Consider the following 144,179-nt stretch of genomic DNA (forward strand, 5'->3'; position numbering starts at 1 on the left):
TAACTTATCTTTAGGGAAATAATCTCCATTGAGTAATAATTCCAGCACAAAACGTTTGAAATTAGTACTACCAATATTCACCAAGATATGAAACGCAGCGTTTTGTGACTTACACCCCTTTTCACTCGCAGTCAATAACACTTTTTGGGGGAAAATATAGCGGTTAACAAGTGTTTAAATTAAATGTGTGCATAGACTGTGGTTTTTGAAAATTTTCGAGGTTTTGCTGTGTGTTTCTGTGTATCACGGCATAGCATTTGCATTTATTTTTGAATAGCAGTGAAAAATATAAGATAACTTATTTTTTTACTTCGGCGATCTTATTCTTCTGAGAGGGCGATAAGTTCCAATCTCATCTTCTGTATGGTCCCTAAAAACTTTGAACTGGAATATCTCCTTGAGTTTTGGTCGCACAAATGTCAAGTGTTTTGTGTCAGTAATAGTTTTCAATGGAGATTATTTCTCTAAATATTAGTTTGGGGACCTAGGGCCTGTATAAAAAGTTAAATTTTGTATTTTTTGACTCATTTTTACTTTTGCTTCAAACTTTCAATATCCTAACTCTGCATCTCATTTTGATCATTTTTGCAATTGGAAGTATACATCTAGGACTAATGGTTGCGAAAGTAAAGGTCTTGCAGGTTAAAACGGAACATCTTGTATAAAAGCTGCGAACATTTGAATAAAGAAAACGAAATAGTTTTTGCCCAGGATCCTTCAAAATGTTTTTGGTTTGGACGCTGGAAAAAAATAGTTTCGTTTTTGAAATTTCAAACACAAGAGGAGAATATTTTCTCTGTGGAATCGATTTATCTTATACATAAAATCAGTACAATGGGTTTTAAAATTCTCATTTTATTCAGGAAGTTTTTTAATTAAAAATCTTCATCCAACGCACTTCCTGACCAAATTATATCTCATTTAGTTTCCGAAAAAAGCGTTTCCGATTGATGTCGTCATGATAGCTTAAGCGAAGGACAAACGCGTCTCAAGACGGCTTCTATGACATCAGTACGTATTTCTATCTGTTTGGGGTGGGTTATGATAGGTCAGAACCGGAAAAATTGCCTTTCTTCCGGTAACTCTGACGGATCACATAATGGGCCGAAATCACACGTTCATATCATCTTTGAAATGTCCAGAAATGCTTCTGGCGTATAATAACCTAAAGATTTGAAACTGGTTCCAATTAGAATTGGTGTAATGTTAAATCACTCGGGCGATAGCTGCTTGGAATTTTTAAGTACAATTCACTACGCAAAAGACTTATTTTGAGTAATACGTGCAAAGATGTTTTGCAAATAGCAAATTTACCTAATAAGAGTTTTAGTTTTCTCGGATTACGTGCTGAAGTTAAACTTCATTGAAAAGTCGTCTCAACTAACTTCCGGATTGCACTTCTGTATTATTATTATTGTTGTTATTATTATTTTGTGCACTATTTATTAATTACATAGGTACACATTTCACTGCTTCCAGTTTAAATTATTATAAATACTACCTGCTTTTTTTTATAATAATGGATTCAAATAATAGCGGCGGGAGGAGGAAAGGGAGGCGGATTCCGTTAAAATTAAAGCTCGCTATTAGGGATGCGCTGATAAGCAAATGGGCCGATTACCGATTAATCGGCAGAGCCGATCAATAATGATAATAATTATTTTTAATATTACCAATTTCTTCAAAACATTTTTTTCTTTTTAGAATCTTGAATTTCGAGATGGTAAATAGTTAATTTCTGAGGGAAAATTTATTTCTTAACTTTCCTAGTTTTTCTCATTTCTTTTCCTAGTTAAAAATAAATTTTAATATTTCATCCAATTTCTTTAAACCAATTTTCATATTATTGTTAGTAAAATATTATTATGTTAACTAAATATGGAAACTTAAAAAATATTAAGGATAGCAAGGACAGCTTGTTTCAGCAGGTTAATTTAAGATCACTTTTCATTTAAATTTGTTTTTTAATTATTAGTAGCGATTTAATCCAAGACTTTTGTTCTTTATGAAAATTATAGGGTTATCTACCCTAAAACATTATGCTAAAGGAGAAAAGTGTCAACACATGAAAAATGTAGCAACATTGTGTACATGTGTATCTTTATTCAAAATAGAAAAAAAAAGGAAAAAACATTACTTTAACCATCAGTCTGTAAAATAATAATACTAATAACGTATGCATATATTGTTTTTTAAAAATTAAATGAAATTTAATAATAATTAATTATTTGTTGAATCAAAAGCTAATAATTTGAAGAGTAAGGTTGAAAATGTATGATGTAATCATATGTATAGTACAAGGAACAAAATAATTGAAAACCAAAAAGAAAAAAAAAGTTGTGTCGTTAAAAGCAGGGGTGAGGGTTATCATAACATAAACTTCGTTGGAGAAAGCTAAGGGGAGGTTGCCGTGTGATCATTACATACATTTGTTTGTTTTTGTTGCATTTGTTTCCTTCAACTGATAAATAAAAATCATATGAATAACATAAAAACACTAAAGTAGCTACGAGGCAGGTAATATGAAAAGGGAGGGGAATGGGTTTTTTGGATTTGAAAAATATTGATTTGACACGGATATGGATTGAAAGTTCTTTCCATTTATAGAAAACACGTGGTTGGAGGAGAAAGGGGCGGGGAGGGGGGTTCTTATGTTTTTCACATTGCAATTTAAAAGTCCTGGAATTTAGTAATTCATAACAGGGTTAACATGAACATCAACTTATTCTTTAATATTTCATTCAGTTTTACGCACTTTGAATTTTTTGTTTATTTTTTACTCTCTACACTTTCATTCTACAGGCTGTAGTAGTAATGTTTGAGCAAAATTAAATTTATTTGTTGGTTATAAATGTATTTATTATAGTTTCTTGTTGAAGGTTTACTTTCAAAACATGTTTTGTAAAATATTTTTTCAGCCGACTAATCAGCAAAGTTTGGCCGATTATGAACAATTAGCAAAATGGCCGATTAATTGGCGCAACCCTACTCGCTATTATGATGTTTGAATTTCAAGTTTGTTATTAAAATTGATAAATTCTTCGCGACCTCTTTTCTGCAGCAAAAAAATTCCAATCATGGCTCTTTCTAAAACAGGAAAAGAAAAAAAGAGACATATTTCGCCTCTAACGGATACGCAAGAACTATGATCGCGAAAACAGACCCATCACGAAAATAGCGATCTTGAAAATGGTTTGATTTGATTCTAATCTTTTATATCTGCTGGAAAGGCTTAAAACAATTTTTTACATTTTATTCGCCATATAAATGCAGCCGTCCCATTCCTTCCGCCATCCCACTCTACCCGACTCTTACCTGTATATTGTTATCGATAAAAAGATTAATGATCAGTCATCGTTTTTGTTTCTACTCCTTCGCTTTTTGATTACAGTGAAACCTGTGTAAGTTGACCACTTGCGGTGCACTACTTTAGTGGTCAACTTAAACTGGTGATCAACTTACAGAGGTTGATTTATATGATAAGGGCTAATTCCGTGCCTGAAAAAAGCGGTCAACTTAGACAGGTGGTCAACTTACAAGGGTAGTCAACTTCACAGGTTTCACTGTACAGTGAAACCTGTGTAAGTTAACAACTTGCGGTGCACTACTTTAGTGGTCAACTTACAAAGGTTGATTTATCTGATAAGGGCTGATTCCGTGCCTGAAAAAAGCGGACAACTTAGACAGGTGGTCACTTTACAAATGTGGTCAACTTCACAGGTTTTATTGTATTTCAGCTTATTTCATTGTTTCAAAGAGAATATGCTCCTCCATACGGTTTTAAAAAGAAAAACTAAGAAAACAATATTTCAAGTAATCACGGACAAGGAAATAAAGACTGTTAACTTGATTGTTTACATCCGGGGGCTTCAAAGAAATCGACAGGAAGCCGTGTTTTACTCTCCGCCATGCTAATTGTTATTCACCTGTGCAAATCCACGATTTGTTAACTATCCACAATAGTTAAGATGTAAAAGAGGAGAAAAAAAAAAAAAAAAAACTACGTAATAAATGAGAAGAAAAAATTCTCCAAGTTGAGCTCTCTGCTGCATCCTCAACCCTATTTTGCTGTTTCTAACCTTTACTCCGAGGTAAATCACACATTCGTTCCGGTCTGTCTATTTGTAGGATGCTGGAGGATTGCTTGAACGAAAAACTTGGCCAGCTCAGGATGAAGTGCCTATATTTTTCTTGTTGAGCAAGTGTGCAATGTATAATCATCATGTTAAATGCTTTTTACGTGACCTTTGCTCTTCATCATCCTTCCCATAGTTTTGATGTTATCTGATTTCCAAAGCGTCAGTGTGACGAAAAGAATTCATTCATAATCATCAAGGTGTTGTTTCGTGCTGAAACAAAGACTGCGGAGAAAACAATTTATTATGTTGTGTTGGGAAGGACGGAAACACACACATCTTGCGAACGATTTTCTGTCATCTGTTTGGTTCAGTCTTTTCCTCTTCCAGCTGTATCTCGAATACATCAGATGATGAAAAACTGAGATACGTATTTATATCAAAGAGAGTCTATTTATATTTCGCGCATTGAGTCTATTTATATTTCTCGATAGATACTCTCAGATAACGACGCACTATTCAACACCAATGCATTATGACACTTATAAAAAATGTGTTTCTTCCATTCCACTTCCTTGGAATTCATGAATTTCTGCTTTTAATTAGATAAAATAAAGTTTTTCAGTTATAAAAAAAAGACTTTTAATTACATATTTATGTAAAATATAAAATGGTATTCTGCGCCAACAAAAAAAGAGAAAAACAGCATTCACATTCCATCAAAACATTAAACTATTCTAATTTCTTTTATTGTTGCCATTACAAAAAAAAATAAGTAGCGCAAACGATACTTAGATAAAAACAACGCAGACAGTAACGATAAATTTACAAATGAATTGTTAAGAATACATTTTTATGAATAAGTATGAAGATCAAATAGATAAGTATTTTTGTAAGCTTCGAAATAAATTGAGTAAGTAATTACCAGACAAAACTATTACGCTCACATAAAGAGACATTCTTTGCGAAGGAAAGATTAGAATCGTATGCAGTAGAGTTCTGAAAACAAACTAACCAAAAAAATTGAAATTGTCTAAAACCCCTATTGCGTTGATATGTCTTTTAGCTGAATGTGTAGAATTTTTACTGAAGCAGCAAACTTTTTTCCAAGACTTCTGAAAGTCGAATGAATAAAGATATTTGGCTAGAATTAGGTTGAAATAGGGAGCAATAGATCATGGAATTTTGTAAAACGCTCGAATATATTTATCATGGATGTTTGCTCATGATGACCTAAATTATAAGCAAAAAATTACGAACAATTTCATTATATAGAAAAAAATATGGAACAACTTAAAAGCTAATCAGCTTTTTTTAAAAAAACTTTGACCATTAAATGAAAAAAAAAAGAAAAAAAAATTTTAATTTTGACATCTTGAATTCAAATTATGTTTTTCGCAATCACGTGTGCGTGTGTATGTAGGCGTGTGTGTCTGTGTCTGTGCAGGCATGTATGTGTGTTTATGTGTATGTGTGTAGGTGTGTTTAGGTATGTAGGATATGGACGTAACCTGGAGACGGTTTTCGCTAGAGGCGCAGCATCGTTGAGGCCAGTCGATGGTGGTGCTGCAAAGGGAGGCGGGGGGAAAATAAAATCAAATTACGTCAAAACAGTCAAATGAGAACAATAAGCAATGTGATTGCTCAAAAAAAAAAAAAAAAAAACACATGCACACACACACACATGCGAAAACTCTTATTTGAAAAAAATAAAGGAAAAAGAAAAACAACTTTTTAGGAGTCACCTTGCAGGGGCTTCCTGTATCGCTTAATGCAAGTTTGCAGACATGGATTTTTTTTTTTTTTGCTGTAATTGATTTATTTTTGCATATTACGTCACGTGTGTATGATATGTATCTCAAATGCATTAAGATATGCATTAATATTTCTTTGAGAAATGTAATTATTTTTCATAACTTTTTACTTATAATTTTAAAAGTTTTCAGTAAAAATGCACGAAACTTTTGTAAGTCACTCTTGTATATAATTGAAACATTATGCCGAAATTTGAATAGAAAATATTCAATACAGCACAAGATATGGGTTATTAAAGAAGACAAGTTTTCAAGTTTTCCATGCGCTTGCGTAAAAGAGATTTAAAAAAACACTCTGAGACTAAACTGGCAATCACATTTTTGTAAAAAAATGTAGTTCAACATCATGGAAACTTGTAAAGAAAGACCGCTTAAATTATGCTGCATTTTCAATATTCTCTGAAGATCGTCAAAGGATGAGGGGTTGTCTCAATATTACAATTTCAAAAATGAAGGTTTTTGATTAATATCTTTTAACCTAAAAATGAACAATAACGATAAAAACATTAATTTTTATATGTATTTGTATGTATAGATTTAGCAACAGTGTCTCTACAGTTTGGTTTTTAAAATGTCGTCGTATTTATTTGCATACTGTAGAAAGGTTTGAGAACAACTCTGAAGGAAATGCATGAGGCATTTAGCATCAAAACCAGATCAATCCTTGAAATTTCAAAAATTTAATTTTTTTTCCTAATTTTATACTTTTTTGTCTATACTATCACGTGACGAAGCAATTTGGAGAGATTCCCTTTCAATTAGGTCGAAAACAGCTGCCGAAAACCAGCTAAATCCATTCCTTCACCGTGTCACCATTGTAAAAACGAACGGGTAATTTCAAAAACATTAGTATAATAAGTAACTCAATCAACTCATTTTCTTATTGTACAGAATGGTACATAGAAGTGAGAAACCACATGAATTTAATTACAATTTGAATGGAAAATTTAAAAAATAGAAATAAAATAGACCTCTTTTATTCAAAACCAGCTCAACCCAGATTATTTTTATCTGTTAATAATGAGACAATAATGTTTATTAAGAAAACTAGAACGAAAACAAAGATGACGTCGTGTATCTAATGCTTTTCTAACGACAATCTGTTTGAAAATGCAAGTGAGCAAAGTCTGAAATGTTTTTTCTCTCCTGTAACATTAAAAACGAGCTGATGTGTGGATCACATGACTTCCTTTTACACCAAGTTAATGTTATTTCCCCATTATTGCAATTTTAATGAGATTCAATAGTTAACTCTCATCACCAACAATGGCCAAATTGGAACCAAATTTAAAAAAAAATCGCCAAATTTGTCACCAAGTTGGCGACAAAACTTGACGACCAAAAGACTGGCGATATATCGCCAAGTGTCCGCCAAATTATAACACCACTTGAGTTTACATCGAAATTAACAATGATTTTACCCCAAAAAGGTGTAAAAGACCCCTTTGAAACATCCGAATGCAAACAAAACGAGCTGATGTGTGCATCACATGACTTCCTTTTACTCCAATTTTAATGTCATTTTCCCATTATTGGCAATTTTAATGTCATTCAATAGTTTACTCTCAAAGTATCACCACCGGTGGCCAAATTGAAACCAGATTTTAAAAAAAAAATCGCCAAATTTGTCGCCAAGTTGACGACAAAACTTCTCGACAAAAACTGGCGATATATCGCTAAGTGTCCGCCAAATTATAACACCACTTGAGTATACATCGAAATTAACAATGACTTCCCCCCAAAAAGGGGCAAAAACCCTTTTAGAAACACCCGAATGGAACCAAAAGGGAAGGTGAACAACTAGATCCTTCTAGGAGTCTACGTACCAAATTTCAACTTTCTGGGACATACCGTTCTTAAGTTATGCGACATACATACGCACATACATACGTACAAACGGACGTCACGAGAAAAGTCATTGTATTTAACTCGGGGAATATCAAAATGGATATTTCGGGTGTTTATACGTTCCTAGGCACTTATCTGCGTGTGGTCGGGTTGAAAAAAAAACTCAACATTCATTCGGGGGTGAGCAAAATGGAAATTAAGGCCGAATTTTGAGTGAAAATTTTTTCGCGTATACAATACTTCCTTTTTTGTAAAAGGAAGTAAAAAAGTGAATAGAGCTGGTTTTGATACTGAACGCTTCATATGCAACATGTCGTTTGGAAATGTCTCTTTCGATATCGTTTGTCCTCCCTCCACCCAACGCTTACTATAAGAACTTATTTCATAGTCAGGAAAATCTCCTTTATCAATCTCACTACGAGCTGTCGATTTCCACAATTTGCTGTGAAATCGCATAATCACGAGCTTGTTTAATTTCGCTCGCTAAAATGAAACGCACTTTTCATAGAAAAGAAATCAGGAAGCACCCCCCGTATAAAAAATATAAAACTAAATATTTGACGTCAAGGGTTTTTCTTTGTAGATTGCCGCCTAGTAGTTCTGATGCTAGTCTGGGAAGTAGAAAGAAAAAGAATCACTGCGAAAGTAGATATTATGCTGTTATTTTTTCTTTACAGCCTTGACGTGTAGAAAATTTAGAGATTTAAATGGGGGAAAGTAAAGAAAGCAATCCTTGGAAGGTATTACATACCTTTTCCTCACTCGAAACTGGGGTATCATAACAGTTTTCAGTTTATCGAACTCTTCAGAAGGTCTGAGTAGTCGCTTTTGAAATCGGGGACTATTTATTGAGAGAGCAGTGTCATTTTTGGTTTGTCAAAATTTCACAATCGCAATGTTGTCACGGCCTTGTACTTACAGAAACTGACGGAACTGACAAGGAAGAGCAAAAAACTTACATTTCACTCGGATTAAATTCTTTTTCTTTTTTGTCCTTCATCTTTCAGATAAAGTAAACGTGAAGTCAGCTAGCAAACAGCTAACGAAAAACATTTCATCTTGGAGTGAGAAATATTCGTTCGCAACCGCAAAGTACGAATATTAAGCACTGTTCACCTGATATATCTTGAAAGCAACAATGAAATGGCCAAAAAAATGTATCTTCCTATTACAAATCTGTAATTGCTTTTTTTCTTTTCTTTTTTTTTTCTTTTTAAATCGAAAACACAAAAATACATAGTAAAATTTTGAAAAATGCATTGAAAACAGCAGAAAAAGGTACTTTAAAAAGGATTGTGCATAGTTTTTTTTTTTAGTTTAACTTAGTTGCGAAAAAAAAGTCAAAAACGAATAAATACATAAATAAATTGCAAATGACCAATTTTTTTTTTTTTTTTTTTTTTTGAGCAATCACGATTGCTAATTGTTTTTATTTGACCGTCCTTGATGTTTGGTTTCTTTTTCCACCCCCACCATCCTCTGCAGCCGCGGTTCCCCGGTCCTGAGCAATCCGTTTTTCCTGTTCGGTGGCGTTCATGTCTTACACACACGCACGCTCATACACACACACCACTTTACACACATACAATACGCAGACGCCAACGTACATACAAACAGGTCTACGCACACTAACAAGCCTATACATACACAACTGTACACACGTAACCGCCCAATAGGAGGGGCAGGCTTGAAGGGACAAGAGCTGTTTCTAGAAACAAGTGAGTAGGATAGTAACCAATGAGTAGGGTCCTGTCGCAACTCGGGATTGCGTAAAACATAATTTGAATTCAGAATTTGAGAATCCAAATTAATTTTCTTCTTTTTTTTGATAAATATATTATAAAAACAGTTGTGCATTTTCTATCCAGTTCTATACTGAGATAATCTTAATTCCATTTTTTTAACTCTCTAATTTCATTTTCTTCGGCACGAAATCTTATTACTACAGCGCCCTATACTACGGTACAGTACGAAAAAAAGTGTTTAAATGCTTTTTTCCCCCCCCAAAACAGTAGTTATCATCCTGTTGCAGGCAGCGGTTTAGGGAGCGTAGGGCAGCGATTTAGACTCGGAGCTACCGATTCACACCCTGAAAAATAGGAGCGTCTACACTCGAATGGAAGCTAGACCAAATGCGCATCTAGAGTTCACATGAATCACATTCATATGTGAAATCCTAAAACAGCTTCGCACCCTGAAACGTAAATGATCCTAATAATAGTTCGAAAGTGGATTAGGGTTTCCAATCCCGCAATCCCTATCCCGAATCCCGTGGGATACCGCATGATATTTAGCGGGATTGAGAGCAAAATCCCGCAGGATTTTCGATCCCCCAAAGATTTTGCATGCAAACGTTTCACTTTTTTGTCGCCTATAAAGCGAATATTTTTACAAATACCATCTGAAGTTTCAATCATCTTCCTGTCTATTTACAAGAAGAGCGAGAAAAACTTCGTCTCATAGGATGAACGGTAGATTTACCATTCAGGAAAAAAAAAGAGAGTATATTTTACTAAGCATGAATTGATATTCACATTCGAGGTTCCAGTGTTCATACGTTCAGCAATTACGAAAATGCGTAAAAATACCTACACTAAGTATTAAAACCCAGATATTGAGAAAGTGGATTTACAGAGGGCAAAATCCGCTGCAGAAGTCTGAAAGCAATGAAAACCTGACATTTTTAATTTATGCTCTCTAACCTGTACGAAGAGCCTGTCGATGCCTTTGTCACTGTGAAGTTAATAATATAAATGTAAGTAAAACCCTCAAAATTATGTTGAATGAATTAGCTGACTAATCTTTAATATTCGGTACGACGACTCGAAAAGATGTGAGAGAAACTTGTATGAATCACTAGATGACTCAAAGGACAGTGCAGTACATTTTGCTGCTCAAGTTTTTGATTGTCTTTTTAGAGTAAGAGGTAAAATGAGCGAAATTTTTCAAAAACTGAGACTACGACCCAGTCAGCGTTCACCCCTACTGTTACGAATCAAATGCACTGATGTAATAACCAACGTTAATGAAGTAACAAGGCAAGGTAAATTGAATCGAGTAATTAATACACAAATCAAACAGACATCGTTTTTGTTCAAAATTTGAAGTTCATGAGCAAAAACAATAAACATAACTCCTGTAAGAAAAGAAAAATATATTTTAGTAGAAGGGGTGGTGAAGTTTATAGAGATATTTTGCTAAATGTCTACAGTTATTTAATCTCGGTAAAACCAGCTGCAGTGGAGCCACATCATGTGTTTTCATCAAGCCCATTATTTTTTGCACAAAAATCTTATCCCATCCCATACGAGCAATGCTTTGCTTTTTGCTAAGACGCATTGGACTTTTTTAAAGTACACTTTTGTGTTCCAAATGACAGTCGCTAATTTAGATGTGACTTTGTAGTACTCTACAATTGGTGTAAGGAATTCGTGATAATTCATGTAACAAAATCAGTCCATCTTAAAAAGCACACTTTTTCCTTGTTACCATAAAAAATAAACTTTTTGAAGAATTTAGTCAATCCCGCGGGATCTCGGGATCCCGCGGGATTGGCCTCTTTCAATCCCGAAATTCCGCGTGACTGAGATTGGCGCGGGATTGGAAACACTTAAGTGGATGTTCGTGGTTCGATCTTCGAAGTTTAATTACGCTTACAAGTTCAAGACTGGTCTTAATTTCTCACAGTAAAAGAAGAACTCTCCAGTCTTCCAACTTAATCTTCGTATTTGAGTTGCCTTAGTTTCGTGTTTTATATAAAAATGCCCAGAAAATTAAAACAAGTTCATGAGCTGAGCTATCGTGAGTTGCCATGTAAATTAATCTCAAGTTCCAGTATATATAACTCACGAATGTAGTAAATGAGTACAATCAATACCTTTACCCCCCGGCTCCGAAGTTTATTATCTAATCATACCAAGACCATTCCATTCATTAAAATTTTCAATTCGCTAAGGTAATAAAGTAAATTTTGGTTTTTATGAAATAACAAACGTGTGTAATTTGTTAAGAAAACAATTTTGTTCATCGCTTTCATAAGTTATTATTTTAAATAAAATATATGAACTGTCACGTGCGGGACAAAAAAAAAAAATGGCTTTTTTGTGGAATGCCCCGCCAGTACATCCGAATAAAGTCATCATATGAGGGTATACATACAATTCATTACATTCTCATCGATACCGATCACTGACTCATTTGTGATTGTAACCAGTAGATCTGAATGAATTCTCAAAATGAGAGAATAAGTATAATTCATTTAATTCTCAGTATTTTCCGTTCTGAGAAGTATTTGATTCCAGCAGTTGCGGATAAAATCACCGATATAGTGATTGAATACGATTGATTTCATTCTCAGCTTTACCGTTCTGGTAGCAAAAGCTAATGCATGATGGAAAAGACAGCTCGACTACCTTGAATAAGTTCAAGGTAGCCGGGTCATTCCCTCCTCTATTGTCCGAGTCCAGCCGAAGTGCATAATTGCCGCATATTGCTCGATTTGTTCCCTTTACCAGATATGGAAATGGGTAGGATTTTTATGTCCTCGTCTGTGCAGCTCGGAAGTACGTGAAATTCATTAGGTTTTCTGACTCACTGGCGAGCTTTTGTCCAGCCTCCCCACGTGCGATTTGCATCTCCCCTCCATCATTACCCCGCTGCAGTAGAATGCATCATTGGGCTTCTGCTCTTATCCGTGTTTCCATCTCTTTGAGCCATGCGGGGCCGAATGGTCACGTCCCTTTGTTTGAATCCGTTCATAGTAATGGGATACTCCCGCGGGACTCATTTGCGACAAGCTAAAAATAAAATCAACTCCTCCAACTCGCTGCTGCCTAATTTACATCTACTATCGCGTTCTGGACGAAACCTAGCATCTTGATTCCTTTCGATTTTTTTTTATTATCGCGTTCCTGAACAATAACATTTTTTTTTTATTCACGCGCACTTTTTCGGTTGTGGTAAGAGGGCTATCTTCTTTTTTTTCGTTATTGCTTTGATTCAACATTTTTTTTTTCACACCCACCGCTTGGTTCTGGATAATCATATTTAGGACAAACCAAAGAGTAAATGAACAGTTTGTCATTTGTTTTAAGATATAAGGTTTCGACGACCACAAAATATGTGTGTCGGCTGGTTATGGGCGTTTATTGACTGAGTTGGTGTACTTTTGTTCATTTAAACATCCCGAAATCCTGAAACATGATCATAAAAGTTTTGTCCGTTGCTTGATAATAGTTGAATCTATCAGTGGAAATGCTTTTAATGTCATGTATAAATTTAATTGAAATTGATTTTGGGTTGATTCGCGTTTTAGACGAACCACTCATTTTTTTTACCTTGTTCAGCAAGTTGCATATGCTTGCCTATAAAAAAGAACTGATTCGGGAGTCCAACAAGTGGAGAGAGGGGAATTAACCCTTAGTTGTAAACCATATTACTAATTGTAGTAGGCAGAGGCGCCTCGAACTCAAGTTTTTAGGAGATCGGAAATTCTCTGCCGAATTTAGCTCCGAAATTTTGCAGAGTGGAACCCAAATGTCGCCGAACGATGATAATTTGCCGAATCGTCAGACAAAATTTGACGAATCAGGAAAATTTTTGGAAGGTCATGGTGACCTCCCATGACCTCCCGTCGGGGTACCCATGGTAGTACGGTAGTATATACACATGTAAGAACTATTAGGAACCAACCCCGTAGGAGAAATTCTGGTTGTGGAAGCGACTCTAATTATTTTTTAAAATTCATAATAATTGTGCAAAGAGCAAGAATTGTACATTACTTCTTTCTTCTTAGCGCCCTCTTTTTTTTCACATTAGCATCTTCAAAAAAAAAAAAAAGAAAGAAAAAAGAAAAAGAAAAAACAAGGCGTGAAAAAACTTTTTGTATATAGTGCCGTGTGCAGGTAAAGGGCAGTAACTGCAAATTTTTCATTTTTCATTTTTTTTTTTTGCATTTTTGTCATCTATTGTACGCTAGTTTTATTGTACAAGCTCACTCATTTGGTTTCCGCGAAAAAAAAGGCACAAAAAAGGCGTCTAATTTCGATATTTTTCTACTATTAGTATGTAGTTCAAAATGCGTTTCTTGAAATATCTCGAAAACTCATTTCTATAGATACTGCCGTTTACCTGCACTCGGCAGTAAAGATTTTTATTTGTGAAGGTATATTACAGAAAAACGTGCTAACTTTTGATCACTGAAGGATTTTAAATCGGAGATTTTGCAGTTCCAGGAGAAGGTGTCGGTTACTTTCCCTCAGAGTCAACAGCTGTGCCAGGGATGCGAAGTCGGAATCGGACTGATTTTGGGGTAAAGCAGTCGGAGTCGGAGGTTTCAAAATTAATTGTTACTGGCATCCATGTTGCCAGTAACTATTACCGTAAAAATCAAATGTTACTGTAAAATTTTACGGTTTCCTCGGTAGGCCACAGCAACCAGTTGGCGCTGGGATCGCTTATTTCTCCGGTTTAAATTACCGTAAAAATCAGCGATGCGTTAGCGATGCAATTTTACAGTAACAATTACCAGAAAATCTTCCTGAATTTTTAACAGTGTAATGAGTTAAGTTTCTGAAAACGTACAAAAGCTAAGCTCAACGCTGTGCGGAGGATAAAAGGAATTCAAAATGATTCCGGGGAAGTAAAAGAAATATTGTTTGGATGCGAGAAGCATAAATCTGGTAATAGTCACTATAAAAAACAAGGATTGAACAGTGTTCTCGCAATTTTAATTCTTTCCTTCGGACACTTTGTTTCAAGGAAAGAATTATTTTCCATTCAACTCTTCTTCATCACTCGATCTCAACGAAGTTATTAATCACGCAGTCCGGTCATCTTTTCTTATCATTGAATCACGCTTAGCGTAAACTTGTAAAGAAATTTCAATTCTCAGCTTTCTTGAACTCTTCGCTTTTAAATGACCAAAGCAACTAGGTCAGTGGGACGCATGAATTGGTTACCTTTTAAAGGTAACTAACTGGCATGGAGTTACAATCACATGCGAGAGTCAACAAAGTTCGATATCAAGAGCTAATTGTTACAGAGGTCGATTACGTTCATGCCTTGAAAAAGTCTTCAGCAGGTATAAGAGAGTTATTTTAAAAAGGGAATGTAAGGATAAGGACCTTTCGTTTATAACAAATGTTTATCGCTTTTTATTGTGCATTTTTGGTAATCTTAAGGTGATTTAAAGCCAATAGTTCCTCAATATGGATGTATCGGGTTTTTCCTTTTTCACTTAAAAAAAAAGAAGGTAAATCTTTGCTTAACTTTGCTATTTATCACTCTGCAAGCATCTTATATTGCATATAGTAGCATATTTGGTATTTATCACAATGAATTCGCTGTACAGCCAAGTTTTAGCTTTTGACTCTTATGTACCATGTACCGAATACTAGATTTTAGCGAACTGCTGAAAATAAAATTGTGCTAAGTGTTCGCTTTTATTGGCTAGACTACCTTACTTACTTTTTTTTGCTGTTTTCAGTAAGACAGTCGTTTTCATATGAATACAAAAAACTTTGCAGTTTCTTCTACAATATAACTTGCAACTTTGATTTCCAAACTTTGCAGCATGGCTTCTAGGGGAGTTGTGAAGTCTTCACCGGGGCTCCGCGAAATTTTCCAATAACTTTACAAATTAGAGCCATGAAAATGATGAAAGTTTTGCTTATTTTTCGGTACCCCCTGCAGTATATATATATATATATATATATATATATATATATATATATATATATATATATATATATATATATATATATATATATATATATGCACAATTCTTTTTTATTTTGTCTGTAAGATAAAATAGTCATATATTTATTTAGATCGGGTGCCGTGGAAAAACCTTACTTCCAAAAAGACGTTTGAGTCAAAAAAGTTTTGCAACCACTGACTTTGATAAATCGTTAATTTTACCAATCAGAGTTATCTTCTTTTTTTTTTTTTGATTCATTGCTTTGGTTTCTTATCTTCCAAAATACACGATATAATTAGCGGCTACTATTTTACCGTATTACCCCGCATAATCCGGCATGCCGCAAAATTTTCAATAACACTCGCCTGGTCCTCTCCGGCATGCCCGAAAAATCAAGGTTCGGAAAAACAACTAATACTATAAAAATATATGTTCAGCTTAAAAATGAATAAAAGTTCAGTACACCTGTAAAAATATTTATTAACAATATCATTTGTAATTTAAACAAGAAAAATATTGTTTAATGACAAATAATTTTATAAAAATTAAATTAAAACTAAGTAAGCAAACATTTAAGCTGTAAGTTTACCGCCCTTAAACCAGTGCTAAAGAATTTACTATAGCTATTCAATAAATAAACATCAAAATTACCTCTGTAAAAGGAACCTAAAATAATGTTTTTAAAAAATTTATGAACAAATCGCAGTAACGATGATTGCTTCTGAATTAATTACTTAATTGGCATATAATTAAATCCATTAATATTAACCTACCATAAATAACAAACACATATTACATGCAATACTTTTTTTTTTTAAAAAAAAGAAAGTTACTTTCGGGATTTATTTATTTTTTTCTTTACAGTGGTTTGCTTTCTGATTGGAACTGAATGGGGAAATTTACTTTTGCTTTGTTGCAAAAAAAACCTCGAATTACCGGCATGCCTGAAAAATCGAATTTTCCGGCATAATGCGGGGTAGTACGGTAAGTGTGCTGGATAAATGCTAGTTTATGCTTCAATTTTAAAACTAGGAAAAAAGAAAAAAACATAGCGTGGAAATCTGAACACTGAATTTCGTTTAAAAAGTTCGAAAGAAATTAAAAGACGGGAATAATCATTGGTAGAAAACAGAACATCTTACACATAGAGCCTCTGGCCGTTGTCGTTTTCCATGCTTTTTTTTTTTTTTTAAATAACTCTAATAAAATTTTGTAGGGAACCGTTCAGGGGTTTCTTCTAATGCGAAATCGAGCTTTGTTTGCCATTCAAGTAATGATGCTCTGATGTCTAGCACTTTCAGAAAATTTGTGCATCAAATTATTTATATGATGGCAGTGTTATAAGTGGAGCTATGAGTCATTTTTAACTAGAGTTTTCAAAACAATAAGTAAAGATAATTGAGAGGTTAACTTAGTGAAAAGAAGTAATTGCATGAAATCAGCTTCATTTTTTATGCCCAAGGACTGCGTCACTCTGTGCTTAGCGAGAAAATGATGACGAATGCTGAAAATGATCTGTTATTTTCCTTTAATGCACAAAGTTCAATTTTTGTAATAATCAAAAATTGGAAGTCCACCGAAACTGTTTTCAGATATCTGACATTTATATAAAATATATAAATAGAAGTTTATTTGTGTGTGTGTGGTGTATTTTCCTTATACAAATCCAGTTTCCGAAAGATTTCTGCCAAATTTGGCACAGAAATCCTTCAATGCTCAGGAATTATCATAGGGATTTTTTTGAACTCCTATGGGGGGAAGGGGGACAAAATATCTCACGGGGACGGTGGGGGATTCTTATGCAAATCCACATTTTACGTCGGATTTTGACAAACGTGACCGGAAAATCTTTTGGCAATCAGAAATTTACATAGGAGTTTTTTCATTCCAATGATGGCAGGGGGCAAGCCCCCCTTTATAAGGGATTTTTGCCAGATAATCCATTAAACGGATTGTTTACACCCATTAATAACAATGACTGAATTTTTAGAATTAAAAAAAAAGGAAATCCAAATAGGTCTAAATTTGAATTTTTAGTCATGAAATTGCTTTTTTCTACTCGTTGAAGGGAAATTTTTACACGTTTTTAAATCTTTAATTTAAACCTTCTTGCTAAAGATACGTCATTTGACACAACTTTAATTTTTGAGGAAGACCAAGTGACGCCGGGCAATACAGCTAGTTTATTTAAAAATTCAGGTAGAATATTGAGGAAATAAAGTAAAAATATATACGTGTATAAATTTGTGTAAGCATTTGTAATTGAAGGAAAAATTATTTAACAAGTGAATGAAATATCGTCTCTAATTTAAGTTTGTGTTAAGTAAACACTCGGTTTAAAATTAATTTTTACGCATGCTTCCTTGTGGAAGTTGTAGTGGTCATTCAATTGTGTGTGTCTATTTTAATTTTTTTAATCATTGTGTGTATACGTGTGCAACTTCTTTTTCCAAAATTCATTTCTAATTACGGTTCCTTATTGCTTTTCTTTCGAAATTCAACATAGCAACTTAAAATTCAACATTTCAAGCTGAAACAAAGGAAACACAACCCATCATTGCTACTAAAAATTCATCGAATATTGAATTTGATTGCAACGTTGAACCAATTCATCAATGACTGCTAGAGAAAATTATTTCAAAGCAACACTCGACGATGATGGATGAGACAACCTGTAACAATTTGTTAATTGCTTCATATTTATTTATCAGAATTAATTCAAGTTAAACCGTGAATTTTTTGCTTACATATTTCAGCTTTAATGGATTATCTTACCATACGAAGGTTCAAAGCATTGTTGCTAATAATTGTCTTATGATGAATTGATTATTTTTTCGTTCTTTGAATTTATTGAAGACAGTGACGACTGCGTACTTGGTCATTACGTGTTATTGCAGTGACTGAAAAACAATGAGAGTGCAGGGCACGTACGAATTGAAGAGCTCTAAACGCAAGCTATCATTAACATACTTTTTTGTATATCGCTCGTCGAGAAATAATTCTAAAATAATTACCGGACGGGAAGTAAAGGGAATGAATTAAGTGAACTGTTTAAGCAGAGATATTATCTTCGAAAATCGTGGAAAATATTTTCAAATAGCCGCTGTATTCGAGCAATTAAATGCCTACGCGTCTGAGACACTAACAATAAGCCTACACTTTTGGATATCAGTATTATGAGTAGAAGCAAAGTTTAATAATTAATTTTTGTAAATAGATACTGATAACGGTCTATTGTCGTCGTTTTTACTTCCTTTTGCAAAAAAGGAAGTATTGTATTCGTGAAAAAAATTTCACTCAAAAATCGGCCTTAATTTCTATTTTGCTCACCCCCGAATGAATGTTGTTTTTTTTTTTCGACTCGACCACACGTGGATAGAAGCCTAGGAGCGGACAGACACCCGATATATCCATTTTGACGATCCCCGAGTTAATTACAACGAGTTTTCTCGTGACGTCTGTGTGTATGTATCTCGTATAACTCAAAAACGGTATGTCCTAGAAAGTTTAAATTTGGTACGTGGCCTCCTAGTGGGGTCTAGTTGTGCACCTTCCCTTTTGGTTGTATTCGGATGTTCCTAAGGGGGTCTTTTGCCTCTTTTTGGGTGGAAATCATTGTTAATTTCGATGTAAACTCATGTGGTGTTATAATTTGGCAGATACTTGGCGATATATCGATATTCTTTCGGTCGCTAAGTTTTGTCGCCAACTTGGCGACAAATTTGGCGACTTTTTTTTAAAAATCTGGTTTCGTTTCGGCCATTGTTGATGACATTTAGAGAGTAAACTATTGAATGACATTAAAATTGCCAATAAAGGGAAAATGACCTTAAATTGGAGTAAAAGGAAGTCGTGTGATGCACACATCAGCTTGCTTATTAATGTTATCTTGCATTTGTGTCGAGGTTCGGTTTCTGATCTTTGCGTATAATTACTTTTCGTAAAACCCAATTTGACATAAACTAGTGACAAGTTTAGAGCTAAAACCAACCTAATCCATTTAAAAAAAAAAAAAAAACTGAACAGACAAAAACATTTGACGCTGTACACACCTCATTTTTCCATAAGATTTTTTTTTCCAAAACCAATCGGTGTACAGCTTCACAGTACTGTTTTGATTCTTATCTTATCAAAAGAAAAAAAATCATGTGTATAACATAAGCTAAAACATGTAGGTAGCGCCAACATCGAAAATAATAATTGGCATGTATGAAAAAAGAAACTCCCAGGAGCACCACATCCACAAAGGAGATTTTGAGGGTCGACCTACGAAATTTTAATTAAACACATATTCCTTATCCTAATATGAGAGTTATCTACATAAAAATGCCTGTTTTGACTAACCACGCTTGTGTATGTGTGTTGGTTTTAACTTTGACGCTTCAAAATACTTTTTCGTCAAATGACATAATACAGGTCAACAAACCAGCGACTAGTTGAGATTTTTTACGCAACGGGTTATCTTGATGTTTAACGACCCATTCATGATACTGGAAATAAGATTGGGAAAATGATAAAGTTCAAAAAGTATATTCCAAGTACTCAAATGTACAATCAAATAATTATTTTATGGAATAAAGTATTGCACGAATGAGAATTTTATAATACGTCGCCACGTGAAGTTCACATTAAACAATTAAGGGAAGTCAAAAGCAAATAAAGCATTAAAATGTCGAAATTTCTCTAGAAAATGAAGATTTCTTATGTTTTAAAAATAAAAGACCGACATTTAGATGCAGAAATGCAAGTTCATTGCCAGGTTATAAGAAGTACTTTAATCAATTCATAAAATGTTTTATTTCAGAAAAATATTTCGCTTGCATGACTCATGAACACGTTTTAGGGAAATTATCTTCTCCCGAAGGGGGTCTTGCTGCTTTTGGGGGGATTTGTTTTAAGGTTTCTTGCTTTTCTTTTGAAGGGGGGGGGCTCTCAATTTAGGAGAGTATTCGGTAGCATTTGAGGCTCTTGAGATGAGCAGGCACCCCTGCATATGCCATATCGCTTTTTCTTCAAACTTTTAGACTGAATGCAAAGTGATTTTGTTCTAAGCAGTCACTCGACGCAGCAATCACTATTACGACTCTTGCACTAAAAAACCAAATCAAAACGGTCGACCGATCAAAAGGCAAAGTTAACAATGCTTATGCTTTAACCAAGGAGTGACCATTTATTTTGTGTCTCAAAACGGGAGTTTTAACGATTTAATACAACTGCATGTGCATTAAAAGAAAGAAGTTATTTTTTAGTCCATTGTTTGCTTATTACAGAAATGAGCATTTGAAACACATAAATTGCTGTGGTATTATGTTATTTAATTTAATGGAAAAACTTGCTTCGGTGGTGATTTTAAATGACAAGGAAATACTTGGTAGATTTTCATGCCATTTTGTTCCTAAACAATATTCCTTTAAAAATTACAATTTGCCTAGCCCGCCAGTTATTCATAAACGAAAATACCTTATCGGTGCACAAGGGCCGAGCGAAGAAAAAAAAAAGTTGGGGAAAGAGAAAGAGAAAAAACATCAAAGCGCCCTGAATTGATATGCCAAGTTTTAATTCAATGAACATACGGCTAAAAAATATCATATACACGCAAATATTTATGCACGCACACGCGAGCATTAGTTACATCATGCCTGTTAAAAATTTAGCACAGGCTATTCGTGCATTAAGACTCAAATAACATATAATGTTCAACATAATCTGTCAATTATTTTCGCATGTGTATCATTAGCAAAGCTTGCAGTGTGAAGGTTAAAACCATTTAGATAGTAGAGTTAACGTTTCTCAGAACGAGCGAATATCCTTTTTATAAAAACTCTTGGGCGTCATTAGATTTAATCGAGCAAAAACATCCGCATTATGAGGAATCAGATTCAACGATGAAGCAAATATAATCTAGCGTAGCATGCCGATTCAAAATTTTTCAAGTCTCTGTCCACACTGTTAAAAATTCAGGAAACTTCTATGGTAAATATTACTGTAAAATGGAGTATTTACAGTACAGAAAAAAGTTACAGTAAATTGCACCGAAAAAAAAAAAAAGAATGCAGCTCCAATTGATACACCACGTGAATTAGAATGCGAAGCAGATAGCATTGTATTTCCTCTATTTTGGTGTGTTCTAACTCGTATGGTAGGCAGCAAAGCAGTCTACTAATCCGAGGGTCTCGAGATCGAAACTGCTACTCGCAAATTGCGTTTTTTAACTCTTGTTTATTCTGCTGTAAAATTTTACAGTAAAATAGGATTTTACGGTAAAAGTTAATTGCAACATGGATGCCAGTAACTTTTACTGTAAAATTTCAGGATTTTTTTTAAACAGTGCATCAGCTCTTAACCCTTTTTGCCCATCCAATTTTCATGCGACGAATGAAACAATTTTGTAAATGAATGGGGAAAAAATGTGCTTGAAGGAAAAAAAAAACACCATAAATGTCTTCCGCAATACCGTTTTATTTATTTATGACCGTAAGAAAAGTCAAAAGTCCTGAGCACTTTGCATCCAAAAGTGAACCGGCATGCATTCTCAGGATGCAATTTAGATCCCTTTTTACTTAAAGAGAACCTCTTACGTCATTCGAGGAGAAGGAATTCTCTTACTTTTTTCAGAAACAGGTAGTAGAGGAATGTGGGGGTATAGTGAAATAGTTAAGATAAATTTCATCGTTTTTTAAAATTAAAAAGAAAATTAGTTGAATGTTACAGGACATAGATAGAACATAGCAATGGAAATTGGAAGACAACTTTTACTGAAAGGTTGTTTTCAATTTTTGGCAGTAAGTATGTACCTTTAAATAAAAGCGGAAAAATTTCCCTTTTTTCCCATACTATGGGGCAGAGTGATAATTAAAATGCATATTAAACGAAATATTTTATATTTTTCTATTAAAAATATTTTCTTTGGAAAAAGAAAAATTTAAAAAAAAGAAAGCAGTGAATAAACGACTGAATGAATTAATAAATGAAATAATTAAAAAATAAATGATTCAATGAATGATTGAATAAATGGATGAATCAATTAAAAAATAATGATTGAATAAATAAATATTGGAGAATAACTCCATTAGAAAACAACTAAGTGAGTATTGAAGAATTAGTCCATAAATGAATAAATTAATGAATACGAAAAATAATAAAAATGAAGTAAGGCGAACGTACTTCAAAACCGCCTCAAACTATTTTTATTTGTTAATAATGTGACAATGCTGCTAATTTAGAAAATGAAGTCGTTCACCGAATATTATTCCAAAAAAAAAACAAAAAAAAAAAAAACTATTATTTGAAACAACTTAGTGGACAGACCGTGAAATGTATGTTGTCTCTCCTGTTAAACTTTAAGGGTTTTGATACTTAACTCTTAAAATAGAAAATCCTGATGAACTTTCGCAAATTCGTAAAATAAAAGTCCTATCGTGTATGTATTTAAAATGAAGCGAGTAAATACTTTTGAAAAAGCATAGAAAAATATCCCATATTAGTAAAAGAATATTTTATACATGCATGGTAATTTTATCTCGCCTACAATATTTGTCGTATTGCCTCCACACACTCAATCGCTACGATTACAATGAAGATTAGGTTAAAAAAAATTAAAAACAGGTTTTGCAATGAATATTTATCAAAACGCAGGAGAGAATAAAGGAAAAAAAATCAATAAAAGCAAAGAGAAAATCTGTATCATCTACTCTCCTCGAGATAAAAGAAGAACACTGGTTAGTTCTCTGTTGAGTCAAATACGCACTGAACCTTTTAACAGCACGCGCCGGATACATCCGCAAAAAGTTGCCAATGTTGGCGACTTATCGCGCGCACTTAAAACAGAAAACTCGTGAAGAGTGGGAGGCTGTTGCGTTTCATGCCGGAATGTGAAAAACGTGCAACACCGAATCCTCGAAATTATTTTTACGTTACTCATTTAAGCAAACTGATTGTTTTAAGTGTTGACTTGCAGGGAATCTTTCTCATTCAAAGCAAGCAGTTTCAGCGGCTATTTTTCGGCATGGGAATTGTATCGAGTGTAGAATTGATATTTTCCCATAAAATATCAAACGGAATGTTAAATTGAAACATGAAATTTATTTGTTGGAAAATTTAACACGTAAATAAATAAAATAAGTGGAACTTTTATTTTATTTTCAAATTTTAAACACGAATCTGCCATTTGAAGCGATTAGAATTTTTACAGAAAAGACGCTCTGCCCACTTAATTTTACCAAAAGATTTTTTTCCCCTTTGAATAACATTTGGTGTACGATTCTTAATGATTTGTAATTTTTTTTTTTTTTTTTTGAAGTCAGTTTTTTACTTCAATCATGTTTAAGCATAAAACTTATTTTAATAATTATTTGGTGTGCGACAAGAGTCTTAATTTGATCACTGCATCAAAATAAAATAACTTATTTCGTGAGCACATTCTTCAGGCATCGTTTATCTTTTTCCATTTACTTGTCTGAATCCACGAACCTTTATGAGAAAAAAAGAGTATGAAATGACTTGAAATGCAGCATTTATTTTGAAAATGTTTTTTTTTTTTTTTGGTATTACAGTGGAGCTTCGATTATCCGGAACTTTTATAACCAAAACTCCGCTTAACCGAAGTTGAATTTCTGGAATTCCGTTTTTTAGTGAGTAAACATTAAAATTAGAAAATTTTCAAATGTTAAAGTGTTGCTGTATTAAGTAATTAATGCTTCATTACGTTTTCACGTTTAAAATTAAAAAAGAAAATGAAGTTAACTGCATTATATTGATAACGTAATATAACGATTGAAGTTTATATTTCATTATATCTTAGTAAATGTTCATCCCATGCTTGTATGATATTAATTGGACAAATTTAATGTTCGTACTCATAGTAATATAATTTAATGATACACATTTATAGTTATTTATAAATATGTCCGTGCTTAAATACAGAGTAACAACTTGAACAGCAGATTTAAGTATCCCTTTTTTACCTGGAAATTCCGAAGGCAGTTCGGTCCCGGTCAAGGTTCTATTGTATTTCATTAACAAAGAAACATTAATATAATTATAAAACGAATATGATCCAATTTAAGTCATAACTTCAATTAAAGATATTCGGCTCACTTCAAGCGAAAACCAACTTTGCTAATAGCAAAAGAATTATGTCGAAAACCAATGACTCAACCTCAAGTTGTGAAACAACAGTTTAATTAAAAATACTATATCAAAGGAGTAGATAAAATCGATGTAAACGTGCTAGATATCAGATAACATCCCTCTGTCCACATTATTAAATAAAAGTTAATCGCGTTGATAACGACATGAGCGTGAAAATACAATTTACAGGATTTAATTAATTACCTACTTGGCGGATCATTTTTCACCCGTTTGCATCCAAAACTCTGAATGTCACGCCCCATCTCATTGCGCATCGCATTTTTTCTTTCTTACAGAAAAAAAAAAATCTTTAACCTTTACCATAGGTTGCTTGAAGAGATATTTTAGACAGTAATGATCATTTGATATTTCGGATCGATAAAGGAGCATTATAATTACATACTTTTCCCGGGTATCAATGATGATTGAATTTTGTTCAAAAGTATTTAATATAATACATGATATACACCGCCAGCTCAGTCAATTCCAGCCGAGGACTGCAGTTTCGTGCTTATTAGCACTCATCAGCCCGGCATAGGAGTGACTGAGCTGGAGGTGGAAACCTCTTAAGAAAGCCAAGAGTGCCAAACAAACTGGTAACTAATACAGAATTAGCACTGACCAGACGAGTGACCGAAGCAACGGTTCAAACTGCAGTCCTCGGCTGGAATTCTCTGAGCTGGCGGTGTATATCATGTATTTCTGCCTTAGCCCTGGCTATAGGGCGGTAACTTACTGAATATTTAATGTAATAATTGTAAATTCTCAATTAATCTTTTGTTCACCGTATGTAAAAGAAAGCCTTAAGTAATTAATCATAATGTATTTAATAACGTACCTATACTCTTCAGAACAAAGTTAATGTTTCAGCAAAAAATAAGTTAAACCTACCAAAATGTAGCTGTAACCCTCTTATTGGGGATAAGTTTCACTAATGCAATAACGCTTTTTGGCCATTTGTGAAAACGTACCACCAGCTACGTGGTTACAGCTTAATGTTGCTAGTTTTGACAAATTTCTTGGTGAAACGTAGAACTGTAGTTTTAACTGTGTAGTCTTTGAGGTTCCCTTGTTCATATGATAAATATTTTGCTCAATCCATCTACATTAATGAGACATTTTTACGGATACATCTGTACATTATTTTTGGAATTTTAAACCCAGGCTCTTAATGATGACGTATTCAAATATAAGGGACCAACATGTGTCATAATAAAAACTTTCAAAAACATTTTCTTGTGTTTAAAAAATAATGCTTTGTACTTGTTGAGGGCATGACCGTATGGTCATAACGCAACACGATGTGTACTGTCTTATGTACATTACTAACAAAGCAAATAATAAAAATAAAAAGTTAACTAAAGCAGAATAATTATGAGTTTTAGACCTTTTGTTCTTTCTATTCCTTCCTTGACTGCTATACTCTGATCTTGCATGCATTTAGCCTTCTCATTTGCATAGTATTTGATTTACCCTGTATAAGTTAAACATACTGAATAAAATAAGGAAAATAATCGCAAATATGACGCTTTAATTTTAATAAATAATATTTGCATTCCTCTTTATATAGTAGTCTTACTAGAGAAGTTTATGACGTGTAGATTTGTTTCAACGCAGCGATATTTTATATAAAACATTTCCCATCGATGTACCTAATTGTGGTTTGAAATTGTGGCATTGAAATGACGAACATCTATGAAATTGCAGCAGATTCAATGAAATTGAATGCAAGAAGGATGACCACTTAGATTGAACTAATAATGACTGAACTTTAAAAGATTTTTGAAGTCCTTCCCAATTAGGTTTAATGCGCACTATTTTGTGTGAAAAAATGTCCACACGACGGAACAAGGCTTGAATGCACCTGTTTCAACATCAGAAACAAGCCTTTCATCAAGGCAAATAATGACACAAATACAGATGAATTAAACAAAAATTCGAGAGAGAAAGAGCGAACCAATTTTATTTTTAGCGGATCCACGGTGAAGCAGCTATTTAATCCAGCACGTGCAATTTCTATATTGTATATATATATATATATATATATATATATATATATATATATATATATATATATATATATATATATATATATATATATATATTGTCATTGTTACCTTCCAAAAAATTCCTTATTAGGTAACTTTTGTGTGATGATTCGGCAAAAATATCATCATTCGTAGAAATTTGAGTTCCATTCGGCAAAATTATGATCATTCGGTGAAATTTGAATTTTTATCCGGCAAAGTTATCATCATTCTGAAAAACTTGGAGTTCTATTCGGCATATTGAGAATTTCCGCCCTCCCGAAAAAATAATTTTCGAATATAATATAGAACTGTTACGTGCAGGACAAATTATCTTATTTTACTTAGAATGGCTCACTATTTATGTTTTCCTAAATGTAACTATAAAAACCACTGAGTAGGAAAGAAAAGTATATATTTTGCAAAAATTAATTCGGCGGATATTTTGCTGGCATTGATAAATCTGAAATGGATGTGCAAAAGTGTGTACTGCTCATGACGACATTCATTAAAAAAAATAGCAATTTGAAAAAAAAAGGATTAAAAATTTTTTTTTACTGAGCAAATCACAAAAGTCAAATTATTTACTAGGTCGGCGAAAATGTAACTTTTAACCCTAAATATATTATATATGAAAAAAGTATAAGATAGGATTTATTCTAATTTTCCCCACCTGTGACGCGGGAATCGCCCTACGGGATCGTCTTGACCCAGTCTGTCAACCTGTACTAAAAAACTATGCATTGAAGAATAAAGTTTGGTTAAATCAATTTTATCTCTCTCTCTCTCTCTCTCTCTCTCTCTCTGTTCCTTTTTTTTCTCTAATATTCGAAGGTTTTCGTACAGTTTAATTTGATATATTGAGTTCAAAAGAAGTCACAACAATTAGATTTCCGTTCCGTATCAATATTTTATTAGTGTGCTGTCATTTGCACTGTAGATGTTCAAAACATTCAATTTTCAACCGAGCTTCATTTCTTTTCATTTCGCTGCATTTTCGATAAAACTCATGTTATCGCCCATGCTTGGGACATTTTTACTGTCGACATGTAGACTGACTGGCAAATTTTAAAACACTAGTGCCCTACATAAGGTTCGCGGGCCTATTGAAAATGCTGACCCGGTTCGTTGGGATGGTCAAGCTCCAGATTGAAAAATCCTCACTCTGAGATCTTCCAAAACTGCCCTAAAAACTCCAGCATCAACGAATCGCCTGTTAATCAAATAACTTTTCCTCTGCTGAAGTTATATTTATTTATTACTCCTCTATTTATTTCCTTCTCTTTTGATTTATTTAATATAGTACATTCGATTTCTTACAAAAATGGAGCTAAACATTCAGAAACTGGTCTCTGAAACACAGATACAAATTTTGTATTAATGAATGAAATATCTATTAATGATAACAACATTTTTTTTTTCCATGTTTACCCATATTGCCTAGAAAATTTTCAACTTTTCATGCTTTCTGAATAGAGAAGTTTTTGAATTTTCAATTTTATTTTTATATGATAGAGTAACGTGTATGAACATCATAGGTGAAAAATTTTTTGCGATACGATAAGTAGTTTTTTAAAATTAATTTTTAAAGTTCAAGCGGCTGTGACGTCAAATGGCACAGGAAGTGACGTCATGCGCTCTTCGCCGCGGGAGAAGCCGAAGGACGTGCAGTTGGCTTCGAAGACGAAACGTAAGGCTTATCTCCTCGCGTTTCTGGAACATTAAACCTCTCATCCTCTCGGAAATACTCGAATACCATCATTGATGTTACTTGAGGAAGATTATTAGATTGTGCTTTAACGAATCCGCCCTCCATAGTGCGTTCAAAAGGATTATTGAATTTCTAAAAAATAAAAATATCAGCGTGCTCAAAATGTCCGTAGCGAAAACAAGGGATCTTCGGCGGAAGGCTGCCCATTAGTGCCCTGTGACGTAAGCTCGTGACGTTTCAGAAGAGCGCACTTTTGCGCGTGGAATTTTAAAAATCAATCACGGTGTTTTAAAATTCGGCGATGGTGAATTTTTTAGTTTTGAGGGTCAACTAGCAATATCCAATAGTCAAAATATGAACATTTAATAGGTTACAACTTCCCTATTGAAAGTGCGGCCCGTGGGTAAAAAAAATGCTTTTGGCACCCGTGTTTTGGTGCATGAGATGAACTCATTTCTAAAGGGAAAAAAAAAAGAAAATGTATGACCAATTAGCGAATTTTTGTTCAAGGGATATGACCTATCCATCTTTTAATAAGACCGGTCCTCTAGATTAGTCAACATGATTCCGTTGCTAACTCCCGCTCTCGTTTTCAAGTCGAAGAAAATGCGCGCGTCAACCATATGTTTGGAACAGCTGTTTAACTCATCACAGATGCAACATTCTCAAATGACGATCGACTCTCGATAACGGAACCAGCTTTACCTTATTACACCAAACAAGCGGTGAGTGCGTAACTTAGATAAGCGACAAGATTTTTCAACGAGTAGTGGGTTTAAATTTCCGTTCGCTTTTGGGCGGGGAGTTTTCGATCGGGAAAAAATACAGAAAAACGTCGTTTTTTCTTCTTTTGAGGACAACGAAGTATAACTGAAAACGACGTACAATCGAAACATTATTAAATAACTTTTATTTTTAATGAAGTTTATGAAAATATGAGTTTTAAGGTTTCAATAAAGTTTTTTTTTTGTAATTAATAAAAATTATTCTGTAATAGTTTAACAGTGCAACCATTACTTGAATGTTTGAGTTAAACATACAAAATACCTTGCACATCTCTAGTATTTTTTTAATCATATCCAGGGCTCGTTTAAGGCCCTGGGGGGTGGGCCTAGGGGACTAGAGGGGGTGGGCCTTTTCGGGTGACCCTAGTCCGAGCACTTTTTCAGGGGCCCCTGTCGTCAAACTTCTCAATTTTAGCCATTGGCAAAAACAATATGAGCCATTTGGGGGCCCCTAAACCATGGCCTAGTTGGTCTATTCAATAATCAGGTCCTGATTAGCACGATATAACGAGGGGTACCGCGTGAACAGATGAAAAATAAATTCTAGTTGAATAAAAATGAAGATAAAATCTGTTGATCAGGAACCTCCTTATTTGGCATCTTTAAGATTTTCATAAACTCAAAATATTTTCCATCATCTGCCAACGTCTGCTAAAATCGCGACACTTCATTTATGAATGACGTACGATCGAGGCGCGTTTGTTTTTATGTCCAGATGAGAAGCCACTCCGCGCTTTTGGCGAGCCTCTTGGCGCGGAATCCAACTCATCTGGATGAATCCCTCCGAGCCGCATTCAACCATTCAACAATTCGTGCTCCGGTCGCATCACTGAGACGGGATTTTGGAGCCGGAGTATTCGTGCCGTGTTAGGAGAAGTCTGCGCGATTGACATACGTCGTGTTATTTGGAGGGATTAATTTGGACTACGTTTCATACATCAGGTTTGAATTTAATTGAATTTTTAAATAAAATGCCCTTTTTATATTAATAATGTGCCGTAAAATGTATTTACATGCGATCGCACTTTTACATCGAGACTTGAATAACATATCATGAGCGAATGCAATTTTTCACTTATATTGACACTAACCCATGTACTAAATGACAAAAAAAATGCACTAAATTGTTGACAGGTTATATTTTAAAAAGCCTCGACTACCATAACACTTGTAAATCAACCTACCGGTATTTTCTAAAATGCAAATTTAAAGTATATTGTGTGTGTATTTTGAAACTTGAAAATCAATATTTGGTAGTTTGTTCTCAGACCAATTTAAAAAAATCGTGTTATTCTTATGATTTTTATTTATTATTAGTTAAAATTATTATTTTCGATTTTGTTTTGAGAAGCTTAGAAAATATTCAGCTTTAAGTTGCAACATATACCAAGTTCTTAAAACAATTCTATATATTTAATGATATCAAATGCATATATAACTACGCTCAATATTTACTTCCAAAATAGTTATTTCTAGATTACTTTAATTTGTAACTATCGCATCGTAACCGTCTAAATTCTGCATTGATAAAAGCATTTTACTAAAACGATTTAAAAATAAAATGTAGTTTTATGCATAGTAATCACAAGAGTTTTTTTTTTTTTTTTTTCAAAAAAATTATTACTCATTCCGAAAAGTAATCACGTACGTTTTCGGTAGTTAATTACGCTATATACTTCCAAACATGAGGCAAACTCATAGAATTTAAATGTTTGATAAGATTTGACGTAAAGTATAACACAGCATTGATATTATACATCTCTAAAAGCAATTAATTATGTGAGGTGGGGATAAAACAGATTTTATGTCATGTAAGAAAGACGTATTAGTCAGCGTACATTGAATATGGACTGTTGTCATCAGTTTCAGATGAATCGTATATTCAAATAAGTTTTGTAGTCATTAGGACCTTATTTAAAGATCCATGTAATAGTAAAAATATTTGTTCAGAAAAATGAACATTCGTCATGGATTAGAGCAATATCATAGTACACATTTTTTAAACAACAATTGGCAAAATGCAGTGCTAATCCTCTTTTAACGGTGATAATGGAGATATATCTACTTCAAATCAGAAATAATTTAAGGAGATATCTTCATACTTAAATATAACTTGAAAAACATCATCGATTATTCGAAACTAATTTTAAGAATATGATGGATGTCTTCTAGGAGCATTGGTGACTTCCGAAGGCTCAGAATGTGTTTTGAATTTCCAAGTTCCTTCTTCGCGCGTCGTGTTTGTAAATAGAAATGTGTTCCCCTTTCTGTGCGGTGGAGCGATTCGCTGCTTGAAAAATAATCAGTGTTTATTTTGGTTCAACCTTAAATCGTAGATGAACGTGTTTTTAAGTTAGGCATCGCCGTTAATGATGTACGGTGTCATAACTGTTCGAACGATATTTCTTTATTGTTTAAGGGTTTACAGTACCTCAAAAATGATGAAACGACCAAAAAAAAATTTTTTTATTGCTTATTTCTAAACAAAAAACTATTCTGAACACAGGGGAAAAGTTTAAATGCTTTAGTTCAAATATTTAAAAAGTTATGAGTGGTTTTAGGCCATGCTCCCTATGTGTTCTTATGTAAAAGAAAAACTTCAAATTGCTTTTTCTCGATGATGTTTTTTTTGTGTTTCCATGTCATGAGAATCCCTAAGGATTTTTTTCTATTAAAGATACAGCTTTAAAGTAATACTTTTTGCAATTGGAATAACATATTTGACAAAACTGTGTATTAGATAAGCATTTTATAAATGACTCTAATGTTTAGAGCATGTTTAACCTTTAAAAACCAAATTTTTATTAAAAAAAAACTTTGATTTTTTACATAATTAATCACAGAACATTTTCGAATGAACTCATAAGCAAATGAATGCACAGATTTTCAGAGATGATTATAGTGATCGTTTTGCAAAAAACGTTTTTTAAATTAGTGCAAAAATAAAAACGCCTTAGGGATTTTAAAAAGTTGAATTTTTCCTCAATTTTTTGAATTTTCAAAAAAAGTAGGCAATATTTTTAAATTTTGAAAATAAATGATTAATTACGAAATAAGTATGCATGTTATGGTTTCAAAGAAATATAAAATTTATATAAATTAAAAGAAATTGCTTGAAAGGTACTGTGAACCCTTAAATAAATCGTTTTACGGGTCGTTTTCGTTGCTTGCAGTTAGGTTGGTTATTGTAAAAGAAGGTTTCTTTCAAAGTTTTTTTCTCAAACTAATAAATTTTAACAAATTTTTGTTTTCAATCATTGATGTCATTACAATCGCTATATGAATAGCCGTTAGCCATTTAGAGGGAAAGTTTTCAATCCCGGATCGGTAAAAATAAATTGGTTTTGCAGCAAAATATCTGGAGACGGCATTTTGGATGTCAGGCGTAGTTTCAAGTTTTTGCCGCTTTTTTGTTAACATTCGCAAGAATACAATATCCCAACTCAGCATGCTTTATTCCGGTTGCTATGCGCCAAAAAATTCGAAATTAAAATGCTCTCCAGAATTCCACTCCAGAAATGTTTTTCCGAAACAAATTTATTTTTCATCAAGCCAGGATGGAAAATTTTTACAGTAAATGACAAAAGTTTCTTGCTAACGAATGTAATTGATTGAAAATAAAATTCGTTTGTAAAAAAAAAAAAAAAAAAAAAAACATATTATTTCTTAAAAAAATTTTGTTCTGCCTTTGAATCACAGATAATTGTAGTTTGTATTTTGAAGCAATGTAATTTAAATTTAAATTGCGTTTTGTAACATTTCGGCAGCTTTATATGTTATTTGTTTATATTTTTCACTTCCTAATCGTACATTTTTGAGATTTTAAAATATTGTTGTTTTAAATGCGGATTACTTCAAGCCTTGTTTTTGAAGATTATTTAGAATTTTCATTCATTTATTAATGTTTATTTCTTTTCTCTTCGTTCTTACTTTGTGATTGGCTTTTTTTTCTAATAAAGTGTTCTGCTTTGTTGCACAATGTTCAAAACGGTTTTTTAAACCCATTTGTTTTATTCGAAAAAGTGGAAAATTCCCACTACTTCAAACTCACGGATTGAAACAGCGTGAGATTTGTTGAAAAAATATTTTTGCACTGAAACCTGAAATTTCAATGAATTTCCTTTATTCAATGATAATTCTCAAGGACTAACGAGTTTAACTACAAAATGAGCGTAAGATTTGAATATAACGCTTACACATAGCGATTTGTATGTGTTACCGAGAAAAATCTTACGTCACCTGAATTTTTCCTCGGGTGTCGCACATTATATTTTAATTGCGTTACTTTTATGACGTGCTTTAGAATTAGAGTGGAAGAAGTCATTCTAAAATAGTTTTGAGTCATTGAAGGACTTGAAAAACATTAGGCAGTAGTTTTGGTTAGTGGACGGTTTTTCGCACCATTGTTACACTTAGAAAGGAACTAAAGAGCAACTCAAACCCACGCTTAACTCAATTCGAAATTTTTTTGATTAATACTACTGTCATTCTGAACCCGTCCATACAATAATCACGTTCTTCAAAAGAATCTGTCAATAAACCTGATATTTTGATATTGTTTTACTACTGACAATTCCATTAAGATCAATTGTTTTAAACCGGATTAATACTAATGTACAAGGTCCGACAAACTCAGGACGCCAGGTCACCCGGGCGACTAAAAATGTTAAGGCGACTAATTATTTTAGAACCGGGGAAAAATATTTAATTTCTGAAAAATAGTTTATCTAGAACCTAAAAATGTTTTCTGGCTCAGAAATTCTACATTTTTATTGGACTGCTTATGTAATACTTTTGCATAGTATTAAAGAAAAGAACATACTTGGTTCCCAAAGGTCTTCCGAAAGCATTGTCACACCCCTTTTATTTACATCCCCCACAAGAGAGATCTCCTTCCAAAAATAAAAAACTCAAAAACCACTAAAGCAACAAAGTTTTTCTTTGGCTGTAGGGGGAGGGAGGGATCTTCCCTACAGCTGACTTTAAAAAACTGGACAGTAAACTTTTAACGTTGTTTTGATATACGATCTTCTCTGAAAAAGCAACATTTTAATTTTTATGAAATAATAACACGAGAAAAATGTCAAACGCACACCTATAAAGTTAATTATTTTTTCTTTAAACACGTGAATCGGTAATCGATCCATTTTATAATTCTTCAGTCGATCGTTAGTTTAGAACTTAACGAGCTGATGCGTGCATCACATGACTTCCTTTTACTCCAATTTAATGTCATTTCCCCATTATTGGCAATTTTAATGTGATTCAATTGTTTTTACTCTCTAAATATCACCAACAATGGCCAAATTTAAACCAAATTATAAAAAAAATCGCCAAGTTGGCAGCAAAACTTGGCGACCAAAAGACTGGCGATAGATTGCCAGTGTCCGACAAATTATAACACCACTTGAGTTTACATCGAAATGAACAATGATTTCCCCCCAAAAAGGGGCAAAAGATCCCCTTAAGAACATCCGAAGGCAACCAAATGGGAAGGTGCACAACTAGACCCCACTAGGAGTCTACGTACCAAATTTCAACTTTCTAGGACGTACTGTTTTTGAGTTATGCGAGATACATACACACATACGCACATACATACGTACGTCACGAGAAAATTCGTTGTAATTAACTCGGGGGTCGTAAAAATGAATGTTTTGGGCGTCTGTACATTCCTAGGCATATCCACGTGTGGTCGGGTCGAAAAAAAAACATTCATTCGGGATCGAGAAAAATGAAAATTAAAACCGATTTTTGAGTGAAATTTTTTTCGCGAATACAATACTTCCTCTTTTGTAAAAGGAAGTAAAAAAGTGAGGGGCGAAGCCCCTTTTTTTTATGTAAGTGTGGGGAAGATGCCCCCTTGTCCCCCGTACGAGTCGCACATGAATGGCGCCGTGACCTTGTTAAAGAGTTAAGAAGCACGTATCGAACATTGAATAACTTGACTCGGGCACTGACTGGCTGTGTAAATGCAAATGAACGGATCTCGTCTCATTATGCACACCATGGTATCCTCAGCTGTGGCATGTCCACCGAAAGTGGTTGATCAGAGGTCAAAGATTTAAATAAAAGGAAGAATGCCACAGAGCTCTTTATGTCTTGTCTATAGAACTTACGTTTTCATTTTAAGTTTCCATCACTAAATATATTTCATTTTTTGGAAGTAGTAAATTTCAAAAAATATCTCGTTTTCTTTCGCAACGAGCCCTACAGGTTTATTTTTAATGTGCTAAAAGAGCTTCATCATTCTTTTGAGTCTAAAGCTCAAACCACTCATTCACCTAAGCGGTTAGATGCTATCGGCTGGTTTGAAACTGAGTTGTGTGTTAGTGGCTCTTTTTTAATGAAAACGTTTTCCTCTATTGCATATGTACAACTTCTGAGTAGTCTCACTAATTTCAGACATATCTAGAGCAGGCTATCCATGGTGCAGGGTACTTTTGCTCTCATTTGGGGTAAATTCAGCTTCAAGAACTTCATTTCTTGCATTTTGTTTAATGAAGTTATTGCGCTTGATTTCGCTTTGTTTTTAAATTTCTTTTTGAGGCAGTGAGCAGTAAAAGTATCTAAATGGACGTTCTAAAGCTTTGAATAAAACGCGTTTAAAGTTCGAATAATAAGTATGCCTTCATTGAATTTTTTTCTGAATCGTTATGTTAAGCAGCAGCTACAATGAATACTAGTACTCTCTCTCTCTCTCTTGTCCCAAAACGGAGGATAAGTTCTCCTACCATTTGTATACTTTAAATTTTTAATTTTGGCTTTCATTTTGGCCGAGTTTTTAATTTTATCACTTGGCTTCTAACTGCCTCATTTTCCCCTTACAAGGCATTTAAAAAGTCTGAGCAGGTATAATATTTTGAGGATAATACAAAACACGTAACAATAAAGTTAGAAATAAAAATATGAGTATCTGAAAAGCACGTATAAAGTAAAATATTTTCTCCACACATAATATACTGTAGCTCCCGACTACTTAGTTCATACAAATACATCGTTTGCTTCAGCTCAATTTGAACTTGTCACATTTTCCTAGTGTAACGCGTGAAGGAATTCAATTCTTTTAAAGCACTCTACTTACAAATCAATGAAAGCAAGGAAAAACTGATAAGATCGGAGATGATCCAGTCGTAAAAATGACGCGTTGAACTCAGCATTACAAAACTGCTAACTAAATCTCAAATGTTAATCTTTACTTTTTCGCCTTGACGATAGCGATCTACGTTTTGGTGAAACATCTATCATAGTACTTCCGCTTAATAGAGAGTAAAGTGCATTTACCTGGCGCTGAATGACATTGTTTAATGAGTCATTAATGCGGTTTTTCAACATTTCAACGATTTTTTTTCGGGCATGTTTATTGGAACCTAATTTTCGTTTTATCACCCGCAATAGAAAAGTGCGTTTCTAATACTACTTTACTTCCGCGAAAGATTACTTCGCGCTCCTGCTCCTGAAGAATTCTTCACAGTTGGTGTTTTATTCCTATTTCTGGTTTTTTTGTATTATTAAATTATTTGTCAGTTGCCATAGCGCACTTTCATAGTGATATCATTTAAAACTATACACGTTTTATGTCTTTCTTTGGGTCATTCCAAGGTCATTGGACTTGATACTGTATGTTTTGCTTTTAATAGTTTTTCTCATACAAAAGAGGAACCTTAAGTTTTAGAGATTTTCTTTTTACTTTCTCTGGCAGTTATAGATAATCTCGATCTGACTGACTCGATTCACCATCTCTTCTTCTCGGCCTTTTAGCAGAAAAATACTTGTTTTTATCTTATAATTTAACGTGGCAGAAAATACTATTTGCTATGTCCAACTAGAATTTTGAATTCGAATAAGTTTTACATTCAGTAAAAACTCAACATCATCATCATCCCAACGTGATCCTCCCCCCACCCGCCTCTTAGCTGAAAATCAGTTAATCCTATTAAATGTTATGTTTGAACCCCTAGGACGATTGAGACATTTTACGCCGCTCTACGATCACGAGTTAACAAAATTTTAGTAATAAAATCGTGTTTCTCACTTTACTAATAGGAGAGGAAAAAAAAAAGAATATTCGCAACGTCTATCACTTTTATTGCGTGTCTCTCTAAAATATTAATTTTGAAAGGTGAAGCTCTCCAATGACGGCACTTTTGCCAGAATGTATTTTTTTTTAAACTTCTGCAAGCACTTTTGATCTTTTAGATATGCATAAATGACAGATAAAAAACTAGGTAAATGATTTGCATCCTCATAAATATTTCACGCGATATCGCGAATTTGGCGTTCATCCAAGTAATGGTGCTACTGAGAATATTTCTTCATTCCTAAAATGTGAGTCATTCCTCTTTAACTCTACTAAAAGATAGCATATGAAGAGAGAAAACCAACTTTACAATTTTTAATATATATATATATATATATATATATATATATATATATATATATGTATGTATGTATGTATGTATGTATGTATGTATGTATGTATGTATGTATGTATGTATGTATGTATGTATGTATGTATGTATGTATGTATGTATATATATATATATATATATATATATATATATATATATATATATATATATATATATATATATATATATATATATATATATGTATGTATATATATATATGTGTATATATATATAAAGAAATGGAGGATTTAATTACTAAAATTCAAAATTTTCACCATAAAGGTTTTTTCATCAAGTTTTTTGAAGAGATATCATCAAATAGTTTGGATGAGCAATCAGAAAAAGGCTTGTATATTTTACATTACTAGAAACAAGGGGGGGGGGGAATTACAATATTGGTGAGTATAAAAGACTGAAATTGTAAACCAATGATATAAAAGGTGTAGTGGAACTTTGGCATGGCTTTTGTTTGACATTATTACACAGCATAGCAACCATGAAATGCTTATTATTTTTTTGTATGCATAGGAAATAGGCATTTGGGCTATGTTTCTACCTTAACTAACCCAATTTCATGTTGATGTCAAATACTGTAATAGAAAATTGGGAATATATTTTTACTCTAATTTTTCACAATGAAGGTAATTTTAATCGCTGGTAGCAACCTCTAAATTTTGTTCGAATTCTCTGAAACTTTTAAGTGGGTGTTTTTTCATCAAAAGGAAGTAATTAAAGGGGTGCCCCATAAGAAATTCCAAAATTTTTCAAAAAGTGCATTATAAGACGCACCCTAATGTATATATATATATATGTATATATATGTATATATATATATGTATATATATATATGTATATATATATGTATATATATATATATATATATATATGTATATAGATATATGTATATATATATATATATGTATATATATATATATGTATATATATATATATATGTATATATATATGTATATATATATATATATATGTATATATATATGTATATATATATATATATATATATATATATATATGTATATATATATGTATATATATATATATGTATATATATATATATATGTATATATATATATATATGTATATATATATATATATATATATGTATATATATATAATGTATAAAATCACTTTCTTAGCCAGCACCCTGTCAGTTTTCAACTTCCCTGCTACCATATTTCACGAATCAAATATTGGAAATACGGCTGGAAAATTTATTCAGACGCATATTCAAGCTTGTGTTACAAATAAAAAGCGTTTTTTCATTCATATAAGCATTTCACAATGCTAATCAAACAATTCAGAATGAAACAATTCGGTCCATTGTCAACAGTCATGGAGACTGGTTAAAGTAGTTGGTGTAGCAGTTAGATGAAACAGGTTTATAGATTTCGTAAATATTAAATGGTTGAATTATTTTGAACTTGAGTGGATATTTTCTTTTCCTAAAAACATATTTTGCAAAAAATGTGTTAAGACTAAAATGAAACAAACGTAACCCAATATTTAGAATTTTCCTTTTCAATAGCACTTTATGCAGTAGATGAGTCACGGGAAATAAAATAGTTTTAAATGAGCATGCGTAAACGTTTGCTAAAATAGCGTCGCAAACGAGAATGTGACAAGAGAAATCATAGCGGAAAATATACCGCTAGTTTCAAATCAAAAGTTCATAAGCATTCATTAACATCACTTAAAGAAACACAATGCAAAATGTTAAAGCAGACGTAAACAACAAAAAACGTGACTATAATTTTCGGTGACCACAACAAAGATTGAACCTCATTCGTGACGCGCCTGCAACATGAGACGGGCATCCATGCGTGGGTTAATCTCTCGGATTATTATGTGAGTGTAAATAAAACGCTTGTTAAAATAAGAGTAAAAGAATAACTAGTTTAACTCAAAATATCCCTTTATATGTCTAATAACGGGCTTAGTGGAAGTGCTCAGTAAGCCTTGACCAATGTATGTGGCAAAGAAGGAAAAATCTGGCTTCTCGCCCAACACGTTGTTATGCGTGTACTTATGATTTTTCAAGACTTTGATTATGTAGTGTTACGGATTGGAATTGCGAGGCAGGATTACTGCTATAGGATCCTTCTTCATCCTTTTCTTGAATCTAACAAGTAGTGTGGATATATAGCCGAATTTTGTATGTCTGTCTCTCATTTAGCTCACTTGTTTTTTTTGTTTTTTTTTCTTACTCATTACAGGCGATTGATTGACCTTCAATTGTTATTCAATCACTCGTTGAGCAATATTTATAAAGAATTTCATTGTGTGTATTTCTGTATATGTATGCTTTTTATCCCCTAGTCTGAGCGGATATCACGATTTTTTAAGTAGTTTTCTAGACACCTTTTTACTAACAAATAGGCGTCGCAAACACATTTCAATATCTAACTACATAAATCAAGATTTGAATTTTGACAGAGAACGGATTTAAAAACAGGTGGTAGTGGACCTTAAATACTCACTGATTAAGTTAGTCACAGATTGAATTTAAACGAGCTAATGTGCGCATCACATGACTTCCTTTTACACCAACTTAATGTTGTTTCCCCATTATAAGCAAATTTTAATGTGATTCAATAGTTTACTCTCTAAATATCACCAACAGTAGTAAATCGAAACCAGATTTAAAAATAAATAAATAATTTAAAAAAATCGCTAAATTTGTCGCCAAGTTGGCGACGAAACTTGGCAACCAAAAAGCTGGCGATATATCGCCAAGTGTCCGCCAAATTATAACCCCACTTGAGTTTGCATCGAAATTACCCCCTTTGGAAACACCCGATTGCAATCAAAAGGGGAGGTGCACAACTAGACCCCGCTGGGAGTCTACGCACCAAATTTCAACTTTCTAGGACATACCGTTCTTGAGTTATGCGACATACATCCACACATATGCACATACGCACATACATACGTACATCATGAGAAAATTCGTTGTAATTAACTCGGGGATTATCAAAATGGATATTTCGGGGGTCTATACGTTCTTAGGCACTTATCCACGTGTGGTCGGGTTGAAAAAAAAAAAAAAAACAACATTCATTCAGTGGTGAGCAAAATGGAAATTAAGGCCGATTTTTGAGTGAATTTTTTTTTTTCGCGACTACAATACTTCCTTTTTTGTAAAAGGGAGTAAAAAAGAATGTCCATATTGTTTTGTGGATTTTTCATATATGTGTGGTCTCACAGGCTTTGCGGTCCTAAAATAAAGAGTAAAAAACTGATTTAATAACCTTGACAGCTGGGTGCAGCACTTTCCCTTTTATTTTCTGTTTTCTGCTGTTGTTTTTTTAATTTTTAATATTCAAAAATACTCAAATTAAAAATTTGAAGTGCCGCAAATATAACCGAGATCTTAAACTCATTTCTAACCTAAATTCATTTTATTTGAAACATAAGAACTGCAAACAACTCATTCACACATAGCTTAGAAAAACTTTTTAAAAACTCTCAGAGGATGTTATTTTGTAGATAAAACTGGATTAAATATTCTTTCAAATGCGTACGCACTCCAGAAGCGTTCCGTTGTATACCCGTGTTCTTCCATTTTATCTCCGTACTTTCTCTTTTTTTTTTTTCTCCCATCCAGATGAAAATAAAAATTTCGCGACCTTCGATATGCCATGCTTTTTGTATCGATTCACCTGTTACACAATCGTTTTCGCTATCCTATTTCATGATTTTCGCTTTCGACGTCGTTTGCATATTATTGCGTTTAAATGTTGTCACCTTTATATTTCCTTGATTTTCTAACGAACTATGCAACATTTTTGACTGTCTTAAATGGAGTTAGCATCTTTAATGGTTGTCTATTTGATATATTCCCAAACATAGAATGTTTTAACGACGATTTATGCTGAATTTTTTTAATCATATATAGAGACAAATGTAAGGAATGGGTTTATTTTTCAAACTTGAATATTTTTTTACAAAAGGCCTAATTGCAAACAAACGCTTTCAATGACTACGTCACAATATTTATTTTAATTAAACTATTTTTTTTTTTTTTTTTTTTTTTGTTCTCAAAACATTCAAACATTTAGTATAAATTTTGTGTTGCGTTAAGTACATTTTTTGTGTGTGTGTGTTGTATTTGCGCATTTTTCAAAATATCCATTACAATGTTCGTTAAGCTTGAGTACGCATTTTAAGTATATTCAAAGTGTGAAATTCAACCACAGTATATTTAAGCAAAGGAACCTTTCACATTATTTTCTTGCGTTGTTAGCTTGGAAACTGCCGCTTTCCTTTCCTTTGCTCCTCTTTTCGTCCACACATTTGACATTTTCATAATTAAAAATCCTATTTGGATGCTTACAAAACTACAGACTTTACTGTAAGCAAATATATAAGCTGTTTATTCTATTCAATAGACACTAAACATATAAAATATTATATTTGTCGCATTTTATATTAAATAGAAAGACATTCTTACAATTATCTTTAACTCTCTCTTTTTTTTTTCACAAAGCTTTGTTTTTTAGATAAATATTAACTTCACCTGCAAAATATAATGTAAGGAAAATGTGATAAAAATGAAGTCATTTCATCACATTTCCCAAGCACGGTAACTTATCTAAATATGTTTGTCTAATGGAACGATCTGTTCAGTGTAATAAATGACGCAACAGTCAGTTGCCAAAGCAGGCTGTTTTATGTCTCGAACTTATCAATTTGAACTTGATTTCGTCCGAAATCCTTCTAAGTCTATAATCACCATCGGGCCTTCTTTTCGATGATGAAAGGCACTTCCTTATAGTAGGGACAGTTCCACTCTAAGATTTCCTTGAAGGTATTTGGGCGGGCGTGAGGAGCTATGTCTCGAAGCACGCCCGACAGACCTGCTCGAAATTCAATATCAGCCAAAATCTAGATGTGGCATTGGATTCAAAATCATTCCTCCTTCTTATTAATTAGTATCTATCCATCTTAGGAGATGGGAAAATAATTAAAGTTGGCTCCCATCATGTTCTGCCTCGAAATCCTTTGAGCAAGGGCGGAGTCCTTGATAAGGAGGAGGCTGTTATCAATTGTTGCAGGTAGGTAAAGTGGACGTTACGGCAAATCTGATGGGATGTCTGACAAATGTAGGTATGCAAAACATTTTTTTTTTCGTTTCTTGAGTCGAAGATGCCTTACATTAAGTATCTAAGGTAAGTAATCGTGACTGAGTAATGGATCAAATGGTGGTCATTTATTGTTGGAGTTGTCTCTTATTATAGTTGTTAGTTTTGAAATGAAAGTCATTGTGATTTTATCATAAATATGTGTCAAAATGTATCCATGGCAGCTTGAATATCCCAGAAGGATTATTTACGATTGGTATTAAACGGAATTGTTTGTTAATGATTCTCTACGAGTACAATAAGCACTGCTTTGTACGAAAAAAGCTTGTCTTTAATTTTTTAATTGCTCATGTAACTGTTAAGCATTTAATTTTCTTAAAATGTTTGATTTAAGAAATGCCTACACTGTTAAAAATTCAGGAAGATTTTCTGGTAATTGTTACTGTAAAATTGCATCGCCGACGCATCGCTGATTTTTACGGTAATTTATACCGGAGAAATAAGCGATCCCAGCGCCAACTGGTTGCTGTGGCCTACCGAGGAAACCGTAAAATTTTACAGTAACATTTGATTTTTACGGTAATAGTTACTGGCAACATGGATGCCAGTAACAATTACCGTAAATTTTCCGAAAAATTTTTAACAGTGTAAACATACAGTGGAGACGAAAAACTATTTACATTTGGTTGGCAAATAAAAACATTACATGCAAACTTCTTGTCATGATATTACTTGGCATGCTCTCTAGTGATTTGGCCGAGCACTGAATATTCGGACAGAATGTAGCTGAATATTCGGTATTTGCATTCCAAAAACAAAAGGCTGCATCACTGTTGATTCTATGCGTCTTGTTCCCTTGTATGTTGTAATGAAATGTCATGCGATATTGTTTGTCCAGAAAACATTACTCTCTTCAAAGCCATAGAAGAAGATTTTGACAGAAAGTAAAATCAGCTATCATTAAAAAAAAATGTATGAATACATGTATGATCAAATGATGTTGTTTGAATAAAAACCACTTAATTTATTTTTAAATACTTTGCTGTTTACACAAAAAAAAAAAAAAAAAAAGCTGTTCCCACTTATTTTTTTCAAAGGAATACTCTTTTGAATAACCTTTGGTGCTTGACTTCATATTTTCTTTCTAAAATAAGCAATATTGTCTAATTTAGGTACAGGTAAAAATATTTGGATTGAGCTAGTTTTGAAATAAATGTCTTTTTTTTTGTTAATTTTCCTTTCTAATTCTTATTAAACGCACGTGATATCTGAATTTAATGCCACGTATTTTCCTGTAAAACCTAAAACACATCTTATTATAATGTTATTGAATCCGTGCGTTTTTATAGTGGCCGTTCAGTAAAAGTTTGGATTGAGTTAATTTTTAAATAAATTATGTTCTGACTGCGGTTTTCAATCTCATTTAGAGAGATTCACTCCAAATAGCTTTGTAGCGTGATTTTATTGGTTGAAAAGTATCAAATTATGAAAGTAAAAATAAAAAAAACTTTCAAAAATTCAATGATTTGAGCTGGTTTACATATTAAATGCTTCAACAAAAGAAAAAAAAAGAGAGATTTTTTTTTTCATGGCGAACACACTTAATTGAGTCTTAGTTTTAGCCCAAATTTAAAACTCAAGTAAAATTTCTGACAAATATCTGTTATATTAAAGTTATGTGTGTCATTGAACAATTTTGACCTTGAAAACAAAAAACTACCATTAGTGGTCATTAGTGTCTGAAAACGGACATTATTATAATGCACCGCAGAAACTATGTTGACAAATGGTGTATTCGTATATGTTCCAGGCATTAATTTTATCTTTGCTTTGTGTAATTAATTAGCAGCTATCAAGAGTTACATCAATTACATATGTCGCGAGATTTTTTCCCTCCGTCTTTGAGACGAGTGACAATTTCTAAAAAGAAATATATCTACCATTGGTGCAGCACAATCATTTATCAAACGAATGCCGTGTTTTCAAAAGAAAAAATAAAAATAACCTTGCATATTCATAAGTATGCCGATGTCCGCTTATTTGTAAGCAATTAATAGTTCATTTATATCTCTGAAAAAAAAAAAAAAAAAAAAAAAACCTGTGCTTTTTGCTTCGCTTCTCTAATTTATTCAAATGAATTATTTATTACATTTTTGTTTGCAAATACGTGTTATGAGATATTTGCGCTTATTAAACGGAATTTCTACGATCCGTTTCGTTCATTTTTAACTATTTGCTATTTCACGTAAACATGACTTCAAACTAAATAAGTGTAGAGCATATTGAAAATCATGCACTAGAGCAGGAAACGGACTAATTTTGGGGAAAAAAAGTCGGAGGCTTTACAATTCCAGGAGTCGGAATGGAAGCTGGCAATTTTCTCACCAAGTCTGTAGCTCTGCCACATAGTCGGAGACGGAGTAGTTGAGGAAGAGTTGGACTGATTTTCGGGTAAAGAAATCGAGAGTCTTTTACCCCGTAATCTTTCCGAAGTTTTTATACTTCAGTAGTCAGTTTTGGGGCCCGTCATTGGTGAAAACTATTCATACGCGAAAATATTCTATGCATTCTGCATATCTAATCGGAACAGAATGTCAATTTAAACTAACAGGGATTTCAAAAAATCAGTAATTCAACGTTATAAAGCACAAAAATTGCAAAATATTGCAGACACGTGTTTCGGTGTTACAAGGAACACCTTTTTCAATGCTAAGAAGTGTGAGCTTCTGGATGAAAAGTCATCCGAGAAAAGCAACACGGTGGAACAGGAGATAGTATAAATATCAAAAAATAGAAATTAAACAAAACAAAAAAGATAAAATGACACCTGGAGGCAAAATTTATTATATAATTCCATCAGGAAAAAAACCGTTAAGTAATAAATTTTCCAAGAAAACCCATAAACAATGCAAAAAGTCCAGCTCACACTTCTTTGCATTGAAAAAGGTGTTCCTTGTAACACCGAAACACGTATCTGCAATATTTTGCAATTTTTGTGCTTTATAACGTTGGATTACTGATTTTTTGAATTTTCAGCACAAAGGTATTTATTCATTATTCATTAACAGGGATTTGTTACTTGAGGTAGAAAAAATGCGGGTTCAAAGACTTCTTCAACGTAAAATAGATGACTTCTTCAACTTAAAATAATCGATTTTTTTACATCGTAATACATTTTCTGATATCGGCTGTGTGGTAAGACGTTGGCCTTCTACGCCGTGGTCCCGGGTTCTGACCTGCAGTGACCAGTCGGTGGACTGTCGAGATGCAGAAATTCGTCATCACCCATGTCGCATAATTATGTAGCATGTAAAAGATCCCTTGGTTTTTCGTTAGGCTCTTAACGCCCTCGGTAAAATTAAATCCCTTGTGCAGTTTTGCCTCAGAAGAAAATTGTCCACAGATACGGGCACTTGGACGTCGAAATTATCTGTGCTATTAACATCCGCGCCTTAATGGTGGTACTTGAAAGTCTGGAAGATAAATAGGGGGGCGGGGTCGCACTAGGCCAGCAAAAGGCTAAACGTCTTACTCAGCCCGCCATTAGAAAGAAAAAAAATATATTTGATGATTTTTTTATGCACATATTTATTTATTTCTTTTGTTTTAATCGTTGAAAAGTAAATTGTATATGAAAGGTACGAAACAAATAGTAACTTTGAAGAAAATTTCTTCTCTTTTTTTTTAACTAAGGTATCTCTAACTAAAAGCGCAAACTTAAATTTACAATTTAAAGGAAATTATAAACCCATTAAAACCCTTTTTCACAATTTCAACACTCATTTTCCTAAATAATGTTTTCCTATTTCTTAGTTAACAAAGAAAATCTTAACCATATTTTAATTTAAGTAAGTTTTCTGGTTGCATGGGATACTAATTGATGTTTTTTCCCATTGAAAATAAAATATATTAAATAATTTTAATTGTGCCTTCAAATTGTAAAAGCTAATTGAATATGTCCTCGTTTTCGAACCCGAAAGAGAGAAATTATATTGACAATACATAAAAAACGCGTTTTAGTACAATGAAAGAGAATTGATACCTAGGTCGGGAACGGGAGTCGAACCCACCACCTCAAAAGCACCATCTGGATCACCGAGGCTACTCAGCCAACGAGGTCTCAAGAACAAGATTTAGTAGGTGTTGTGACGCTCTGTATATCCTACTACTAGTTGGCCAGAGTATGTCCCTACATCAAGCCGTTGCCAGAGTTTACTTTTTGCCATTGTTCAGCTTAATGCAGAAGACACGTACAAGTCCTCTCAGAAGGCATATGTGCCTTGAGTGTGACTTTATTGACCTACCTGACCTTTGTTTCAATCAATAACATGGAGTCAAATAAGAGTGCATTTAAAAGAAAAAAAATAAAGTAAAGAACAGAAAAACCTGTGAGAAAATATCTGCTGGTATGGTTCTAAAATTTAAAATCTATCATTAGCGTGAGTGAATGAAATTTAAAGTTCAAACTGCGCGCATTGATTTTGTTCGTTAAGTTGCATTTAGGTAAAGGATGACAGAGATTTTTTGTTAAACACATGCCCTGTGTAAGCAATGTAAATGATACGGTTTTGATGACACGAAATGTTAATAAACCTCAAAACATGGCACTAAAAAGTTTTCAAATTTTTTAGCATATCTAAATCTATCAATTATTGATGCTGATCTTTAATTATAGGTGGCTAAATCGTGGAGGCTTGTAACAGCTCTTGATGCACTTTCACAGCGAATGCAATGATAGCCATTGTTCAGGAGAGTAACATGATAATCACTTATCATCATCAGATGAGATAAATACAACCTTTACCTAAGATGTTTCTGATGAAATTTTAAGCTAGGTTGATTATTTGCAACGGGTTGGTATCCTTTCACTGATGAAGAAAAAGCCATTCATTTAAGGACTAAGTAGTTGAAATTCGACCACATAATCGCAACCCAAATGCGGTTATAAATCAGTAGGATCTAAAAGATTGCCTCGAGTTATTCTTTTCAGTGATATAATCGGCTCCAGTTCATTTGCTATGATTTTAAGTCGTAATGGACTATTTATCTGGATATCTGCGTCTTAGACTGACGTCTTAGTTCTCATGTGCCCGAGTATGTTTTCGTTTGAAAATGCTTTCGTCATCATTTAACATTTTCTAATTAAATACACGTTACAAAATACGGTTTATAAAGTACAAAGCAAAAAAAAAGTTATTTGTGTACAAAATGTTGCCTAAAATATACAGTTATTTCCAAAAGTTAAGAGTGTGAAGGAAAATACTAATCTTTAAAAGTGAAAAATTTTCCGGCACCTTTGGGATGGCGGTTGGGACTAGGATTGCTCTGGTTTGTTGTAAAAATAATTAAGACATTCGTTGTCCTCGCTCGTTGCGTGATAATTGTTGTTATTTCATACTCATATATACATATATATACATATACACACATACAATACATAAAACAAATAAAAGTAGCAAAGAGATTTAAAAAAAACACACACACACAACTCAAAAATACGCAAAGCAGCAATTACAAAAGTCAAGTATAATTATTGTAAGTAACAAAATTTGAAGAAAAAAAATATTTAAAAAAAAGGGGGGGAGGAATTTACATTAAAAAAATTAAAAACAAAGCCAAAGAAAAAGAAAGGCTGCTTTGAGATTGAACCTAACTATCCATTTGGTGTTGCCTTGTAGTTTTGGTACTTAATACCCATCAGCATTTATCATTGAGATTTCCAATGCTGATGAGTGCAATCTCAAAGCAGCCTTTCTTTTTTTTTTTTTGGCTTTGTTTATATTTTTTTTTAAACTCCACCCCCCTTTTTTAGACGTTTTTTTTTTCAATTATATATATATATATATATATATATATATATATATATATATATATATATATATATATATATATATATAATGCGCGTGTGTGCCGTAGTTTGAAAGGATTTAGGAAAACGGTTTTTGGAACATTGTTGTTGGGAGTAGCGTGCGTATTGTATACGAGATGATTCACGAGTAAAACACGGAATTTTATTATCAGCTGAGGAACTATCAGTTTCACTTCCGGCTTGAAAGTATTTACGAGGCATCCATTAAGAACTAAATACCTCCCGTGAATGGGAAAAAGATTGCGATGAGCAGCGTTCTTACGCAACTCGAGCAATAATAAAAAGCCAGCTGCGTTAATCGGCCAGATCCATTCTCGAAAGCCAATAAACCAAACTCTTTCAGTCGTCTGCCACTTCATTTCACAGCGGCTTCTTTTCTTTTCAGATTCCTACACTCCGCCCGATTTATTCCCCGAGCCTGGATTACTAATTGCGCGCTCACCAGTAAGTACCCATTAATTGCTATCCTAAATGTTTTTCATTTATAAAGACCGTTACTGCTCCAGACAAATTTTAAGCGAAATCGGATTTTCTTTTTACGATGCCTAACAATAGTAAAGGAAATGGGGTGCATGTGAGCTTTCTTTTTCCCATGTCTTATTTTTCAAATTTTTTATTAAATTTCTGAGAGCAAAAACGCCCACATGTTAATAGTTTTTTTCTTAGATTTTTTTTTTTTTTTTTGAGATTTTAATTTTTTTTTTTTTGAAAATTCGATATGTTGTTGTCAGTTTTGACACATGGAACATATCTAGGGCACATATGAACAAGTATAAAAAAAAACAAGACAATCATTATATTTCAAAGGAAAAAAACTCTTTAGTGTATAACAGTTATAGAGCCGCAGATAGCCAAGGCGAACCCATTGTCATTTTGGTCGCCGAGTCCCCCTCCCTCCCCATAAAACTTATATTACTCCAATTCCGAGGCTGACCCCTCCAAGTTCCGGGCCCTAAGTTTCCGACTAGGCTGACATGGCCAAACGTCTTCACTGCACTCCTACCAATAAAGTTGAAGGATTTGCAGCTTGTGTAATCTGAATTTAAAATGTACGGTATTAGGTCAAAAAGAAAGTTTTTTTTTCAGCGGACAGTTAAATTTAAAAGTTTTTACTGTAATGAGACATACTGCTTTCAGATTTCAATAGGAAATAATGTCTTCGGATCGTAAAACAAAATGCTATTGGTGTCATATTGTAATAGATAAAAAAAAATTGCTCTAAAATAGTAATAAAGTGTAACGATTTTGGAATTGTAGTGGGAGCAAAAGCGTTTTTGTTTTCAAACTCTACTAAGAAGTATTGTTGATTTTAAATTTGTAATGGAAAAATTTACTTTACAACGCGACTTTACTTTACGTGACAAAACTTGGCGACCAAAAGACTGGCGATATATCGCCAAGTGTCCGACAAATTATAACACCACTTGAGTTTACATCAAAATTAACAATGATTTCCGCCCAAAAGAGGGCAAAAGACCCTTTTAGAAACACCTGAATGCAACCAAAAGGGGAGGTGCACAACTAGACCCCACTAGGAGTCTACGTACCAAATTTCAACTTTCTAGGACCTACCGTTCTTGAGTTATGCGACATACATACGTACATACAGACGTCACGAGAAAACTCGTTGTAATTAACTCGTGAAACGTCAAAATGGATATTTCGCGCATCTATACGTTCTTAGGTACATATGTACGTGTGGTCGGGTCGAAAAAAAAACTCAACATTCATTTGGGGGTGAGCAAAATGGAAATTAAGGCCGATTTTTGAGTGAAAATTTTTTCGCGAATACAATACTTCCTTTTCGTAAAAGGAAGTAAAAAAGAGAGAATTGTACTAAGAAACGACTTTGAATTTCCTGAGTGCCGAATAACCCCTAAATTAATGTAATGGTTCATTCTTTACCACACACCTTATTTTAGAGAAACGCAATTTTTAAAGTGTAGTTTAAAACAAGTCGTTAGCATTTTCTTAAGTGTTTATATTTGTTTACATACGTAAGAGTACTCTATGTAGCATTATTATTTTAAGGACGTCCGAATCATACCAGCGTTTCTTTTTCTGAAGAATATTTTAAATAACAATCGTTTTATGGATCGCCCGAATAGTTGTTCCTTGCGCAACAACAAACACCATTCTTAAAGGTTCCTCACAAATTTTGCCTTAAACATATTTAACTTTCAGATCGCAGCATATGCATTAAGAATATGAAACTGATTTTAATTCGTATGATACATCAATAAAATACATTTAATAAGTCATACTAACAAAAAAAAAAAAATAATAGAATAACAATCATTCGGAATTGCTACTTAGACATAATTTAGTTGTCAGACATTGTTAATGGTTAAATTTTTATTCATTAGAAGCGAGAGGCTTTGTGTTCGGGCACTTGAAACAAGCCGTGTAAACTGATAAAAATTTCAGTCCGTTTCGTTTAAATCTGTTTTGATAATAAACGTTGCGAAGTACTTCGAATGAACAATACGTGACATTGATTCGCTATCATCGAATATTTGAATATGCAGCGTGAGTTTTCCTTCTTAAGAAAACGAAATGATTCCAAACAATCGTGTTGGACGAAATCTTTGTCAATCCTTTGTTCCCTCCTCCCCATAGACCTCCCGCATTGGAATGCGCTCTAATCATTCACTCGTGCTGTTCAAAGTCACCGCGTGAATTCCAGGCTTATCAGTTTTAATTTCGTGACAGTGACCTAAACCTATCTTCAAGAGCACGAAACTTCTTCTGGGAGAAGTAGCTTCTTTTTAACCTTTTTTTTACCCTTATCACCGTCTTCTGGTGGCATGTCACGAGCTGATAACATCTCAACTGAAAGGCAGGCGCATGTGTCACATAACTAAGTCGCGCTAATCATAAGCACTGCTATTAGCTCCGCTTATCAAACTCCTGTTTTATTTATGCGTCACTTTAATTAAAATGTTCTTGGTTCTAAAAAGTTTTTTAGTCGTGGGAATCAGTGGGCTAGAAATCCGTTAGAAAAAGTAAATAAAGAAAAACATAGGTAAATAATATTATCAGCGGAAGCGAAATTGTCATATGGGTCATTCCAGTAAAAATGGTGAAAATCATGGTCAAGACTTTGGATTTTTTTAAAAAATTAATTTTAGTAATGATCATCAATCAATTTTATTTTTTAAATTGATTCTCTATTTAACTATGTGTAATCAAGTATCAATTGTTTGAACGTTGATTTTTAATAGGTTCGTAACCTTTTCTTTGGAACAAGGAATAGAATATTATGTATCCCAGCTTCAAATTATTAGAGATCAATCATTCGTTTTAAATTGTGTTAAATGCAAAAGAAAAACAATATAAGTTATGAGTTATATTTAAAAGAAAAAAAAAAAAAAACATAATTTGAAAAAAAAAAAAAAAAGATTTTTGGTTTTGAAACTAAAATTGCTTTTTATCAATGTCTGAACATTTTCTGTGTTTAGCGTTATCCGCTGTGTAACAGCCTTTTCGATTATAAAGTGAATAATGATATTAAAGTTGTTTTTTTTTAAATTTAAAGACTAAGTAGTAAAGTAGAGTAAGTTCCGTGCTTAATTACGCTGTTAGAACTACGGGTTGCATAAGACCCTTTTTTTTGGATGAAACGTTGTAGCACCAGTGGCACTTTTTTAAGGATACCATACTGAGCCAAATGACACCCTTAAGGAAGTTCCGCTGGTGCTACAATGTTTTACCCGAAAAGATGCCTTATGCAACCCGCAGTTTTAACAGTGTAGATACTTTGAATTCTATAGCCCGCAAAGTGTGAGTCTAATTATTTTTTTTCTGATAGAAAATTTATACTGTTGAATGTACACTCTGTTACATTTGTGGTAATGATTAAGAAAGGTTTTTGTTTTCTTGAAATTGTAGACAGAATCAGTTTTAAAATTTTTATTTATTTTTTCATTTTATGCTTGTTCTATTACTGTAACTTTTCTTTATGATTAGAACTATTTTTTTAATGCATATGTTGCACGAAATGTTCAAACTTTTTAAAAGCTTCATACATTACTAATGTACAAAGAAATCATTCTTTTTAATACAAATAAACGGAGAATCAATAAAAGATATGCGATTAGTTGGCAGATATTGCTTGAATAGGTGAACAAAATTCAGCAGTTTCAGATATAATTTGTACTATTTCCTTTGTAAATATATATTCAGTAACCGTTTAAATTTTTTTTCTTTTTTTTTTTTTTTTTTGTTCACAAATAATTATAATTTTTAAGTTTTTCAGGCATGCAGTTTTAAAATATTCTTAGAATTTAATATTTTAATGATGAATTGTGTAAACAGTTAAAGCTGTTCACATGTTTTAGAGGGCTCTATCTCTTTCAAATTTTCTCTATTGTTTCAAACGGATATTTGATTCTTCAAATTCAGAACTTGTATCAATCTCTTACTGACATTGATCATTGCTTTACTGTTCTTTCTACACCGCTAGTTTTCAACTTGTACTATACATTGCAAATAACTTAGAGGTATGTAAAAAATCATTGGTGATGACAGAACGAGAGGTTATAAAATGAAACTTTTTTTTTTTCATTGAATAGTCTTTTTTTTTTTTTTTTGTTTATAAAAATCAAAGCAAAACCTCTTTAGACACATCGTTATGTCATCTATTTTACATCGAGTTAAATTTAATTTTATAAAGAATCAATACGTTGTCGGGCACTTTTTTTATACTGTAATTACACGACTGTGCTCGTGCTATAAGTTTTAAAAAAAAATCCTTAGAGATTATGTAAATCTAAAAGTTAATTTGAGTTCGTTTATGATCAGTTCAAGTTTTTTCAATTAAATATTGCAACCAGATATATAGTAAATATTCTGTGTTTCTAAAAGTTTAAATTTTGCGTACATTTTAGTCGCCCTTTTCAATTTTTTTAATTCATACTAACTATATTAAGAAACGAATCTTACAATGAGCTGTGATATTTTAAAAGTTGTACTACAGAACACGGAGTTCTCATCAAAAAAAAAAAAAAAAGTTTTCTATGCGGTAAGAAATGGGCACTATTGTAATATTAAATAAGAGATACTGCTAAAAGTGTGTAATATAAATACTTTAAATAAGTAGAAAAAACTTAATTATTTTATTAGAGACTAAATAAAAATAAAAAGCGTGTCCTAAATTAAACCATTTGAATATCTTTGGTATAATCAATTCTAAATTTAGATATGATTTAAAGGGATAGCATTAAGTTTAAAAGCAATAACGGTACGAGAAATAATCAATCCGAAATAAATTTCTAAAAAAGCAAAACGGAAATATGATTCCAAGCATAATTATTCATAATCACCGTATTTAAACGATTAATCGTAAATAATAAATTTCTAACTCACTACTATCTAATCCCAAATGTATATATATAAATCGCGAAAAAAATATATCTATCAAAAATGAGTTTGTTGTGATGGATCGTTTAAGGATATTAATAATAATTTTTAAAAAAATAAAAATAAACGTTATATTTATACTTGCGATAAAGACAGACAATGATATTTAATTTCAGAGAAGGAATTTTATCGGCCACCCAGCGACGAATCACGTGGCTTATTATCTACCAATGACGAGAATAGGTTTTGAGAAACGTCAGATATATTATGCAAAGTGGCGACATTAAGCAATCTCAAACTTCCCCTCTCTCAAAGAATAAAGAACTTAGATGAAATTAATTAACCCTAAGAACACCCGGAGCACAATTAGAACGTTTGGTAAGAAGACTTCGACAATGAGAGAGAGAGACGCCGTCTTTTAGTTCACAACATTCCATTACGAATATTTTCAATGGATTGGCGTATTATTGACCCAAAACTATCAACTCCAAAATGGATGCCAGGCAACCGAGCTCAGAATGAAATTGTAACTTTTAGGAGTCTTAAATATGTGTATTTTACATTTATTTATTTGAAAACGTTTTGAAAAGTTTCACAGATCTTTAGTAAAAATTTATTTCCTATAAAACTTCGCGACGTAATTAAAGAGCTGTGGGTAAAAGTAAACAGGGGGTTTTTTTCGCGTTTTATTTTAGTTTTTATTTTAGAGTGGAAAAAAAATGTAAAATAAAAAAGCAAAATGAGCAACGGAAAAACACTTGTATTTTGCTGCTCATCACACTTCCGTAAAATTTATGACGCTGTCTTCGTATTTTTATCGCCAACTAGGGGGGAGATATTACCCTCTTTTAAAAGATAATATGTTGACGTCGTATTCTTAGGATTCTCCCAGAATACGCTCAGTGTAATGGTATTTCTTATTAAATGAAAAAAATTTGCGTAAGGTCCTTAAGAAATCTTTAGATTCTGCAAATATGAAATGGTGTTTATAAATTAAATATCGATGTAATAGATGAATTTAGATTATATATTTATAAATATATATTCATGTTCTCGGTTGATAAATATTCAGAATTATGTTCTTGTTAAAATTAAAATTAAATCTTTTTTTTTTCTAATTCACAACACATTATCTTCACGATATCAGTTTATTTGGTTATTATGTATTATGTTTATTAATGCTATACCGAAAATTACCTAATTAAAAAATTTCGTTCATCAATGTTCTATTTTAGTAATACTGATGCAAGTATTGTGAAAACTTCCCACGATTTTTGAACTAGGTGAGAATTTTAAAACGAGTTTATAGTTTTTTTTTTTTTTCAAGTAAATGCAGTTGGTCTTTTGCAGTGGACCTTTTAACTGGTAAAAGTAGTATGTAAAATGTGTTTCGCGACGTATTTAGCATACTTTTATTTTCTTTTAGTATGAGATGCAAATTTACATTAAAGAAACCTACAAGGAAATGTCTACAGCAAAATCAAAGTTTCACCAAAGCATTTTGCTAAATTCACTCAAGTTTTCTGCATGTGGTAAAGCAAAAAATTAGATTTCAAATATAAAATGTTTCGTGTCTCGTTTTTTATTAAAAAAAATAATAATTTTTAAACGGGTTTTTTTTGAAAAACTGTTTGTCTCTATCTTTACTAATAATAAAGCTAAAAGTCTCTCTGTCTGGATGTCCGGAGGATGTCTGGATCTCTGTGATGCGCATAGCGCCTAGACCGTTCGGTCGATTTTCATGAAATTTGGCACAAAGTTAGTTCGTAGCATGCCGGAAAATTCGATTTTGTCCTTCTTCTATTTCAATTTTAAAAACATTTTCCGGAGCAAAATTATCATAAGATGGACGAGTAAATTACGAAATTAGCATGACGTGAAATGGGAGAGCAAATGAACATAGCCAATTGGCGAGAAATTCATCATCCATTATTTGTAAATATACAGGCGAACCGAATGACCTTTTAATTTTCAACTACGGGCAAAGCCGTGCGGGTACCACTAGTTATGTATAAAAACCAAATCATATTCCATAGTGGATGCAAAGTTCAACATACAAACTAGAGATCTAGTTTTGCACATTGAAGCAAAAGGATAGCGTGTGACTTAATTTACTATATCATGCATGAATGAATCTTCTAACCGTCAACTGAAGATTCCGAAATTGACACAGATGTTCTGACCTTGATATGCCGAATAGATTGGACGTTATCATCCTTTATTTTGACATCTTAATTATATGCCTCAGAGTCGCATTAGAAGCACTCAACTCGAAAACACTTCTTCCTTTGATATACATTTCATTAAATGTTCTCCCCTATTTGGACAGTTAAATTATGCATTGGCAAAGAACTTGTTTCTAAGTGTCACTAGGCAACTAAGAAGGATACGATGTATTTTAATGGTTACAAAGAAAACCAAAACTAAGAGTAACATTTTCTATAGGTAACTAATAAATACCTTTGTGTTGAAAAAATTAAATAAATGAATTATCAACGTTTTAATGCACAAAAAATGCAATAGTTTTTGAAAAAATGACCTATTTGTCTCACTAATAAAACAGTTTAAACAAACTAACAAAACCATCAGATTAAATTACTGTTAATAAGTTTTATTAGTGAGATCAAATTACTATTTGTCTCACTAATAAAACTTATTAAACAAACTAACAAAACCTATCAATTAGATAATGTATGTTTCAAAAAATATTACCACTATGATCAAATCAGGATGACTTAAAGGTTGAAATTTACCATATGCTAATGTAACAAAATAGATATGATCGAAGTTTCCAAATTTTAATTAAGAATGTTTCAGTTTACAAAGAGCAGTTCAGTGAAATAAAAAAATGAATAGTATATCCACCTCTCCGGAAACGTTTCCCCATTTCTACCACGCAAATGAAATATCTCCGTTATTTTCGCAAACTGCCAAAACGCCAAATCAAGGAGCCACTAAAATTGACCCGTCGTCGATTTCTAAAAAAAATTACAGGTTTGAATCTACCCATGTGATGATCGAACAAAATATTTTTTTTTAGATTTTTTTAACCGTTACTTTTTTGTGTGAGACTCCCAAAGTACTCGAAAAGAGACAAAAAGTGACATTTCGGTAGTTACAAAAATTCCTTTTTCTCAGCTTCTGTAGGAGCTAGAGTGCAGTACTAGGTGTCATTTTAAAGCTTTTACATGTTATGTCGCTTGGCAAGGTTACGGGACATTGATATTTCAGGGTCATGCACATCATTATTTGACCTTGAATATTTTAAAAAGTAGATTTTTTAAAAATCTGAAAAAAAAGATATTTTTTTGCTTACTAATGTGGTCTATACGTGGTAAAAATTTCAAAATGAGACGGCAATGGGATCGTACAGAAAATCAATAATGAAATATTTCGATTCCGCAGAATAATGCAATTTTCCCAATGTGTGGTTTTGAATTGAAAAGGAATATTTGATTTTCAGTACTATCCCATTGATGTCCCATTCAGAAATTTTTACCATATATAAACCACATTAGTAAGCAATATATACATTTAGATTTTTAAAAAATCTGCTTTTTAAAATATTCAAGCTCAAATGATAATAGGCATGATCTGGAAATAATAATGTCGAATAACCTTGTCAAGCAACACATCACGTGGAAGCTTATTAAAAGAGCTTTAACATGGCACCTACTACGACACTCCAGCTCCTATAGGAGCTGAGAAAAACTATTTTTTTGTAACTACCGATGTGTCACTTTTTGCCATTTTTTGAGTACTTTGGGGTGTCTCACACAAAAAAACTATTTTTTTTTCTATCATCCAGTGGGTATACTGAAACCTGTAAATTTTGTAGAAATAGACGATGGTCAATTTCAGATGCTCGTTGATTTTGCGTGGAATGACCCCATGGAGAATGTTTTTATTTAGCAAAATTTATTTCTATCTTTCTACGAATTTTTAAAGCAGCATTTATACCCAAAGCCTTAGAAAACAGAAAGTTTTGCGACGTTTAGGTACAAAAAAAAATAACTATAATAATAATAAATAAATAAATAATAAATAAAATAGAAAAGAAAAAAAGAAAACGACAAAAAGCGTTTGGACATTCCTTTTGAACTTAAGCTAAAAACATATTTTTGATTTTTTTTCTCATACGTTCATCAAATTTCAACAATTTTGTCTACCAAAAATTTATTCGTTTTAAACAAAGACTTTCTTGTTATGTGTTTTAACGTAAATTCATACGCTTTTTCTACTGTTCTGTAACTGTAGTCTGAAAAAACTTAAAATATTCTTAAAAACACCTTTTATTTAAAAGCAAACATAAATATGAATGGGCAGATAACACTTAAAGCAACCAAACTTCGTGACCAAATTTTAAGTTCTCAAGAGTTAAGTGTCAATGAAAGTAACAGAAATCAAACATGAACTAAAACTAACAAGCATTATATAGTAGTATCTTCTTGCTCTACCTACAGTTAAAATCAGGGTCGTTTTTAGGGGGGACAAACTGTGGGGCCCACAGGGCCGTAGGGGCCGCTAAAATATTTCTGTGTGACATAGTGCTTAGTGTTCGCGATTGTATTCTGAAAAGATAAAAGAGATAGAAAATTTGTCTTTTTATATTTTTTTATTTAATTTCACATTTTTACTTTCAAGAGAAATTTCTAACTTTTAATTTTTAGTAAGAAAATTGAAATTTATCATTCAATAAATTCCTTTAGTGTTATGGATTTTTGTTGATCATTTTGCAACGTTTGATATTTTTCATCGCAGTGTCATTGTTTTAACTCTAACTTATGGGCAGTATAAAATATTGTTTTTACTTTTATGTATGCCATATTTTCTTCGTGTGCCATTTGCTTCTATAATTGCTAGTAGTAAAAATAAGTGAAAAGGCAGAAAAAGGTCAAAAATTTCAATCTTTTTCCAAATGCTGTTCTGAAGTTCGATTTTAATTTCATATTTCATCCAAATCCCCCCCCTCCCCCCGGCTGAAAATAACGCAGTTTGGCTACGAGGCTTTATTTCATCAATAACACCTCTTTCGGATTCCAAAAATTTTCTTCGCAGCCATATTTCATGTCTTTTTTTTAACATTAATTTTTTAATCACTTACAAAAATCTCGAATTAACTTATGCAGCTAGCATATTGTGTTAACGTAAATCCATTCCCCCTCCTCCCTCCGCTGAAAAAAAATGAATAAAAAGCTACTTTTAATTGACCACTTTCACATTCGAAAACTAGTTATAACAAAGTTCAGTCAATATTTTTTCCTCTGACATCTCTTCGTAGAAGGAGTGTAAAGAAACAGTTTTCTTACGACTCAAATGATGAGCCTATTCACGATTCAGAAAGAGATATTCGCATAAATGTTTTCAACACTCTTCCTGATCAAGCTATTATGTCCACTGCTTTCAACAAATAAAAGACTTCAACAAGAAATTTGGATTTCTTTGCAATATTCCAGCATTAAAAACTTTGCAAGAGCATGACTTAATAACTAATTGGAATCTTGGCGTTGGAATTGGACGATGTGAATGGAACTGATTTATACACAGAGTTATAAGTTCTTGTAAGTTTCATTCCAGAAACTTTAACTTCAACACTAGATAGACTTAAATATTTGTTTGAAAACAGTTTCCAAGATGCTTTACCAAATGTTGTAATTGCTTCATTCTCAAAGCTTAAATTAATTAAAACTTATTTAAGATCAACTATGACTAATGATCGTCTAAATGCTCTTGCACTAATATTGATTGAAAATGATTTAGTTATTTCTTTAGATTTTTTAATTTTAATTGATTGATTTGCTGCTCAAAAAGCTAGAAAAGTTAATCTTCAGTAGACTGTTTTTTTTTTTAAGGTTTATCGTAATTTATTAGATTTTTATTAGTCTCTAGATTTTTCTTTTTCCAAAATAAATGTTTGTTTTCGGCAAATTGTGTTGCGTCTGTTTCTTTTTTCTTTCTTCAAATTTACATAATATAGCAATTTAATAATAAAATGTCACAATAATTGTCAATTTTTATGTGCTGGGGTTGGTGCAGGTTGTAGTGTGTGATAATGTAATGTGTTATGTTTGAAGAGAGAATAAATAAGTAACAAAAATTATTATTTATCGACTATTAAAAAAAAAATTCACACAGGGCCGTTAAAACTCTAAGCCACGCCCCAGGTTAAAATCAAAGTTAAATAGGTTCTGAACATGCACCTTAAAAATGCATCAATACATTCTGTCATAGAATTGATAAAAATCTTTTTTTTTTTTTGGCAATATTCTTAAATATTTAAAACGTTGGAAAAATCACTTTCTAAACTTGAACCTGTTCATACATATTTTAAAATAATTGATAGCTAACTTAAACTGAAAATTGTTTCATAAATTTCCATTCTCATTTTTTATTTTGTTATAAATTTAACTATGTACAAATAAAATCTTTGAAGTAGTTTAAATATTTAAAACTCGAAATTCCGATTAGTATGTTTTTATCTTTATCTTTTTTTTTTTTGTGGTTATACATATATTTGTGAGTGCGTATTTAGTTTCATTCATTATGGATTTCCCTTTTTTTACTTTCCTCTTTCTTGTTCTTTCTTCAAGTGGTACTTCAGAAAACTCAAAATATTCTTTTCTCTCCGTTCAGACACAGTAATTGATGACTTTTTTTAAGTTCATTTTTTGCGTTTTGTAGGGGGAATGCACACATTTACTCTGTGTGTGTGTTTTTACAGCATGTATCTCCCAACTGATTTTTACTTCGTTTTAATCAAAGATGAGAGCTGTAATTATGAGCTCTTAAGAGCTCTGCTGTTATTTTTCCGGGTTATTGTACTATGGCTACTTTGAAACCAGCAAGTTATATTGAATTTCCGGACGTGGAATAATTTGAATGACACAGAGCTCTTGTGGCGTATAAATGTAGTTTCGTCTTCCTTTTACTTCCGAAAATGTTGTATGGTTAAAAGTGATCAGTTATTTTTCTCCTACCAAAGGGACATTAAACAATTTTGGGCAACTGTGTATGTACTTTTAAAAATGTCGCTCATTATTGAGTTAGTGCTTCTATTGCAGAAAAGAACAGAAAAAAATTAAAAAAGAAATGATGTAGTATTAATTATTTACTTTGCAAATGTCCGTGTGTACATTTGAACGGTTCATTTCGAAAAGGTTTTTTCTTAACAAGAAATGATTGACTATTGCCGGTTTGGAAAACGTTACTGATCTTATCTTTTACTATTTCGTTTTAGTGGGCATTTCAATAATATACTACTTAACTGAAACGATTTTTGATTGATTATATCTCAAAAAATGATAAATTTAAACTGAGAAATGTTCTCTGTTTAAAAAAGAACAACTTTGAAAATATTTGAACCTAGCTCTCTCCCAACAAAATGTTTCATTTTTCTCATTCGACTCATGAAAAGTAGATAACTGACAGAAATGAAATATTTCCCAAGTAATTTTTGAAGCTTACAAGAGCCAACAATCATGAGCTAAATTTATTTTTAATTAAAAGCAAGTATCATGTATTATTGTACAGTAATATATCAATTACTGCGTAGGCGGAAATGAGGGCTTTTTAATTATCTAAGCCATCGTTTATCGTACTCTTCGTAATATCGTCTCCTATCAAATGTCGAAAACACTTTAGATCCACACCCTCCGTACATCTGTTTAGTATTCAGAATCACACTCACCATTATTTTATAAAGTCGATATTAAGTTTTGTTTCGTTTACATTCGTAAAATAATATAGAACGTATTCGCATGCTGTCTGATGCTGTAGCTTGGTGGATTCACAATTTAAACTTGAAATTGAGATGTTAAACTTTGAAAAGGAGAATTAATTGCAATTTCTGTACCTACGTGTGTATGAGCTTGTGGACAGCACGAAGTGGAATAATACTGACGAGAAAAACAAGTGCTGTACGTGCGAAAGAATGAAATGTTGGGAAATGAGTGTCTGGTAATCTGCAGAGAAGTTGTTTGATGTTTGAACAAGTCTTCATGCAAATGAGGTATTTTTGAGCTCTTCTGACACATTTTTCTTTCTTTTTTTTTTCATATATTTTTTTTTTCACAAATGGAAATGCTCAGTTTGAAGGACATTGATTTTGAATTTTTTGGTTAAGGTGAAAGTTTTTACATGTAATTTTTAGAAAAGCGTTTGAAAGCTTGAGTGAAATTATTTCTTTGCTCCCTCAATATATGCTATTGAAAGAAAGTTTTTACGCAAAGAAATTGTTGAGTTGAATGGATCTATACTAATAATATAAAGCTGAAGATTTTGAACGCGCTAATCTCAGGAACTACTGGTTCGAATAAAAAAATATTTTTGTGTTGAATAGTCAATTTATTGAGAAAGGCTATAGGCTATATATCATCGCGCTTTGATTAATATGAGTGAAGCAGCAATAAGAAGTGTAATGAAAACGGGAAAATTTATATCATTATATAAAATGCTTGGAATTTCGAATATGCATATATTTTTAAGGTAAACCGTGCAACGCCGGGCAATGCAGCTAGTAGAATATAAAATTAGGAACTAAGCAAGATATGATGGCCATTGTGGTCTCGGTGTACGTTTTTTGCAGCGGATCTGTGTTTGAAGTCTTAAATAACATTTTTTTTATCAGCGTATTTTTCGGATTGAAGTACTGAAATAAACATCGGCGTCTAAATACTTATTTCGTTGTCGCTCTTATTTAGATCCTTCCTTATTTTCTCCTTTTTTGACAAAAACTACTTATAGGATATTATTTCTTCGTGTGTCCATGCGAAATTAAACGATATTGAGTGCTACCTGAAATTTTCAATTTATGTGTTAGATAACGGAGATCCATATTAAGACGTTTTTAAAACGTCGAAAAAAATGTATTGTAAGGCACAAGACATTGGCTGTCTAAAACAATAAAATGGCATTTGTGCGCATAAATCTTTTTACAGAGATATCATAAATGTATTATAAAAATATTAATGACAACTAAACAAAGTATTTGTGCTTTGAAAGGCTATTATTTATTTATTTATTTATTGTTGACCTTGTTCGTGTTATTAAAGAATGAGCATTTTTTCAACACTTCACTTACATTTCATTTTCTTCTCAAATTAAATTATTAATATTAAGCATCTTCAGGTAGAAGAGCACAATTTGCAATCACTTTCACACTTGGCTATCTGCCAATGCACTTTTTCGTGTGAAATTCTTGTCTAAAACATTCTAAATGGTTTTAAAGAGCATTAAGACTAATTTAACTTAATTTAAAAATTCATATTTTAAATTTGATGATTAAAGATTAAACGTTAGTTCTACATGTTGACTTTTTGGTTTGTCCTGTATCGTTTGCTCTTAACCCGTAGCTGAACAAGTTTTGATTTGCATTTGCTGTATTTATTTTTATTCTGTCTTTTCTTTCACGACTTAGATATCACTAAAAATCATCATCTAACAATTTAAATACCGTAACACTTTACTTCGTGTTTTTAATCGACAAAATATTGTGCAGGCTTCTCAATATATTTTCAAACGAATTTCGTCTAATCTGTAAAATATGCCATGAAATTGAAAACTTCGTCGGCCATTTTTAAGTATTACTTTTTAAATGAATCTGCTCCAATTGAGACATTATTTTTTGCTGAAAATAAGTTATTTGTTACTCTCCCATTTTGTTATAACAAATATTAGCCCATTTTTATAGAGAAACTCATTAAATTTAAAATTTAAAAAACCCACTGACTTAAACGAATCATGGGCCTAGAAACACTCACGATAAAGTCCCCTTTGAAAAAAAAGAAAACAAAAAAAAAAAACCTCTCTCAAAATCCGTTCATCTGTTAGGAGCCTAAGATGCTGTAGATAGACACACAAATAAACGTGCTAAACTAAAAAAAATTCCCTTATTTTGTACCGGGGATTATAAGTTGATGGAGAATAACAATTGAGTGAAAAGTACAAAATAATGAAAATATATATTGCTTCACGTTTACGAAACAACGAATTTTATTTGTTACCTAGAAAATCATCTAATTTTTTTCTAGTTTTGTTTTCTTTTTCTTCCTTGGTGCGTCATGTGATTAAGAGTGGCAAACATTTAATAACTTTTCGTTTGTTTCATAAGCTTCATTTCTCATTTGAATTGTTCCCTGTCTGCCAATTACTTCACATGCCCTGACCATTAAATTTGAAGATTATTTAGTGTAGAGTTTTTCTCTTGGAATAATTCCTTCAATTTTCCTTTCTTCTGCATGAAATCGTACTTCAATGCTGCATTCGTTAACAAGATGCCGGAAGTTTGAGTACTCTCCATGGCATCACCATAACAAAATAAATCGAAACTGAAATCATCACCACGCCATCTGAGTTAGAAAAGAGTTGAAGGTCAAAGCAGCAAAAATATTTAACGCACTGATGCACAAATATGATCCCTCACGGATTTCATAATACTGTTGCTTTTGCGCAAAATCCAAACAGCAAAACAGTAAACAGTACTTAGCGAAACTTAATGCACAAAATTCTAGCCGGGTAGGCACTGAGTAAAACTGCTCTAAACGAAGCATTTCTGTACAGGTTTTGATAAACAAACGTGATGCTAAAAACTCTGATTATCTAAATTGCGCTACCTCAAGCGGAGCTGTAAATGTACATAAGCTGTCTGAACCCAATTATTCAAACAAACTGTAAAGATATCCATATTGTTACCGGTTTAGAATTTCTTGTTGAAGAATAATTGTAATCACTTAGCAGTTTACTTTAGGATTCAAAGACAAGCACTCGTGTTGAATTTGGCCTACGCTCAAAAGGTTTCACCCGTGAGTCAGTTCCGTCATAGCCTCAAATTTAAACAAACACATCTACCCAGAGGTTGAACTCCGTGTTAGCGTCAGTCTATGTTTCAACACGAACCGAAAAACAAAGCCAGATCTTTGCCAAACTGCCTGTCCGATTCTGCGAAGCAGGTGATTCGAAAAAACCTATGAAAGAAATAAGCCTCATTATCTTTTAAACATTGAAGATGCCAGAGCTAATTTAGTTGGATGGTATTCAAATTGGCAAGAATGCAAGCAACACGAAAAATGTTGTGTTGCTCAATTTTCGGATGAATGGTTCCAGAAACCTCAACAAGTGGCAGCCTTCTCGTATTGACTTCCCAGTCAATCTTTGTTGTCGGAAATATACCAAGAAAGATTTACCGCTACATGAAGCTCTGTAAAACTTTTATCATCGTCAATGAAATGCTCACTTTGGATTTCTTCCAACAAACCGAACGTGCGTTGTCAAGTGTCGGAATTATTTAGGTTATATTAACCATTTTATTTCTTAGGTGTGTGAATTATTGCTCTCTTTATTCCTGCAACAGTGTTTTGTTGTTATTTTGTAACTTCGTTGTTATTGAGAATTTTGATGATTCCGTGTTTAGTTTCCTTCGTTTATTCAAACCGTTGAGCTATCTTCGATACTTTTACTTTTTATCCCATGTGAAATCCCTTTTACCCCCTCAATTTATTTTGAAGTGTTACAAGAAGTCATCGAATGGCATTGATTTCATAGTGCTATAGAACTGAGTTTCAAACCGCATACTAATTTAGTTATTTCTATGAAATAATGAAACGCAAATAGGGGAAGAGTTTTAATAAAATGAGAAGGAATAATTGTGCACTAAGTTGAACAATGTTACTATTAAACTCCTGGACTAAGGAGTCATGAAAAATTGGTAAGCACCGAACTTGGGTAAGGTAGTAGAAGGTACCGAAAAGGTAAACCACCGAAACTTGGTTCGCAAGTTATTTCTGCGATGCTGCTCATACTTAAGGTGACCAAACGTCCCGTTTTTATCGGCACAATCTCTTTTTCAGGTAGCCTGTCCCGTTGTCCCCGCACATAAATGCACGTCCCGTTTTCTGAAGTGGCAGAATAGAACATTGGAAATATTTCAGTCGAAAGTCATTGGATGTAATTGTTCACCAATGATTTGAATCATGTAAATTTCCGCACACTTATGGACATTACAACATACTAACTAACACACATACTAACATACATACACACATAACATACATATACAACATACATACTAATCAATACGGAAATGTTGGAATTTGAAATTTTTTCGTGATAGATTATCAACGGAAACCAAATAAGTAAGCTTGAACAAGGAAGCTAAAGTACAGTAGATGACAAAAATGCCAAAAAAGAAATGAAAAATTTGCAGATACTGTACTTTACCTTTCCACGGCAGTATAAGTAACAAGTGGACTGGAGAAAAGCCCAGTTGCAAATAGCAGTTTTTGAACCAACGTTGGTTGAGCAGATCAATTGAGGCAGTGAGAAGCAAAGGGATGCCAGTGGACATTTTCAAGTTTTGAGTAAAATGCGTTTAAAGTCCCGGTTCATGGTAAACTCATTTATTTATTTATTTTTTTTCCAAATCATGCTGAATAGCAGAACGTACCAGGCCTACTAGCATTATCTCTTGCCCAAAACAGAGGAGAGGTTCACCTACTTTTTGTATTGATTATCTCAAACTTTTAAATTTGGCACTCACATCCCTTTGCTTCTTACTGCCTCAATTGTATGAAATCCTGCCAATAAGTTCATTTTTAGTTGAATCAGCATTAAATGTACTCAAAATTATTAAATGAACAAAAAATATAATGCTACTAATATTATTCTCAAGTGCTCATATCTGTTCTTTTCTGTAACAAGAGCAAACCGTAAAAGTATGCGACTTTTCTTCTTAATCCGCATGCAGTTGCCCAAAGCTATTGAATGTCCATTTTGAAGAAAAAAGTAACTGGTCACCTTAACCATAATGCATATTGAAGAGGCTCAGTTGAACTGCTTTGTGTCTCCAGCAGAAAGATCGAAGCGAAAATGTGTTATGACGACTGTCAATGACCTTTCAACAACTGCAGATTTAGCAGTCTCGGAAGAAATTGGGGAGGGAGGGGGGGGGGACACAAATCGTGGGAACAGTTTAGGATAATATGCTAGAGGTACAATGCGACATTTGTTGCACTGGTGTGACAAGTTCGACGCCTGAGTGAAAACGTTCGGCCATAATCTCCAAAGTTTTGATTGTGTTCAACTTAGACCATTTTAATCCGCTGAAAAGTTGAATATCGAGATTATTCTGCAGGATCCTGGAAATATAGTCCAAACTCGTTTATGGCGAGAATGAAAGGACCATGATATTTGCTCGTTATAACCTAGTGCTGGTAAAAAAAAAAACCGGTTCGCTAAAACATCAGAAAAATCTTTGCATACTTACTTTTTATTATCACTATTTCTGTGCAGACCCAGTGAAGTTTAATTGTTGGAATTGTCCTTCGTGGGTTTCATTATTTTATTTAGCAGCCTTAATTTGAATTTAAGTTTCAATATGCTCTTACTGCACTCCACAAAATAAGAAAAAAATGCCGCCATCACTTGTTTGCAGGATTTGTGACTCATCACTAATTTACAGTTGACTTCAGATGGTTAATCAAAATTTTCAAAGAAAGTAAAAAAGAGATTAGTTGGGCTGGATAGACGGATGTCTACTGCAATTTTATGAATCACAAAAAATATTGCTCGCTAAAACCGGGGTTTTCTCGTTGAAAGTCAGTTTTGTATTACATAGACAGAACATTATAATGACCGGTTTTCTGGTTACAGTTCTCGTTAAATTATGGCTCATTTTAAGCCAGATTGACAAATAATGTATTTTCTTCTTACGGACCTTAACGGAATAGCTTGTATTGCGCCGAAGAATAAAAAAGTTCAAGCATGTGTATATATGAAGGAAATTAATTCAGGGGCGCCCCCATAGAAGGCCACTGTGACTTTCCAAAAAGTCCTTATTTGGCAATAACGTAAGTTATTTTTTCTAGGCATATATATATATATATATTTCTTTTAGCTGAACTACGTTTGACTGAATTTATAAGTTTCCGTTTTACATAATTTGTCACATGTCAATTCATTCGGAGTGGGGAAGAGTTCCGTGCTCCCAGCTAGGACTATCTCCAACTCAGCTTATACCATCAGCCCCACAGAGAAAGAAAATAGACAATGTTTTGTTTTAGAACAGTTAGTAATCCAACGTTGTGAAGCACAAAAATTGCAAAATTATTGCAGACACATGTTTCGGTGTTACAAGGAACACCTTTTTCAATGCTAAGAAGTGTGAGCTTCTGGATGAAAAGTCATCCGAGAAAAGCAACACGGTGGAACAGGAGATAGTATAAATATCAAAAAATAGAAATTAAACAAAACAAAAAAGATAAAATGACACATGGAGGCATAATTTATTATATAACTCCATCAGGAAAAAACCGGTAAGTAATAAATTTTCCAAGAAAACCCATAAACGATGCAAAAAGTCCAAAAATGAAACCACTCTGCATAAATTAGCAATAAATTTACCAACGGGAAAAACTATGTATGGAAGCAATGTATCAAATGGAGAAATGCAGGAAAAAACAGAGTGAAGGATAAACATATTGGAATTAGTTAATCACAAAACGAAATAAGAAAGCAAAAAATGAAAAAAATAAAAGTAAGAAATGTACGACGTATACACAAAAATAATAGAGAAACAAAACAAATTTTAACAAAGGAGTCCACACGGAAGAAAAATATGGAATTGCAGTAAGATCGTTAACTAAATTAGAACGGTTCCTCAGGTTGTGGAAAGATTCCCAAAAATCAAGATCCAACGAATTGGAGCATTTTTGTATAATTTGATAAGAGTTAAAATCATCCTTCACTTTGTTTTTTCCCGCATTTCTCCATTTGATACATTGCTTCCATACATAGTTTTCCCGCTGGTAAATTTACTGCTAATTTATGCAGAGTGGTTTCATTTTTGGACTTTTTGCTTTGTTTATGGGTTTTCTTGGAAAATTTATTACTTAACGGTTTTTTCCTGATGGAATTATATAATAAATTATGCCTCCAGGTGTCATTTTATCTTTTTTTGTTTTTGTTTAATTTCTATTTTTTGATATTTATACTATCTCCTGTTCCACCATGTTGCTTTTCTCGGATGACTTTTCATCCAGAAGCTCACACTTCTTAGCTTTGGAAAAGGTGTTCCTTGTAACACCGAAACACGTGTCTGCAATAATTTTGCAATTTTTGTGCTTCACAACGTTGGATTACTAATTGTTCTAATTTTCAGCACAAAGGTATTTATTCATTAATGTTTTGTTTTGTTTTCTCCTCTCCATGAGTGCCCATGAAAGAGACGTTGCCCTCGCCTCTCAATAGTCAGCTCTCCATGTTTACACCTTTTCAAATAACCATGAAACTGAACCTCAGAATGTTTCAAGCCCGAAAATTATGTTTATAATCCCAGTATTTCTTTACGCAAAAGCGCTTCAAGACGATAGCGGCTCCAGACAACACAAGAAAAAATAGGAAACCGAAAATAAAAACCCCTGACCGTAATCTGTCAAAGAAGCAAAGATATGAGGTTATTTTGTTGGTTTGAAAATGTCTTCTCTCGCTGATTTGGTCTTTTCGAGTCGAGGTCTTCAGGGAACGCTTCATCTACTCTAAGACACTGCGAGCTATTAACATGCCATTTTTATCCCACATCTTCTATGGTCGCACCGACCTAACAGAAAGACCCATTCGACAGTAAACACATGTTAGTCGTAGCAATAGATCTTTCCTTAGGTAAACATAACGTGGAAGAGAAATGCATAAACACATTAAAAGAACGAGATAAAACTCGAAAAAGCTAATTACATTTTCAAGCGGATTGCTTGAATAGGTACTTTACTCCGTCGGGAAAGCATTTTTTCCACTCAAACTACTAGAAACGTAGCATTTTTTTGCGATTCATTTCTCTCCAGTCGACATGTCGATCGTTCATTGGCCGCCATTTAAATTCTTCGAGGAATTGTCGAATAAATTGTAAAAGACATTCAAATGGCTGATTTTTTTAAGGAGATTTTGAATAGATTTTTGCACTGTTTCGACAAAAGGTAAACAACATAAATGGTGCTTTACCTTTCCACGGTTGCCTTTCCACGATGTTACTACATTCTTCATTTAAGGAATGAAGACCATTTATTCATTATTTATTTATTAACAAATTCTTAAGAATTCACTTATTTAATCATAAATTTATTAATTCATCATTCACCAATTTATTCACATATTTCTTTAATTAATTTCAATTTATTTTTTTATTCATTTTTTATTTAATTAAGTCAGTTACTCGTGTATTTACTCGGTTTTGTTTTGTTTTTTTAATTTTTTCAAAGAAAAATATTTTAAACAAAAAAATTTCATTAGAAAGAAATTCCAAGTACCATTTAGCCCTATGTTAATAATTCAGTAATACGTTTCCATTATTGTTAATGGGTTTTCAAATGTAATTTTCCATCGATATTTGAAGGTAAAAATAAACTGAGAAATTAAAAATTACAAGTTCTCTTATAAAATACATCGTTCTCTATGCTCTGAAAATTTCAAATTTAATTTCCAATTTGTTAATTTTGAAAAAAAAAATGCATATAACTTAACTATTTATTGTATAAATTGTTTTATATAATTGTTTTATCGTTAACAATTGAAATTCTGATTATAAACGTCACTACGATTACACAAATATTATGGTAAAGATCACTATTATAAGTGGCTACAATTTAGTCAATAATATGCTGCTAGGTTGAACGACATACAAGTATGTGAGAGATGTAGGTGAAGATTTTAGCCGAATATTGATTGAATTTTGATTATAGGTGAATATTTCTCACTTTTATGGCTATTATTCACATTTTCACATCACTAGTTATACTGAAAATGAGATATTTTTAAACATTTGTTTACGTACTGAAAAGAAATCAGCACATTTTGGTGAATTTTCAATGCCATTATCTCTGCTTTTTACAGTTTAACACAATTTTCAGCTATCAGCATTTTTTTCAAAACCCTTAACTGTTTATTCGGATATTTATAGCCCCATGGTTTTTTTTTTCCTTTTTTGTGATATTTCTTAGTCTTTCGTTCTCGCTCTATCTTGCATGATCTAAATATTTCTTAACATTAATCGCATCAAACTCGTTTCCAAAGCAATAAAAATCAAAAAGCACGATTACACAAGCCATTGAAATTTCATTATACATAATTAAATGGAGATCCAAATAAAAATAATTTATTGTTGGCTGTTTTTAAAATTGAGTTTGAAAAAAATCGAAAGTGTCGGATTTGTAATAGTTTCACAAGAATGACTCAAATTAAGAACAAGTCGTCCCAGCAGCGTATCTGTACAGTATTTCTTCAAAAATATTTTAAGCACGCCACCAATTTAAAAAAAAAAAATACAAATAGTCTTTTGAACGGGAACTCCTGCATTAGAAACAATTGCCAGGTTCTTTTTTGTGAACCAGACTTAAAGATGTTAATTTATGGGAAAAATCGTCTGGAAGGATCAGAAAGACTGTTTTGTTAAGGCTTCCAGCTGTGACGTAGGCATATCGATTCCCATTGAAAAACGACTCATAGCAGAAATAGCTGGCAAGTTTCAAGGTGAAGTTTGTTTGTTTAGTAATACAGCTATGACAGTCTGACATCAAACATAAAGTGCAACTCCTCCCTTTTGCATTGATTAAACCATCAAATACGACATAATTACGGCTATTAGTCAAAGAAAATTTATGACTCGGTTAGTTCATGTTTAAATTAAGAGGATAGATTTAACGTTTTTAAATACTGAAGAAAAAGTTATGTTGCAGCGCTGTCAGAAAGAAATTTCTCCACAAGTAAATTTATTTGTTTTAATATTACCCATTACCATTAATTTGGAAATTAAAAATTAAGTCTATCAATAATAAAAAACAAACTATCTAGAAATAGCTGGAATTAAAAATTTGGAAAATATAATTATACAAACGAAGCAGCTATCAAGGTTCATATCCTCCCTTGCTCAAAACTACCATCATATATAAAGATTCAAACAATTGCCAAAAGGTGGCTTGTATACTTGTTAAAAACTTAGAATGCCCCCCTCCCTATCCTTTCTTTGACCCACCTTCCCCCTTCGTCACAAAGTGGTGTCACTTATTATGCTCCCCCTTCTTTTTGCATTAACATATATTTGCAGTAAAAAGAAATATTACAACGTTAATTTGAGCAACATTTCAGGAAACTGCAGACACGTGTTTCGGGGTTACAAAGAAACCCTTTTCAAAGCAAAAGAAGTGCGTTTGTAAGTTCACTTCTCAACACGTGTCTGCAGTTCTCTGCAGTTTTGTGCGAATCAACGTTGTAATATTTCCTCTTTCCTTTCTGCGTAAAGATACTTTTTATATACTTGCAGTTTTGGCTCAACTGCATTATTTTGTCTCGTTAGATGTATTTTCTTTTTACAATCATTTAAATTTTGCTACAAGTGTGTCCTTTAACTCAAAATTTTTATCTAGACCGTACTACAAATTTTGATCTAAATTGATGGTTTTCTACACGAAATAAAATAAATGAGAATGTAAAACATAATCTATAGCGTGAATAAATAAATGACGTTTTTATCTTTTAAAAATTTACGAAATAATATTGCGAAGATTTTTTGAACGCTTCTTATCCAACCAAGTTGCGAGGTTCGTTTTGGAAAACAGAAATAACCCTCAAAGCATGACATCCTATTTGTTGACGTCCCCCGGTATGAAATAGCGCCTACATATTTATTCTGAACCTCCAATTATTCTGCAGAAAATTCAGTTTTTGCAAATAACTAGGAATTACTTTTACCTTTTATAATCTTCGCATCAAACTGTACGTCAAAACATATGGTTTGGTTTTACGATAATCCTCTTTTGTGAAATGAGTCTAGAAGTTTTATAAATTTCGTTCTTTCAAATAAATTATTTATAGTACGTTTGTTTAATATTATGACGCAAGAAAGTAGAGTAGCCAAATACAAATATTTTTGAATGGAAGATTTGCGGTTTGCTTGTTATAAAAAAGGCATCTAAACAAAGAAACCAAGCGTGCAATTTTTTATTTTACTCACGAAGTTTTAAACTGAATAAAATATGGCGTAAAGACTATGCAAAATGAAAATAAATTCCACATTTATAGCAGTTGTGGTCTATGGGATAATAAATGTAATAAAGCACTGAATATTTCTTGCACGTTTTTTCAAACATTGCTTAAGTCACATTAACCATAGCTGAATATTGTCTGATATGGTTTCAGATTAGAATAAAGTAGAGTGTTCAAATCAAGTCCGGGTCATCATTGTGGGCGCACGTCTTAAATTTCTATTAAAAGCTGAACACTTATTACACGTTTACCCAAACATTCTTCAAATAAATCGTTGAAATTACTGTGGAACGATTTCATTCATAAATTAATTTGCTATTTAATTCACTCCTATTTTTTTGTTCATTCCCTATTTTGTTTACTCATATTTTTAAACATACATTAATTAAATAATGTATTTATTCATTCGGTTATTGTTACATTATCTTTACTTTATTTATTCATTCTTGTATTTACTTATTCATTTGATCGAAATTATTTTTAATTATCAAATAGAACACATTTTATAAGAAAAAGATTTTATTTTTCACTTTGCCCAAAGGAAAAAAAAAAATTCTCCGTTTTTTTTTTTTTTTTTAAATTTGCAGATACAAATTTATTGCCAAAAATAAAGAAAGATCAAAGCCTAGCAATATCAACCAAGAAAAGAAACGTTTTTAGTCCCTTAAATTAAATATCCGTGGCCATTTAATAAAGGCGTTGCCACAAGTTAATAACACGTAAGTAAATGAATTTTTTGCGCACTTAGATTTCAAAAATATACATATGTTTCTAAGATGTAAATAGCAATAAAAATGAAAATTTATGACACCCCTTTTCCACTACTTCGTCTCTCGAAAGCTAGGAGTACCCCTTTGTAGTTTATTCAGTACACGAAAACATGTAACATGACTTTAGTTTTCTGGCAACAAGAATTTACGTAAGCGGATTAAATGAATCGTAAATCTTTTTATCGAATCGCATATATTATTTCAAACTCAATAAAAGAACACAATTTTTTTCGAAAAAGAAACAATTACATGTATCATTGAAAACCGAAGAAATTTTTTGAATGGTTTGCTTACAAGCTTCGAGGGATTGATGAAAATTTATAGGCAACTAATACAGTTAATGTCGTAGCGTTCAGCCACATTAACTGAAATGAATGTTCCCCGCTGATGTTAGGAGTCTTGATGGAGATGTAACTGCTATGTCACTGAGCGCTTTTAATGTTGTCTAAATGAAATGCTTCTAAATTATTTGACATTTGAATCTTTTAGGTACGTATAAGTGATATCGGACATTTTAATGATTGTTTTCGAAAAATCTAATCGCATCTAAATTCTGTATCACCGACTCATAAAAAGTAATGCCCGTTTAGTGAAGTAAAATATGTGGCAGGAAAATTTTAAGCTGATTAGAGGAGTCCTTGAGAAGGTTTCAGTCTTGCTGGAGACGAAAGGTTTCCATTTTTGTTTTCGTTTTTCTATATTGCACGTTTTTTTTTTCTTTTACTATATGTGAGTGTTTGAGATTTTGTGAGAGGAAATAACCGAGTTGGTTTAGAAGCAACCAAGCCTACTTTCCAGGAAGATTTTGTGGAGAATGTTTTTGCTTATCTTTTGCTTTGAAAGGTCAAAACATCGGTCTCTAATCTGTAAAGGGGGGGGGGGCTCCCTATCGATATATAGATTTTGTGTTGGGGAGGGGGGCACGTACCAAAACGTTACCAAAATATACTTTTTTAATATTCTAAAAAAAGAAAATCCGAAAATAAAAATCTTTACTATGTTATCGGTATGGCATTCGGGTTTGAGTGCTTACACCGGGATATACAGTAGTGGAGAGTGTTGTACCCTTGGGACACTGCTAATTTCTAAGAATCTATTTTTAGCAGCCATGTTTTTGTAATCTCTAATAGTAACCTTTACAACCAAATGGTGCCATAGTAAAAATCAGCCTCAAATAAATAAAATTGACTATTTTGTGAGAGAAAGAAAATTTCATGACTCCAAAGTAAATATTTTCTTGATTTTTATTTCCTTTTCTGTCTTTGTATTTGTAAATTTAATCAACTGAATTTTCTTTTGTTATAAAAGAGAAGTACTTTAAATATTTTTTCTTATGAGAAAATAATGATAGTGCATCTAGATTGACCATCATTTTGGTTTTTCATAAACAACGTGGTAATTGTACCTTGGGACAGTCAAACATTTTGTACCTTAAAATGCGTTCCAAGGTACAACATATGCATGGTTCTTAATAATTACGAGATGTTTAGGAGCATGGAAATATGTTCTAATCTTATGTAGTCTTTTAAACACATGCAATGTTAGACAATAATTCATTATTCATAATTTATTATTCATGATTTATCACTACCATGAAAAAAATCTTTTTTTAGTTTTCTGTTGCAAAATTGGTTCAAGTATATGGCTGTTTCCTGAATCATGAAGACTTTCCCATAGTACAACAGGATGTGTCCCTAGGTACAATAGGATGTTGTATTTTCAAACTGAGCAGATTAAAAAATATATATTGCATAGAAGTATGTTGGAGTATTCTAATGTGACTTTTAGATTTTAAATTTAATTCAAATAATTGATGATAAAAATTAAAATATGAAAAGCGTCCCAAGGTACAGCTCTCCTCATTCATTCGGCTTCCGTTTACCAAGATCTCCAGTTTATTCGGATCAAATTTTTAGAGTTGCAAAAACTTATGTTCACTAAAGTAATAATTTAAAACTCTGATAGGAAGAACGGAACTATCAGGACGCCAACATTCTCCTTTTACTGCATAGGTCATAAAATAAATTCTATTAGTCTAACGAACAACATAGCGTACTTGAAGCAACAGTTCAACACCATTGCAGCTGAACAATAAATGTGTTTGTGAGAAACGATCCTATGTAACTTTGTTTTAAACCATTGTCTTTTGCTGTAATAGGTTGGCTTACTTAAGAATGTGTTAAACAGATTTTCTGGATTTTCGTTTATCCGAATTTTTGTTTATCTGAAATGTCTTTTGTTCTGAGTCCGGATAAACGAGGTGGTACTGTATTAGGAGTGGTTCCATAGTTTGAGAAAATGGGTGCTCGAAACAAGCCCGTCAAATGCACTAATATTTTAATACTAATTCTAAAATGTTGTATTTTATGTGTATATATTTTCTGTAACTTTCTACAATTTGTTAAATGCAGTTAAATTATCAATACTCATATTACAATAAAACAATACATAAATAGGTTTTAGTGCATAAAAATTACTTTATATAAAATAAGTTTTTGATTATCTAACCCATTAAATAAACTGTCGAACCAGAATAGCATTTATGAAATTGAATCGCACGGTTGGGGGGTGGAGGTAAAACAATTTTTCTTTTAAATTTCTTATTGAAAAGGGAGCGCAGGTATAAAATGTTTGAAAACTACTGGGTTGTATGACAAATTGTATATTTTCTTTTTCTTTTATGAATGTTTATTCGCTATAAAATTGTCCATAGTTTCGATTTTAAAAAAATTTAGTAAAAATTATGGCTTCCAAAACCAGGAGTTGTACGTTTTTTACTTAATATATTTTTCTGAAAAAAAATTTAACAAGAAAAACATTTAGTTTTTAGAAAAGCGTACAGGATTAGTCATCTCAAAACAGTTTTTTTGTCTTTCTTATTCATTCATAACGTAGTTTCATTTCGCGATCTTTCCTTTATGCACACAAATAAAAGTTTCATCACATTATAACTCACGCACTCAGTTTATCACATACTTTATTCACTTCCTAAATTCAAGCTGTTTATACCAAATCTATCATTGTAAGTAATTTTAATCTTTTAAATGATACATTAGAGTGCGTATTTTCTAGAACTCAAACTATGGAAACATCTTAAAACACGTTTCACCTTTTCTCGTCATTTTATACTTAGAAAGTTAGATATTCAAAACTGAATCCCTATATTGGTCTTTTGGTTCTAATATTTTCTATTATTTTACTTCTTGAATATGAATCTCGCTCCTCTAAAAAATGTCAAGGAACATTTTAATGCCTTGAAAAGAAATAATAATAAAAAAAACCCTCGTTATATCTTTGCTTGTAGGCACTGGTGTTAAAACGTTATATATATATATATATATATATATATATATATATATATATATATATATATATATATATATAATGGTAAAATAAAAAATCCTGTCGGCTGCATATGTATTTGCCAAAAGTTTGTTATGTTTTCGTTGCTCAATGAAATCTATCGATTTTGTCAGGAACTATTAAAGGTTTAAATCGCCTTGTAGAGCTGTAAATTTCTGAAACGTTTAAACACAAACTGGAAATCGTTTTCGCATTGAAGAATGTTCCCTAGAACCTTGAAAAAAGTCTAAAATCTGTTTAAATCGCATATTCAAGAGATTATTAAGAAGATGGGTGGACAAACCGGCTGCCGTCCTACTTTAAAAACACTCTTTGTTAAAATATAATTTTAACTTCTAAGTATTTTTTTATTTTTTTTTCTATTTAATGATCTTTCAACTGAAAGTTTAGTGAACTATGTTTATGTATGTATGTCTTTTGTTTAGAAACTTTAGTTTACAAAACAAAATACGTTTACTTTTGATAATATATATTTCGCTGACAATCGTTTATAAACAAAAGTAAAAAGTTGATGAATGAACTCAAGTGTTTGCTATTGGATGAGTCGTCACGAAACGTGATAAGTGAATTCAACAAAAACTTTGAGAGTTGCACGCAACCATTCTCTTTTATAAACGAAAATATAAATAAATATCGATTTTAGTTAAAGAAACCGTCAGTTTTGTTTCTATAGACCTTACGAATGCAAAATGAAACCAGTTATTTGTCTTTTATTTTATTTTTTATATTTTATTATTCTGAAAATCTGAATACAAATTGTCTATTGTATTTTATTTTTTTATTTTTCATTTCGCCGCAAAAACTCACTTTTTGTTAGTGTCAGATAAATTTCATTCAGAACTGCGTTAGCTATGGATTTGCTTGCCAGCAAAAATTTCCTCCGTTTTAAGCAATTGTACCCCTAACGCTATAAAACTTCATCATAACACTATTACCTCAGTTCCTTGAATATCCCTTTGTTCATCATACCAGTACATCAAGTTCTAACCACCACTTAATTTTTGTTTCGTTTGACGTTTCATTAGTACTATTCAATTAAAGCTTTTTGCGCTTGTGTCACCAACCCCAACAAGCCAAAAACGTTTGACAAGCGTCACAAGAATAAGCTCGCGTGACATTTTTTTTCTCAACTTCTTCTGTAATTGCTTTAAATTAAGCTCGACAGTAGCAAAGCTACAAATTATAGAGCTGCATTGCTATCAGCAACAGAGTCTCCTTTCTTTTTAAATAAAAAGGATTGCTGATCCTCAAATAAACGAGGTTGCTTCAGGGAATCGATCTTTTTTTATCTCTTAAATGTATAGAATCTCAAAAGGAAAAAAACAGCTCTGATCGATCGAAAAATAATTTTCTTAATGTTACACCTTTTTGATTCTAATGTATAGAATCTTATAAAGAAGAAAAAAATTAGACCTGGAAAAAAATTTACTTAATGTTATCCTTTTTTTATTCTAACTGATGCGTGCTTTCTTAATAACTGTGTAAATGACATTCTCAAAGCAACAATGTTTCGAAATGTTTTTTAATGCTTCTAATTGCATTTATTAAGACATAAAAATGGTAAGGTTGGAATACAAAGTTTTGAATTGAAGCGGTAATCAACAGTTTATCTCGAAAGTTGTTGCAACTTGAACATGGACGAAGTTAAGGTTGATATAAGAAGTTGTGACTGCAGTTAAAAATATTGAAAATATCCTAGGTTTCTACAAACTTTTCAAAAATGGGTTAGCTGCGTTGAAATAGAATGTTGAGAATCAAAATGTCTGATAACAACGATATTTTTAGTCGAAAACTAATTTGCTTTTATTTTTGACAATAACATCAAACTTATCCATTAAAGTTCTGTTATTATTCCCCCCCCGCTCTCACTTTTTATCTCTCGATCCTTTTTGTTTGTTTTTTTAATTTTTGGTCCTAATCAGAGTTTATTAATTCTTTTATCAGTTCAATTAATTATAATATATCTTGAAGTTACCGCAGTTACTAAAATAAAATTATATATTTTTTAACTTTCTTGAAAATAAAATCAAAAAATTTCATTTTCTATTGTGATATCTTCATGAAAACAGGGCAAATCTCATAAGTGATCTAACTATCGAATAAGGCTTAGTATAATCAATTCATGTGTCAAAATATTTCAGAAAATGATAATCAGTTTCTAACTATCGAATAGCCAGAAATAGTCAGATTTTACCGTTTAAAAATATTATAATTGCCAAAATAAGGAAAAGTATGTACTTTCTCCATCCTGCTGACTTGAATCCTGTGGTACTTGATAAAACAATCAGGTACCAAAATTAGTGTTTTTAATTAGCAAATGCAGTTTTTTGATACCACCTGTTGTTAGCGTTTTGAAACAACATCTGACAGCTTTGAGATTTAAGGTGCACAAAAAAAAAATGTGATTCAGCGAAGAGTGAATCACGGGGCTGAAGAAAAGGCAAACATAAAATTAATACTGCGTCTCTTTCGTTGATGTATCGGACATGGGCATGACGCTTTGAAAACGGCCGTATTTTACAGTCATTAGATTGAATATAATTTCTCATCAACTTTATAAGAGTTTAAGCGATTTTTATTCTGAACACTAGAGCTTTTATGATTTTTCTTTAAATATTTCTTTACAAGAATGAATGGTGAATATTCTATTGCTATTGCCAATGCATTTCATGGATATTTCGTTACCATATTGAAGAAGATGTAGAATGAATGGGAAAAAGTTCACATTAGCAGTTGATGCATCATATATGAAATGTTTACCCCTTACAGTTTTTATATGAATCTCACTTTTTGCTTTGAAAAAGGGGTCCCTTGCAACCCGAAACACATGTCTACGGTTCTCCTGAAATTTCAAGATTTGTTTTTGGGATTTCAATTGACGTATTTCTAAATTCATCTTTTAAAAGCTATATAGTTATTGTCAATTAAATGGTGACAACCCGAGATGCAGCTATCCACGTTTTTAAAGCAACTCGTAAAAATTGACACTGTGTTTTAATTTAGTGTTTTTGTTTTAGGCCAAGGGCCTGATAGAATCATTTCTTTGTCATTCAGTAGTTATAATTGTACCAAATCAAAATGAGTCTGGCGTTTTACATACGTTAAGTGCTTCCTCTCCGAGCTAAAATAGTATCCTGTGAAAGGTTCTTTGATTTGGTTCACAGAGTCTTTGCCAACTTTGCTTCCGTATCCTCGTATAAAGTGCGTCGATTTTATTTTAACATAAATTACATTTATTTTATCCTTCAGAACAGAAATTTCGATTATATACTTGAGGTAAAATTCGTGATTAATCGATAAGGATTGTTTTTTTTTTTTTTTTCAATTAACGAATCATAAAGAATAAGAAAAAAAACCCCTTTATTATCCACTTTAGCACATTTTTAAGCAAACCGGTACTCTTAGAACACAAAATAGTCTATTTTAAGATATGCACCACCTAGTTTCATTAGATATCATTAGAATGATTGAAGACTATGTTCAAAGCATTGGAAAAACTATCTTTCATTAGTGACATCCCCATGTGTAACGAAACACTGTTTCTAAACATGTATTACCAAAGTTTTTAGTTGAGAAATTTGATGTATTCGCTCCTGTAATAGAAAATTTATTAAAATTTCTAATTTTTTTTTTTGTTGTCCTTTATGTGAGAAGATGAAGTCATGTAATGTCATGAACCAATGCCTAGCGAAATTATGTTGGGAAATTGGTGTAATCCGTAGTTCAAAGCTTCGAAATAGGGGAATTCCATCCGAGTAATAAATACTTTTAATAGTTTTTAATAACTCGACGAATTTGTAACATTTATTTAGAACGACCATATTTCCTTCAGAACCTCCTGATTTCCTCCAACTCCAGAAAAGCTTTTTTCCCCAACAATAGGGGAGGGTGGCCCAAAGCGGGTAGGCCTTCATATGCCCCCACCCCCATGGTGTGTTAGCGGCGATGCATACGTATGTCGTGTTTACCCGATCTCCCCCGAGTTATTATCAGTCCCAGCGAATCAGCTGTGAAGCGGCATGGCGCAATTAGGCTTAAAATAAAAAATATATATATACATTAAAAAAAATGAAGTTTTGTAACTTGTAATTAGTCGAAGACCGTCTTATTTTTTTGATTGTCAATAATATTAACTCATTCTGACACTATCCACCTTTAAACTACGATGGTCATTAGGTTTTTTTTTTAATTATGAATTTAAGGTTATAATTGTTGAAATAAAAACGTGCCTTTGGGCAAAGCGGGTCGGGCAAAGCGGCTATGAGATTTAATCATATATTTATTTAAAATTTCTTAACTCGTGTGCTGACTTATACTTATCCTATTGAAAGAGAAAATCTAACTTTAAAAAGTTTTTTTTTTTTGGGGGGGGGGGGCACAATTAATTTATTCTATTAATTAACTCAGTTATTTTTTTATGTTTTATAAACAAATGTACTGACTTTAAATTGGAGAAATACAACTGTTTTATATTTTTTTATATAATGGCAGATAGCTAGTCAACTATTTTAATCATTTATAACTTCATATTCGATGTTAAAATGTACCAAACCACAATTAGTTAAGCTTACCCACTTTGGGCTCAATGGTAGGGCAAAGCGGGTTTTTCACATGTTTGTTAAGTTTGATAATAAATAAATATTGGGTATGAAATAATACAAAAATCACTTTTTATTTTGAAGTTCAAGAACCCTGCTAGGAAATAAAGCCGTAATTGTTGCAATTAAAAATCCAAAAACTACAATTTTTGAGCGTTCTTCGAAAGCCTACCCGCTTGGCCACCCTCCCCTATAGATATTACAAAACCAAGAGTTGGACACATGCAGATCAATCCAATCCATTGGTTGCTCTTATCAGGATAAACTTACTTTCTATAGCACGGGGGGCAATTCCCTGCCTTGCATTTTTAATTCAGATTGCACACTATTTCTTTAAGTACGATTTTGTGATAAGTTTAGTAGTTTTTATTCAATTAGCTTGGATTTGAGTATGTAAAACTTTCTAATATATCTATGTTCCAAGGTATGTAATTTATTCAGGCAAAATTTAATTCATTTTACGGTGCCCCGAATATTTCAACGATAAAAATTGTTGCAATACAGTATAGATATTTAAAATAAAACTGATGTTTTCAAAACATTCTTAATATCCAACTAACAACTTGCAATTATTAATTTTAATTGATTAATGAACATAAGATACTTCTTTTAAACTGTTCTTCTGTAATTAGTATTTAAAAAAAAAGAAAAAAAGATTACTAAGGAAAAATTTGTAGAATTTTTTTTCTACATCTCTAGACCAAGGAAATTATAGTTGGCAGGTGCTTTAAATTTCTTTTTGGCCGTTAATAATGTTTTGATCTTGTAAGCAAACATTTTGGCTTATTTTGTCGTACATAAATTTTAGCTCCAATCTATGTTTTGAGGGAAAAAAAAGTGTATTTTATTGTCCGATATCGTTTTGCATTAATAAGATAAATAATTAAGACTTGTAATCTAGCTAATTGAAAGAAAATATTGAAAATTATAATATCAACTTTTATTCATTCATTAGAATCGTGTTTGCCAACAATGCAACTATACAGAATATATATAAAAAACATATTCTGTTTTGCTTCATTGCTATCAAAGATGATTGGAATGAATGAGTAAAAATTAAAATGATAAATATTAAGATTTTATTATTATTCTTTTTTTTTTTAGCTTTTGATCCTAGGTGTTCAAAATGACTACTTCTTTGTGGCTCCTTTTCGGAGCCTTAGTGATATCTTCAATGATTACGGATACCAACACTTGTTCCTGCTTTTATTCACACCCACAAGAACATTACTGTGTTGCTGATTTCGGTGAGTTACTATTTAAAATTTCAAAAAACTACATGTTTTTCTCCAGTTTTACAAATTCTTAGTTTTACACTGATATGAATTTAGTGAAGTATTCTATTTGGAGAAAACAAAGTGTTTTTCTATCTCATTGGATCATTTTGAGCTACATAACTAATTTCTGCAGTTAACAGCATTCTTTGAAAAATCACTTTAAATACCGTCATCATCACAATTCAATTCACGTATAACCTGTTACATTGCCTTCATTTTTACGCAAATGACACGTTTCAGCGTTACTTGCCACCTTATTTGCCCTTTACCTTTACACTGTAAAAAAAAAAATAAATAAATAAATAAAACCGAAATGTCACTAATTACTTCCGGGTCTCTTTCCGGATTTTCAAGGGTTCGCACCAGCATCCTGTGAAAAACAATATTTTTTACGAAAATGTTTCCTGAATCGCAACAAGTTCCATGAATGCCAAATTTACTCTGCGGTGAAAAACATTTTTAGCTACCAGTATAAAAATACATTAGGCCACCTTAATATTTATTCCTGCTTCAGCTTACAAAGTTATGAACCCCTCCAGATTGAGTGGGGGAACTGGACATCAAGGGCGAAATGCAGTCATCGGATAGTGTAGCTTTGGAGGAATGCTTGCAATTCCGGCTTAGCTTCGGCCATATTTGCTTTAGGGGCTTTCCTGGTACATCAGGAAGGTGCTAAGCTATTACTATACACATATATAAGTTTTCACTGAAGTTCCATGAGTTATTCCAGAAATTTGACTGACTTGGAATGGGAAGGATTCTGAATTTTGAAGAAATATTCCGTGTTAGTTTCAGGAATGTTACTAACTTTTAGCGGGAAATTTTCCTGGTTTTTTCTAAAGATGTTACTGGCAGAAATTAGCATACAAGCTGTCCATTATTTTCGAGGAACGTTTCGGAATTTTTTTCACGGTGATGACGCATAGAAAGTATTTTATGCTATTACTATTTATTTAAAAACGTTATTTATCCAGATGTATGATTACTCCCTAAAAGATATGTAAGAGCAGAAGAAGTCTGATAGCTATAACCTTTTCAATCGTATGTCATTTTCTGTAAATCCTACTCTAAATGTAAAATGTATTTCTATTATTCTCTGTCATTAATAATTTGAAAATTTAAACCAGAGTAAGAATTAAATTTAAGCTGAAATAAATGATAACATATTTAATTGAAATATTTAGCTCTGAAAGAGCTTTTAATGTGTATACATCATTGATAAAAAAATTTCCTCAATTTTCTAAGTGCATGATAAAAAATCTTTCAGCCCTTATTAGAAATTTATTAAGTGTTTTTTTTTAAAACTAATCCCGAAATGAGCTTGAAGACCACATACCGGTAGAGCCTACGTCTTCGCATTTCTTTGTACTCCAGTTAAGTGAGTTATGTGTGTATAATTGCTAGTAATGATGCTTACTCGCGCTCATAAAAATCTTGGAAGGCAACATGAGTTGAGGCGTCAGGCTGTCTGTTAAAAGAGACACTTTTTCTTTGGCAATCTCTGAGACAGCTGTGACAACGACTTTGGATGACTGCCTGATGTCTACAATATAGGAAACACTGTCAGCGGAAGGCATTGATTGAAAATGTTGCCTCTATGAAGGAAGTGGTTTTTTCGTCGCAGCTGAGAGAACGATCTGTTGGCGATCTATCAAAACCAACCATCGCTGGAACTATTGTTTCTTAATATATTTTTGTACTTCTCAAGCTGACTATCAGGCATTCCAATTATTGAGTGAGGCTTCGAGAATTTCCGTTCTCTTTTCCTAAGTATTTATTATGTATTATTTAAGTAAATATAGGTACAGGTTTTGTTTGTTGATTTTTAATTTATTTATCCATTCATTTATTTTAATCATTTATTTTTCGCGAGCGTAATAGCTTCGAAAAAATCGAATCCATTTAATTCGATTAAAGTAAAGAATGTTTGCTTGTCCTTTTCTAGAACATATAGCTTTTACGGACAACAACAATTTTTTTAGCCCCCTTTTTAACTCATAAGAAGCTTGCATATTATAATGAACTAATATAAATATTGCGTTTTTTTTTTTTTTTTTAGTCTAAAACGCAAAAATAAAAAAAATCTAAAGTATTTGAAACGATAATCATGATAAATAAATTTCATACATTCTTTACTTATTTCAAACAATATTAAGCGGGCAAAAGCAAAAAATACTAAAATTCAGACAAATTGAAGATGATAATAAAAAATATTTTAAGCAGAACTGCTTATTTTTTATACGTCTAATTTCAAAGAAGTATTCACAAATCTGTTTTTATCTCTTTTTTGCTTTACACTGGGGAGCTTTATTTTTTAAGCTTTATTTTTGTCTTTGTCATGAAGTTAATTTATTTTTAACTGCTTCTAATGGGACGTTTTTCGTATTCAATTCTTCTTCTGTTTTTTTGTAATTTTGACAGGTTATAGAATTTCTATAATTTGGAAACAGCGCGTACTCTGTGGGTTTGGAGTTTTTTAAGATGTGGTTTTTTAAGTTTTTACATTTTGCTCTTGGGGGGCAATTTATAAATCTAGTCCGACACTAACCCCCACCAGTTAACACTCCTAGCGAAACTGGTATTAATTTGTTAATCCTGTAAGAATAAAATACTTCTCGAAGCAATAGAAAAAATGTCTGAAAATGGAAAAACGGTAAAGTCTATCAACCGTTTATCATTACAATCATCATAGTTTTCTATTTTTTCTCCTGAAACTGAGAAATTCCCAAATTTCTCCACCGTTTTTGTCGTTTCTTCATTTAAATCAAAACATTTTCAACTAAATATTCAAAAAACAAAGGCAAATAAAAAATAATAATAATCCAAGATGAATGAGCCAGAGTTCTGATTTTAAAGCGTCAGACGTATGTGATTTCGATATTATGGAACAACTTGCCAAATATTGAAAAGTATTTTCGCCCAGTTATTAAATGAAATCAACAAACTGTGGTTCTCAGAAAATTCAACTCTGAAAATCATCTTTAAAAAAGTAGAAAAAATTGCCTCTTCATTACACAGATAATTTCATGCCTAAATAAAATGCAAATGAAACTTATCTCCGACTAGAAAGAAATCTTTCAAAATTACATCTTTTTCAAGTATCTCTTAAATCAGAAAATTGCTCTCGATATGAATCATAATTTCAGCAGCATACCGTAGAAAGAAATATGCAATCTCGACATAATTAAAAAACGCGAGAGAACTTGTCTTCATCCCGCCCATACAATTCTATCACCTTGCCCAAAACCAGAAGCATCCTCAGTTACCACTCGCCTACTAGTAGGATGACCTTAGGCAAAACCTCTTTAGTATGAAATAAAAACGTTATGAGCGACTTTATCAGTCTTGAAACCTTTTTCTGAAACAGATTGCCCGCTCCTTATAAGTACACCTCTACGTTACTAGGGGGTTCAATAGGTCAAACTCGTCAACTCCACAAAAAAAAAAATAAAAAACCCAAGCTCCCGGCGATGTGCTTTCTTAATGGCATTTTATGGGAAAGCGGTTCATCGGGGGAGTTGATGTTTTCTGAGAAGTTATTTTCTTTTTTATTTTTAAACAATTAAATAAGCAAAGTAGTTTGTCCTTTTGATGAAGTTTTATTTTAAAATGCAGTTTTGACAGATTTCAACTTTAAACTGTAATCTGGTATTTTTGATGACATTTGGTATTACACTTTTTTATAAGCTCCAATATTAAGGCTATAACCTCAAACAAAACCTTTTTTAAATCTACGAACTAGAGATAGAGTTTGAAAACACTCAATTTTTTCTTGATTCTTTAATTTTAATGAGTCAGTTTCTGTTTAATTTTTAATTGTTTTGACACGATTTGCTTTTCTTTAAAGAAGAAAATCCGAGTCGTGAAATAGATTTCACTCTCGAAATTAACCTCAATACTCCATAAGTCTATTAATTGTAGTATCTTTTAATCGAAATCAGTTTACTGAATTAATTAATTAATTTTTCGTTAGGTTAACATCGCCTCAAAATCACCGGTGTCCGTTATTTTTACTGTAGACAAAAATTATGCATGTTTTTTAAACACTTCTGTTTATTCCTCAAAAATTTCAAATTTTTAGAACATTAATTTATTTTTTTGAAAACGACATTTAATTCGAAAGCAATCGAATGAGAAAACAAAGTAATGTATCATTTAGTAATTATTTTTAGCTACGTAATAGCTTATAACTTAAACAAGAAAAAATACGATTGACTATATCATTAACAACACAGTAAAGATCTTAAATTTAGATTACATTTGCTGAACAAATTTGTTAACAATTATAGTAATACAGTGCGGCGCAAACGTTCAAGCACATTATAAATAAGTTAATAAAATGAAATATATATACTGGAATGTTTTGAAACTTGTGCTGTATCAAAACAACTACATTACAAGTTTATGTGTCAAAATTGGAAAAAAAAAATATTATATTTTATTTTTTATCTAATTTTACTATGTCGCAAAAGTTTATGCACAAAGCAAAATGTTCAATTTCCCAAAGCACATAAGTCCTTTCGTAGTTTGAGGTCTTTCCATTGTGCCTGTGTGAGATTGAATACTTGATTTTCAATTGATAACGCAAGAATATGCAAAATTTTAGGAGCAAATCTATCACAGGCTTTTTTGATCACTGATTTGGATACAATATCCAGTTTACTAATTTCGTGTTTAACAATTTTTTCTTTCGATTTTTTAGACCTTCTTAACTGAACCATTATTATGTCTAGTGTGCATGCTAATCTTAACGTGTAGTAAGATTAGCATGCGTTAACGAGTAGAAGTAACGTAACGTTATTTAAAGATAAAACCATTAAACTAAATGAAACATAGCTCTGAAGCTACCGCTGCCATGTATTCCACAATTTATTACCACGCAGAGCTGTCACCTGACAGCAGTTGCAGCTATATTATGGTTCTCAAAAACTGCTTTATCCTATTTGTAGCGAAAAATAATCCAGGCGTTTTCTTGTAGTCACGATGAGCCTTGCAGACAAACCCCCTCCCCCCCGGGGGCCTTTAAGCGGCATTATTGAGTCCTATCAAACACTGATATGGACTTCTTAGTCAGGTGGAAGTTTAAATGAAGCCGCAATACAGGAATGTCTATCTAGATAACTGCTCACCAATCAGTCGCTTATTGTTGAGCACGACGGGTGGCAATGGGCCCTCGCTGTGGGAACTGTACTTGGGAATGATTTAAAGGACAGAAAACGCGACAGATTTGTTTTTTTACTAAGCACTTGAGACGAACACCTTCTAATGACCGTGGAAAAACTTTTACTATCGGTCTTATTTCATCTGAATAATTGTTTTGTAAATTTTTTACACCATGTTATTTTTAATATGATTTTCGTCTTATTGCTTTTGATTCGATCTTAAAGCAAGCATGGAAGGAAAACACGTTAGCAAAAAAGTGCAGACTTTAAAAAACTTCAATCTTCTTCCAAGGCCGTCATGAGTCTAAATTTTTGGTAAGGGGGAAAATTTCAGTTTATCGAATAGAAATCAAAATGCTTCCGAATGACCAATGATGTGCATGCACGCATCTAATGAGAGGAAACATTAATCATCTTTTGCAATACTCTCACTAAACTTGCCGAATGGGCAAACAATAGGTTCCGAATAAAGGTACTTTTGGGAGGTCATAATGACTTCCCTTGTCCCGTGACCATCCCTGACTTCTTGAATGTTACCTGTTAAAGTATATGATTCATATCGTTGCTTATTCAACGTATTTGATCCTATCTTATATTGCTTTATAAAACTCATTGTTTGTGTATCTATTATTTCACCATAACAATATTGCAACGAACTGAGTATGCTTCAGTTTAAAGTTCGAATACTGATACCTCATTTTACGAAATATTATTTTAATTTGGAATTTTGCGGATGTTAATAATTTTTAAGTCTTCGAAAGATTTTCTCCAGAATGGTCATGTGCATTTCATTCTACATATTTTATAAATATTTCATTTCTTCGTTAGTTGAAAATGTTTTTTTTTTAAACTTTTGTTTTATAGTTGTGAAAATTTCTATTTTTTTTTCGCTATATGGGTAGCACGGGAACACTTTCAAATGCCATGGCATAAGAAGTTCAACCATTTGAGTGTTCTAAAGTTGTGAGATCGCTTTTACTTTTGAAGTCTCTGTCTTATGTATAATACTACCCGAAGTCGAGCCCTCTACTAGTTGAAGAAATAAAAGAACAAACCAGCAGGTCAATGAAAATCATTGTGGAATAACACTGAAAAATTTAATATTGGAGCTTCTATTTATTTCTTTTCTTTATTTGTACAAACATCTTTTTTAACACCTTTTCTTTAATTCATCGTGCAAAATCGAACGTCAAGACAAACATCGGGAAGTAAAACACAAAAGAAGTCAAAACTAAGGCCCAGTCTAATTATGATACAGAAAAGCGATTTCCAACAACACCCTAAGTTCTTTCGTGAAGTTTCAGGATTTTACAGTAGTTTACTCCCCCCCTCCCACCCCATCAAATTTCTATCTATTATCGCGATGTCTCATGTAGCTCGAAAGGGTGATACAACCTACTTCTCTCCCTACCTGTTAGTATGAAACGTTAAAATTACAGCACGAGGGAAGTGGTAGGTGTTTCACATGATCCATACACTTTTGAAACTGCAAGTTGAATATGACACTTTTTACGGTTAAATATTGTAGCACCAGCGGCACCTTCTTATGTGTGACACTTGGCTCCCTATGGCCCTCAATGGTACCCTTGAAGGTGCCAGTTGGTTTCGCATGGCACCTCTAAGGGTGCCATTTCACTCTCTCTCTGTTATTTTAAGGTGTCATAGTTCAAAATGGCACTCATAAGGAGCTGACTCTGGTGCTACAACGTTTCACCTCAAAAGGTGCCAGAGATTAAGCAAAATCGCCATTATAAAAGCCATCGGCTCGAACCACTAAACCACACAACACATAAAATTATTGATTAAAGAACCGAATCAAGTGATATCCCTAACACGGAATTTAGAACTGTAGATTAAATGAAGCATAAAAGTTGAATCTACCCAAAAAGCCACATCCCCCGCATCCAAATCGAATTTCACAACTTGTCATTCCATTCCCCATTAGAACCCAATTTCAATGCGGACTACGAATAGGCCGCCATCCTGGAACCAAGGAAGTTCTTGAGCTGCGAAACTATCTACCCGGACCTGTGTTTAAGGCGTGTATACTTTTCTTTGTCGTCGCCGAAAATTTATTTCAGCTGGCAGAGGTGTGCTTGATGGGAGGACTAGAAAGGCACACGCGACCAAGAATAAATCTTCACTCGAGGGCTGCAGCTCGTATTTTACGGTCCAAGTGTAATAAATAAAATCCACTTGTTATGCTTAATGACACCCAAAGCTTTGAGGAAGTAGGCATACAAAACTATAGTTTCTTTGTTCGAAAATGCTACCTGTAAGAAGAGTCATGAATTTTAAAAGGAATTCAATCGTCAAAGGATTCATTGAGATTAATTACCTTGAAAGAAGCATAAATGAACATGCTATTATAATAACGTATTCTTCTTGATATATGGAGATGAGATGTTTATTGAATGCTTAAGGAATTTCAGAAAGTCAAATTAAAAGAAGTAACGTGTCAACAGGGCATAGGAAAGAGTATATATATATATATATATATATATATATATATCATTTAAATAAATTCCAGCAAAAGAAACCGGCTTTTTACATAGTAGTGTATTTAAAATAAATGAAACTTTTCTCTCTAAGCTATCGAAAATCGAAGGCATTTATAGTAAGGCTCGAGTAGCCTACCTTTTTGAGAAGAGGGCTACTATCTGCAGGAAAAGAATAAATGAGTCTTTTTTTTTTTAAATCATTTTCATATACAAAACAAGTGTGTAAAAGTCCCATCTGTATCTTTCTAACGACTATTCAGATCTTGAGTAGAATCATAACTACTAAGGATTATGCGTCTTCGTGACATTTCGAATTTGTATATTACGGTAGTCAAAATTTATAATTTATGCAAAAAAAAGAGTTAGGATAACATTAATAGTATCTATTAAATGTAAGAGTGAAGTTTTAGCTTTATCGATCATCTTCTCTGTTTCAGAAAATAAGTATTTAGTGAAAAAGAAGAATAAAAGTAGAAAACTGAAATTTTTTTGTAACTAGAAAAGATTCAAAATATGTACTAAATTTATTTGCAAATATTTTTACTTTTTTGAAAATAAAAATATTGCAGCAGATAAAATCAAAATGACAACCTTTTCCGCATATCTTCCAAAATAAAAGCAGCCATTCAGTGTAAAGACTTAGAACTTGAGCAAGCTGATATCATCACAGACCCTGCGCTAAAGAATGTTTTAATTATTTTTTAAATTAAATTTTTTTTCAGAAAATCATTCACATGCCCCTGTTAATACTCTGAAGTGGCTCACGTACTACGGGTTAGCCATCCTTGCCCCAGTGTGATGTGTTTGTGCGCAATTATATCTGATTCTACATTTAATTACATTACGCTGTCATTATAACTACTGCGATTATAACAGCGCATTGCAATGCAGTTTACACAGCGATTATAATTAAAGTTAAAATTTCAAATATATGTTTAATCAAAACTACTTGACCTGAATGTGCATGGAAAAAGTATGGTGTAGGGAAAAATAGTTTGAAGTTCTCGCTATAAGTAACTCTTTGCATCGTCATAATTTAATGGGTTCCGTTACTTAATCTTCCAATACCAATAGGACGACTATTGCAGAGGTTCATGCTAAATCAACTCTAGTGTTTAATGTTGCTTTGGCTACTGTAAATAACTCTTTGCATCGTCATAATTTAATGGGTTCCGTTACTTAATCTTTCAATACCAATAGGACGACTTTTGCCAAGGTTCATGCTAAACCAGCTCTAGCGTTCAATGGTGCTTTGGTTACTTTAATCGCTTTGCTTTTAATAAAAGGTATTCAAATGACATAAAGGACAATAGAAATGCAACATTTTTTTTCCCAAACGATGCCTTCTATCTTATTTCAAAAATGGGTATTATGAAAAACGAGATCTCACTTTAAAATATTAAAAGAACTTTTTCCATGAATAGCGAATACCGTATTTTATTTCTAATGATATTCATCTAAGAAAGTTGTTATTACTAATGACATTTCCCCCGGCAGTTGCTGTTGTGCGGGTGAAATCTCGAGGAAAAGGGGATGGCCATATCACGGCTTACCACATCAAAGTGAAAAAAGAATTCAAGGTGAGTGCTCATTACTTCAAGTGCCTTACTTTGCCAGTTTAGTACAATAAGCAAGATTGAAGAAAACTCGATCCTTGCTTTTCTGCTCAAAATTGTTATCGTTTGCATTCATTTACGAAACCGTTTCATAGATTTTAATGAGGAAAAACTGCTGCATAGTAAATGATTTATTTCTGCGTATGTATCTCAGTTTGAATGATTTTGCACTGCCGGCTGGGTGGCGCAGTGAATCGACCTTGGCTGGAATCTTACACCTTTAGACCCGGGATCAAACCCTGCTCCATTCCGTGGATTTTCAAGATGCAAAAATCGTCAAAGTCCATGTCATTAATTTGTGGCACTTAAACGAACCCTTGAGTATATATTTGGCTAGGATGCTTTCAGCTAAATTAAGTTCCTAGTACAATTTGCACCGTAAGAGCTCAGGTGCCTTTATCTGGCGAGAAACTTGGCGTCAAATTTCTCAACTTGCAAACTGCCGATAGGGATGCCAAATATAAGAATGAATGTCAATTCAGCACTAGATTTGCAAATGGCTGTACTTTTCGATAAAAGTAAAATCTGGTCATTTTTACAAATAAAGCATAGTGACGGTGGCCTCGGATATAACTATATAGAACTTCTAGTTCATGAGTTTCACGTAATTTCTCGGTATAATAACATGAAAGAAGAGTGACCTCAGAGACCGGTAACCGTTTTTTCAAGGGGCACTATTATTGGCGGATGCTATACCAGTTGAACAATTCTGACTCCCAGTTTCTCACTAGATTAAGACACCTGAGTTCTTAGGATGTTAATTGCCCTATTAATGTAATTTAGCTGGAAGCATCCAAACCAAATAGCCAAGGGATCTGAAACATGCCACATATGGCATAAACAATGAAAATGTTCTGAATCTTGAAATTTCCTCGACTGATTTGAATCCATAAGAGTACAAAAGAGCATGAATCCATAACGCTTTATACCACTGCAAAATTACCCAAGTTATAGCTCAATTCTTGGCATTCGCCCGTAAACTGGAATGTTGATCCGCTAACACGATATTTGGCTACAGCGTCGTAAATATTCCCAACCCTTGAATGACGCCATTCCAAAGTCTTACCTTCTTCCCATAAATAATGAAGCCGTTTAGCGTACAGAAAAATATCTACACGCCAATTATTCAGTATCATTCCGCTCATTTAATCGGTCCTATTTGCGCAAAATGTTTGCAACGACCTCGTCCTTAAAATCTTTTTTCCATTTCATTAGATGACCGATAAAGCCCGCCATGCATTGAGTCAAGGCCTGATATGGACTAGCAGCCACGAAGCCTCTTGTGGAGTGACGCTTCATCCAACCAGGTATCTTATTGCAGGTAAGATGGTATAGGCAGATAGAATTCCTCTAGCTCTCGGAAGTAGATTTTGTTGGTACTCGATTTAACTTTTGATGCCATCATTGAGATGACACCCCCTGAATGGATATCTCAAAATGAACAATCAAATCGTTACTTTCGTAGAAACGTTTTCGATTTATATAGTAGGAAATCCCAATGTCCAAGGAAAAATTGTTATATTATGTGCTGTTAGTTTTGTTTCTGTAGAGTGTTAGATAATTTTACTTGACTGCTTTCTAAAATAAAAATATATTAACCTGCCAAAAAGATACGCAACCTATGGTGGTCACAGATCTTTATGAATTTTACTGCGAATTAAGTACATGGTCATTTGCGACATTTCAGATTTATAAAAAATGCTGGACACCATTGTAATAAGGACTTTGGAATCTGAGTCGGGAGTCGATGGCTTTTAAATGTGAAGAGTCGGAGTCGGTCATTTTCCCCTTGAGTCCGAAGCTCTAATTTTAACTACACAAAATACTTTATTTATGCTAGCATTTTTGTAATTTCTGAATTAAAACTGACATTTTGGCAATGGTGAGTTTCGTACGAGCAGTTTAACACTGAAACCATACAGTTAAATCAACTTAGAAGGTGCATGTAACTGGGTATATTCAAAGCAACATGTTTTTTTTCTTGTATAACTGAAATGGTTTGTGACGATCCTTGCTTCTGCTGAGGATGAATAATGAATGCAGCCATTTTCAAAATAAATTGCTTAAATCTCCCTGAAAATGTTTTCTACTTTATTGAACAAAACGACTGGAAAAGTTCTGCTTACTTTTGATATAAATACTACAGTCATTTCTGTGAATCATCACGTGAAATCCGTTCTTTTGATATAATTAAATTCAGGTATTGCATTTCAAAAGCAAAATACATGTTTTTTTTCTTTTTTTTAAACTCATAAGTGAGGTTTAACCCTTATGTAAACTTTAAGATTCGTATCGAAAATTCACAGTGAACTTATATTTAAACCAGATTAAAAATTTGATAAGTTTAATTTTATTTTGCGATGTGGTTCACTCGAAACCATCAAAACTTCTGGCTCTAATATGGATATACGTCTTTTCTCATACAAGTCCCATTGCTGTTTTTTTTTGAGCAATCACGATTGCTTATTGTTCTCATTTGACTGTTTTTGGCGTCTTTTGATTTTTCCCACCGCCACCCTCCGCACCATCACCGTCGACGGGCTCCTCACGATGCTGCTCCTATAGCGAAAGCCGTCTCCAGGTTGCATCCATGTCCTACACACACGCGCATACATACACAACTACACACACACACACAAACACATACACACATACACCTACACACACAACCACCTACACACACACAAACACACATACAAACACATACACACACGCATACATACAGACACCCACACATACACACACAAAAACATACACACACAAAAATATACACACATACACACAACTACCCTCAGTCATGCCTGCACACAGACACAAACACATATGCCTACACACATACACATACCCCCCCCCCACACCCACACATTCATACACACAACTACCCACACACTTATGCCAGCACACAGACACAAACACACATGCCTACACACATATACACATACTCCCTACACACAAACACACATACCCCCCCCACACACACAAACACACACGCCTACATACACACACTCGTGATTGCGAAAAACATAATTTGAATTCAAGATGTCAAAATTCAATTTAATTTTTCTTTTTTTTTGTGATTATCCTATTTTATACTAAATGAATAAATTGCGTTGAATATTACTGAACAAACATGCAGCAAAAGATCCGGAGCTTTCAATCAGTTTTTTTTTTTTTTTTGAACAGTAAAAATATTTTCCAATATTTCAGCAGGGCTACTTGATACTTTCAATGCTTTGTCTCATGTGGTGTGTGTGTTGCGTAAGAATTTTAGCCATTCCTTCCCATTGTTTCTTTCTTCGGAAGTGCTGGCTCTCGGCCACACTTCTTCAATCCTACCGTCATTTCTGAAGTTGATTCTGTTACTAAGTTCTCATTGGAAGGCTTTCATTCAAGGAACGTTTTGGAATTAATCTCTCCTAATTTGTTTTTTACAATAATTGGGAAATTTTTGAATAAAAATACGTCAAGATGTAGTTTATTTTCATTAAATTAGCTTTTATGTCAGAACTCTCGTTTACTTTCAAAGACAAGTTTTCAATTTTAAAATTTATCTCTCTACGATATTAAGCTATCTGTTTATTTATATGTGTAATGCACTTTTATTCTCTTAATTCTGCTGCTAAATTCAAATGATACTCTAAGGGATTGATTAATCGTTGAAGATGGAAAAATTGAATTTCGTTTTGGCTACCACTACTTATTTATTCATCTATCTATTTATGTGTTTAGCTATTTATTTAATTTTATTTATTTTCTTCAATTTATTTTATTTATTTATTCATTGCTACAGACGATTTTCGCACCATTTTTCGAATGTTAAAAAATTATTAAGACATTTTAGTGTTTATTCTCAAGTTTTTTTTTTTTTTTTTAATTTTGTCATTTTTACTTCTTTTTACAAAAAAGGAAGTATTGTATTCGCGAAAAAATTTTCACCCAAAATCGGCCTTAATTTCCATTTTTCTCACCCTTAATTGAATGTTGAGTTTTTTTTTCCTACCCGATCACACGTGGATATGTGCCTAGGAACGTACAGGCACCCAAAATATCCATTTTGACGATCCCCGAGTTAATTACGACGAATTTTCTCGTGACGTCTGTATGTGTGTATGTATGTCGAATAACTCAAGAACGGAATGTCCTAGAGAGTTGAAATTTGGTACGTAGACTCCTAGTGGGGTCTAGTTGTGCACCTTCTTGTTTGGTTGCATTCGTATGCTCCGAAGGGGGTCTTCTGCCGCTTTTTGGGGGGAAATCATTGTTAATTTCGATGTAAAATCACGTGGTGTTATAATTTGGCGGACACTTGGCGATATATCGCCAGTCTTTTGGTCGCCAAGTTTTGTCGCCAACTTGGCGATTTTTAAAAAAAAAAATTTCAAATCTGGTTTCAATTTGGCCATTGTTGGTGATATTTAGAGAGTAAACTATTGAATCATATTAAAACTGCCAAAAATGAGAAAATTACATTAAATTGGAGTAAAAGGAAGTGATGTGATGCACACATCAGCTCGTTGAGATTAATAAATTGACCAACTGTAACCGTAGCAATTATAATACAATTTAAGAATTATTAATTACATGATCTCAGATTTTCTTACCTAGGTTTTGGGAACTATATAAGCTCAGTTTTGGGTTTTGCGAAAAATCCAATTGGCAGCCCTAGTGACTATTGTTTGTTAATTTTCGCACTTTAATTTATAAAACAATTGCATCTCAGGACAAAAAGCACATTTTACATCTATAACTGAACACAACTTATTGTTATAATACTTGTGTATTTTGACTTCATAGCAGATGTCTCACTCCACAAAGTAATTCCGTTGACTAGTTATCATATTTTTATAACAAAATATGCACCTATTTTTAACTTCCGTGTGTCCGCTTGACGTAAGCTTCCTAGTGTTCACTGAACACCCGATGTTCATTTACAAGGTTGTCGAAGAAAGATATGTTTTTTTTCTTTTGCCCGAAGAACCGAGATCAGGTTTCATTTGTAATAGAATACCATGATTCTGAAATATTTTTCACAGAGAAGTGTATAAATATCTTTTATCAAAAGGATAATCAAGCCATAAGCGTAGACAAAACTAGTGAAGGAAGTAGACTAAATGCTACTAAATATGCGATTCCAAAATATAACAAAATGGGAGTGGATACCTCTAGGGTTAGGCTCTGATAGAATAGAACAGAAAGTATTCTAAAGCCACTCCTTTATACTTGAGCGCAGCAAAGTAATGATAATAACAGTTCTTTCCTCTTTTGGAGCTTAATTACCAAGTGCAAACCATTTCATATCAAAAATCTGCTTTTGCTTGGGAATAGAGAGAAAAAAAACGGTAGAGAGATGTTTTTTGGTCTATAATTATGGCTCACATGGATCTTTAGAACAAATATTCTATATTTATCAAGCCTTCTATTTAGTAAAATGGCTGCATTAAATAAATAAAAAGCTACAGATATCTATTTATTACCGCTCAAGGTGAGTTCTATGCACACTTATTAATTTTAAGACGAAGGAGGAAAAAAAGAGTTTATATCAATGAAGGAAAAATCGGTTTTATATCAAAACAAACGCATGCCGATGTTTTGTTATTTTGAAATTTTTATTCTCTAAATTACAAGTAAAAAGCAAAGTCTCATGTTAGCACGTGACTTTTAGCAAAAGTGTTAATGATGTTGATCTTGAAAGACGGGAAAGGTAATTTTCATACACTCATTAAGTTTTACTTCATTCGTGGCTATAACACAAAGCTCCATGTGATAAACGATAGAAGCGTAACACATAAAAGTAAGGAATGGGCTGATTTCTCTTTGGTGAATTTTAACGCAAAAAAAAAAAATATAGATGTTCCTAAAATTCCGAAACATGGTCTTCGGTTCTCGGTGCACATTTACTCTTTCATACACTGATGCTTTCGAAATGTAACCGGAGTTAATCGAGTTTTAGGTGTTTGATTTTGTTTCAGTTATTAATCTATTTTAAGGAAGATATACTGTCAAATATGCATTTAAATTAGAAATGTAATTTGTTTGAGTAATTTGTTGATTTCATTATTTTAATGAATTATTTTGCTTGAATCAAGGTATTAAGTCTTTACAGTTCATATATTGCCTCCTTGTCAACAATTATATTTTTTCATTGAGTAGTATTATTTTAGTTTGGCGACTTTAAGCTTTTATCTTACATGTAAAAAAAATTCTTAATGAAAACTGCGTGCTTTTTTGTTTTTATTGTATTTCTTATGTATCCATTGTACAATTTTTCCTCCATCCTTTTGTATTCATGCATTCATTAAAAAAGGAGAGGTGATTTAATTCATCAAGCATAAATTAAATTTTGCTTTACTCTTTAAACTTTTCTAGTTAAATTTTGAAGAACGTTTAAATAGGAAACTTAGGGATCTACCATAGGATTGTAGAACAATTGAAGAAATAAAGATAAAAGCCCTTTTTCATTATCATCGCCGATTAATATGTAATTTGATTTTGGTGGCTTCAACTTCTACTCTCTGAATTCATTTATTTAACGGAACACAAAGCTTTCCAAAAATAAGCCTTTGAATGATAGGACAGGGCATGCTTTTTCGTTTTTTCTTCCTAACGAAATAGGTAGTAGTTATAGAAACGTGATTGTACCAATTGCAGTGGGCAGAACCAGCGATGCCATCAGCCAAGTAATAAATTAGGCTTAATTGCATTTTTCACGATTTTACTTTTTTGATTGTTTCTTATCTTTAATTGAGAAACTTCAACGTGATACACCACAATCTGACTCGACTGTTTTAAGATCTTATTATTACATTATTTATCATTTTTTTTAATATAAAGGTAACGTTTTTTTCGTCACGAATTTTGAGCTATCACCTACATGAAATCCGGAATTACACCCACATTTGAAATGACGTATCGTTATTCTCATTTTAATTAAAAGAAACACGGATCAGTCGATTTTTTAATTAAGAAAGTTATCTTTGTTAGATTAAATTGTTCGGAGGTTTTTTTTCCCCAAGTTTTTGAAAAGGACTTTTCACGATTTCTATTAAAACAGAAGCAGTTTTTCGCTTTGATATTTTATGAGAGCGCTGTGACAATTTGAAACTAAGATATAATTTTACCTCGTTAGAAAACAGTAAGTTACAGCCCAATAAGCCATGGCTATATGCAGTGCTATTTACCGTCAATACCGGGCTGTCGGTATAATGCATGTATTGAGTAAGAACTTTTTATTCCAGCGTTTCACGCACTGGGGTTGGATCCGCTTCATTTGTGTTTTAAGAGATATATATATATGCTCATTTCTCTCCTTTCAAAGAAATAAATGTTCGTTTTCACTGTTGGGTGATCTTTATTATGTAATCAGAAAATGTCAGTTAGCTGTAGGAGAGTGTTGTACCTTGAGACAATTTTCATATTTTAATTTTTAACGTCAATTATTTCAACCAAATTTAAAATCTAAAAGTCACATTGAAACCCCCCAACATACTTCTATGCAACATATTTTTTAAAATTCAGACAGTTTGAAAATAAAATATTGCCAGCCATTTAAAGTAAAAGTTTCAAGCTGTCCCAAGGTACAACATCTTATTGTACCTTGGGACACATCCTGTTGTACTATGGAAAAGTCTTCATGATTCAGGAAAAAATACTTGAACCAATTTGGCACCAGAAAAAAAATTCCATAGTAGTGAATTAAATCATGATTCATTAATTATAAATAATTAATTATGAATTATTATCTAACATTAAATGTGTTTAAAAGACTACATAAGATTAGAACATTGTTCCATGTTCCTAAACATATCTTAATTATTAAGAACCATGTATATATTGTACCTTGGAACGTGTCCTAAGGTACAAAATGTTTAGCTATCCCAAGGTACAATCACCACGTTGTTCAAGAAAAATCAAAATGGTCAATCAGGATGCATTATCATTATTATTTTCTCATAAGCAAAATTTTTATAACAAATGAAATTCGGCTGATTAAATTTACAAATACAAAGACAGAAAATGAATTAAAAATGAAGAAAATATTTACTTTGGAGTCATGAAATTTTCTTTCTCTCACAAAATAGTCAGTTTTACTCATTTGAGGCTGATTTTTACTATGGCACCATTTAGTGGCGAAGGTTACTATTTGAGATTACAAAAACATGGCTGCTAAAAATAGATTCTTAAAAATTAGCAGTGTCCCAAGGTACAACTCTCTTCCCTATATACATTTACATACCATGATGGTAAAGACCGCATAATCAGCAATCTTCTACAACTGTAGGTTCTAAGATCTAGAACAGCGTTTATCATCCCCTTGTTCATTCGGATCTCCAGTTTCTCCGGATCAAATTTGCAGACTTTAAAAAAAAATTATATTCACACAAATAATAGTTTTAAATTATATTTCTATCAGTGCGGAAAGCATTTGCTTTTTATTTTGATTAAGTGAACAACTCCTCCTGAGATCAAGCAATGACAGCAATTTAACAAGCAACATGGCATACTTAGAAAGTCAGTTCCTTACCACTGCAGCTGTGCTATAATTTATTAACTGTTTAACTGAATAATACAGTAAAACCTGTGAAGTTGACCACCCTTGTAAGTTGACCACCTGTCTAAGTTGACAGCTTTTTTCAGGCACGGAATTAGCCCTTATCATTTAAATCAACCTCTGTAAGTTAATCACCTGTTTAAGTTGACCACTGAAGTAGTGCACCGCAAGTGGTCAACTTACACAGGTTTCACTGTATAGGGTAACGGTACCACACACAGTAACAGAGACGGGTTCAGTAACATACAGTCTTAAGTTTCGATTTTAATAATAAGAGTTTTAGCCTTGTAAAACTGAAGTTGCTGCGACCCATGAATACGGTGCAACCATCTAGTGTTATCAAAGTGAATTTTATGAGCCAGTTGGTATTTACAAGGCAGTGGTGGAAGGTTATGAGCAGCTATCACGAGGTCAGCTGGTGTTTTATGTTCATTTGAATTTAATAAGGCTTTAGCTCCAAAAATAAAGAACTTTTGCACATTTTGGAGAGAAAAGGGGAATTTTGTCCATTACTTATCCTTTTTTCTTACACTCTGTTACTGGACATCATCAGATTTATCGGTGTCTGTTAGTGGGGATCAGACCTTTTTTTCGAAATTGAGCAAATAAAATTACAATTAACCAATTCAGAGGATCCAGGAGCAACCAAATGTTAAATGAGATGTAGTTACATGAAAGAAAAACAGTTTAAAAAGTCTAAATACATTAAAAGGCTTAGAAAATTGAGTTAACCTGAGAGCGATGTCTTAAGCATGTCTGTTACTAGTGCCGTTACCCTATGTGTGAAACAGTATTAATTTTGTTGCACAGCATTGTTTTTTACTGTAATAAAAAGTGCGTCAGCTTATTTAAAGACTTTGTTTTTCTTATTTTTCATACCACTAGGATTATCCGGATTTTCGTTTATCCGGATTGCCTTTGGTCGCAGTTAGTCCAGAAAACCGAGGTTCCGCTGTAATACAATTAAGGTAAAATGTGACTGACATTAGGCAAAACTACAGTTAGGTGTAAATAAAATATTTTTCCAAGCATAAAGTTAGACGTAAAGTTGGCAATTCGTTCCACTAGTCTAGTTTCGTTGACTGACATAACGTTTTCAATATAGGCCGCGAATTTTCATCGGTGGCTGACAGTAATGCAATAGGAAAGATAATTGCAAGATTGTATCGTTAATGTACTTAAATCTTACTAAACAAACGCTTTAATGGATTTTGTTGAAAAAAAAAAGAAAAGGCTGTTTTTCAGTACTCTTCATTTTGGGCTCGTAGCCTGACCGGGAATTCCTCATAAATGTGGGTGGTACCTAAAGACAAATGGGACTCGTAGGAACAGCGTGTTTCGTTTTCGCACAACCACTGAAACATGCTTTGCAGCAAATAAGAAAATGCTTTTACCTTGTTTTTTCGACATTTCTTGACCATTTCATTTTAACCTTTGAGCAGGGGAGGAAGGTTACTGTGATCTCCTAAAAATTCCCTTATTCGGCAAAATTTGGAGTTCCATCCTTCAAAATGACCATCATTCGGAGTGCCATGTGGCAAAGTGAAAATGTCCGCCTTCCCAAAAGTTAAATCACTGCCTTTGAGCATATTTACGAAACTAAGAATTAAAAGTTCGCTCGTTATTTCTCTTTTCATATAGTTGTTCAGCAAAATATTTTTGCTATGGAATTATGTAGTCAGTCATTTAGTGGAAAGACTCTGGCTCACTCAGAGTTTTTGTTATCTCGATAGCATTTATGAAATTAGTTCTGATCTTTGACCCGTTGAGCTCGTGCGAGATGAAGAATTCGTGATCCATATTTCTTAATTTTAGTTCCTCATAGGGGTAGTTATCTGAAGGGTAATAAAGTCATTACATCGTTTAGTACTAATGTATGAGTAGAAAGCATGCCCTGACACACCTACATACTTTCAAAAGTTTTATAGCTTGTACTAAACGTTTCTTGAGAAATAAATGCTTCCATACTGCAAATGTGTTTTAAGGATAATAACCAATATGTCTTAAGACTAATTAGTGTATTCGTTGCTTTTGATTTGTGACATACTTTTACAGTTAGGACATGGTAGAAATTATTTTTCATGTCTTGTAAGTTTATTTGTTCTTCAAAAAATTAGCGACCGGGATCGGATCAAGAGAAATCAAAAATTCTAGATAAAAGAGGTAGTCAAAAATGACTATCAGGAGACAGAAATTTAGCTCTGGCTTGCAACATGTTCATTCTTATAAAATGAGTATTACGTATGATATTTTTAACTACATTGATGTATTGAACTTTATTCAGCCAAAATCGCACTAGCCAGAAAATACTATGTATTTTTTAAGACGTAATATAGTAAACTTTTATCTTTATTGTGTAATCAATAATACTGTCGATTGTATTTTTTGCTCATTAACGTTTTGTATTAATACATAGCTAAAAAATAATTTCTTTACTTTCTCATTCGACCGCTTTCGAGATGAATGGCATTAAAGAAGATGAAATTAATTTGAATTCAGAAATTTTGAATTAAAATTGTTTTTCGCAATCACGAGATGACCCTACTCATTGGACTTATTGTTTCTAGAAATGACTCCTGTCCCCCTAAGCCTGCCTTTCCTCCGGGGGGTTACATGTGTATAATTGGGTATGTGTGTGCAGTCGCACGTGCGTGCATGTGCAGGCTTGTGTGTGTGCGTAGACCTGCGTGTATGCACTTAGTCATGTGTGTATGTGTGTAAGAGCTTGTGTGTGGGAGTGTGTATGTGCGTAACGATGCGTGTGTGTAGGACATGGACGCAACCGACCAGGAGCAACGCATTTCGGGGGACAGTGCTCAGGACCGGAGGCCGTTGGGCGGTGGTGCTGCAAAAACCTCTAGTCCAAGCTGAAAAAGGAACCACAACGCCAAGGACCGTCAAATGAGAACAATAAGCAATCGTGATTGCTCAATAAGTATTTAGTGCTCAAAAAATGCAAGATTCATTTGTGACTGCTATAAAAATGGCTACCTGTGATGGATTCCATGTGAGATTATTAACTACCAAAATAAATAAATGAATTCAGTAAACTGACGTCGGTTAAATGAGGTTCTGGTTAAGAGTTTCGGATAACCAAATTTCTACCGTATACTTGCTGGTAGTACGTTTCATAGCAGCAAGAGTTATCACAGACAGCGAAAATAAATCGTGGGACAGTCGTAATTTCATTGAAAAATGTGTCGTGCTAAAAATTGATTCCATCGAAAAATCCATGGACGACTATTCCATCGAAAAATCCATGGACGACTCCTGAAATTGTAAAACTCCCTAACCAGGGATGCCTGAATTTTTCCGAGTGGAACTCCAAATGTTGCCGAATGATGATAATGCTGCCGAACGATATTCCAAATTTCACCGAATAATGATCATTTTCCCGAATGAAACTCAAAATTCCGCCGACTGATGATTGTTTTGCCGAATAAAACTCCAAATTTTTGCTGAATAATGATAATTTTGCCGCATGAGGAAATTTTGGGAAAGTCACATTGAAGCGCGCCCTGTCCCTAACTCCAAAATCCTCCGCAGCTCTGAAATTTCCCAGCCTGAATGAATGTGCTTGTAGCTATTTTCTTCATGAACAATGGCACGCTATGCTAAATCTGAAACAAAAAAACTGAAGAGCTAGAGCTAAAAATAAAACTAAGAAGAATAAAACGGTCAAAGAGTAATAAGCATCAGTCACGTATAGCATTATGCATGCAGGTGCAAAACAAATGTGCAGTTCCATTCACCACCTTCTTCCGAATCAATGCACAAACATAAGCAAGCTTTCAAGGATTCCCGTTGTTTCTACAAGATGCTTGAATGCGTAATATCGGTAGCTGAAGAATGTCGTGTACAAACAAGAGCCTAAAGGTCACTATAGGAAATTTGCTTAAAACAGTATTTGATTTCGCTTCTTATTAATGACGTAAGTAGGGGAATGTGGGGCAAAGTGAAATAGTTAAGATAACTTACCTTTTTTAAAATGCAACAAATTGGAAATTTGTATTTAAAATTAAAGTACACATAGAGCAATGTATTTTGTAATAAAACGTGCATTTTAACCCAAAAAAATGAAAAATATTGTTTAATTAGTATCTTAAAAAAATGGAAAAATTCCACTTTTTTTCTGATGCAGCAAAATGAAATATACATATTCTAATAAATCATGTTCTATTTGATTATTAAAAATATTTTTGGACAAACGAATCGGTAGAAAGGAATAAATGAATAGAAAGTGCAACGATACACGAATTAATAATTGAGTAAGTAAATTACTATACAAGATTAAAATTGTGGATGAATAAGAAAATATGTAAATGAAAGAAAAAATTTGAATTATTTAATGAAGGAATGAAAAGTAAAGGAATTAGAATTAATAAATGAATGCGCGAGTGATTTAATATACGATTGAATAAGTATACGAATTAACTGTTTCAATTGACTCCGCTTGTACTTGACTAATTTCTACAAAACGTTTAAAATAAACATAAGCTTGATATTAAATAAAAAAGGGCTGATGTGTGCATCACATGACTTCCTTTTACTCCAATTTGATGTCATTTTCTCATTATTGGCAGTTTTAATGTCATTCAATAGTTTACTTTCTAAATATCACCAACAGTGGCCAAATTGAAACAGATTAAAAAAAAAAAAAAAAAAAATATTTTTTAAAAAAAGGCCAAATTTGTCACCAAGTTGGCGACAAAACTTGGCGACAAAAAGACTGGCGATATATCGGCAAGTGTCCGCCAAATTATAACACTACTTGAGTTTACATCGAAATTAACAATGATTTCGCCCCAAAAAGGGGCAAGAGACCCACTTTGGAGCATCCGAATGCAACCAAAAAAGAAGGTGCACAACTAGACCCCACTAGGAGTCTACGTACCAAATTTCAACTTTCTAGGACATTCCGTTCTTTAGTTATACGACATACATACACACATACACACATCCATACGTACATACAGACGTCACGAGAAAACTCGTTGTACTTAACTCGGGGATCGTCAAAATTTATATTTCAGGTGTCTGTACATTCCTAGGCACATATCCACGTTCGGTCGGGTTGAAAAAAAAACTCAACATTCATTTGGGGATGAGCAAAATGGAAATGAAGGCCGATTTTCGGGTGAAATTTTTTTCGCGAATACCATACTTCCATTTTTTGTAAAAGGAAGTAAAAGTACTGTACTGAATATTATTATTTAAAACGTTGAAAACAGTAACTCCATTATTTTATAACAAAAAAAAGTAATTTTTGTCTTGCGACAAAAAAGAGCAATATGAGAATAAATATTAGAAAAATGCTTTTATTATCATATTCTTTGATCTTTAGAGGTAACTTTTTCCTGATTAGAATAACCTACATGTGTTACTACATGGTTAAAAGATTACCAGATAGGTGACGTAGAAAACTGAGTAAATATTTCACCATTTCACTTTGCCCCTCTATTTCACTGTGGCCCACATTCCCCTACTTATATTTTCATGGTGATTGCAGGGCTGCCGATAAGGGGGAGTCATGGCGTAAGTTGCGAAGTTGAAATTCTTAAGGGTTACTTTTAATGGGGGTTTAATTTCACTTTGGGGGTCGTGTCCCTGAGCGGGGAGTTTTGTAGAAAGGAAGTGTAGCGCGTCAGCGTGTTTGGGAGGGATGGGTACCCCTCGTAATTGTATAAAAAATCCCCCATGTAACAGTATACTTCAAATTTCATTTACGCTATGATTTTGATTGATGAGGAACTTTCACAAAATAATTTATTTTAGACCTGCGGTAAATATTTATTTGTACAGTACAAAATGTCAAGGATCTGAGACATCGCGAAACTCACGAAACAGAAAATTATGTCTGTTATTCAACGTGTGCTATTCAAGTGTGTTATTTCAAACTATTTTGTTACTTTGTTATTCGATACTTTTGTTATTCGATATCAAAAAGGTACTTATTAAGCCGAGTTTTCGGGACTCGATTGCAATCTATGTGTTCCACAAAAGCTATTAAAACTGGCAGAAAGCGCACTCAATATTTAGAAGAAAAAAACATGAAGAAAACTCCATTATTCTTTTCGAATACATAAAAAACTTTTACTCATTTCCGCACAAATAACTATAATTACGAAACGGACGATATTTTATTCGGAAAGATAACTCTTTCTTTTCTTTTAATTCTTCGAGTTTGTTTTTTATTACTTTTCTTCATGAAAATATCGTCTGCTACGAATCAGAAATTTAACTTGATTCAATTTCAATTCTGTGAACAAAAAGCGCAGACGATATTTTAAAAAAGAAGGTAAGCCTCGTTTTAGGATAAGAAATTTAAAATTCATAATTAGGGATGTTTTAGTTATCCCTCAAACTTCAGGTAAAGTTTATATTGTGCAGCTTTTTTAAGGGCTTTAAAATTTTGCAAAAATCAAAACAAATATGATTTTTTTTTTCAATGAGATGCTCGCAAGTTATTGATTTTGTATAAAACTGGAGTAAAATTCTTGGAATACTTTATTTTCGGATGAAAGGTAGTCTGTGTTCTATTCTGCATCCTTGACAATGTGTAGGGGAGACCGGGGCAAGATGATGAGCCGGGCAAGATGACGAATGTCTTAATTTTTCCGTTTTCCACTAAGAAACAGCTTCAACTTTATACTACTGGATCCTCTTTTTTGCTGGTCGTTCATCAATACAGTCGAACTTGTGTATCTCGAATTTTACGGGAGAGAAGAAAAATTCGAGATATAGAGGTTTCGAGATACAGAGGTTTTGAAAAAAGTTCTCATAATAAGTAATTGGAGCAATGACTCGAAAGAAACTTTGGAAGCAATTTTACTAATCAACAATGTCCCCTTCCTCTCAGTTTCCGAATGGATATAATTGTTGGAAAACTTGCTTCTTGTACATAAAGTTTTAATTCTGGAGGATAATGTGACTGCTTATATTAAGAAAAAAAATTTTTTGTCTCCAAAATCCAGTAAATAAAGATCGTTGGGGATCGAATTCAAAAAAGACACTTTAGTCGAAATTCGAGGTATACAGGTTTTCAGAAATTTTCATTCGGGACAAACATGGGGGGAAAACATTGAATTCATACTTTATGTGCAGGGAAAATGAAAAACTTCGACATAGAGAGGTTTTCGAGATAGGCAGGTTCGAGATAAACAGGTTCGACTGCAATATAAAGACGCTGAAATAGTCGTTTTTTTGTTAGTTCTGAAGCTCTGATTGTTTACCGCTGCCACGTTATAACTTTTATACATGTGTAAATAAGCTCTGCTACATATACAGGAATGATAGATCGTTTTTCTTTAGTATTTATGAGTAACTTTGTTTATATACTGCCTATTACCATGGATCAACGTCAAAATCCTTTCAAACAGGCAGTCTGGGGCACGATGACGGGCCGAAATACGGGGCAAAATGACTAGATTTCTTTTTACAAGTCCTGCTTGTAAAGAGGAATATTGTGACTCTCCAACAGAAAAATGGATCCAATGCTGCGGTGCCAAGAGTGGTGGCACGAGGAATGTTCCAATTATGAAAATGGCATTTTTATTTGTAACTATTGTTAGCTGCACAACTAAACAGTTCAACGCTACGCTGCAATGCATTACCCTTAATTTGATACTTTGTAAGACGTAAAAACACAGTTATTATTTGTTAAACTATCTAGTACATACAAAATATAGAATAATTTTCAACCTTTTTCAGTGTTGTCATCTTGCCCCAATGCCGAAGTCATCTTGCCCCAGTAGTGGGGCAAGATGACGATTTGTTAAGGTTATGAAAAAGCAAAAATATCCTTTATTTATTTTATTTTAAAACTTAAATTGTAATATATTTAATACTACAAAGGATTATTCTAACAGCTCATGTAAAATCAATCTTATTATCCTTAAAAATAAATTGATGAACAATAAAATTTTTTAGCATAGTCATCTTGCCCCGATTACAAATATTCATAATGATCGTTTGAGTAGGTAAAGCGTGAAAGAATTACAAACAAACAAAGTTACTTTCGCATTTATAATACTAGTAAGAATAATAAGTTAAAGCACGCTTGCAATCATCTTTTTAAATCTTCATGCGAAAATGTAGAGTTAAATGGAGAAGATTTGCTTTTAATTTATTACTGTTAATATTGTCTTTGACTCGTATAAACTTAGTTTGAGTTGAAATAAAATTTCATTTCTATTATACGTCTCTTATGCGTATTTTTAGGTTAGCGTATGAGTGACAGATATGACTGTATTTTAAAAATGCTTTCATTTCATATAAAATTATTTTTGCTTAAATATGTTTTGTTTGTTTTATTGGATCTTTATTCGAAATTTGAAAATGATAACGTATAGAGAATAAATGCTTTCGACATTCGCATCCAAATCCATTATGATTGCCATTATGCAGAAAATATTCAACGCTCTATATAAAACGTGCTTTTTTTTTTTTTTTTTTGTAACGTGTGATTTAGTTGATATTTTGCTTAAAATATTCATAATGATTTGCTTTTCCAGGTCGAATAAGAGGTGAGAAAGCATTCATATCTTTGTGCCACTTCGTCCAAGAATGGAATAAATTATCTGCGAAACAGAAAAAAGGATTTCGAAAGCTCTACCAACAAGGGTGTCGTTGTCGGGTAAAGTTCTTTTTATTCATGTTTTTAATGCCTTTTAGTAGAAATATGTAATGGTAAAATGATGAATGGTTATAGAATTTTTACCATTATTGCGTATTGATAGGCTTTCCAGATTTTAAAAATATTCAACCGAGACACTGGAATTATTCCCCCCCCTTCCGCTTTAAGAGCATTCAGATGGTTACACATTACACACCCCTTTTTATAGTATTTTAGATGGTAGTTCATCCTCAATGTTATGAATAAATAGTTACTAAGTATGAATCTAAACCAATGGTTAATAATAAATGACACAAACACAGATAATTTTAAACATTTTATTTCCTACACATTAATATTTATAAGTTACTTTAGCAAACGAACTTTTGAAGAAGATTTTGAAGAATAAAAAATTGAATAATATATACACCTTTTTGGTTTCAATCAAATATTTTCCAAGTTTTTGAGCATCAGTCGAGCTTTGGTCTAGCATGCAGAAAGAATAATCTGTTTTTTACTAAGTCGAGTAAATTTTGTGTTGAACGTTTTGAAGCTTATTGTGAATAAATAATACTTAGTTAAGAAAGAACAAATATATAAAAAGTAGCAGAATTTTATACTTTTTTGAGAATTGTATTTGTATGAACTGAAATGTTATTAATTTTTTTGAACGTTAAAAATAAGTTCAAACTTGGCAACGGGGCAAGTTTACGCGTCGACGTCGGAGCACCTTTACGCAAGTTCTTACTGTGTCTTACTTAAACGTGTGAAGAGGATTTTCGCCCCTTCTTCTTTGTCACATTTTTCATGTATCAACTTTTGGAGAGGGAGAGAATTGAAGAGACTATGTTCATTCACAACACACACAAACTAATTTATTTTCTACACACGGAAACAGTGTACATGATGGGCAGCCAATTTGCCCTTTTTCCCGAATAGCGGTCAAGAGATATCCATAAATTTATCCCGCTATTCGGTCAGGAGATTTTTTTTTCAGTCATGCCTTCATAGCTGCCTATAGCCATATGAACTCAGGCGCTCTCATGCATCTGCGCAGAAGTCAATCGCGTAAAGCCCCATTGCGCAATTATGGAGATCCCGAGTTATTAATCTTGGGATCCCTGTCTAGTTTTACGCAATGTAACCACGTGGAGCATATAATTTCTTACAACGTGCTCCTGACACTTTTTTCGCTCCAAACTGTCTCAAACCTTTTTAGTATTGTCTGGCTATTTATATTTGAAAATTACTATTTAATTTTAAATTAAGTTACACATTCGTATCTTATAGCTTACAATCATATGATGTCTTCATGTGTCTTCATCTTTCTCTTTATACGCTATTCAGTCTGAAATAAATTTCCTTTATTTTAACGATGATAAGACATTATGCTCAAAACACTAACAGAACCACGTTAGGTGTCAAAATAAATATGCGTGAACATGCCCCGTGTCCGGGGCAAGTTTACGCAATCGACTTGGACTTAAAAATATTTTTTTTACAGTTAAAAACCACAAACTGAGAAGCAACTAAATGTACCAATTTCGACTCCATTAACTGCTTCATAAAACCGCAATGTCTAAAATTTTCAAAGTTAAAACAAAAATTAGAGAATTCATTGAGGAAAAAAAAAAACGCGTAAACGTGCCCCAGTCTTCTCTACGTAAATAAAATCTATTTTTGGCAGCCTAACTTTTAGCTATTGTCTTTTTGCTTCTAAAACCTAATCAAGTTACATCTAGTTTTAAGATGCACTAGATAACGTTCAGTCGATTTTCCTTAGTTTAACTCATTGAGAAAATATTCTTTAACTTTAGTTTTAAAATAAAACAAATGAAACCAATTAAAATCAAAGTGCTTAAGTTGAAAAGTCGAATACTTCTTTTCATAAAATTTGAACCGGTTAATGGACCCTGGTCACTTTAGCCCCATTTTTGTTATTCAAGTAGACAACATCTATTTTGTGATTTCGTACATTACTTCGAGAAAGATTGCTACTTCTATGTAGACTGTATTCCCGTTTAATCTACAAAACCTCTATTTTCGCTACCTTTAGTCTTAGGGAACATACTTCCCATTACGATCATGGATATGAAATAAGGAAGATATTAACAGTTTGAAGCGAAAAACCAAAACAGTGAAAAAATACGAAATCGAACTTTTTATATAGGCTCTAAGTCCTTCGGTTCGTATTTAGGAAAATCACAAGTATAACAGAAAACAATTGTAACAAAAAAAAAATTGGCATTAAAATGATCAATATTTATCGAGATATGAAACGAAGCGTTTTGTGAATTATACCACTTTACTCTCGTCGTTTTCAGGGGCCACATATAGCAGCTTAATAAGCCTAATTTTCTCTCCTTAAAACTGTAGGAGTTTTTGTATTACGTATCGAAATTTTTACGTGCCGTACTACAACATTTATTTTAGTTTTAAAAAAAGCAATGAAAAGGGAAAATATATACTGGTTTTTTGTTTCAGTAATTTCCAGAATCTGTTCCTTTAGTTGGGCGATATGTTCCCTTCTCATTTTCAGCACAGTCCCTTAAACTTCTGAATTTGAATATCTCCTTAAATTTTGATCGTAAATGCTTCGAATGTTCTGTGTTCGAATTCTTTTTTTTTTTTTTTTTTTTTTTTTTTTTTTGCGTGTGATTTCCCTAAACATGAATGGGAGGATAAAGGGACTATATAAAAAGTTAGATTTCGTATGTTTTCGCTAACCTTCTTCTACTTCAAATTCTTAATATTTTTAAGTCTACGCATTATTTGGATCCTTTTTGGAATTGAAAGCATATATCTAGGCGAAAATAAAGGCCTCATAGGTTAAATGGGGCACGCTGTATATTACCAGTTAAGCTTTTACTTTCCGTTTTTCACTCTCAACGTAGCACAGTTCTACGCGGTGAGTATTTTAGTAAACATGTAAATGCTACATGTAACTTAACTAGGGGAGAAAATACACAAGAAACTACAATAATTTTTAAGAAATTTAGATTAAAAGTAAAATCCCGATTTTAAATCTTATCTGATAAAAGTTTACGTTAAGAAAACGGAACAATACAAACGCAAATTTTATAGTTAACTGTTAATATAAGTTTTAATAAATAACTTAGTATGTATGCTAAAAAAGACATGTGTAGTAGGAGATCAACTGTTTAAGTTAGTTTTTCCTAGATGGCGTCAATAAAATTAGTACTTTTTTATGCAGTATTTCAGTGGCCCCATCTGTGAAATGATGATCTAGGTTACGCACTTGGTATGAATGTACATGAAAATATATTTTGGGAACAATTAGTAACAAAATTTATGCTATTTAATATTTCAGAAGTCGTCATTTGTTTTATTATATTTATTTTTTTCTTAATCTTTTTAGGTGAGAATGCCAGGTTACGTGAAAAATCCCAGAGAGCCATACTGTACTTGGGAAACTTTTAGAGGAAGAAATGATTGTCAAGCACTGTACTCACTATGCGTACCGTACGTGCAAAGTTTCAACGGTACTGATGAATGCTCATGGGTCAGTACCTCTCTATATCGCCGATGTATGAAAGAGCGGAAATACGAACGAGAACTGGAGCCCTAGACGAGAACTCATTCATTATGCTAACTCTGAACTCTATTTATATTGCCTCCTGGGAACTTTCTTCGACTTTGAGGCAGATCTGATGTTCTTGCATGTGATGAAACATTCATATTTTTCGTTGAACAATTTTTTCATAAGCAAATTGATAATCATTCATTTTTTCAGGGGAGCATCCGAAAAGTGAATTTGTTAAAGTAGTGACGCTCACATATGCTATCACATTCTATCTTTGGTTATGCATATTTGCTACATTTTGAAAAAGTACCTGTATAAAAAAAAACTGCTTCTTGTGTAACATGGGAGTGATTATGTGTGGAGGATACGTGTAATATAAGGGATCTGTTCAATTTTTCTGTGGATGAACTTTATGTATATGTTTCATATTTTTTTTTAGCATAATATGTCTTTAACCGATTATCTTATATTTGTACACTGAACTTCAATCAAAACTTCGTTTATGTAACATACAAATAAATCATAAGTAAGGAAAGTTTAAGATGCAAAACATCTTACTTTTATGAAATTGTTTCTCGAGAATAAGACCCTGGCAAAAACTGCTAACTCCACTACATAGAGTTACAAGTATCCCCATTGTTACAAGCATAAATTATTTGCTGCCAAAAAGGTACGCTTTTAAGTAAAATCAAATTCATTATTCATTTTAAGCGTTTATTTATTAAATCATAACTAAAGATTTCATAGTGAAACTTACAACATACGGATATTTTAAGTTTTGAAATTAAATATATATTTTTTAATTAAGTGATTTTAACTACAAATAATTTTTGTAAATTTCGATGAAACCAAAACTTCAAAGTGCTTTAATGGATGGCACAATTTAAACACTGTAGACTGCTTAACATATTCAAGTAACAGTGAAGGGGAAAAAAACAATTTTCTATGAATTTTTTTACATTTTCTTTGAGCTGTTTTTTTATAAACTAAATCATTTTTTTTGTTCACCAACCTCACGCTTACTAAGTTGACTCAGAAGAGTGATACTGTAAATTTTACTTCAATGACACTTCACTCTCACCATGTATTCTGAGTTCTACATGTTCTGATTTTTAATATCTAAAACGGTTTTTCGCTTGATTTTTAATGAAATACTTAAATGATATCACTATAATTTTTAAATGCTAGTTTATAAAGCATATATACAGGATAATAAATTATGCTGTTTAATGAAATGTTTTTACAAGCAATTTTGAATCGGTACGCGAACAATTTTGAGTGATAATCGAATTTCACTTGAAATTCTGTCATGAATTTTACTTTTTGAACTGAAGTCGAACGCGGAATAGGAAATTTTCAATGAGGAGAAATTCGACTTTCACTTCCTCCCCCAAAAAGTTTCGATTTCACGATTTTTTTCCCTTTTGAAATACATCCTTATTTTAATAAATATGCATTTTTCAAGTCTTATTCGGAGTCATGTTTAGAATAACGAACAAAACAATGTACATACATTATTCTAGTTGTTAACCCTCCTGTAGAGTGGTTTCTGGTCAACATATATTTGACCTCGGATGGTTTTATAATGTTCGGGTTGAAAAAGGAGACAGTCTTAGATTCGGCAACGAAAAATAGAGTTATCGGCAACAAAACTCGGCTTGTCTCACCCCTATTTTAACACATGGAATCGTTTTAACATCGTAAGCTAACTTAACAAAGACAGAGTATAATTCTTCGAATATGTGCCTGCCAAGTTTGACTGCTGTCACTTTTTTAATGCGCATGAGCAGAAACTGCTGAGGTTCAGTTATAACTCTGGTTAAACATTATTTTTATTTGATTTCAGGAACTTATTGTGCCACTGTTTGTTTCATCACTGTCATTTTTTTTTTTTCATTTTACGACAAAAATTAATCACTCGTTCATCTTCGTTTATCACCACATGCTTTCAACGAAGTCGCTGGCTTGACAGAGTTATGATATTGAGTTGTAAATATGATTTAACAAGATATGACTCGAGCAAAAGATATTGTTTTCCATTGCATCTTGAATCATAATTGTAATTAATGCTGGAAATAACAAACTATGTTAAATATATTTATGTTATCATTTTTGAGATTCGTTGGGGTATAATTGTATACATTTGTACATAGTTTTATGTTGGATGCACATTTCATATTAAAGGGTACATTTGGTTAGTGTTTTTTTTTTTTTTTTTCGAAAATTGTAAAAAAAAAATGTAATATCAGTAGTTTGTGTGATTGTCTGATGCATTTTACGAGGTCACCACGGATGTAAAGTTTCTTTTTACTATGATGTAAAAACATGCAATTTGTGTATGTGTGTGTGTGTTTTTTTCTTTTATCTCATTTTCAATGTTTTGCTCTCATTCTCAGATGAACAGCCACTGTTTTTGCATGTGACCGCAATTTTTTTTCAAAAACATTTATAAATGTAAATATGTTATTAACAGGTCACTCGTACGTGTTAGTTTTTTTTTCTCCGCTCAAAATTGTTGATTGATTCATTAAAGGAGAATTAAATATCTTTAGTGAAAGGTGATTTAATCAGACCGAATTACAGTTACCTGTACAATATCAGTTTGTTTAATGAAAGTAGTTATGTTTTTCCATTATTTTCAACAAACTTAAAACTATCTCAATTGCAGTAAATGAAACTTGAGGCTTACAAAGGAGCCTATACTATGCCTAATTACAAGTATCGCTACTATATCGATAATTCTAAAGTTCATTTTATTGCTTATACGGAAGATCCCAGCTTCTGAATCTAAAATCTAAACTTTTGTTTCATTTGATTAATTCTGTATGAAATTTTAAATTGAGCATTTTCAGCAGCAAAAATATGTCATTAACAGTTCACTCTTACTTTTCAGTTGGGATTTTTTTCACTTCAATCTGATGATTTATTATTGTCAATCAATGTAACGCGTTTGCAAAGGAATAGGAGATTATGAAATCATCTGTAGTTTTTCTGTGATATGTCTTTAAAACAAAAGTAGATTTTACAGCGATTGGATTTCATTCAGTGCTGTAGCTCATCTTATGTGTTTTACTGACCTCATGTAGATATGAATTCAGATTCACCAATGTATTTTTTTTTCTTGGAATATGAATAAATTTTGATACTTAACAAAAAGCACTGTTCATTTTTTTAAGATACACAGCTGTAGGAATTTTTCTGAAAGGTTACGGTCAAAAATATTTATTTTAGACTCGGTAACGTTGTGTACATAAAAATAAACTGGTTACCTAAAACTACAGTCGCCTTATCGGAAAAATCATTCGCCCACGGAGAGTAAATTATGCCATTTCCCATGTATATTATATTCGGTAGCCATACACCAGTGGGTTCCTTTTCCCCAGCTTAGTAGCAGCGCAGAAACACTTTAACTGGCAAGGCCTATTATACGTCTGTCACATTCCTTTGGATGTTCTCCAAAATAAAGTCCTTTTTAGATATTTTTCTATTTTAGGAAAAGAAAAAAGTCACAAAGACCCAGATCCGTTGAATAAGGAGAATGGTAAACAGGAAGGAAATGGTCCTGTAACATTGAATGTACAAATCTTCGGTTAAAGTTTGATTTAAGGTGAAAGAGGGCAACTGGCTACACACCATCCTTATTGTTAAACGACGGTTTGGTCTCACAAGAGCCATCACGTGTTCGACGTTTTTGGCGGGCTTTGAAGTTGAAGGTTTACCTGAGTGAATTTCATCTTCAACGTGCTCCTTCCAAAAATGATTTGTGACTGCGAAAACTTGAACACTTGATAAGGCATATCTCTCATAGACCTGTTTCAACTTTTCAAAGGTCACAAATTCCTCGAGTTAAGCACAAAACTTGATGACATAACGTTGCTCCGAACTCCGCTGTTCTATTTTCGTAACACATAACTGAACTAATAGCACTCTCAAAAATCACGTCATGGCTGTGTGAAACTGAAGTTCGGACAGTGCAATGTGCATGAATGTGCATGTGCAAGAGATAAACACACCTATCGGACAGCAAAACATTTCTGATTGCTCGCACTGTTGTCAGTCCCTCTACTTTTCGAACAAACTTCGAATGTATATATATATATAAATGAATGTTTGTCTGTATGTCATCCATGAACTCAAAAACTACCCGGCAGATTTGGCTGAAACTTTCACCGTTTGTTATTTTTGGTACTGGGAATGTTTATAGACCAGTTCGAAAAAAATCCGATCGATAGTTCCTTTTCTATTCCAATTTAAGTCACAATCCATTGGATAAATACGAATAAAATTATCGGCTGCAGAAATTAATTCGCGTGAAAGATCTCATTGATAAGAAGTTAGCTATTGCCATTTTTCTTGAGTTTGAACAAATAAATTCTTTCTTTATTGTTTTATGGCTTTTCATGCAACGTTGGGATTCAAAACTTTTTCTATTTGATATTTTTAGCGATTGATTGATCTTGCAAACTGCGTGAGTACAAAATTTGAGTATAGTCACGGCTTCACTTGATACCTGGACCGATTATTATGAAAATTGCTATATATATATGTATTTTTCCACGGAGAAGGTGCATAATATGCTCATTGAAGCCACTCGCCACCAGGTGGCACTGCAGAGTAGCAACTTCTGCCCCGTTCAACCGATTGTCCTGAAAATCAGTATAACGATGTATTTTTTTGTTGGTGTAGCAACGCGCGTCGGGTACAGCTAGTATATATATATATATACAGGGTGTTCGTTTTAAACGGCAAGACCTTTATTTTCGCAACCGTTAGCCCTAGATGTATACTTTCAATTGCAAAAATGTAAAAATGTTCAAAATCAGATGCAGAGTTAAGATATTGGAGGTTTGAAGCAAAAATAAACTTAAATAAAAAAAATACAAAATTTAACTTTATACGGACCCCATGTCCCTTAACTTATATTTAATGAAGTAATCTCAATTGAAAAAATAATTCCAGCACAAAAAGTTTGAAATTAGTACACCCAATATTCACCGAGATATGAAACGCAGAGTTTTGTGAGTAACACCACTTTTCACACGTTGTCAATAATACCTTTTGAGGGGAAATGTAGCAGTGAACAAGGGTTTAAAATTACATGAGTGCATAGAGTGTGATTTTTCAGATTATTCGAGGTTTTGTTGTGTTTTTGCATATCACGGCATAACATTTGCATTTATTTTTGAGCAGCAATAAAAAATATAAATACCTAATTTTTCTTACCTTGACGACCTGTCATTCCTCTAAAAGAGTGATAAGTTACAATTTCATCTTTTGAATGGTCCCTTAAAACTTTAAACTGGACTATCTCCTTGAGTTTTGGTCGCAAAAATGAAGGTTTTTTGGATATGAATAATTTTGAATGCAGATTATTTCCCTAAATATAAATTAGGGGACTGAGGGCCCTTATAAAAAGTTAATTATTTTATTTTTTGACTTAATTTTATTTTCGCTTCATACTTTCAATATCCTAACTCTGCACCTGATTTTGAAAATTTTTGCAATTAGAAGTATACATCTAGGACTAACGGTTGTGAAAATAAGGGTCTTGCATGTTAAAATGGAACACCCTGCATACATAATCAATAGATATACACAGGGTGTCCACCGAAGTCCGTTGTCACACCAATAATCTCTGAACGACAAGAGTTATATTCATAAAAGTAAAGTTTAGGTATAGTAAAGCTGCCATGAGCTACATGATGAAGTAGCTTACAGCGCCACCTAGTGTCAAAACTCAGAGTTAGCGTCCTTATCTCAGAAGCTACATGGGTTACAGAAAAAAAGTGCATTACGAAATTGTTCAGCGACATTAAACTAAGAAAGAATGAATATCTTCCTCACAGGAAGGTTAACAATAGTAGGCGCATGATGCACCTTTGGTTTAATCGCGTTGAACAAAGTTGCACTTGTCGGAAATGAGCGTCATCCATCTGTAGTGCTCAAACTGGTGAATTTCAGTACGAATACACATCTGGACACAGCACTACACTTCCCGTTGCATATTGTACAACCTGGCAGGTGACACGATAGCATAAACAGACGTAATACGGTTTCAAAGTTTTTGCAATGTTGGTAGATAATTTACATACACTTGTTGTGTGATTATTCTTACCAATAAATGCAAGGCCGTATCCAGAAATTTTTTTCGGGAGGGGCCCGGATTAGCACATTGCCCTAACATACACACACACACACATAGTATATATAGACACACTAAACACATAAAAATGTTAACATAGAAGACTTTTTGTCTCGATTTTTAATGATTCCACTGTTTCGACTGTTGTTATTTTAATTTCTTATTATTTTTCTTATTCACCTTGTTGTGGTAAGGATAACAGGAGAGTGTCCCTTTAAGTCGGATGTAGAACATCCATAATTTCAGGGGGTCCGGGGGTCTTTCCCCCGAGAAATTTTCGAAAAAAAAATCTTTATTTTGAGTCCTTATATTAGGTAATTGAGACTACAAAAATATGAAAAAAAAATAGGCAAAAAAAGTCTTTTAAAAGTTATACATTCTTTTGCAAATCAAGATCAAGCAAAATAAAAATTGCTTGTTCGACAAATCATGGAACTTAATGGACAGAGAGGAAAAACGAGAGAGGAGAAAAGGAAGCACTTCGTCATCTGCTCATATCGGCTTTTAGAGAAATTTGTTTTTGATCACTTTTTTTTTTTTTCATTAAATGCCCTACAGTATGAAAATTGTACAAAATAGTTTAAAAGAAATGGTGTAGATATTCAGAAAATAAGAACGGGAGAGTAATATTCTGGCCATTTGGACAATTCATTCTTTATTTTCTTAATAAGATACAAAATTGAAGAACTTTTCAAGGAATTTCAAAAACTTAAATAATTTTCAAAGACTCTCGAACAGTTGAAATTATTTGAAGCTCTTTATTCACACTTTTCAGAAGTTGATTGCAGTCTTGCAAAATGATTATAACTTTGTAAGACACATCCGTTTTAAGTTAAAAATAAATGCAACGAAATATTTCTTGAAACGAACTTTTTTTTTTCAATCACAAGTAGTGCAGAAAATGAAAGAGAATAGAGTAAGTGTTATTTTTTTTCTCATACTACAGGTATTAACAGTATGCAGTAGAAGTAAAAAAAAAAAAAAAAATAAGCAATAACAAAAGAACTTCCATGATACTGAATTCGGCATTAAATAAATGCAAGACAAGAAACATATCAGTCACAAAAATGATCTTGAAAATTATGCTACAAAAACGCGAGAATCGTGATTTTTGCATTTTTTACTCAGGATGCATCAAGGAGCTGAATTTGGCACATCTTGGTAACAAGATACTTGCCTCATCGGAAACTAGGGGCCCAGCCTTTGGGGAGTCCCCGGCTCGAAATCAGAACAGTGTAAGTTTTATAAGAGTTTTAGGGGGAGGATGGCAGGGTAGTGCACAGAGGGGAGAAGAGACACCTGTTGGTCCGGGCCCGAGCTTAAATGGGGCCCAATATTTTTAAACGTAGGGTTGAAAATATGGGTAAACAATATGGAGGGGGCCCAAAAGAAGCATTTGTGACAGCCCCAAAATTTCTGTGCACGCCCCTGGCGGAGGAAGTGCACAGAAGTCAGTTTGGTAGACTTGAAAAGTCTTCCGAACTGACAAAGGGCCTGCCTTAACCCTGGACTGCCCTGAATTGAATTAGGAAAGAGAGCAGGAAGTCCTAATTAAAGGTCTAAATTTCAAGTGTGCCTTGCAGCTAATGAGAACTAGAACTGCTTTTTCTGTAATTCTTCAAAATATTATAAATTTTGAATTGTAGCAAAATTAAGAATAAAAAAAAAATTGTCATTTTTCTTTTCTGACATTAGGAATTTAAAAAAAAAAAAAAAAACACCTTCTTCTGTTTTACGGTACAAAACATTTCGGATTTCGGGGGGGGCCCGGGCCCGTCAGGCCCCCCCCCCCTCTGGATACGGCCCTGAATAAATGTCTAGTGAACGTGGAGGCCATTCAACACAACCGCAATACCCGATGACTTGTAGCTGAGAAATTTTGTAACTTTGACTTTTTCTCTAGTATCTGTACCATTTCTGAGATAGAAACGATAACTCCGAGTTTCATGCCAGGTGGCGCAGTAAGGGGCTTAACAACTTTAGCGCATAACAACTTTACTATACCTAGACCCCAATTTCATGACTATAGCTCTTGTCGTTCTGAAATTATTGGAAAGTTGAAGGACTTTAGCGGGGCGCGCTGTGTACAATACCGACAAAAACTAAAACCTGAAGAGACAGGAAAACGTTTTAGTCGCAATATACAAGATACTTCTCACAGAATAAGGAAAAATTTAGTGTGGTATAATTTGTCCAGATCTCATTTTATGACAAACAACTTAACTTAACAATTAAAAAAAAACAATTATAATAATAATTGTAAAAAAAAAAAACACTAAAGCAAATTAAGAACATAAAAAAGGCATTTTCCTCGAATTATTCGAAAGACACATTTTTTCTGCGTGTCAAATAATAGGGGGAAAAATTATTTGAAACTTCTCGAAAATTTTCTTGTTCAGTTCAGTAACATGTAGATATTGTAGAGCTTTGTACAGATAGGCACAATTCCGCTTTCTAGTATAAATGGGCAATTTTCTACAATTAATTTTGTTGGCTAAATAGGTTTCTAAATAAAAAAGCATTTAATTTTTTTTTCAATATAAAGGTTTACACATATACGTAGAACGTTGATAAAATTTCGTTCAAGTTTAGAAGAGGAGTAAAAAATGTGGACGATTGAAAAATCTAAAATTTTATAAATATTAATATCATTTTTATTGTAAAAAGTACCACTTTACTTGGAATTTAGAAGACAAAAGAAAGAGTTGAAAATACGCTAGAATGGAATTCCCCTCGTACTGAAAGAGCTATTGGTCAGGGTATTTTTTAGTCACTCGGTCGATCTGACGCCTGTGACTTGTCAGACAGTTAGAACGCACGCTGCGGGATGGGGGTGCCCTCCCCCCCCCCCCCAAAAAAAAAAAACAAGCAATAGCGCTCTGCTATCGCGGATAGTAGTACGCATTTTTACCACGAAATGTCAAAGAGCTCAAAATGAGTATATTTCACTTAGCAGTTTCATTCAGAAAGATTCTTCCGGTTACAACGATTTTCTTTTTTTTTAATTATTAGTTATGTACGATAGCAGAAAAGTTAACGGTAAAGCATGCAAATTGCTTTCTTACTCGGTAAAAACTACATACTATTGGTGCGATGTTATACGCTATCTACAAGGATGGTGTAATGGTAATGTGTGCGAATTAGTATTTTGTCTTACAAAAAGGGGGATGGTCAACTGGTGACTGCTGGACCCGGGAGAAATCGATGGCACAACCAGAACCTGATTACCGTAGGAGCATTCGGGGCACAGGCCGCTCCACCTAGATTTCAGGGGGTGGGGCCTAAAATCTCCTCAATTTATCATGCTAATTAAAAATAAATAATGATTTCTCTCAGAAAAGATAGCAATCTATAACCTTATCTTAATCGGAAGCCCAGGTATATCCTACATCTCATAAAAAAAATCCACCTTGGTATCTTTAAAATCTAAAAAGTTATCAGCAATCTAATGGGCCGAATTTTTAAAAAATAATTCTTGGCTAGACGACGACTCGTGAGGGATTATTCGCAAATAATCCGTTCTTATCATGAATCACTCTGCAACGATAAGAGGAAAGTGTTGCCAGTTTGCGGACGACCCCTTACTATTCGTCGCCTGTCCCAGAATTATAGAAATTCGGCTCATTAGATCGCTGATAACTTTTTAAATTTTAAAGATATTGAATTGGAATTTTTTATGAGTTGCCGGATCTATCTGAGCTTTGGACTATGAAAATTGAAAATTACTATCTTTCGCATGCACAGTGAAAAATTAATTACGTTAAATGTTCATATTTCATTCAATTTTCAATATTTTTACTTCAATTTTTTGCAATATGTTTCTCTGATACGCTGTCAAATATTCTGAAATTTTAGTAACGTTTGACGGAAAACTCGGCGTGATATGAGCCGAAAACCTTTTTCAAAAAAATTGCATTTTTTGAAAGAAATGCTTGTATTTTCGTAGGTATAAGAGATATTTTCACGAAAATATAAAAATATATTCTAGATAAATTTTAAACTTGTTTCTGAAATTTATAGCTTATTCCCAGTTATTTACAATGAAAAATGATCAAAAAATTTTTTTGGTTCCTCAATGTGTTGGTAGTCCCCTAAATGAATAATAGACTTAACTTTTATTGGAAAATGAGAGCTGAAGTATACCTTTTATGTGAAAACAATAGCAGAGCAATTGATCCTTTATTTCTTGAGAAATCCGCAAAAATTTGAATTTTTGAAACTGTCCCAATGCTTTTGGTCATATAGTGTATATCTCTTCTACTTTTTAAACGTATTTAGCATGGTTGTGTTAATACGAAAGTATCGAAATATTTTATAGCTTCATTATATAGAATAAGCAGGAATAAGGGGAGAGGGGGCACAAAATGAATTTCATTCCCAGCGTCTTCAAAAATCTTAGTCATACCCTGGGGGCCCTGAAATAGAAATGTGCCCCGTGTCCAATATCAGAATGACCGGGCTGTGGGTACAACTATGCATCCTTTTTTTCTTTTCGTGAACCACTTTTCTTTTCTTTTCTTTTTTTTTTTTTCTTTTTTGTGGGTAAGCAGTTCTTTGGCGAGGAAAAGGTATTATGTATTCATTTTTATGGTCAAACTGAATTTTCAGAGATCCTTATGCTTGTAAGTACGGCAATTTTATTTGATTCTAATGTTTTGAAATTCAAAATAAACATGCAATGAAATCGTTTATTTTGTTTGTATGATCATTTTTATGCCTTTGTATTCATTTTCTGTCAAAAAAAAATCTATCTTTTTTTTTCCTGATAAACATTTGTGCTTTAAGCGGTTTAAGAAGTTATTTGAACTACATAGCAGATCAGTTGAACGAATTGCGATTAAAAACTTGACCCTCGCACCGAAAATAGCATACATTATTTGTGCCTCAGAGTCTCATTACTCACCTGATCTCGCTAGATATAACTTCCTTCTGCTTGCTCGAACAAAACTGTACATGACTCAGGACTGCGAATTTATGATGTACAAAATCGTGAAAGAAGAGAGACAAAACATTCGTTGCAAGAAAATCGTTTAAATCGTTGCAATTCAGTAATATTTGCTGATTCAAAAAAAAAATAATGTATAGATATGCATTTTAACGTGTTTTATAGGGTAAGAATTAAAAAATATGTACTTACCATTTCTTTGTGGTTGGGAAAATACGACTGTTCAATGAGAGGGAAGTTTTCTTTACCTAACCTTCTTTGTATGTGAAGAAGTTGGGAAAACTGAAATAAAAATCAATAAAATTAATTACTTTTCCATGTAAAATAAAAAGCACAAAAGAGGATTATTAAAATGAAAGTGATAATTTTAACGAACATTTTAAAACCTTATAAAGATTGTTTTAAAATTCCTTAGCTCTAATCTTATATTCCTTCGTATTTCAAGAGACATTACATTTAAAATATAAATTGAAAACTGAAGAGAAATTTCTAATATGCAGGGCTGAAAAAATGTTGTTACTATATTTCTTGTCCTAGTATTCAAATAGAGTTTTCTTCAATATGACTCTCCTATCTCGTTTTCGCCAAAATATTTTCATTTTTGGGATAGTTGTCATTTAAAAGTACAGGAAAATTGAGTTTATGATATGCTTCACGGTTTGTTTAAAAATTGCAATTCCTTTTTAATTTATGTTTTTTTTTTTTTTTTTTTTAAATGAAACGGATTTCCATATATTTCTATACATTTTCTTTCTTATAAATATGTTTTGAGACATTTATAATAAGTTTAACGTTTCTTGATGGAGTCGGTATTCAATTTAATTTGGCTTCTGTTTAACTTTATGGTCATCTGGCATATAGCTGATTTGACAAAATAACGCACAATGTACCGTATTGACATGGTATAAAAATTTTGTTTTCAATTTGAGCTTTTGAATTTTCTTTCATGAGGAAAAACACCACAATGACTGATTGGATGCGCTCATCAAGGAAATGCAGCAAAATTGGCATGGATGTAAACAAATTTCTTAATGTAACAAAAGAGAGCATAAAACAGCGCTTTAAAATTATCTATTTTAGAAAATACCCAGGTGTTCCCAAACTCCTAAAGTGGGAAAACCTAAAAGCTGAAGTCACGAGAGGTAGACTAAAATGTAATTGAACTTTAAAAGATCCCCTCACGTTACCATAAGCTGCATAAAATTGCGATTTTTGATGTAGATTTTGAAAAAGAAGCAATAGAAGGAGGACCCCGAATCCGTAACATTTTTCCTTATCACTACCGAAGATTAACTAACATTATGTCCCTAAGATTTCAATTTTGGAAATTTTTCGGGGGGTGGGGTGAAACCCCCTTATCTCTACGCCTCTATACATCCTTTGCCGTCACTAAAGATCGGGAAAAATTGCATTTTTTTTTAAAGGGTGGGTAAAGGCGGCAGTTTCAGGTGTTTTATCCGCTTCAGGACCCTCTCTTATAATCGATAAAATAATAACAATTTATTATTAATGTTTCAAGTCAGTCATTACCTAATTATGTATTTTAATTCTTAATGTTGCTTTTATGTTTGCTATATTTATTAATAATGGTTAAAATACTAAAAATTGCAGTTTTTCATTCATTTTCTAACGTTAAGTATTTTAGCGGTAAATACTGTGGCCATTTTCCCTCACATTTAAGCTTAAAATACAAAAGATTTTTTTTTCTTAGGAAAAAAAGAGAAGTGCACCAAGAGAGAGAGGGGGGATTTTTTTATTTTTTGAGCAATCTCACGCACACACACACACACACACACTCACACACACACAAATGGCTTATTGTTTCACTTGACTGTTGAATGATGTCCATCATTTGATTTTATTTTTCTATGTTTATAATGCAGGCGTCCATGTGCCTCGAAATGAAATTATTTGTAAACGACTTTCTCGACTTTGCACAACCATTTTTTACGCGACAACAGTATCCGGCACTAAACATCCAGCATCTAGCCCCTGGCATTCACTTGAATTTTGGCGTCTTGAATTCAAATTATGGCTGCGATAAAAGTCATTAGAAGAAACAAGAAATCCAACGGTAGGGTCCTATCGAAATTCATGATTGGAAAGACATAATTTGAATTCAAGAGCTCAAAATTCAAAAGATTTGTCTACTTACCTTCTAGTACATTTCATATAGGGGTTTAAATCTTTTTCTCTGGATCTAAATAATAATATTATTATTATAATATCCCTTAGGGTGATTATTTTGTTGAACCCTCGCTTTCTTGAGATAGTTATATTTGGACATTTGAACCAACACTAGAGTCATTTCAAAGTAAAAAAATGTTTTATAATTTCATGCAGAGCCGGCCTTAACAAACATGGGGCCCGATTTGAGAATATTGGCGGGGCCCTTTCTGAATAATTGCATTTAATTTGAGACAAAAAAAAAAAAAAAAAACAGAATGAAAGCAAGTTTTAAAAAAAGTTAGACAAGTTTAACACAGAGAAATTCTTGATGCGCAATTTAATGCTTTGACAGAAAAGTTATGTACCAATGCTAAAACTTAAAAATGAAATACTAAACCGTCTTTGGTGACATCAGCAATAGGACAAAGGTCGGGAGTTGGGCGACCTCTCCTGAAAAAGTTTATGAATTGACGACTTAAAAACTCAGTTTTATTCAGAAGAAGTTCGAGAAGGGAGAGGGGTTCAAATTTCACTCCCGGAAAAACTTTGAAAACTGACCCCAAAATAGCAAATTTAGGCAAAGAGCAAATTACGGGAAAGATACTAAAAATTCTCGACTGGGGGGGGGGGAATTATTTCAAAACTGTAGTCAAATTTAAGCTGAGTTTGACAACGTTAGGGGATCGGATGATCCTCCAGAATTTTTTCAATATTGAAGTGTGAAAACACAATTTTAATCTTTTGATAACGACAGTGGGAAAAGAAGATGGCAGTCTCAAGTATGTTTTTCGAAACTGATGTTAATTTAAGTCTATTTTAAGGAAAGTTGAGGAGAGCTGTTCCGTGGAATTGTCTTAAAGCTAAATTTAAAGCTTTGTCAGTGGTGATCGTAAAGAAAGGAATAAAAGGTTCGGGGCCACTTCCCTGAAATTTATCGAACTTGGAGTTTTAAAATCACAACTTGATGCTACTTTGGAGAGAGGAATCTCCCATGTTGAGAAAATCCCTTGGGAATGTTTTGAAATTGAAAACTTTAGGCATAGTTTGAGGCAATCTTTGGAGAATTGCTAACGATCGCGTTAGAAGAAAGAATAGAGTTTGGAGACGTCCCTTGACAAATTTTTTCACATTCAGGTTTTAAAAACCAAATTTCAGGCTAAATGTAGAAACTTTTCTTTCACAATTGCACAATAATAAGAGTACTGATGATATTTGGAGCAATTGTGGTATTCAAGATTATATAGATTGATACAGTACATTGTTGTAAATTGTATATGACATAAAATTTCATCTTTGCACTTTTTCCGGCAAAATAAATAAAACAAATATACACACTGAATTTAAAAAACAGTTTGGGGGCAAAATTTGGGTGCTTCGGGACATTTTTCGATTTGCTCATGCGATAGTTTTAGGACCTGAGATGATGCCTTAATTTTATTACTCACCATACTAATAGACAATAATCATTGAAAATTTGTTCTTTGAGGCCCCAGCCACATAACTTATTACATAGTTCTCCTGACTTGTTAGTGTAGGGATAAGGTATAGTCGGTATGGCCATTGATTTCAGATGACCAATTGAACTGTTAGCTTAACGTTTTTCCGGAAATTGATTTGACACAAGAAGTTTTGGAAATATATTTTGCTAACTTCTGATGCGCTTAGTAAATTTAAAATTAGCTAAAAAGCTCCACACTGCCGGATTAAGCTTCATTTAAACATTAAATTTGTACGTTTTTTTCCTTTTCATACATTTTTTCTCTTGTTTATCTAAAAGAAAAAAAATATTTCAGCGCGGGGCCCCTGCTAACGCAGGGCCCGATTAGACTATTTTGCTCTAATCGGCTTAAGGCCGGCTCTGATTTCATGAGAAGACACTTAGAATTTTGAAAGCACTTAACACCAATTTTTGGAAACACTTGAAAGAGGGTAAAATCTTGTATTTCTGAAGAAAAAAAAAGCACCAGTACCGGACTGGAGGGGAAAAAACCTGAGCTAAGGAAGATTTTTTTATTATATTATTATTATGAGTATAATAATCTTAACAGTCTGTTACTAAAATACAATTTATCGCAGAAATGTATAATTTTTAATTTTTTTCCCTTGTTCAGCAAACGTCCATCAAAAACGTACCCTCCGTCGAGTAAATATGTACTATTAATTTTTGTACCTCTGATCTTCAGTTACGAATATACAAATTCTAATTAATTACTTTGAGTAACACTAAATAATACAGTACTTTTAAACGCTATATTTTAAAAAATATAGACTGATTTTCCAATTGGACAGGCTGGCAAATTCTCAAACAATGAAATAATTCCACATATTTCTTACTAGATAGAGGTTATGCTTAGATGGGTGAGAATGAATCCCTTTTTTAAGATCCTCATGCAAGTTTATTTTTAAACGCGCTATGTTGAATTGTAAACTTAGGCAACTTATGGAAACTTTCTTTGCTTATGCTTAAACCATGTGCGCTACTTTAATTTCCAAATCCACATCGAGATGTGCTGCCATCTATAGATTATAGATGAAACGATTGTGATTTAATTGTATGATTCGTTTCGTAGTAAAACATTTCATTATGTTTTGTATCAAAATGGATGTATGATGAAAAAGTTATTTTCCGCAAAAAAACTGCAAAATCACTTATGAATTTATTGTTTGGGAACTTTTTCACTTCTTCTTTCTCCTCCGTGAACAAAAAACAATCTTATTCACATCGAATCTCCTTTTACAATTTTTGGATGAGAAACAAAAAGAGTTGGCACCCCACTTTTATTTTGAGATTGATTTGTATTCGGAAAATATATAATAGTATTAGGTATATAATAGTATGTGAAAAACTGTTGCCTTTTAAAGTGCATAGTATAAACCACAGGAAACCAGGTTGATTCCCAAATGAAAAATTAAAAATATCTTCCATAAAAAGTTTCATAGCTTCAGAAGCTTTTTCTTCAGCTGTGAGCTCAAGTCAGAGCACAGCGGTGGAAAAGATAAAAGAGTTAAGTAAATGTGATTTACTTGATCGCGGATTCTTCCGCATTTTATTTCGTCAGCAAAATTTAAGATGGGTTGATGAATGAAGATTGCAAAAAAGAAATTTAAATTTCGCACAAAAACTGAATTCTGACACAGGAAAATTCCCTCGAATTATTTAACTTTTAATGAGTCATCACATATTTTTTGCCTTTCAAAACCACGTTAGTAAGCTTTACTCGATGTTTCTTAGGGAAATTTACTTTTCGCAAATGTTTCATTGCCCCTTTTTAAAATTCATTTGGATTTTTTTCAAAGTTTTAAGTAAACTTAGTAATAATTCAAACAATTCAAATTGTTAAGTGTCGCCATCTATGAAATGTTGTAGAAACCATTTACAAACAAACGTTTTCTACGAGGATAGAACGTGTGAAATATCTTTGGAACGTGCTTATCCAAACAAACGTGTTATATACGAGAATAGAACGTGCTTATCCAAATGTGAATTATGTACACGGCTAAGTAAACAAAATTCAAATTCAGTTTTTTATATTCATCTTTCCCCTTAGGAATAAATTAAATACAAACAATTTCTTAATTCGGATAGAAAAACGTTCCGTCGAAATTAAGAAGAACAGAAAAGTAAAACATGAAAACAAGAAACAAATTAAGAGAAATAGAACAAAAAGGTATTCTAGTAGTGCCACTTCTAATAGAGAATGCTAAGTTCTTATTGAGCACTAGAACTTGGATTGTAGTAATTGCACCTCATTTTTTCAAGAAACCAAAACTATTTATCATGCTGCGTTTTCGAATCAAAGGCACCCCGAAATTAAATATTTTAAAGGGGGCAATTTCTCATTTCACTAACTAAAATCCACATTTCACCGAATGATACATTCATGTATGAATATGAACTTGAACATGCATACATACTTAAACATTATGAAAAGTTTGAGAAGTGCCATTAAGCATTTTAAAGAAAGCAATATTTTCCCCAAAGTCACCGAATCGTGAGACAAAATGAATGAGTTGAATAAGGAAATGTTTAGGGGTGACAGTGAAATCCCGTAGGGGCGCCCCTGTTAAGAATGTATCACAAAATAAAATATAAGTTCACACGCACAGAACTTTATTTTTGGTGAGTGCATTGAAGCAGAGCACCCTAAAATCAGCAGAAAATAATCTTCATAACAAATGTTTTTTCTCTGTTTCATCAGAAAGTCTTGACGATTCAAATTTATACAGGCTAGTAGTAAATCCCTTTAAAGATATGTTTTTCTTTTTCCGAAATCAATATTCGAAGTAAACTTTCTCATTTAAAGCTCAAATTGCTTCTGAAGTTTGTTTCCACTCGGGAGGGGAATTTATGGTCATTTTCAGTGAATAGTTGTAAATAAAGACAAAGAAAGGATTGGTATGTCATCGAATATCTTTTGTATCTTACAGTTTAAAACAAAATTTAAATGTTCCGGATGGGGGGGGGGAAGAAAGAAGGGAAAAAAATGTTGAAAATCAAAACAGCAGAGTTAATGCAGCGATTTCATTTGTCCTAGCTAATCAGTTGGTCAAATTCATTTGTTTAAAGTACCAATAAGTGGTCAGTCGGTGGATTTTCGAGATTCATAAAATCATCAGCGCCCACGTCGTATGATTATGCGGCATGTAACAGATCCCTTGGGCATTCTTTTGGCTTAGAATTCCATCGGCAAAATTAAAAAAAAAAAAGTCCTGGTGAAATTTTTACATCCAAGAGATACCATGTGCCTCCATCTGGTGGAAACTGGGCGTCCAAATTATCCGTGCCATTGACATCCGCGCCTTAATGGTGGCACATGAAAGACTGGATACCGTATCGGGGGATCGCACTAGGTCTGCTAAAGGCTAAATAGCCTAAAACGAAGGCTTCATTAGACGAAAAAAAAAACACCAATAATATAGAATTTTTAACAGTTCTAGTTTTCAAAAAAACTGAAAAATAACCTTTATTTCATCAAAAGAATAATTAAAAAAGAAATCACTGAAAACAATATTAATTTCTGAAGCAGCACAGGCTTCATGTGTGTAGTTCTATAGATTTGAGTTTTAAAAATTGTTGAATTAAGACTTTACTCGCTACAAAACAGTTGATTGTTGTGTATTATAGCAAAGAGATTTTCAAAAACCGCGAAAGTTCTGTAGTTATGATCTCTATTGCCATCGAGTACAACGCTTCCCATGTTGAAAGCCAGTGCAAATCCGAAACAGGATGTATCTTGTGAAATCAAACTGCAAATTTTAAAATGACAATGAATGAATGAAAAAAAAAAAAAAAAAGACCGCAGAATTCGACAATTCTTTACGAAACTGATATGAACTGGAAGCTGACAAGGTAGGGTTGCGCATGGTTAGGCGTTGATGATCTTTTACGTACCACATGATTATGCGGCACGTAAAGTGTGCCGAGTGAAGTTCCTATTTGCCTCCCTTTGAGTTCCTTTTCGGCTTGGGCACTCCCGGCTGAATTAAAACTTCCAAGTGTAATTTCGCATCGTGAAAGTTCAGGTTCTTCCATTTGGTGGGAAACTGGAGTCAAAAATATGGTGGTAAGGCATTCGCTGATACTGTGCAACATGAGAGAATGGCTGTCGGGCACGTGGTCTGCAAATGCTGAGCAGTCAGTACAGTGAAACTTGAGTAAGTTGACCACTTGCGGTGCACTACTTCAATGGTCAACCTAAACAGGTGATCAACTTACAAAGGTTGATTTATCTGATAAGGGCTGATTCCGTGACTGAAAAAAGCGGTCAACTTATACAGGTGGTCAACTTACAAGGGTGGTTTAACTTCACAGGTTTTACTGTATACTGCAAACAATATGCAAAAACAAACGTAACAAATGCCTATTGCAAACAATAGAAAATATGAACTCCACATATATGAGTGATATGCACTCGACCAAACTTTCGAATGCATCTTAAGAAGACAGTGGCTTTTACTTTTATTAGAGAATTAGGAATATAATGTTTCGAACCCCAAGGTAAAGGGCACTCAGACTTTCATTTTTATTAAAATATATGTTAGTAACATTATTACTATTCTGAAAGTAAATTCAGTGAAGAATAAAATCATTAATACTTGCAAGCAAAGAAACTTTTTATAACTGTCATTCATTAATGCCTCATGCCGAAATGTTTGATTTTATGCTAAAAATGTATTTAGAAAATTGGCAGTACAAATGCCTGGCGAGGAGAAGGTCGAGACCTCCATTGTCCCCTCTTATAGGCGCCTATGTTTGAACATGTTACACTGTCTCTGTGAAAAGAAAATATCAGTTTCTATTCAGATCGTTTGATTTAAATGTTTCCAAAAATGTTATTTTGAGTTTTGAAAAAAATGATTAATTACAAAAAACTTAAGGTCATGAATTATAATACCTTCTGCATGAGATTACATTAAAAAAAAGCAAAACATTACAAATTCAATACAGTAAAACCTGTGAAGTTGACCGCTTTTTTCAGGCACGGAATCAGCCCTTATCAGATAAATCAACCTTTGTAAGTTGACCACCTGTTTAAGTTGACCACTAAAGTAGTGCACCGCAAGTGGTCAACTTACACAGGTTTCACTGTACAGTGAAATCTGTGAAGTTGACTACCCTTGTAAGTTGACAACCTGTCTAAGTTGACCGCCTTTTTCAAGCACGGAACTAGCCCTTTTCATATAAATCAACCTTTGTAAGTTGACCACCTGTTTAATTTGACCACTATAGTAGTGCACCGCAAATGGTTAACTTACACAGATTTCGCTGTATAACTAAATCTTACTCAATCACCGACATGCCATAAAAGCCGAATAAATGGCCCTTGTTAATAACCCCGAAATCACCCTAAGTGTAAATTCATTCGTGCATACAAAATATAGAAGTATAACCAGCTTATGAAAAATACACTACGTAAATGAGACGTAATGGCGCGATGACTAACGTGGAAAAGGGCAACATGAATGAAAAAAATCCTAAAAAGCCGAAAGTAAGATAAATCAAGTTTAAAAATAGCAAAAACGTTGATGAAAAGCAATTAGAAACAATAGAAAAGAAAAAACAAGACGTGTATGTGCCCTTTTTCTAACTTTTTTTTTTTTTTCGGAACATGCAAACTTTTCTCTCGCTTCAACGGATTCTCCTCCCTTTATTTTGACTCGTCTCGTGTGATGGATATCGATCGGGTGGGAAAGTTGCTACAGTTTGATCAATCTTATTAAGAGCATCTCATCCGAAATGCCTACTTCCCCGTCGGCATTCTGAAAGTCGTTTTTCGCAATTTGTTTCGCTTTCGCCTATAATACCGTACATCCCTCGGACGTAAATATAGGTTCAAATATGAGGTCATGACTGAAAGCATTTTACGTCATGTTAGGGCGTTTGTCTAAAATAGGATTCATTTTTCTGAGATTGAAAATAATTTCTGAAGGAAGTTAAATTAGAAAGAAATAATAATCAGGTTTAGTTACACTGCGTAAAAAACTTCCAAAAATATTTTGTTTCTGGTTTGATAGGATAATACAGTTGAACCTCATTTATCCGAACATTGGATAAACGAGAGCATTGGATCCGGATCAAACTTATGGCCCTTTCAAAATAATTTATGTTCAAGTAACTAATCTTAAAGTATAAAAGTATCGACGTAGCTATAGATGCACCAAACATTCAATTTTAATTTTGATTAAATGTATACAACTGATAGACAAAGGGACATCTTATTAGTAAACCCTGCCGCCCAGTAGAATGTTATTTTGATTTTGGCCTAGAAAAAGGGAAATTAGTATATTATAAAATTTTGTTTCAAAATCGAATTTGTTTTCAATCCATCAACAACACACAAGAAAATATATTCTAGTTATCCTGTTTTTCTCCTGACTCATATGATGAATTCCTAAATAGAGCAAAAAAAAAAAAAAAATAAACTCAAAAGACGCAGTTCTATTTTGAAAGATCTTCTTCAAACAAGCCGAACGCTTTTGCAGCGAACGCTTTTGCAAAAAAGCGTTCGCTGCAAAAGACTAGATAGAAAAGAAAAAAACAAAAATGTAAAAAAGTCCTGGAGTTAGTTTTAATTTTTAGAATCAAACTTTTAAAACTAGCAATGTGACATTTTTTGTAAAATTGTAAATCTTTATTTATCTCTGTTTTAATTTTTCTTTCATTTGGGCGCCCCGTGTATTTTTTGATGATATGTACAATTTTACAAATGTGTGGACGGCCCGAAACTATCCTATTTACAGTTCTACTTGTATTTTTAAGAAGCAAGAACGCAATATTCGCTCTTCAAGCAGGTGTTCGAAAATCAAGCAGCGTTATAACAATCAAGTTAAATGTGACAAAGCTTAGCCATAAGGGAAAGACATTGATAAGTGACGATTTCTTATAAGGGAGAAAGAAAAAAAGGCACGTAAGAAAGGATGTCCAGTGTGACGTCACATTGGACGAGAGAAGGAGAGAGAGAGACAGAGAACCATTATGTTCTGAGGGGGGCTCACAACTTCATAGAACTCTCTCATTCTTTAAAGTGATTTAGGTTGTGTATTATTTCAGCCGAACCTTTTAACATTTTGACTATATTTTACAATTTGCGGAATAAAATCATAAAAAAATGTATTAATTGATATAAAACGATAACAAACTGATTTTCTGAAGAATAAAGTACTCTATGCTTCATTAAATTGTAGCTTCTAATAAACATTTTGGGATATTTTAAATTAAATCAATGCTTTTCAATATTTAAGAGTATGTTAAGCGTAGGAGAAATATTTTGTAGAAATTAATTGCAGCTAAAACTTCTCCAAATAAAAAACAGATTCTGATAGGTAAAAAAATTATTCAATTAATTATCCAGAAAGGTAGGTTGTCCAGTGTAAACTGATGAAACATCTGGTATTAAAGTACACGCTGCAAAAGCGTTCTTTCTTTCTTTTATTTTTTATAATAAATGGGATGATCAAAAACGTGAAGACTTTTAAATTATGTTAGAAAAATTTGTAATATTCAACCTTTTATATAATGTTGAGTTATATATTGTAAAAATAAAAATATAAAATAAAAAAAAATATAATATATAATTAAAAAAAACTTCAAAAGCAAGCGCGTATTACCTGATACATAGTAACAAAGAGTGTTTTTAATACATTATTTTTCAAAAACTTAATCTCGTCAAGTTATTGTTATGGCATTTCTGAACGCTTTTCCCCCAGAAAATCCTCAAAATCGTTTCGATCAGCTATTATTCGTATGTTATTGTAAGGGATTATCATGGGTTCCAGAGGTTGAGCCAATAATCGGATATTTTCTATAATACTCAACTTATAGAAAGTGGGATTATCTTCCTACTAGCAGGAAGCAGGACTTCAATATTTTATTTAATTACTAGCAGAGTCGCAAGGCTTTGCACGGTCTACCTCGAAAATAAAAGTTATGTCAAGTGACGCGTGTTCAACAATCAGCCTCAAAGAATAATAAATAAATAAATAAATTTTATAAAAATAAAAAATCTGTGAAATTTCCGAACAAATGAATAACGAAAAAGGAAAATTATTAAATCCCCCAAATACAGGACAAGACTTAAAACAAAAGCAAGAATTTTATTTTTTCACAGTCGTAAAAATTTGAACGGTTCGGTACTTTTTTGGCGTTCGAAAAACCCCCTATGTTAATTCTCGGGTGCCCAAATACCAAGTCCCTCTCTGCCAAATTTGGTCGCTATTTATTTTTATTTTAACTCTTGCACTTTGTCCAAGATTTTTCTCTCCCCATTTCACACGACTATCAGTTCCCAAATAGCACCCTTTTTACCTCATCTTATTCAGAGCCTTCCCCAAGAACTTGTAGAAACACGCATCGCTGACCCAATTATCTTTCCAATGCAAATTAAATACAGTAAAACCTGTAAAGTTGACCACCTGTATAAGTTGACCGCTTTTTTCAGGCACGGAATCAGCCCTTATCAGATAAATCAACCTTTGTAAGTTGACCACCTGTTTAAGTTGACGACTAAAGTAGTGCACCGCAAGTGGTCAACTTACACAGGTTTCACTGTACAGTGAAACCTGTGAAGTTGACTACCCTTGTAAGTTGACAACCTGTCTAAGTTGACCGCCTTTTTCAAGCACGGAACTAGCCCTCTTCATATAAATCAACCTTTGTAAGTTGACCACCTGTTTAATTTGACCACTATAGTAGTGCACCGCAAATGGTCAACTTACACAGGTTTCACTGTATGCGGTTCGATCACAAAGGCAGAGAACCCCTGTAGTATGCACGGGAAGCGCCTGTGGTGCTAAATCTTTTGGCAACAATCGCGTAATAAGGAAAAAAAAAAAACTATCATTGGAGCCATAAAATTTTATTTTTTGTTGTTTTGAAAAGATAACTTTTTTCAACTTCAGGATTTCTGGGAGTCCCATAGATCCTCGAAACCCATAAACATCTGCTAAGTTGCCTATTTGGTAATCCGGCCGTGTACATATTTCTAGAATTACTGTTTCAATTTTTGCTTTGTATTTTCTTCCCCGAAATTTATTAATTTATTAATTTTACTGTTAAACTTAGTTACATATAAATCAGAAATTGTATCGTGAAAATTTAATTCTGTGTTCCTTTCTTTAATTTGAGTGTATTTGTGTATTGTGTGTGTGTATGTGTTTTTTTTTCTTTTTTGGAGTAATATTTTAAGATTTAAAACACTTTAATGATAAATTTAATTAATATAATGAAAACACAATCAATCATCTTATAATGTGCATAATTTGTTTAATTTTTTATTTATTTTACCTTATTTATATTGTTATTTCTTCGTTAAAAAAAATTTAAAACAAAATTTTAATAGTTCCACTCTTTTTTTCGCTCCAACGTTAGAGTAAATCACAAAGCAGATTTTGCCTTTAATTTATCAGAAAAGATGTAGCTTTATATTGAATTTTAGTTTTTTTTAAATTTATGATGAAACGCACTGAAGACACCTTTGATTTTAAAAGCTTTTGGAGCAAACATCAGAGTCGAAACTGGGAAAACACGACATGAAACACAGCACGATTCCTCCGTTGATCACGTGATAAATTGACAGAATTGAAATAAGTTTCCTCGTTGAAAATAAAATGGAGAAAGTTGTACGTAAAATTGGGCTATAAAGGCATTATGCTTGCTTTCTATCCTCATGTTTATGTATTCCATCAACAACTAAAGAACGTTCTAGGTTTCTTGCTAAGAAGGCTACAAAAGTCAGAGAGCGTAGAAGTGGAGCAGATTTTGAGATCAACATTAGAGCAGGAATTTGAAAATGGAGGGAGTAAGTCAAATCATTGGCTTAGCAAAATCTGGGGCAAAGACCGTAAGTTAAGTTGTTACTACAACCTCTCAATAAGGGACACTAAGGGGACCAGACATTTTGTCCCTAAAATAGAGGTGTCCCTTATTCGGAAGTGGATTATTTGATGCATGCTGTGTACTAAGTAGTAAAATATCACTATAATACTATGTAATACTATGTGAATTACAATTAATGTTGAAATTTTTTATGTTTTAAATACAAAGCTAATTAGTTGCTGCGCACTTTTCATCGGCCCTGAACGTACTTGAATAAATTGTTGAGAGGACAAATTAGGCATGATAATTTCAGCAATTTTTTTTTTACAATACATTACTTGTTTCCTGTACATATATTTATATCAAACTTACCTAATTAATTTTTAGAGGAAAAGTGACACTTGAATCCCAGTAAATTCACTATTTCTTATGTGCTTATACATTATTTCTTGCCTTTTTTTTTTTTTGTGACTGTTCCTAAAATAGAGTGTCCCATATTCGGAGGTGGATTAATTGATGCATGCTGTGTACTAAGTAGTATAATATCACAATAATACTATGTAATACTATGTGAATTACAATTAATGTTCAAATTTTTTAAGTTTTAAATACAAAGCTAATTAGTTGCTGCGCACTTTTCGTCGGCCCTGAACGTACTTGAATAAATTGTTGAGAGGACAAATTATGCATGCTGATTTCAGCAATTTTTTTTTACAATACATTACTTTTTTCCTTCACATATGTTTATATCAAACTTACCTAATTAATTTTTAGAAGAAAAGTGACACTTGAATTCCAGTAAATTCACTATTTCTTATGTGCTTATACACTATTTCTTGCATTTTTTTTGTGACTGTTCCTTAAACAGAGTGTCCCTTAATTAGAGGTAAATACATGGAAGTCCCTAGTCAAAGGGACTGGGACCAGAAAAAATGTCCCTTAAATAGAGCTGTCCCTTAATGGAGGTTCTACTGTATTTATTTTCCTACAGTTTGTGAATCTACTAGGGGTTTAGTCGTTTATAGCTTTTTAGCTGGGCCCCTAAAAAAGTGGGGGAGGGGGTCGAAGGAGGTGTGGGGTAAGGTAGGCGGTGTCCCCCTAACAATGACTTTTTTTTAGGAATGATTTTAACGTCATTTCAGTAAAACCTGTAAACATGACTTCCCTTGTGAGTTGACCACATGTCTAATTTGACCCCTTTTGTCAGGTACAGAATCAGTCTTATAATGATAGATGAATAAATGCACATCTTTAAGTTAACCTCCTGTCTAAGTTAAGCACTAAAGTACTGTACTGTAAGTGGTCAAGTTACACAAGTTTCACTATATTAATTAAATTATCTGCTCTAAGAATTCGTGTCCCAGCCTCAAAAACCAGGAAGGATGGCCACATGGTAGACGCCCTTCCTCCAATTCAAAGTTAGATTTTAGTTTCTACGAAATAATAACATGAGAAAAATATAAAACACACTTAATAAATTAATTTTTCCTTCTTTTAACACGTGAAGCGATTAATTTTATAATTTTTCGATCGGTCATTTCAAACTCAGAAAAGTGGATGGGCAAAGCCCCTTTACTTTTGAAAGTGAAGGGCAGTTACCCCTTTGACCCTGGAATAAGAGTTGCCTATATCCATTACTAGCAAAAATTTAAAAGATGTCATTGCAACAGTCAAATTTCACTGCAAGCAGTAAATGTTTCAAGCAAAAAGCTATACATTTAAAAACCGTGTTTCGTAGAATGTCCAAAGGAAGAGGAGCAACGTCTTTCATGTAATCCTCTGGGGGTGTAGATCTCTGGAGGATAAGTTGGAATGTAAAACGTGGAATAGACATTGCCATCAAGGAACCTGCCGACAGCAATCAGCGAGCTCTTTGTCTGGAATGCCCTGACCATCCGCACCGCTGGACTGCCCTTTGTATTGTAATTGTGTGATCTACTGTTGCCAACACCGAGCTACTACCATATTGCTCCGACCGAGATACCGGCCAGTACGCTTGTTTATTCAATTTGCTTTTCTAAGACCCACTGTATAGCGGCTGGTACAAAAATAATGTTTGGAGTGGGAGCCAGACATTTAAAAGCACATCCTTTCCCTACCCCCACGACTTAAGCTTAAACAACTTTTCGGGAGCGTTTCCCTCCGACATCAAAATGATGTCCCTTAAGGAAAAATGTATGTACCCAGATGTTCAGCTTCGGGGAAGCAATCACATTCAGTTGGTCTCATTTGATTGCAGCTGCTCCAATACATAGTGAAGTACTGGTCTCCCAAATGAAACGGCACTCCAACAGCTTTCCATTTATTAGTGATCTAACATTACAAGGGACAGCGTGAACACAATCCTCGCTACCCAAGTTCACGCATGGTGTTATGATCGATGGAATTGCGAAGTGAGCGTAGTGAGCTCGGATCGCGAAACGCAGTTCCGGGGGTTGGCGAGCGGAATCGAGCAAGGAGGAGGGGGGCGTACCCCCTAGCATACTTAAGTACTGGTATATGTAGAAAGAGTGAGAAACGGTTTCCAGATTCTAGTTTAGGTGAGGATCATTAGTAAACTATGAACACACAAACTATCAGGAATAACTGTATATATGCCAAGAGAACGACTTCGCAATGAGTGGAAATCCACAAATGCAAAATTTCCCCTCAAACAGAGGGTATCTTGGTTCCTCCTCAGATTTTTTTCTAAATCATAGTTCTAAAATCGTGATTTTTGACGATTTTCGGTGAAGTTTCGGGAAAAGAGCTATCGTGGGCAGGTAAAGGGCCAATGACTGCAAATTATCCATTTTTATTTATTTATTTTTCATTTTTTTCATCAATTGTACGTTAGCTTTATTTTAAAAGCGTTCTTATTTGGTTTCGGTTAGAAAAAATAAATCTAATTCCAACATTTTCCTGATATTAGTATTGAATGCAAAATGCGTTTCTTCAAATTTCTCGAAAATTAATTCTGCAGATATTGCCGTTTAGCTGGCAAAGGCAGTCAGACCCTCCTTTCTACCTGAGGCCCTTTCTTTTCGTGAGAAGTAAATTAAAGTGTTTCTTTGAAAATATTACACACATTTTCTTATACCTCTTCTGTTTCCTCTTTATTTCGTATGACAAAAAATGCTTTCGTACTTTCCTTTACTCACCACAGTAAAAATTATAGCTTGCTTGCAATGGAGCAAAGTGCAAAACTTCTATGCAATTCAGATTGAAGATTAAAGAACTAAAGATCCCCCCACCCAACCCCATAAATAGCACTTCCATGTGCAATGTGCATTCAATTTTCCCCAATTACTAGTTTTATCTTTTAAAGCAGAAAGGGACACTAAAGCAAACTGTGTGCAAGACTACAAGGCACCTATTTTTCCAACACTTAATATCTTTTGTCCATTGAGTCCTGAACAAGTCATAAAGTTTAAGCTCTTCGCTTTCTTTTATTCTTATATTTACTCCTGCGTTTCGGACGAGGTTTTCTCCCCAGATTTCACACGACTATCAGTATCCAAATCCGACAGTTTTTATTTCTTTGCTTGAGCGACTTTCCAAGAACTTGAAGAAACGCATTCTGCCGACTAAATTATTGTGCCAATACAAAGAAACTAGGCGGTTTGGATCACAAAGACTGACCACCTCTGTAGTAATGCACGGTGGCCCCTGTTCTGTTAAGCCTTTCGGTAGTAATAAAGAAATAGGAAAGGAAACTGAAAGTAATGAACTTTTACAAAGATAACTTAACTTTAGGATTTCTCGGGATCCCCTATTTGGTAACCCGGCTCTGGGTAATGACTTATTGATGCTTTGGCAAAGTATAATATTTTTTGAGCAAGAAAAAGTTATATATATATATTTTCTGTGTTTTATTGCTGTATACCTTGAGAAATAAGGTATCACAAGACTAGAGCCTTAAAAGCATTATGAGAGTTGGTTTCATACCATTGCAATCCTTAAATACACTTTCTCAGACTTCTATTTTTGTTAATTTGGGTGTTTTTTTAATTTCTGAGGCTTTTTCTCTGTTCAAAAAACAGTCGTGAGATTTTTTGTATGTGCCTGAATATTTGTGTGCAGCAAAAGTTCATAAGTTCGATTGATTTGGAACAGACATCATTATTTTTGAAAAAAAGAACAATCAAAGTTATATAAGAAATTTGTTACTTAAAGAATGTTGTTTAATTAAGGAAAGTATTCTCTACAAAAATAACTTTTGAAAATGAACAAAGTGTAAGACTTTTGAATTCATACTTTGCTTCCGTTCCAATATTTCAAAAACTTTTAAAACAATTTTTTTTTAAAATTACTGCTAGAAAAACTAACTTAAAGAAATCTGTTTGGTAATATATTCAAAAATAAATCAATTTATTACTTATACTGTCGGTTGCGATATGCTTAAACGGGGCAGGTTTACGCATCGAGTAGGGCACGTTCACGCATATTAAAAATGATACCAAATAGTAATTGAAATGGATATTTATCCCAATTTAAATATTTTATTTCTCTTGAAACACTTTAAAAAGGACAAAATCACAAATAATTAATTAAAGATCATTTTTTAAACTAAACTGAGATCATAGGACTTATTACTAATTAAAAGCAGAAACTATTTAGTCATCTTCTCCATCGCTGTTAAATTTTACTAAAAATAATAAAGTATTTCTTTTTGCATACTTGTCATGAGACTGCGTTTTGACATCTAAGACTTTAAACCCTGTCTTGTCCTTTTTTGTGATTGGTTGTGTGCTTTCGAACTATAGATGCAAATGCAATTTTCAACTTCGTAGACAGAATCGTTCACTAATTTCCTTTTTACAGAGTGTACTAACTTTTCCCTGTCGCAGGTTTCGGTTTCATAATTTTTTCTTTGATATCTTCTATTTTTGTTTCAATAGAAAAAAATAATTTAAAAGTAATTTCTCCTTTTTTATTTATTCTGCCCATTTTGTTTCTTTTCTTTGTAGCTTCTAACTGCTGTTGTCTGAGGGCTTCTTTAATCGGAGTATCAGTTAGTATTGTGAGCATCCTCTTTTTTTTCCTTTCTTGGTTCCTAAGCTTTGGTCCTACTTTTTCAAATGGTCTCAGTTAGGGTAGTCCATATGTGATGTTGTGGAAGGCTTACTGCGAAAAATACTTTGCTTTTTGATAAGCCTTTACACTATTTTGACATCTAACGTGGTTCTGTTTGAACATAATGTCTTACCATCTTTAAAATAAAGAAAATATATCAGAGGCTGAATAGTGTATAAAGATAACGCCGAACAAGCACGAAGACATCACTCAATGATTGTAATCTATAAGATACGAATCTTTCACTTAATTTAAAATGAATAGTTATTTTTCAAATTACATAACCTGAAAATACTAAAGGTCTGAAACAGTACAGAGCGAAAAAAGCGTCCGAGACCCGTTTAGAAGCAAGACACAGTAGTAAGACACATTAAGAACATGCGTAAATGTGCCCCGATGAAAATGCGTAAACGTGCCCCGTCGGCAAGTTTTGATTTATTTTTAATGTGCAACAAAATTTAATAACTTCTCTGTCCACACTTCTCAGAAAATGATAAAATTCTGCTCATTTTTATATATTTATTTGTTCTTAACTAAATATTATTTATTCACAATAAGCTTCAAAACGTTCAACACAAAATTTACTGGACTTAATTGAAAACAGATTTTTCAATCCGCATTCTAAACCAAAGCTCGATTGATGCTCAAAAACTTGTGAGAATATTTGCTAGGGAGCAGCATCAGTCTGGTATGACTGTTGGCTCTCCAACTATAACTCGTTTTCGAAAAAGGGCACTACGTAAGCGTGCCCAATGCGTAAATGCGCCCCGGTCTACCCTACTGTGTGGCCTTCTATTGAAATTTTTCACTTTTTGTCCAGTAAAAGATATACTAAAATTTAAGCAAACGAAAAACGTGTTCTTACTTATTTACGCTTGCTTTCATATTAATAATTCTTACGAACGGTATACCGTGGATTTGGCTTTCGATAAAGATTAGCTGATAATCTTTCAGCTCAGAAATACCTCACTACGTTGGCCAAAGAAAATTCCTTCGGATTATGAAGAATGAATGCTTTTATCTCTGACCTCATATTTTAACCTTTTGTTATTGAGGCGATACACAGCTGCTTACAGAGATCAAAGGAGAGATAAAAAGGGATGCACAGAAATATGCTACGCATTGTCTATAGGAAAACAGATTTTGAGGGTTAGACGCAGTTTATTCGATGATAGAAACTTTCGATATTAAACCTTCCCAAGCGAACGATAACTTGACATACAAGGGGTCAGAGAGAGCGTCGCTGAGTAAAAGATGTTTTTCGAGGTTTAAAAGGACGGAAAGTTTTTAACGGTTCATATTAGGGATATCTTTCTAATTATCTTTCTATCTTTCTTTCTTTCTCTCTCTATACAGTGTGATCCAAAAATCAAAACAAAATTTAAAAATGAATAATTCAAAAACGAATGAAGATAAAAAGATGTGGTTTGCACTGAAAGAATCAAAAAGAAAACGGGTATTGTGTGGCAACGAAACAAAATAGTTCTGTTTTTGACCAACAGATGACACTATAGCTTTTAATTCTCCATAATTCTCATAATACAATTAAACTAAACGGGCTTTCTCAACTATATACCATTACCTGCTGCGATTGCTCGTTTTATATCGTTTGTTGCTTTGCATGATCCTAGATCAGAAATCTGACAGCGCCATTCGTTGGTCGCCAACAGAACTATTGTTGGTTCGTTGCCAGACAATACTCGGCTTCT

At 33.0% G+C, this 144,179-nt stretch overlaps 1 protein-coding gene across 1 annotated transcript; it reads left to right on the plus strand.

The window, feature by feature from the left end:
* Positions 1-29,939: 29,939 nt before the first annotated feature.
* LOC129231217 (tissue inhibitor of metalloproteinase-like) lies at positions 29,940-115,995 on the plus strand. The gene is made up of 7 exons (XM_054865473.1): positions 29,940-30,031; positions 48,854-48,912; positions 82,688-82,830; positions 92,021-92,103; positions 93,355-93,460; positions 109,201-109,322; positions 112,681-115,995. Exons 3-7 carry the CDS (start codon positions 82,710-82,712, stop codon positions 112,888-112,890), a joined length of 642 nt encoding a protein of 213 aa, XP_054721448.1. The 5' UTR covers positions 29,940-30,031; positions 48,854-48,912; positions 82,688-82,709; the 3' UTR covers positions 112,891-115,995.
* Positions 115,996-144,179: the final 28,184 nt, after the last annotated feature.

Source organism: Uloborus diversus, chromosome 10 (genome assembly GCF_026930045.1).
Source record: "Uloborus diversus isolate 005 chromosome 10, Udiv.v.3.1, whole genome shotgun sequence".
NCBI lineage: Eukaryota > Metazoa > Arthropoda > Arachnida > Araneae > Uloboridae > Uloborus > Uloborus diversus.

Excerpts from the sequence above, each read along its gene's own strand:
- LOC129231217 (XM_054865473.1), top strand. The coding sequence starts at position 82,710 with ATGACTACTTCTTTGTGGCTCCTTTTCGGAGCCTTAGTGATATCTTCA. Across the intron at positions 82,831-92,020 it reads TTACTGTGTTGCTGATTTCG|TTGCTGTTGTGCGGGTGAAA; the intron begins GTGAGTTACTAT and ends TTCCCCCGGCAG. Across the intron at positions 92,104-93,354 it reads AAGTGAAAAAAGAATTCAAG|ATGACCGATAAAGCCCGCCA; the intron begins GTGAGTGCTCAT and ends CCATTTCATTAG.